Here is a 113,516-nt window from a genome sequence, read left to right as displayed (position 1 = left end):
CACACACACACACACACACACACACACACACACACACACACACACACACACCACACACACACACACACACACACACACACACACACACACACACACACACACACACACACACACACACACACACACACACACACACACACACACACACACACACACACACACACACACCACACACACACACACACACACACACACACACACACACACACCACACACACACACACACACACAACACACACACACACACACACACACACACACACACACACACACACACACAAAATTCACTGTCTGCGTCAAGGCTGCGGAGTCTATGCCTTTTCGACGCCTCCAATTCCGACCCAGACTTCAGTTTCCAAAAAACAACTTCGACTCCAACTCTGAGCTCAGACTGTCGACTCCGATCGATTCCAACTCCGACTCCGACTCGGCAGACCTTGAATGGCTGCGAAGGTTGGATTTTCGGTGGCTCCGATTCCGGCTCCGGCTTTACTTCCATAATCGACTCCGACTATATATAAGTCAAGTAAAAGGTAAGAGGTAAGTACACTGTAAAAAAAGTTTAGCATTTGGGGTACTAACGGCTGCTATTCGTAGCACCTTTTAGCGTCAAAAGAACCCTACGACGTATTTACAAAGAAGCATGGTGCTAATACTGTGCTAATGATAGCTAACATTCCCATCAAATATTATAAGTTTAGATCACCTATTCTTCTACTTGAGCTTAACGTCTACTTCTGCTAGTACCCAGTCCATCAGTGAGTGCTCTTTCAAGCTGGATTTCTAATTAGAACCATTTTAAGTGTTTTAGAAGTTGGTAATGCTGAATATGGTGCTTACGTTAGTATCACAATAGAACCGGACATGCTTACAGAGGAAACAAATTTGAAATTGGCGCCAAAGAAAGTAGCTAAGCCCTGCTTTACAAATCTCTGGGAGTCTTATCACCAGCCCTTAAGCACGTTTTGACGGCGCAGAGCGATATGCGCATGCGCGTGCCAGCTGTTTCCGGCCACGTGTTGCGCCATTTTAGTGGAGTCCTTTGGTCGTGGTGGGAGTGTGTGCACGTGCTCCGGTATATGAAGTGAAATGAAGTGAAGTGAAGTGCTCCGGGCACATGCCACCGAGTGATAGCTCTGGAATGATAGCTTAAATCAACTATTATCGGTGGAATCCGTCGTGCGTGGCATGGGAGTGCGTGCCCCTGCTCCGGGAGGCAGTGAGGTGGAGGGAAGTGCAGTGCAGCAGTGCAGTGAAGTGAAGTGAAGTGCTCCGGGGCCGGGTGGTACATGAGCATTTGCCACCGACACATGCCACCGACACCGACGTTGATCGCCTTTGGTGAGTCTGACACGTTGTATCTTTTGACATTATCTTATATTGTTTAAGTGCTTCATATTCCGACTTTGGCAAATCGCGCTTCTTGGTCGGAAGGAAAGTTGTGTTGTTTGCGAAAATAGCTCACAACAGAAAAAAAATCTTGGAACTGATCCAGTTTTTTTTTGCTCCAGGCATGGGGCCTGGTCAGTTCTTCCGTCGACTACCACTTACAATGGAGGACAACTACGACAACAACACGGGGTCTCCGGTTCCGTCTATCACTAAACGCCGTCTGGTCGTGGATGAGGTCGAACTTATGGCCATGAACGGAACGTCGGTTCAACGACCCCCCCCCCCCCGCCTCCCCCAGTCGTTCTCGCGTTAATCGTCGGTCACTGCGAGTGTGCAGGCATATGAGCGACCTTTCGTTATTTTCCGTGCGTTTGTTTGTGTATATATTTACATTTGTTTTTCATGCAGATGATATGAAGTGTTAATAAATGTTCCATTATTATTTTTTAATTTTATAATGTGTTGGATGCTTGAAAGATGCACTTACACGGGAAAATTGCAGAATGCAAAACACAGTCATTGAGACTTGCTAGTTATCACTATTCACTTATCTAGGATATAACCTTTTTTGCACGTCTTTTCGGCCTTACACAATTTCCTTTTTGGTAATTGATTAGTTTTTTTTTTGCAGTAGTGAAAATATAAGCTGCTAAAGAAAGCAGTTTTTGCGAACTTTTCATGCGGCAGCTTTAACTATAGTATAGATATTCTACTTTCAGCCCCAATGCTTTCGTTAGCATTATTCTACTTGTCGTGGGGTAACAATAGCGCTAAAACGGTTCATATGTGAGTACGGAAGGTACTAACTGCATGCTATTCTTAGCATCTTTTAAAGTTTAGCACCGCTAGGGTACTGAAAATTGGTCTAGCAGGTGTAGGGTACTACATTTAGTACACGGGTGCTAAACAAATATGGGTACTTATATTAGCACCTTGATACTAAACTAGATCTCAGTTAAGTACGAATAAAATGCTTAGCTTAGCACCGCTAGGGTACTGAAAATTAGTCAATTGAAAAGTACCTCTATGGTGCTAAACTTTTTTTACAGTGTAGGTACACTGTAAAAAAGTTTAGCATTTGGGGTACTAACGGCTGCTATTCGTAGCACCTTTTAGCGTCAAAAGAACCCTACGACGTATTTACAAAGAAGCATGGTGCTAATACTGTGCTAATGATAGCTAACATTCCCATCAAATATTATAAGTTTAGATCACCTATTCTTCTACTGAGCTTAACGTCTACTTCTGCTAGTACCCAAACCATCAGTGAGTGCTCTTTCAAGCTGGATTTCTAATTAGAACCATTTTAAGTGTTTTAGAAGTTGGTAATGCTGAATATGGTGCTTACGTTAGTATCACAATAGAACCGGACATGCTTACAGAGGAAACAAATTTGAAATTGGCGCCAAAGAAAGTAGCTAAGCCCTGCTTTACAAATCTCTGGGAGTCTTATCACCAGCCCTTTAGCACGTTTTGACGGCGCAGAGCGATATGCGCATGCGCGTGCCAGCTGTTTCCGGCCACGTGTTTCGCCATTTTAGTGGAGTCCGTTGGTCGTGGTGGGAGTGTGTGCACGTGCTCCGGTATATGAAGTGAAATGAAGTGAAGTGAAGTGCTCCGGGCACATGCCACCGAGTGATAGCTCTGGAATGCTTAAATCAGCTATTATCGGTGGAATCCGTCGTGCGTGGCATGGGAGTGCGTGCCCCTGCTCCGGGAGGCAGTGAGGTGGAGGGAAGTGCAGTGCAACAGTGCAGTGAAGTGAAGTGAAGTGCTCCGGGGCCGGGTGGTACATGAGCATTTGCCACCGACACATGCCACCGACACATGCCACCGACACCGACGTTGATCGACTTTGGTGAGTCTGACACGTTGTATCTTTTGACATTATCTTATATTGTTTAAGTGTTTCATATTCCGACTTTGGCAAATCGCGCTTCTTGGTCTGAAGGAAAGTTGTGTTGTTTGCGAAAATAACTCCCAACAGAAAAAAATATTGGAACTGATCCAGTTTTTTTTTTTTGCTCCAGGCATGGGGCCTGGTCAGTTCTTCCGTCGACTACCACTTACAATGGAGGACAACTACGACAACAACACGGGGTCTCCGGTTCCGTCTATCACTAAACGCCGTCTGGTCGTGGATGAGGTCGAACTTATGGCCATGAACGGAACGTCGGTTCAACGACCCCCCCCCCCCCGCCGCCTCCCCAGTCGATCTCGCGTTAATCGTCGGTCACTGCGAGTGTGCAGGTATATGAGCGACCTTTCGTTATTTCCCGTGCGTTTGTTTGTGTATATATTTACATTTGTTTTTCATGCAGATGATATGAAGTGTTAATAAATGTTCCATTATTATTTTTTAATTTTATAATGTGTTGGATGCTTGAAAGATGCACTTACACGGGAATATTGCAGAATGCAAAACACAATCATTGAGGCTTGTAGTTATCACTTATCTAGGATATAACCTTTTTTGCACGTCTTTTCGGCCTTGCACAATTTCCTTTTTGGTAATTGATTAGTCCTTTTTGCAGTAACTAGTGAAAGTATGTGCTGCTAAAGAAAGCAGTTTTTGCGAACTTTTCATGCAGCAGCTTTAACTAGTATAGATATTCTACTTTCAGCCCCAATGCTTTCGTTAGCATTATTCTACTTGTTGTGGGGTAACAATAGCGCTAAAACGGTTCATATGTGAGTACGGAAGGTACTAACTGCATGCTATTCTTAGCACCTTTTAAAGTTTAGCACCGCTAGGGTACTGAAAATTGGTCTAGCAGGTGTAGGGTACTACATTTAGTACACGGGTGCTAAACAAATATGGGTACTTATATTAGCACCTTGATACTAAACTAAATCTCAGTTAAGTACGAATAAAATGCTTAGCTTAGCACCGCTAGGGTACTGAAAATTAGTCAATTGAAAAGTACCTCTATGGTGCTAAACTTTTTTTACAGTGTAGGTAAGTAAGGTAAGTTTAAGTGAGTATACATATAATGCTAGTATAAGGTAAGACCCCGGGATGTCTTACCCACCCCGTGTGGTAAGACGCCTTTTTGCAAGATTTTTTTTAACACCTGTGTCGCTACGTTCGTAGGTGATAATGCATAATCTGCAGCTCGCAAAGAAGGAGAAATAGTTGGTCTATTCTAATGCACAGAAGTATAAATGGTGGATGCAATTATGCAGAGAGTGTTTGCAATTTCCCTTAATCCTCGCCCGTATAGGGCGGGGGTCGAACGGACCCCCCCCCCCCCCTCTCGGTTTTTCACAAATAGCTCGCGTAAAAGGCGGCCGATCACGATGAAACTTTCAGTAGTACCCTCGCATTAATCAATTTTACACCTAACCTGAAAATTTCATAACCCTCACCCAAATGACCTTTGACCTGTGAGTTGTGAGTTGTGACCTACTTTTCGAGACCATGTTTGGCCGGAATTGCGATTCGGCGTATATCGGCTCGCACTATAGCCGCGCGTTTGCAGTCTTTTCGTGGTTTCAAGCGTTGAAACATGAGATATGATGTTGCTCCAATGCATTATAGGGTGGGTGTCAAGGTCACCTGAAGGTCAGGTCAGGTCATTGACCTTTGATGACATCGGTTCACTTTTTCGAGTTTTGCATGTTTCTAGGCTAGTTTTTGGAGCTGAATTCGAATTTATACAGCAACCATTTGGACATTTATGAAGTAGCTTTGGTGCCTTCGTAACATGTTACGAAGCTGTCAGATGCGGTTACGTTACGTGCGTTACGAAGAATGGACTGAGACTGATTGCCCAAAACGTGTTCTTAGGCTACCAAGACAATATTCGTTGCATACAATATCATTCAAAGGTCAAGGTCAATGTCAGGTCAGGTCAGGTCAGGTCACCAAAAACAAAATATAGAAAAGGGCATGTGCGACACATGTTTTATGGGCTATTTTATTCATAAATTCAATAGGCACACTCAATAAGTGATATGGACCACCTCTGGATGAATTTCAGGTCGAGGTCAGGTCAAGGTCAGGTCAAGTGAGGTCAAATTTTGAAATTGGTTGTTAAGGCCTCAAAAGGTGTCTATCTGATGCAGTTTTTCACGGCAAATCGAATGGTGCTATTTTTGTTTCCGTACGAGGTCTAGAACTTAAAAAAAAAAAACATTTTTCAAAAAAATGTGTGTCGTGACGTCATAAAATTTTGAATAACTCCCACATTTTTTAACTGATTCTTCCAAAAATTGGTATGTAGGTGCACATTGACCACTTCTCTGACATATATTCCGGTTTTTTCGATACACTCAGAATTTTGGATTTGTAATTATTTTCCCAAAAAAGTCAGTTTTTTAGAGAAAAAATTGGACCGAAATCCTAGATTTTTAAAAAATCGAGATGGCCATTTGATAGACAAAGTAGAATCACGTATAACTTTTTTGTTACGTCTTGATTCCTTTAAAAATGAAGATGTTAGCGGCGTTTGAAATTTTTCCGTTTTTAAGGCGAAAATGGCGAACATGACGTCACAAAAACGTCATTTTCTCAAAAATTTCCGACGGATTTCGCTCAAATTTGCAGGGAACGTGTCCAATTGATGTATGATAAAGTACTGAAAGTTTCACGTCGCTGGCGTAACGTGTTTAAAAGTTATTGGCGAAAAATGTGCGTAACCCGCCCCCAGCGGGTCGCGGGTTAATTCTCTTATCGCTTGCTGAATGTAAGGTGGGTATTAGAGATGCCCCAAATTTGCAATTTCATTACCCGCCCCGCCCCGCAGCTACCCCTTGCCCAACCACAACTACCCGCAAGCTGATTTTGGCTGAGCTGAACCCGCAAAAAACCCGCAATCTTAAAAACATACTTTTGCAAGAAAAAATACAGCTGAGTCAATGCTATAGCTATATAAACCTTACTTGCTTCATTGCTGTGCAGAAAAAGACAGCCAAACAAATAGTAAGGACTTGAAATTGCTATGCTAAGTCCTCAGGAAGTGCACACTGGATAGTGGAAAATGAATAATGCATCAATTCACATATATAAAAATCAAAATGTCTGTACGTATGTATGTATGTATGTAACGCGTCAGTCACGCTTGGCGGGCTATTGCTCCGGAACGGTGCGGGCTACGGGGGTGGAATTTTGGGCGCAAGTCGGACGCGTGCATTTGTTTGTTGTATTAAATTTTGGAAGAGCTGCGCTCGGTGGTTTGCACGTGGCGGGCGCATCTTTGGGGGATTTTGGGCCGCGGCCGGCGCCGAGCAGACGGCACGCGCCTTAGGCTCAGTTTCTTCGCTGCAAAACTGGGTGAAATCAGAGCCGGAAGGTCACTGACCTTTGGCAATGAATACCGGAACAGAGCACCGCCGGCCAGGAGGAGACGCCAACTTTATTCTGGCCATTACTCGGCCGCTACTGGGCCGATTTTATTGAAACTTGATTTATTACGCTGCGCGTAATGCTGGACACCTAGTTACATATATAAAAATCAAAACGTCTGTACGTATGTATGTATGTATGTATGTAACGCGTCAGTCACGCTTGGCGGGCTATTACTGTGGAACGGTGCGGGCTACGGGGGTGAAATTTTGGACCGAAGTCGGACGCGTGCATCTGTTTGTCGTATTAAATTTTGGTGGGGGTGGGTTCGGTGGTTTGCACGTGGCGGGCGCATCTTTGCGGGATTTTGGGCCGCGGCCGGCGCCGATCAGAGAGCACGCGCATTAGCCTCAGTTTCTTCGCTTGCCAAACTGAGCGAAATCAGAGCCGGAAGGTCACTGACCTTTGGCAATGAATACCGGAACAGAGCACCGCCGGCCAGGAGGAGACGCCAAATTTATTCTGGTAATAACTCGGCCGCTACTGGGCCGATTTTAATGAAAATTGATTTATTACGCTGCGCGTAATGCTGTCCCTCTAGTACATTTGAAATTCCTTTCTGAAGAGTTCAGTAAAATCTTTCTCTCACCTTACCCTTCAGCATTGGCTGAGGATCAAAATTTCACTCTGGCTCCCTCTCAATATTAGGCCTCTGGAATGATATTGTTATCAAAATGAATGTTGATATAAAAAGATATGCGATTTCCAGTTAAAAATAAATAGTGACACAGTGAATAATGAGTATCCAGTCGATCTACACATAAAACAAATCATGCAAAATCCCAGCAAAAACCAACTATAACTAGAGATGCCCTTTTTGAACCCGCGAACCCGCTTTCTGCGGGTTTTCAAAACCCGCAGGGTTTTTGGCGGGTTCGAGAAGCAAAACTTGTCGTGTGGTGGGTATTTGGCGGTCAGACTTAAGAACCTATTTTTTTTTTTTAGATGCAAAACACAATGCCAAGTGCATTTGCTCAGGTTAACAATACAATATTCATCAAAACAACTTTTAAAACAGAACCAAATATAAAAATATATCAAGGAAGCACATTTCAAATGCAAAACTGAAAACAACCAGCAATAGCATCCACAGTCTGGCAATGACCAAACCAGGGTACAAGCAATAAACTACTAAGCATAAATAAATGCTGATGAAAGCATTCCATAAAACATAAAAGACCCTGAAAGCAAACTTATAGGAAGCTGAACTGAAGTCTATGTATGTGCACTGTGCAGTGTGCACTAGATATACATTATGGAAGAACCCAGACTTAAAGGAAGGGTGCCACCTTCCGAAATTTTTGTTCTATGAATCTATTTTACTTATTTGAATTTTTAGACGTGGTTAGCGCGTCCACAATATACAAAAAACCGAAACATTGCATTTAATACATTGGCCAAAAAAAAAGATCGTTGTTTATATCACCACTACAACTCAAGGTCGTTTGATGTGGCAGCTAGGACGGCTGGCATATCCTGTTGTCATGGCAACATATCATTCTGCCATTTGCATTGATGGCGCAACTGAGACAAAAAGATGAACAAATAAAAAGGAAGAAGATAACATGATTTGAACTAAGTTGTAGGTAACCAAGTAGGTAACTGTTGGCCATATTTCATCATCAAATAAGAACATCAAATAAGTCGAGTAAAGGTTTTTCCTTTACAATGCTTAAGAGATCTATGGAACCCTTCACCCTTCATGCAACTTACTAGAAAAACTTCCCAATTAAAATTTTAAAACTTAAGTGTATACCATAAAGAAAAAATACACCCTTTCAAAATGATAAAACATGCTTCAAAAGTATAACTTTTATACATACCTTTGCTGATTTCATGTTTTATAAAATACCCTTAACACGACGAGGAAATAGTGCTGAAGATTTTTGCCTGCCCGAATGCTGGCAGCAAAACTCGCAAATGATAACTTCACGTGCGGATTCAATGCTGACCGTCTCGAGCATAGGTAAGTGAAGCCGGTTTTTAGGTTCATGTGAGGCTAATCTTGTAAAAACTGCGTTGTGTCCAAAAGGTGGCACCCTTCCTTTAAATGAGATGTTGAAAATCAGAGCAAATGCCACATGTTACTTTATTTGCGTCTGGTCGGCATAAAAAAGAGCTATCAGCTAAACAAAATTTGATGCAAATTCATTGATTACCTATCCTACTCTATGTTCTGTTCCACCCTATATTACGAAAATAACACACCAATTACCCTTACAAAAAATCAAAATATAGACTGGCCGGCCCAAACATAACGCAATAATATAATACTGGCGCACTTCCGACATTCTGACAAGGATTGGCATTTGACTGCGTCAATTTTGGTCTCTGAGGCGAAGGAAAGCTGTCATTGATGACGCAATAATTTTCAATCAGTTTTTCTGTCTTGGTTTTTGAATGCCTCAAAACAGCAGTTATACATGTTACAAAACCACGTAGCTGGTCGCATTTATTTCTTTTGTCTTTTTACGTCCTTATCATTTGTATGCCGACAGATGACCAGCCGGAGAGCATTACCAAGACCATCTATAAAATCATTACATTTAATTTAGCATTTACTGTCTCTTTATTTCTAAACCGGTGATTAACCTCTGAATTGTAAAACTTTAGCTGTTGTGTAAAATAATTTAATCAGAATGGCACATGAATATGCATTATACAACAGTGTTTTCGCAACAAGTTCGACTAACTACGGCCGCAATAATTTAGTCGCTGTAACATTCTTTGCAATCAGCTGTTGGTGACGCTTCTGACGCATGTTTCCAGAAATGCGTGGTTCATTGGTGGTTAGTTGCAAGGCCATATATGTTATTATAGTTGGTTTTTGCTGGGATTTTGCATGATTTGTTTTATGTGTAGATCGACTGGATACTCATTATTCACTGTGTCACTATTTATTTTTAACTGGAAATCGCATATCTTTTTATATCAACATTCATTTTGATAACAATATCATTCCAGAGGCCTAATATTGAGAGGGAGCCAGAGTGAAATTTTGATCCTCAGCCAATGCTGAAGGGTAAGGTGAGAGAAAGATTTTACTGAACTCTTCAGAAAGGAATTTCAAATGTACTAGAGGGACAGCATTACGCGCAGCGTAATAAATCAATTTTCATTAAAATCGGCCCAGTAGCGGCCGAGTTATTACCAGAATAAATTTGGCGTCTCCTCCTGGCCGGCGGTGCTCTGTTCCGGTATTCATTGCCAAAGGTCAGTGACCTTCCGGCTCTGATTTCGCTCAGTTTGGCAAGCGAAGAAACTGAGGCTAATGCGCGTGCTCTCTGATCGGCGCCGGCCGCGGCCCAAAATCCCGCAAAGATGCGCCCGCCACGTGCAAACCACCGAACCCACCCCCACCAAAATTTAATACGACAAACAGATGCACGCGTCCGACTTCGGTCCAAAATTTCACCCCCGTAGCCCGCACCGTTCCACAGTAATAGCCCGCCAAGCGTGACTGACGCGTTACATACATACATACATACATACGTACAGACGTTTTGATTTTTATATATGTAACGAGTTATGGCCAGAATAAATTTGGCGTCTCCTCCTGGCCGGCGGTGCTCTGTTCCGGTATTCATTGCCAAAGGTCAACGACCTCCGACTCTGTTTTCCCTCATTTTCGCAGCGAACAATCTGAGCCTAGGGCGCGTGCCGTCTGCTCGGCGCCGGCCGCGGCCCAAAATCCCGCAAAGATGCGCCCGCCACGTGCACACCGCTGCACGCACCCCCTCGAAAAGTTGATACGACAAACAGATGCACGCGTCCGACTTGCGCCCAAAATTCCACCCCCGTAGCCCGCACCGTTCCGGAGCAATAGCCCGCCAAGCGTGACTGACGCGTTACATACATACATACATACATACATACATACGTACAGACGTTTTGATTTTTATATATGTGACTAGAGGGACAGCATTACGCGCAGCGTAAAGAGGGACAGCATTACGCGCAGCGTAAAGAGGGACAGCATTACGCGCAGCGTAATAAATCAATTTTCATCAGAATCGGCCCAGTAGCGGCCGAGTTATGGCCAGAATAAATTTGGCGTCTCCTCCTGGCCGGTGGTGCTCTGTTCCGGTATTCATTGCCAAAGGTCAGTGACCTGCCGGCTCTGATTTCCCTCAGTTTTGCAGCGAAGAAACTGAGCCTAAGGCGCGTGCTCTCTGCTCGGCGCCGTCCGCGGCCCAAAATCCCGCAAAGATGCGCCCGCCACGTGCAAACCACCGAACCCACCCCCACCAAAATTTAATACGACAAACAGATGCACGCGTCCGACTTGCGTCGAAAATTTCACCCCCGTAGCCCGCACCGTTCCACAGCAATAGCCCTTAAAGCGTGACTGACGCGTTACATACATACATACGGACATTTTGATTTTTATATATGTGAACAAGCGGCAAGCCGCTTGCTTCGCGTCGCGAGGATATGGCTTGCCCATAATTGGCCAGTTCGAGTAGTAATGGTTTTGTGTAATAGTGACTTCTAGAAGCCTTGATGTACGCGAAAAGGTGAATGGTGCGGTCCAAATGGATACAATTCAAATAAATAGGTCATTGACCTAACCAATTCAGACTGATAAGCTACTTGGATGTGTAGTTCAAATAATTTACTACATATAGGTTATGTTTATAATAACGTTTCAGACATAGTCACGTTTCAGGCACAGGTACATACTAAGCCGTGAGTGAATCGCAATTAGCAAATCCAGCTGGACTGAAGTAATTAGGCACAATAGTGGAAATTAAGTAGTGACTTATAACATTTCGTAAATCAATTCTCACCTGTGCTTTGTGTGGCTCTTAGCGTTACCCACAATCGCCACGAGGAGGCGGCCACAATGAATTGCAGATGGATCTCTTTTTAACAGAAAAGAGACCCCGCAGGTGGTTCAAAGCGTAACCGATGCCTGCGGGTAGAGAAACTGGGCGGTGTCCTGCCGGCTCACAGCACGTCCCGGTAGACGACGTTGGCGGTCCGTCCACCGCTGCCCGGCGGCAGGACGAAGCGCAGGTCCCGCCAGCGGCCGACCCTGGACGCGGCAACATAGAGCTGTCCGTGGCCGAACACGGGCTCTCGCAGAAGGACGGCCACCCGCCGGAGCGTCTGACCTTGCGCTTTGTTGATTGTGAGCGCAAAGGCGGGCCGCACCGGGAACTGGCGCCGCCGCCACTCGAACGGGAAGGCGTCGTCCGGCGGCTGCAGCGTCAGGCGGGGGATGAGAACCCGGCGGCCGGCCGCGCTGCCGCAGGCCACGGTCGCCTCCAGGAGCCGGCCGCCGTGGACGGCCACCACCAGGAGCCGGGTGCCGTTACACAGTCCCCTGGCCGGGTCGATGTTTCGGAGCAGGATGACCGGCATGCCGGGCTTCAAAAGCAGGTGATGAGGCGGGAGGCCCGGCACACACAGCCCGTTGAGGTACTCCTGGGGTACCGGCTCCTGCTCCTCCCCGACGGTGGCGTCTGCGCTGAGGCACTCCACGGCCTGGCCCGGGAAGATGTCGGTGACATAACTGTTCACCGAGTCGACGGTGCTGTTAGTGGGCGCCAGCACGGCGCGGGACGCCATGCTGTCGGCGTCGGTCAGGTTGCCGAAGGTCCAGTCGATGACGGCCGGCAACTCGGCTTCCAGCACCAGCGCCGGCGGCAGGGTGACCCGTCCATCGGCGTCTGTGGGCAGCTCGCCGTTGCCGAGCTGCAGCAGCCAGGTGGAGAACTCCTCCAGCTCGGCCTGTTGGTTCTCCTCCTGCGCCAGCCTGGCGCGCATGTTTTCCCGCAGTCGGTGCACTCTGAAGTGGCGCCACAGCGGCGAGCGGCGGAGACTGGCGTCCACGATGCCTGCCTGGTTGGCGTGCCGGACGACAGGCAGAACCTGCCGGAAGTCGCCGCCCAGCACCACCACCTTGCCGCCGAACAGCTGATCGGACCCCGTCAGGTCGCGCAGCGTCCGGTCGAGGCCCTCGATGTGGTGCCGGTGCGCCATCGGAGCCTCATCCATCACGATGAGGCGCGCTAACCGGATCAGCTGGGCGAGCTCGCTCTGGGCGGAGATGTTGAAAATGACGGTGTCGTCCGGTCGCAGAGGAGCTTTAAAACGGCTGTGAAAAGTCCTCCCGCTGTCCAGCAGTGTAGCGGCGATACCGCTGAACGCCACGGCAAGTGCCACCAGGCCCTTGGCTCGCACCGCAGAGATGAGAAGATTAAAAGTAAATGTCTTGCCAGTGCCACCTGGCGCGTCCAAGAATAGGGCGAGCGGCTCCTGGCCGTCGACCGCGGCCAGCACCGTGTCCACCGCCTGGCGCTGATCCGGCAGTAGGCCTGGCAGCCGCTGGTCGACGGTGTGCTGAAGGTCGGCACGGTCGAAGTCGACCTCCTCCCGTATAATGGGAGGCAGGCGCCGCAGCTCCTCGGCCCCCTCCAAGGCGGCGGCCGCTGCTTGGTGTTCAGCTGGCACGGGCGGCAGGCCGAAGTCCTCCAGCGTCTTGCCGGCCCGCTGGAGGGAGTCGCTGATGCGCAGTAGCACCAGTCCCGTCACCGTCTCCGGCGGCAGCTCTGGGTGGCGGTGGGCGAAGTCTTCTCCCATTGCTGCCTGGAACCGGTGGAGGAGGGTTGCGGGATCGGCCGGCGCGCAAAATAGAAGCAGTACCACAAACAGCTGCCTGAGCTGGCCGGGGCGCTGGGTGCGGACGGCCTCAGCCAGCGTCTCCGCCCACTCCTGGTCGTCCTGGAGCAGGCCACGCCGCCGACACGCCTCTTGGTGTGTGTCGCACACCTGGCCGTCCACCGTGCGCAGATCGGCGAATGTCGTGGCGCCGGGGACGTGATGCAGCAATACCCGGAGGTAGAATACATCCCCGTGCCTGGGTGTGAGACTCACCACCCGGCCGATGGTGGGCGCCGCCTGCATGTTGCGGCGCCGGTGCCACCGCTTCTGGCCGGCGTCCCAGCGGTACTTCTGGGGGAAGTCCGGGTAGAGCACCCGGAGGCACTCGGGGTCCTCGCCGGCCGACGCCCGGTTGTAGGTCATCCAGGCAGTCAGCTGCGTGTGGCGCGGCTCCCCAGCCACTGCCTGCCGCTCCTCCCCAGGCTGGAAGAAGATCAGCTGCTGGTCTTCGAGATGAACCTGTAGCGCCAGCACCGCTGGTGACCGGTCGCTCATCTCGAAGCTGAACAGCCGCCAGCATGCTTCGCTCGCACCAATGGAGCGGAGGTCTCGGAAGGCTGCCACCTCGTCCTGACCGGCCTCGATCAGCTGATCTGCGCGGACCATCTGCCGGTCGGAGCCCTTGTAAATGTACATAAAAATGTACTTAACTCCGTCCACAGAGGAGCACACCTCCACGTTGATGTGACACTCGTAGCGAAGGCTGAGGAGCGGATTGTAGGGCACGACCCACTGGTTCGTCACCATCCTCCCATTGTGCTCCGCCTGCTGGCCGCCGTCCTCGGGTCCGCGCCTCCGGTACTGGGGGTACGTGCGGTCCTCCTGCCAGATGGTCTCGTGGGAGAGCGGTTTCGGGAACCGTTTGGAGCACTGACCGTCTTTCATGCAGGTGGCGGTCGGCCGAGCAGCGCCGCACTCGTTGTGAACCATGCTGGTGAGGACAATCTGCTGCAGACGGGCCGACTGCGGCGATTCGGTGGGGTCCGGCAGCTCCGCCGAGACGATCGTGTCCGCATCGGCGCCGGTCCGAGGCCGGTCCTCCGGCTGCAGGATGAGCAGGAGATGACAGTGAGGCAGGCCTGCAAACAAAAAGAAAATGTCAGACTCACGATTTTGATGCGTTCTAGTGTGACCTGGAATCGCTTGACTGATATTTAAAGATGCGTAGCTTCGGTACGTTAGTATGGTAGAGGGTAAGCAAACTGACACGCAGCGGTATTTTGTCATTTTTAATACACTGCCACGGACTTTATGTTACAAAATGGGTGCCCTCAGATTCAACTTTTAAGTGAATTATATGGCAACGCCAGCGCCTATACTGGCCGGAATGCGACTGGTTGTCGCAGATGATTTGCGTTAATACGACAGAAGCTAGGCAACCCGCCATGCAGCCGTATATTGCTGGATAGTCTAACAATAAGTAAATTTATATTCGCCCTCAGAAGCTAAAGCAACGCGAAGCATTTCAGACTGGTATAGCTCAACCGATTGTCGCAGATGATTTGCGTTAATACGACAGAAGCTATAGGCAACCCGCCATGCAGCCGTGTCTTGCGGGACAGTCTAACAATAAGTGAATTATATGGAAACGCCAGCGCCTGTACTGGCCGGAATAGCTCGACTGGTTGTCGCAGATGATTTGCGTTAATACGACAGAAGCTAGGCAACCCGCCATGCAGCCGTGTATTGCGGGATAGTCTAACAATAAGTGAATTTATATTCGCCCTCAGAAGCTAAAGCGACGCAAAACATTTCTGACTGGTATAGCTCAACCGATTGTCGCAGATGATTTGCGTTAATACGACAGAAGCTAGGCAACCCGCCATGCAGCCGTGTATTGCGGGATAGTCTAACAATAAGTGAATTTATATTCGCCGTCAAAAGGTAAAACAACGCGAAGCACTATGAACTTTACACGACGAAATCTTTTTCACGTTGACTTCTTCGATCATATTTATTTGGCCGTTAAGGCGTGAGCTTTAAATCGGAATAAATGTGCATATTGCTTGGGTGCGTGTCACGTCCCCCCGCGACTGAGCTCATGTCTGTACAGGGATTTCTGTCAAAGCCATGTTGTGACTTACCGCGCTTCTGAAACTCGATGACCCACATGAAGGCGCTCGGCTTGCCGAAGACGGCCTGCTTGGTCAGGTCCCCGATGATGCGGCGGAGCTTGAGGTGGAACACTCGAGCCACCAAGTCGGGTCGATCCTCGGGCTTCTGTCCGGGCAACAGGGCGTTTGCGATCTCCGGCCACTTCGGATTACACGTGATGGTAATGAAGAGGGTCGGCTTCCCCTTGGCCCTCACGATGGCCATGGCGTCCATGTAACTGCAAAGTTGAGGAAAAATGTAGATAATATTAGATGGTTGTTTGAAGGTAAAATTTACCGTAGAACCAAAAGCATGACTATGGGCAGAAAATAGTCCAAACACAAAGCTGTTGACGGTTGTTTGAAAGTGACATTTGTCGTAGAACCAAAAATATGACCACCTGGCACCTGTAGGCAGATTATAGTCCAAACAAAAATGAATTGGCGAATACTAACTTATTCGTTAAATGTGAGCACAGGTGTTTGTTCGTTTTTTTTTAACGTTGCTATGCTGATTTGAGTGCATTATGATGCATTCAAGCAAATTTAATATGAGTGGTAATAGTGCAAATAAGACTTCAGCGAATACAAAATAGTGGTTAGTAATTTAAGATTGGTGTTTGTTTGCGTAGCTCACCGTTGCCTCATATGGCGGGGTCCACCGATGAAAGTAGCCGGCAGAACGACTCGTCTCCCGACGACCGGTACACCAGCCTGCTCACGTCCCTCCTCGGGCTGCTCCTGCTGGCCGAGCTCCGCGTCAGCCGCCACGGCGTCACGGACGCTCTGGTAGAGGTCCGCCCGGATCTCGCGCTGGTGAGTGGAGATGTACTTCAGCCGGATGGCCTCGACCTTGGCGTAGGCCATACAGACAAACTCTTGAAACAGGCGACCGGCGCGGTGGAGGCTGTCGTCCTGGTGGGGCCTGATCTGGAGCCGGTACGCGTAAAACTGGAGCGTTGTCACCATTCGCTGCCGCTCCCTGCCGGGCTGCGGCGCCTGAGCAATCGCCGGGTGCCACCCTGTAGTCCCCAGTGGAAACAGGAGGACGAAATGGAGTGGGTCACACGCTCGGTGGCTCTCATCGATGGTCTGCAGCACGCCGGTCCCGCCATCAGCTCGGCGGCGCAGTACCAGGTCGTGCTGTCCGGGCTCCTCTCCCATGAGGACCGCCACCTCGCGCAGTCCCTCGGCGGCGTTGTAGCGGCGCGCGTGCTCGCCGGCGGGTCGGGCTGCAACGCTGATGATCAGCTGCCGGTGTTCCACCTCCCGTGCCAGGACCTCGGCAGCCATGATGAAATCGTGCACCCAGGGGTTGACTTGGCGCAGCATGGCCTGAAGCTGTCCCAGCAGGTCCAGCAGCCGGTGCTGCACGGCGGCAGAGGTCGCTGCCGGCAGGCGCACATGACCGAGTCGAATGGCCGCTTCAGCCTCCGGATCTTCGGCCAGCGGGTCACTGATGTATATCTGGGCGAAGGAGGGTGGCCGGTCTTCAGGGACTTCCAGCGGCCCAAGTCGGTGGTACAGCCGCCCCTGCACCACCACACACGGTGCGTACCCGCCGGTGCCTGCAGGCGGCGGCACCTCACGCACGGACAAAGACGATAGGGCCAGCGCTGAGTTGAGGTGCCGGACGTACTGCCGGAAGGTGCGCGCCTCTAAGGTGTCATCAGTCCAAAGGCGGCGTAAGACTGGCGGCGGGGCCGGGAGCGGGTCAAGGCGGACCTTGCCGCCTGCACAGCAGAACGTGGCGCGCTCACCCGCCCACCGCAGGGCTCCGCACGACGCACACACTTTCACCATCGCACCGACATCATCGGCCTCCACCACCTGCTCGCCGGACAAAACGTCCGCCGGTCGGCGGGCCGCAAGCGAGGCTGGCCTCGCACGGGCGGCAGCGCGCTGCTGCTGATGGCGCCGGGCGTCTTCAGCACGCTGAGCGTGCCTGGCGTCCTCGTCCTGTTCCTCGCGATGTTGACGGACGCGCGCCGCGGTGGCCTCACGCTCGGCCTGCGTCGCTTCCTCCTCATGCGCCTCGCGCTGCAGGCGGAGGCGCTCAGCGTTGGCCTCCAACTCCGCCCGCCTGGCCTCTTCATCTTGCGCCGCTCGCTGCAGGCGGAGGCGCTCAGCGTTGGCCTCCAACTCCGCCCGCCTGGCCTCTTCATCTTGCGCCGCTCGCTGCAGGCGGAGGCGCTCAGCGTTGGCCTCCAACTCCGCCCGCCTGGCCTCTTCATCTTGCGCCGCTCGCTGCAGGCGGAGGCGCTCAGCGTTGGCCTCCAACTCCGCCCGCCTGGCCTCTTCATCTTGCGCCGCTCGCTGCTGGCGGAGGCGCTCAGCGTTGGCCTCCAACTCCTCCCGCCTGGCCTCTTCATCTTGCGCCGCTCGCTGCAGGCGGAGGCGCTCAGCGTTGGCCTCCAACTCCGCCCGCCTGGCCTCTTCATCTTGCGCCGCTCGCTGCTGGCGGAGGCGCTCAGCGTTGGCCTCCAACTCCGCCCGCCTAGCTCCCTCCTCCTGTGCGGCTCGGAACGCGCGCTGCCTCTCGGCGTTGAGCTGTCGCACCCGGTCGTCGTCCGCGCGCTCCCGCTGGCGAGCGGCCTCGGCCTCCCTCACCGCCTCCCTCTGCCGGCGCGCTCGCTGCTGGGCCGCGTTCCGTTCGGCCTCAGCTTGTCGCTCCGCCTCGGCCATACGGGCCCGACGACGGCGCTGGGCCGCTGCGTTAGCGGACACCGCCCGACGCATGACAATCACGTAATCGGGTACATTTACGGAATATGCAACAAAAACGAACTACTTACAACACTTGAAAACAAAACACTTATTACTCTTTGGATAAATATCCTGGTCTAATCTATAGACTAAAATACGCCATCGTTGTTTACATTCATATTTGCCGCGCTACCAAGACAATCAAGAGCTTTTTTCTAATTCCGACCCCCAACAGACACGATATGGTCTGAGCACAGAATCTGGTAGCATCACGTGACTTGATTAGGACAGTTTATTGATATTTTATTGTGAAATTACCCAAATACTGCTTGCGTTGCCACTCAAAATACACTTTGAACTTTTTATTATTTTGGTTGGGTGAAAACATTGCAAAACACAAAATTCATCAGAATAGTCATGTGAGTGTTGAGAAATGTCACATGCGCGTCAGATCTGTAAAGTGGGCTTATCTCAAAGATCCGATCTACCTGTTTCTTAAAGGCATCTTATTTCATGACGGGAAGAAATATCATTTTCGCAGCGAAGAATCTGAGCCTAGGGCACGTGCTCACTGCTCGGCGCCGGCCGCGGCCCAAAATCCCGCAAAGATGCGACCGCCACGTGCAAACCACCGAACCCACCCCCACCAAAATTTAATACGACAAACAGATGCACGCGTCTGACTTATGTCCAAAATTCCACCCCCGTAGCTCGCACCGTTCCGGAGCAATAGCCCGCCAAGCGTGACTGACGCGTTACATACATACATACATACATACATACATACGTACAGACGTTTTGATTTTTATATAAGTGAACTAGACGGACAGCATTACGCGCAGCGTAAAGAGGGACAGCATTACGCGCCGCGTAATAAATTAATTTTCATTAAAATCGGCCCAGTAGCGGCCGAGTCATTGCCAGAATAAATTTGGCGTCTCCTCTTGGCCGGCGGTGCCCTGTTCCGGTATTCATTGCCAAAGGTCAGTGACCTTCCGGCTCTGATTTCACCCAGTTTTGGAAGCGAAGAAACTGAGCCTAAGGCGCGTGCCGTCTGCTCGAAACCGGCCGCGGCCCAAAATCCCGCAAAGATGCGCCCGCCACGTGCAAACCGGCGAGCGCACCCCCACCAAAATTTAATACGACAAACAGATGCACGCGTCCGACTTAAGTCCAAAATTTCACCCCCGTAGCCCGCACCGTTCCGGAGCAATAGCCCGCCAAGCGTGACTGACGCGTTACATACATACATACATACATACATACATACGTACAGACATTTTGATTTTTATATATGTAAATAACATATATGGCCTTGCAACTAACCACCAATGAACCACGCATTTCTGGAAACATGCGTCAGAAGCGTCACCAACAGCTGATTGCAAAGAATGTTACAGCGACTAAATTATTGCGGCCGTAGTTAGTCGAACTTGTTGCGAAAACACTGTTGTATAATGCATATTCATGTGCCATTCTGATTAAATTATTTTACACAACAGCTAAAGTTTTACAATTCAGAGGTTAATCACCGGTTTAGAAATAAAGAGACAGTAAATGCTAAATTAAATGTAATGATTTTATAGATGGTCTTGGTAATGCTCTCCGGCTGGTCATCTGTCGGCATACAAATGATAAGGACGTAAAAAGACAAAAGAAATAAATGCGACCAGCTACGTGGTTTTGTAACATGTATAACTGCTGTTTTGAGGCATTCAAAAACCAAGACAGAAAAACTGATTGAAAATTATTGCGTCATCAATGACAGCTTTCCTTCGCCTCAGAGACCAAAATTGACGCAGTCAAATGCCAATCCTTGTCAGAATGTCGGAAGTGCGCCAGTATTATATTATTGCGTTATGTTTGGGCCGGCCAGTCTATATTTTGATTTTTTGTAAGGGTAATTGGTGTGTTATTTTCGTAATATAGGGTGGAACAGAACATAGAGTAGGATAGGTAATCAATGAATTTGCATCAAATTTTGTTTAGCTGATAGCTCTTTTTTATGCCGACCAGACGCAAATAAAGTAACATGTGGCATTTGCTCTGATTTTCAACATCTCATTTAAAGGAAGGGTGCCACCTTTTGGACACAACGCAGTTTTTACAAGATTAGCCTCACATGAACCTAAAAACCGGCTTCACTTACCTATGCTCGAGACGGTCAGCATTGAATCCGCACGTGAAGTTATCATTTGCGAGTTTTGCTGCCAGCATTCGGGCAGGCAAAAATCTTCAGCACTATTTCCTCGTCGTGTTAAGGGTATTTTATAAAACATGAAATCAGCAAAGGTATGTATAAAAGTTATACTTTTGAAGCATGTTTTATCATTTTGAAAGGGTGTATTTTTTCTTTATGGTATACACTTAAGTTTTAAAATTTTAATTGGGAAGTTTTTCTAGTAAGTTGCATGAAGGGTGAAGGGTTCCATAGATCTCTTAAGCATTGTAAAGGAAAAACCTTTACTCGACTTATTTGATGTTCTTATTTGATGATGAAATATGGCCAACAGTTACCTACTTGGTTACCTACAACTTAGTTCAAATCATGTTATCTTCTTCCTTTTTATTTGTTCATCTTTTTGTCTCAGTTGCGCCATCAATGCAAATGGCAGAATGATATGTTGCCATGACAACAGGATATGCCAGCCGTCCTAGCTGCCACATCAAACGACCTTGAGTTGTAGTGGTGATATAAACAACGATCTTTTTTTTTGGCCAATGTATTAAATGCAATGTTTCGGTTTTTTGTATATTGTGGACGCGCTAACCACGTCTAAAAATTCAAATAAGTAAAATAGATTCATAGAACAAAAATTTCGGAAGGTGGCACCCTTCCTTTAAGTCTGGGTTCTTCCATAATGTATATCTAGTGCACACTGCACAGTGCACATACATAGACTTCAGTTCAGCTTCCTATAAGTTTGCTTTCAGGGTCTTTTATGTTTTATGGAATGCTTTCATCAGCATTTATTTATGCTTAGTAGTTTATTGCTTGTACCCTGGTTTGGTCATTGCCAGACTGTGGATGCTATTGCTGGTTGTTTTCAGTTTTGCATTTGAAATGTGCTTCCTTGATATATTTTTATATTTGGTTCTGTTTTAAAAGTTGTTTTGATGAATATTGTATTGTTAACCTGAGCAAATGCACTTGGCATTGTGTTTTGCATCTAAAAAAAAAAAAAATAGGTTCTTAAGTCTGACCGCCAAATACCCACCACACGACAAGTTTTGCTTCTCGAACCCGCCAAAAACCCTGCGGGTTTTGAAAACCCGCAGAAAGCGGGTTCGCGGGTTCAAAAAGGGCATCTCTAGTGGGTATTTAGATAGCCTAATTGTTTTTGAATGACCTTACAAAATTATAATTTTTATTCATGTATTTTTTATTTTAGATCAAAATTAGTGCTCATACCTACTGAATGTAAGACATTTAAATCGTTTTGGTGATTCTTTTTAAATGACCTCCTTACAAAATTATACTTTTCATTCATATATTTTTTTGTTTGATTTTTTCATCTAAAAAAGAAATGCATGAATGAAAGTATAATTTTTTAAGGAGGTCATTCAAAAACAATTAACCCAGCGGCCGCTGGGCCTCCGCGCCACCCGCCGGCCGCTGGGGGGGGGGCATATAGTTGCCCCCCCCCTTTACTTCTGCGTTCTGCGACGATATCGTCGCAACGCGAAGAGATAGAGAAGCGAAACGTTGCACACATCTTCCTGAATACCTAGCCGAGGTTGTGTCCAAATTTGGTGTCGATCCCATTTGAAATGACGTCACAGTGACGTCATAAGTGAAATTATAGATTTGCGGCTCTCATATTCCTCACGATACATCAGATATATGGGACCGAATATAAAGGGCCGATTATTGGTCAGGAACTAGATGGAAGTGTAGTTAGATGTTTTAGGATGACAGCAGGTGCTGTCTAGTTCATTTACAGTTGAGTTTCATGCTCAGCGTCATCAGAAACGGTCCATATCGGAAAACGACAAAAATTTATGACGTCACTGTGACGTCATCTTAGGTGCTACAACCACCAAACTTTCCTCAAACATTGCCTAGGTATTCATTTGAAGCTATGCCAAGTTTCACGTTCGTAGCTCATCAGGTTTCGGAGATATTTCACAAAACGTAAAGGGGGGCAACTTTATGCCCCCCCCCCCAGCGGCTCGTGGGTTAAACAATGAATGCTATACCTATACAATTACTCTATAAAAAAAGGTGATGTGAAGCAAGTGGTTGTCTAATGTTGTCCAAAGCCTGTTGTCATTGTCCAATCAAATTCCGCATTGGACATTGGACAAAAGCGGAGTTCCGAAGGTTCAAGTTCCGATGACACCACTACCTACTAGGTAGGTACCCCTTAGCTGTAGGTAAAATTATGCCTTACTTCTTGAAACATTTTTGAAGGGATAACAAATGACGCTTGAAGTTAAAGCAGATCATTTGTTTTTAAGTTCGCAATCATGCAGGTAAATTCGCAATCGCTGTTTTGAAGATCGTAACTTCATAGTTTATAGCTCATTTTTAAATTCCAATGCGTGCAATCTCTTGAACTGCTGGCTAACTCCTATCTCGACTCTTTCACCGACGTAGGCGTAGCAAGGCAACCTTTCGCGCTTTCCTGGTCATGGAATGCTGCCTCCATGGTGTTGTAACTGGTGTCCACGTGCTACTGGCGCGCGTGACCCCATAACACACCGGTGCACCTCTTCAGTCGTGGAGCAATCGGTCGCCTTACAAGAACTCACGTGCTCGCGCAACGTGGCGCGTTCAGCGTAGTCGTTGCTGACCGCACGTGCACCGGGCCACGTGATCTAACTAGCACTGTCGTAGTCGAGCGGGTCAAGTCGGCACTCGGCTGTAATAAACATCAATGGCGGATATTGTTCAGTAAAACTTCATCGGCTGATCCGTTGCTGTTTCTTACGTCTGTGCTCGACTCGACAGTCGACGGCGTAATAATCGGAGCTGTTTCCGCTCAGATACTTTCAGATGTTTTCGCTTCCTGCGTCACCATGACAGCCGAGTAGAGTGCATTATTCCGATAGCAGTGGTCACAAATAAAACAATGGTGACGTCGCCATTGCCTGTAGAAATGCGGCAAACCAAAAGTGGAGTATCCATCGTCATTAATCGTCAACAAAGAAACAATGGAAGCTTAGGTAAAATAGGCATCCATGTGTGCCTCAATGTGCGTAAATCAGTTAACGGCTAAATATAACATTTAACCGAATAGGTATGGCCATTTTTGATAAAACACAAATTTCCTATGATATAAATGAAAAACAATTCACCCAACTCATGGCGTCTTGCTGTCAATATCTCACTTTAAAGTTGCGTTAGCGTTGAAAACTGAAAATGACGGCTTAGCAAGTGCTTACATCATTTTGGTACTTATAAGTACCAAAATGAATATATATATATTGGCATTATACAGGTGTCATTTGTAAGCGGACATATGCGAGTGGGGAGGTAGTGCAGGGACCGAGACATGGGTGTGTCACCACTTATGACCGAACGATTGGGTGTAGGAGTGTAAATGTGATATATGGGATATGGTGCAATGTGTGTCGATGTGTGTGCTATGTGGGTGAGACGGGCGGCTGTCTGTAAACTCGCATCCAGAACCACCTGTCGTCGATAAGGGCCAGTAATCCTGCTGTGTCTGTGTGGGAATGAACAAGCGCTAGGATGAACTGGTGTCGGCTGGCGACGAGTTAGACTGACCCGCAGGGCACAGCCGCCAGGCGGCACAGCCTACCACAAAATCTTAAATTAAAATGTCTTCACAAAATTTGGAGCCGCAACGCGGCCGGAGGGATCTGGTGATTATGGAACAGGCGTGTATGTCATCGTGTGTAAATTTGAGTCGTTTTCGGTTCGTAGGAGACCGCGTAGTACGTATATTGTCTGAATTTCCTGTTCTGTTTTAATGCGTACATTTTATTGGACGTGCACGAATATGTTTATCACGCTCATGTTGATATGTGCGCCACGTATGTGTTGTGTTGTGCGGCGAAACGATGAGGCCATTTATTCTGACGAAGATAATAATACTTATCGAAACGTCTGAAGCTTTTTCTTTTAAAATGAATATAGGTATAAAAATGATGCATACGTTAACTTCTCTTCTCTTTCCTTTTACAGATTGCACTTAACCCTCGCCCTGGCAGGGGGGGGTCGATGCAACCCCCTCTAAGGTTTTTAAGGTTAATAATAATAATTAATAATAATAATAATAATAATAATAATAATTAAGGTTTTTCGAAAATAGCGTAGCGCCGCCAAATTTGGTACAGCCTATGTGGCAACTTTTTTACATATGACCTGAAAATTTCAGGTCAGAGTGACCTTGAGTCAGGTCACCAGGTCAGAAAAACCGGTACAAGGTCATGGTCAAATTTCAATTTTCTTTATGCACCTGTCTAACTCACAGTTTTTGATTGATTTCCTTCAAACTTTCAGGATGTGCTAAGTTCACCGAGTTGTATAACATATAGTTCGGGTTTTTGGATGTCACCGGGCCCGATTTCACCAAGTGAATATATTCCATTACGGCGGCGTACATATTCACTTTTGGCATATTATGACATATTCAGTTTCACTAAACTCCGTACAGGGATACTTATTCAAGACAAAGACAAAGTATGACTGCATAAGTCCGTTGTTTTTTGGCATGCTATTACATTTGAGGTACTTCTGGTACGCCGATCTGCTTTTTCAACAGCTGTTTGCCGAGTTTGCTGGCATTGAAAGTATGCTACTTTTTGTGGCATACTTTGAGAAACAGCTTGGCATACATCAATTTTTTGGTATGATAATGTTACAAATTTAATGACTTCGTCGATGCAACGTATGATAAAAACATGCCACAGGCTACGCAAAAAGTTTTTGATGTCATAATGGTTATTTCTTGCTGGATATATAGGGTATCGTGTGTCAGGGCTTATATTGAAATTAAACCCCAGAACAGCTATTTGTATAAGGCTTATCTCATCGTGGCATCACTGCGATTAAAATCACCCCATCATGAAGAAACACAAAAGGGAATTCCTTTTTTTATTCGCATTCCCGATTACATTGAGTTTTCCACTTTAAAAAAACGACAGTTCACATTGTATTTTGATAACACAAAAGGCCAAAAGCGTTACAAATCTATCTCACCGTGATTATTACACCGTGCTCTTTATACAGCGTTTTACCGAAGAGGAAGTAAATAACTGGCGAGGGCGAGAGGAAGGACTGAAGTTCAGTCCAGCAACGCCGTGTTGACATGCCCAGCATGTTGCATCACAAGTCACAACGCATTCGTTTACATTCGTTTTCATCGCCCACTTTTGCTATTTCTTTGCAGTACCCATATGCTGTCCAATGTCCATATTTTTTTGTGTGTGTTGTGGCCAAATGATTCAATTTATCACCGGCTTCCCGCTTCCGTTCAGGTTCAGTCTGCCGAATGATTCCGAAATATTCTTCATGTTTGAAGTCGTCGGTAGACCCTTCGATTATTTAAAAACTTGATTCAAGTAATATTTCAGATAACTTGTCGGCTAGTCGGCCGTGCTCCTTGCTATCGTCAGTGATCGGTAGTTAGATAGGTATAAGACAGGTGCCTCAAGTAATGCCATTTCTTGTTCGACTTTATTTATATTTGCTTTGAACCACTCCAGAATTGCGTAGAAGATGTGAACAAATATTGAAGCAATATCTAATGAGAAGTAACTTGGAAGAAAAAATTAATATCAATTCAAAATCCAATAAAACCCACACACGCCAGTAACGTCAACTGTGCTGCGCGGCTTGCTGCCGATTGTTTACATTTTTGGCTTTGGAATGTCATGCTCCCAGCAAAAATCAAGAGCATTATTAACAATATTTGTTTAGGTACTTCCTCTTGTATGATCAGCAAATTTAATTCTTATTAGCGTAGCTAGAAATTTTTTCCATAATATTGTATATCTGAGCATTTAAGCTCGTCGACTTTAAATACGGAAAAATATAGTGACTGCATGTCCCCGACAAAAAAAAAAAGATATATGCATGCGCGCCGGTGGCTCCCAAAGTACGTAAAGCGGGCGTATTGAATATATTCCTGTGGCGAAACCGAATAGTATTATCGTCGTACTTTGTCGGTGTACTTTTCCAAAGTACACCAAGAATATATTCACTTGGTGAAATCGGGCCCAGAGATCAGTTAGAGGTCATTACGTCGTAATGTTAAGCCTATAGGAAAATAATAAATTCGGAAAATACTGGAGATATCCGCTTCGTTCTATCACTTTTGTGCTTTGAAACGACAGTACTTAACAGCAGGTCACTTGGTGCCTCTTTTTTTGGTGTACTTATCCTTGGGTCAGGTCAAATGAGGTCACCTGAGGTCAAATGACGTTTTTGCCAATAACTTGGTACATAATGACGCTAGAGCTGGTGTCATTGTGTTCCTGGTGATCAGCCGAATCGAATGATGTGCGATATGATGCAATTTGGTTAACTTGAACAATAGACCTCTGACCTCTGGTGTACAGAGGTCTATGCTTGAACTTAATTAATAAATTAAAGTTTACTTAATAATTAAGAAAAACTTTAAGTACACGTAAGCTAGCAAAAGAGCATATCATTCGACGCGCCTTGACGTGCTGAGTTCACTGGTGCTTTGCTTTTGGCTCTATCTTATCTAGATCAAAAGTTATAAGCGAAAACTTTTGACCTGTTTTTAGCGAAATTTTTACATTTATACCCCCAAAAAAACCTAAATAATGACCTAGAGCAACCAAATTTGCACAGGGGCGAGAACTCTAGGGGGCTAACCTACCTACCAAATTTAGTGTTTCTATATGCCATAAGAGCCAATCGTGAGGGGGGTCGCATCGACCCCCCCCCCCCTGCCAGGCCGTGTTATGAAAAATGCCCTGCCAGGGCGAGGGTTAACTCATAGGTACCTATGTAGGTATAGCTTTTACTTACAACACCACGTGCTATTCTCATTTATCTATACCGCCTCCCTTTACGAGATAACCAAGGGATTACTACGTCAATTTGTTCTTCATTTTTCAAACCGTTAGGCATCTGAAAGTCTACATATGTAGAGCGCCCGCATGTGATATGCTAATGTAAAGAAGCCGATGCTACGTATATACCAGTATAACGCCTTTTGGGGCGACTAACGGAGCGAGCGAGAGGGTGGGCCTTGCACGTGCGAAATTGCAAGGGGTACCTCCAACTGACTTGTGCACGGCACCCTACTAACTGGTCTCTAGCGATGTGCCAAATTTGGGCACAATCGGCCCAGCTTCTCGAGATCTGGAAGTGGCACCCTGCACGTGCGCACGTGCAAGATGGGTCCCAACTGACTTGTGCACGGCACCCTACTAACCGGTCCCTAACCGTGTACCAAATTTGAGCGCAATCGGTCCAGCCGTTCCCGAGATCTGGAAACGACCCCTGCACGTGCGCACGTGCAGCAGCACCCCAACTCTGGCACATGTATATGCAGTGCCTAGTGGGTGCCTACCTACATGCCAACTTTCAGCGCAATCGGCCAAGTAGTTACCGAGATATTGCAACAATTACAAAACTGACACCTCTTCGTTTTGCACGTGGCACGTGCATAAGGGGTCACCCACATGCATCGGGAATAGTCCAATACTTGGAAGAAGGAATGAAGCTACCCTACAAAAATTACTGCGTGTAAATCGGTCAAGTGGTTGCTGAGATATAAGCCTCGCAAAAGCGTGACCACGGCCGGCCGGCCGGCCGCTCATACTCAGAAATTTCCGTTAATCTAAGGAAAGACTACGCTCGCTTCGCTCGCTCCGTAATAACATCCATTTCATCGAAGCAGAAAAGCTAACATCATTGTAAACCGACAAATATTATCCGTGCAAACCATGCCGTGTTATTTGACAAACATGTTTGTTTATGCTTCCTTTGCCTTTTTTCTGGGTATTGATCATAACTGTTCACTAGTGTGCTAACAGGCAACCGACTGCAAAATGAAATCATTTAAACCAAAATGCTCCTCGAGACATCTGCACGAAATATCGGATCAACTCCTTATACATATGCACGCACGTGCCTTAACCCTCGCCGGACCTATTGGTTTTCTACATACGCGCCGGCCGAGGGGGGGGGGGGGCGGGTACGACCCCCCTCGCCGTTTCGCCCCTGGTGGAGCTAGCGCGTCGGGGAAAAAACGAGCGTGTGCGCCGTTACGAGACGCAGAGATTGGTACCCGATTTTAAGGTCCTAGGTCAACCGGTGACCTCTGAGGTCAGGTCAAGTGCCCCAAGGTACGGTTCAGTTTTTGGTGAATAACTTCGCAAAAAACGGCCCCAGAGCGCCGATTTTGGCAGCATCGTGTTCGTCTCGCTCAGGCACGTCGAATGATATACTTTTTGTCCGGGTCAGGTCAACTTGGGGTGTTGACCTCAGGTCAAGGTCAGGTCAGCACCCCCAGGTCACGAAGTTGGTCGAAAGAGGTCATGTCGCATATCATTCGATTCGGCAGGTCTTCCTGAGTCCATTGGTGGCTTTCCCAACTCGCTAGCTCAATTTGATCAAGAGTTATTGACGAAAAACTAATATGACCTTGATGACGTCATAAATGACGTCACGCAAGGTCAACATTGCAAAAGTGACGCATCTAACCTTGCAAGGAGTGCATCAAATCACGATTCTGTGTGCTTGAGATAGTTGGAGATCGTTCCCGGCGCCAGAATAGCAGTTTTCATTTTTCCCCATTGACTTATAATGGTGAGGTCACGAAAATGACCTGACCTCATATGACCTTTAGGAAAAATCCGAGATATACAAGTTGTGGGACTCATAATGGATACTAGATCCTGCAAGTTTCATTTCCCTGTGACATCTCCTCTGGCAGTGAGGGCGTTGCGAAGTTGCGACATCTGAAGACCGTGCAGAGGTTCACTTATGACGTCATAGGTCAGTGACCTGACCTGACCCAAAAATGCGGTTGGTGTCAAAAGATCCGGCTTGGATCAAAGGTCAGGTATGCCAAGTTTCAGCTCTCTATCGCCAGCGTGTTCGGAGCTATCGCGAAAAAAACCCTATGGGGGGGCGGCACCCGCCCCCCCCTCGGCCGGCGAGGGTTAACCCGCGCCCCACTGGGGGGGGGGGGCTATTTATAGCCCCCCCTCCCGTTTTTCTGCAATAACTTCCAAACCACTTGACGTATCAACGCCAAATTTTCAGTACCTTAGGCTGCATCAATTTGACATCTAGTGTCAAAATGTGAACTTCGTACCTACTATAGGTCGGCCGGAAATGACGTCAGAGTGACGTCATGTTCGGCCGATTTCGACGCAAAACATTGAACCACGGCAATCGCTGCTCAGTTTTTAAGCTAGATCCAATTTCTTTGCATGAGAGGACTCAGAATAGATTGCGCTATCAAACTGCCATCTCGGATTTTCGAAATTTTGAAAATTTTGAAAATTTAATATAATAATACCCAAAATTTATATTTTTACGTTTAAAAAGTTTTTGACTTTTCGAAAAAAACCGGAATATATGTGATAGAACGCATTATGATGACTAACTCTAGCAAGTTTTAGCTAAATATCTTCAAAAATGACCAAATTTTACGCATTATTGCAAAAAATTCACAATAATTAATTTTTCAAATCAATTTTCGCCACGTATTTGACATCGTACGCCAATATAAATAACACCATCGTGTTCCTGAGCTCAAACTGCATCCAATAGACACCTTTTTGTTGAAAAATTTCAACTTCAAAATTTGACCTTTTTGACCTGAAAGTGACCTAACATAAGCTAAATTCGACTCAAAATGACCTCGAATGACACAGACGACTTCAAATTCGAAATCTCTGACCTAAATGGACCATAAAACATGTGTCACGTGACCGACGCATGATATAATATTTTCGTGACCTGTGATGACCTGACCTTGACCTGAAAATCAGAGTACAAGTTTGGTACCCTCAGGGTAACTAGAGCATCTGTTCCCGAGTGTGTGATCCAAAAATGAGCCTGATCTGACTTGTAAGACGGCGGCCAGAGCCCAAAACGTGAACAAGGCAAAATGCTAATAATTTTTACTTTGACCTGACCTGTGACGTCATCGGTGACCTTGAGGTCAATGAAATTAGGTTTCGCTCGACAGTTTTTCCGGGGCTATCAGACGCCGTTTGAATTTTGACGATCGGTCCAGTAGTTTCGGAGTTAGGATGGGGGGGGCTATGAATAGCCCCCCCCCCCAGTAGGGCGTGTTATACGCAGACCCCAGTGGGGCGCGGGTTAATCCATGGTCACGGTTTCAAATGTGTCCCCTTTCAAGCGTGTTTATGCAGCATGACACGGCGTATTGTCTGTACTGACGCAATTACTGGCCTCGGGTCACCCGGGACCTGTCAGGGTGACAGGCGGCCGGCAGTTGGGGCTGCACCGACTGTCCCCTGTGACAGCGCCTGTCAGCCTGCTGGCACCGGCTCACCACCTATCGGCCGCTGGATCCAGTGAGACCGGTCACAACCACTCAGTGCAGCCGCAGCTGCCCAGCATCTGCACGTGAACTGTGCAGTACAAATGCCGATTTTGTGTTTGGCATCGGCTGCGAAACCGTTTAAAATGTGCATTTGTTTTGTTCATGTAAAAGTGACACAAAGTCGGAACGTTGTAGTAATGCATTTAACAGTCGATCTCAACCAGCGGAGGAACAATGCTAAAGGGATAATAAGACCACAACATACGTTACGCAATACATCAATGAACTAAGCTACCGAGGCCACAAGGCACAACCTGTGAGTCAGCGGGGGCATCGGGGCATCCACTATGTTGAGACACAGGCCGGCTGAGAAAGTTGAACAAAAATCTGTTACGTCATCATGGCAGTTCATATATGCAAAAAATGTGATCACGTTAACGGTGTATCAATGGTGGTTTGATCTCTCCAATGTTTTTTTCAGGCAAGACCCTGCCAAAAAGTTCGTGGAACGTCCTATCGACAATTATTTCGTCAACTGCTATTATCCATGGTATTCGTCAAACTGTCTCTTATTCTGCGCCACTTGACGCAACATGCTCAGTTCACGCACACACTTACCACAAAATGACTCAGTGTCATTGACACAGAGACATCGCGAACGGCGCGGATGCCTCACGCTTATCTTAATTAAAGTCATCACTATATGTACAACTCGATTCAAAGTTCCCACGCGCCCCTCGTCCACCGTCCCAGCCTGCAACAACCTGAACGGGCGGCTCTGACTAGCCGTATCTCTTCTCTAGCCGGCTGAGCTGAGCACGGTTGCGGCGAGACCAGATGTCGGGGCCCATCCTCACGAGCAGCACGTGGTGCACGAGGTAGACGGGTCTGTCGACGCCCGGGTACGAGTAGAGCTCGGCCGACTCACTCAGGTCCGGGGCGGAGTAGACCAGTCGGAAGCCCATCAGGCCGAGGTCCTGGAAGGCGCGCTCCAGCGTGTCCACGGCCAGGATGTCGGGGAGCTGGGTGACGGAGCTGGGCAGGTGCACCTCCATCCAGAGCTGCTCCACCAGGTGCAGCACAAACTCGCCGCGGTAGCGGTCCGTGATCTGCTGCTGCAGCAGGCCGTACTCGCCGCGCGCCGATACGTCCACGGCCAGGTACTGCACCGGGATCTCCTGGTGGCCCGACAGCGCCGCCGCGTCCAGCGTCAGCATCTGCTTGCCGCCCAGGATGCCGCTCTGGTGGAGCAGGCCCTCGGGCCGGAACCGGACGCCCAGCGTGATGGCGTCCTGGCGCCGCTCGGCGAACGGGTCGAACGCCAGCACCTCGCAGCCGAGCGCGGCCATGTCGCGCTCGAACGCCCAGTCGCCGCTCAGACCGAACGAGTACACCAGACAGGCGTCCGACGAGCTGAGCGTCGTCGGCGCGTCGAAGCAGACCAGCTTGTCGCCGAAGACGCGCAGGTCGTCACACCGGGCCGTCGGCGTCTCCAGCCAGTCAAACACGAACCGGAACATGGCCAGGTCGCGCTCATCGAACAGCACAGCAGCGTCGCTGGCACTCAGGCTGCGGACCAGGCAAAACGGGTGTCAGAGCGGTGTTAGAGGCAAAACCGGCCACCGAGCGCGTGTAACCGGCACTCAGAGGCAAAACCAACCACAGAGCGTGCTAAGTCCGCGCTTGGAGGAAAACCGGCCACATTTGTGACTGGTGCGGTGCTGTAACATGTTCCGTGAGAGATTTACCGATGCGTTCTTGTATAAATTGAAGTGTATCGTTCTGGTATTTTGCTACCTAACATAGGATCTGCTCATGGACTTTATAACGAACACAAAAACATTCACGGGCCATGCACGAAAGGCATTTGCAGCTTGGCTTTCTGACGCAATGTGACATGTGGGTTTGGCTTATGCTGTCACAATAGCTGACTCTGAAATTTCTCACTTGGACATTGCACCAGCAGCCTGCAGTGGTATCGGCCTGACTAAATATTGCGTCAGCAGTGTTGGACGTGAAAAACAACCCGCTTGACCGGTGTGTGCAGAATGCAGAACACTTAGCTAGTGTAAGGGATGCGATATGCAACGGTGCCGCGAGGAACACACGTAAAGCTTGGATACGTGCACCATATATTACACAAGGAACATGTTGGGTAAATCCAATGAAAAATTGCTGGTGTCCCATATCCGTACGACTTACGAGTATATGTATACGGGTCAGGGATATCAGCCGAAACATCAATCAGCGCAGCAGCTGACAGCATGAGGAAGCTAAATCAAGGACATGTGTGGTGGAAAATTAGAAAATGCAGGGGCAAGAAGTAGGTACGATTATGATATGCTCATTCCGTGTACAATATATTTAAGCATAGGGAATATGTGTAAATTCACTGTAGGTACCACGATAATTTACCATTAGCACGTGCACCTTGCAAGTGTATACGGTGAAGGTAACTACAAGCACACATAGTCACTGCGCATTGCTAAGACAAGACACAAACAGCACACCACACAAATATTAAACGGTAAAACTGTGACCATAGGAAAGGCTGCTACTGGTTACTGGTTAGGTATGGGTATACATGGTACTGCAGCTAACGGTTGATTAAAAGTATTTCTAGACTATATTCTTTCTTGTCTAGATAACAGGTCGCAGAGCAATACGCACCGCCTAATGTTCTGATTGGTAACGTCATGATGACGTCACACCGCTCCGGAGGTCTCCTCGGCGGGGGCGCCGTCATCTCCCAACTCTTGCATGGGAAGAGCTTCACTTTGCATGGGTTTCTGTTGGTACGCTCCGACTTCCACGGGGATGTTTCGCGTGAAGCGGCCGACATCCGCCAGAGAAAGGACGGCGATCAGGGCAAACGGGAGCAGAATCACAGCGTAGTTTTTTAAACCGAATCGTCCTAGAATGATCATCTCGATGATGAGACAGATCACCCAGAGTCCGTTGACGATTAGCCAAGGCCACATGAGCGCGGCCTTAGTCAGGCGAGTGCCAGCCAGGGCGAGCGCACCGGTTAGGAACAGAAGCAGGCCCAGGGTGGCTTGCGTTCCCAACGTTCCCAGCAGGGGATACTTCATATCGTCAATCGTGAAATCGAGCACTATTTCTGACTGACACGGATTCGTGAAGTTTTCATGTACCACGTCCAGTCCTGCCTTCTGCAGATTATTAGCCTGACAGTAATGTTCTTCAAAATTGGTCTGGCTGTCCTTTAAGTTCATGGCAATAAGTATGCCAAATCCAGCTCCGAAGAGCATGCTAATAAGTAGCTCGACATACACCCGGTTGTCTTGTTTGCAGATTAGTGCACGGCACTTTGTTTGGCACTTCATGACGCACGTTACGTCGGTCCCTTGCAGGCTGCAGCAGCACAGATACCACCCGCGTGAGCACAGACGCTTCGCACCGACCGCTTCCGCGCGCGGCACTGCCCACTGAGTACTGAGCGACCCTGGAGCGTCCAGAACAGTCTTCGAGTTTCGACCGGTATGCACCGAATCACACATTGCACAATCTCGCACCATTTCTAGCGTCACCGGATAGGTCATCGGACATCACACCACGATGTAGTCCGCCAATCAAGAGGCGCGTACCATGTGTGTTTATGGCGGGGAGATGGAAGGGGGAACGGGCGGACGCCTACAGACCGCGAGAGTGAGGGGCTGGATGGGGGGGGGGATGGGGGCCGGGGGCAGGGGTGGATCGAGGATTGTTATCGGCAGGGGCCAATGGCAGGAGGATGGCATATTTTCGATTTATCAGGGGAGATGGAACACCAAAGTACCGGGGAAGAATCAAGTTCAGACAAATGTGCGACTTCTAAATAATTATAATCATCACCTTATGATCATTGATCATCATCACCAAATTAAATAAAAACTAGTTCTAGGGACTGCATTTCACCGCCAGGCTTCGTGCACAGCCCAACGATGTGCATGCGTTGAACAATTGTACCTATACGAGTTGTTTAAATGACATGTGACGAGTGTAATGTTTGAGAGTAGAAATGCCACACAGTTTTGCGTTTGGATATGCAATCTGCGTTTTGAACGGTAGTGATCTGCATTGCTACGTATATCGTAGGGAAGCTTTCGGTTATTTTTCGACGCAACCATTTCTTAGCTCATTACGGAAGCAATAAAACTCTGAGGCTCACTTGCAGGCGGGTATGACGTTGATGGTTGTGGCGGCGGGGCGAAGGAGCACGTCCAACGAGTCGGGACGGCGCAGCACGACCACGAGCACGCCCAGAGACCAGAGCACGGCGGCCGAGAGCACGGCCAGTCGCCGGAACGGCCGAGAACGGCCTGCCGCCAGGCTGCAGCCACACAACAGAGAATCTGCAAACGCGGGGGAAGCATATGAAAGTGCAAAGCATTTGTGATAGTAGGGTATGGGTGACAGTATGGGTACAACTGAGTAGGTTTGGTTGTTTTTGCTCAAATCTGCCCCCGTTAACTCAGCATATTGGACCGTTAAACTGATGATTGGCATCGCGTGCATCCCAATGAGGAAGGGAAATAAATGCTTTAAGATCAAGCGGCGTGCAAAAAAAAGTAATTTAAGCCGTTTTATGAATTGCACACAGCGCTTAGTTCGCCTGCCAGGTGTGGGAATCAAGAGCCGGGATAAACTAGAGCATTAAAAAGTAAACATAACGGCTGAAAATCTCTCCAGGATAACGGCACCGCAATGAGCCGCACCTGGCGACTAATGGACTTTGCACGTGCTGCAACGGAACACCTCAAGAGGTTTCAGCTAACGGTTACACATTTTAGCTCTCTGTTTTCAACACGAACCATGTAAGAATGACACTAACTCCGAATACAGTAAAGCTCAGCCCATGGTGTGCTGGTTTCGCCTCAAATGACATGCATATACAATACATAATAGCCGTTTTCACGACGGCCATCTGGTACACATTCGGTGCACATTCGGTGCAGATTAGGTGCAGATTTGGTCAAATTAGGTTCAGTGTATCTCTTAGTAGCTATCAGCTAGGGCTGCACTAATTGCTTATATGCCTGTTTTGTATATTATCAGAGCCTGAAAGAAGCACCTGAAAGAAGCATTTCTAATAAGAATATGTTCGATTCCGATACTCACAGACATGTTAGCAATATTCCTCCGGCACAGTTTATTCTTGAATAATGAATGTGAAAAACGGTTCTATACATGGCTTCTGAACAAGGGCTTATATACGAGCATACGCCTTCTGCACGAATCTCGTATACTGCCATTTCCGAAGCACTTGAGACCAACAAGCGACTGTATCAATGCGGCTAATCGCGGGCATTTGTTGCGAGCTGTGCTGGTCGGTGAAGGAAGCTGGCCGTCTTGCCATACCCATGTGACCGTCTTACCCCATGGGGTGGGCTAAGACGGGGTTTTGCAAGGTTTTGCAAAAATAGCTGCAGTTTATTCGTTGAATCAGGTCTAAGTCTCATCTTCTGGCAAATGGAAGTAAAACATCTAAAAAAGGTTTTCACTCAGTTTCCCGTTTCTATGATGCTTCTAACCGGCCGAAAAATGGCTCCAAAGTTAAGGTGCCCGTCTTACCTCACTTTCCCCTGCATACAATTGAGCTTAAGCGCACTGGCATGCATTTCTAAGCAATTTCTTTCTGTTTGCTACAGCAGGTTGACCCTAAAACTGAAACGCAACTTCATTGCAGCTCGTCAAACTGCACCTTATTAGCCACGTACTCGAACATGTATCATGTGCGACACAATAGCTCACCTGATCCTTTCGAGCAGCTGGATCTCGACTTGACCTCGTCCATCTTCCATTGGTCCTCCTTCTCCGGCTCATAAATTTTCGGTTTTGCCTGCGCTCTAGAAATTTCTGCTGTTGGCAACTGGTCTCGTCGCTTGCTCGTCCGTTTGCTGGTTAAGTGTTATCCGTCCACAGGCATAACTGTCATCATAGGCTTGTTTTGCCGTCTTCGTCAGCTTGTTTCGCCATCTTCGTCCCCAGCCGGCTGATTCCTCCGCCTACATGTCTGTCTGGAGCTCTGCCCTCTGTGTGCCCGTCTCACGCGCTCCCTGCCTGGCCCGGTGACTGGCACTGCTGGCAGAGTGCAGTGCAGTCTGCCGGGTCGGCGGTGACCAGCGCCCAGCCCGGTCGTTGACGCCAGTGCAGCGCCGGCGGCGGGGCGAACCGGCCGGAGCACTCACTGCAGAGTGCAGCATCCCGGCGGGCGGCGCGGCGGCGCACTGCGGCACAGTCTAACCCGCCGGCGGACGAGGCTTCTGGTGCGATAGGCGTTATCACAAGTGTATTCGCGGCCATTGGGGCGACGCAAGAAAAGAAGAAAACAACTGGCCCCAAGAACTTTAAATTATCAGTTAGCATGCACCTTTTCCTTGATATGTAGAGAATTTACCATTAATTGTTAGAGAAAATTGCATTTAAAATCTTCCACTTATGTTTTTTTCATCGTTTGCACAGTATGTTCTTTTACTAAGCTAGAAACACTAATTAGAAATAGTTCCCGCATCATCAAGAACAATAGGGAAGGCTTGAAGTGAATACAATAATCTAAACGGTTTTGTAAGCCATGTGAAGACACTTCTAAAATTGCCTGTAGAAATATTAAAGGCAAAAGTTCAACTTTTTCACAAGACGGATGGCTATAAACCTATTCAACGTGTGACAACTCAGCCGGTATTTCGTCGCCTACAGCCCAGCTTTCCCTAGTGACCGATAGAGGCGCTGCTATCGATGTCCGCCCGTGCCGCCTAACGGGAAGTTATTCGGGCACCATGCACGCTTACATCATAGGCGGCGGAACGAGGAGGGCACCGGGGCACCGTGCCCCCCTTTGATTTTGGCATTAGCCCTATGGGCAATGCATGGAAAAAATGGGACCAAAAGTCGGCAGTGCCCCCCCCCCCCCCCCCCCTAATTGAAGGTGTTCCGCCGCTACTGTACCGCACAAATCATGCACAAATAGGTGTAGCATATAGATGTTGTAGCTTCAAAGCTCATGCACACATATATAATTTCACTCTCCTTTGCTCTCTGTTCAGCACAACACACAGAGCTGCAGAGAAAAACGTGATTTAAGCAGCAAAGGATCATCCTCAGAGTAAAAGGCAGCGAGTGTTGTATATCGGGAAGCCCAGTGGACGTGGAGCCCGACATGCACGGCCCAGCTGAACACATTCTGGAATGTGACACATTGTCGTACCTACGCGGTAACAATCCAATAGGCAATAATGTAACCGCTGAGAACAGGTCCGGTGAATCATAAGCCGCAGACCAGACTTGGTCTTACCCGTGCTTATATAACGTGCAGGTCTGGCCATGCGAACATGTGGAAGTATCCACCAATAGACCAGCCCGACAAGTTGAACCTGCACCGCCCGGCTTCCAACTTTTCAATAACGTCACGTAATATTGTAAGGTAAGCATTTCATCGTCAGTGAATGTGTGGCAAGTTCGTACGATATGAAGGGGTCATCCCGGGTACTGCTGCGCAGTATCGGCGGAATGTGATGCCCGACCGACACCGCCGACTTTCCATGAGCGCACGCGACCGGGCCACGTGCTCGCCGTGCCGCCGAGTCGACATTGCGCCATGGCAGAGTCCCGGGCACGTGGTGACCTAACCCCGCGGGCAGTCTCGAGACATCCGGATCGATAGTTGAGACGGATGTGGCCGGCTGTTGGGCGCACATAGTCACAAATATACCCCGGCGCCGTTATATAACCGTGCCGCGGGGAGACCGGACGGCGCCCACTCTGATCCAGAGCGGAACCGCCGCGGAAAGTGAAGCCGACACGCCCTGCAGGGACATCAGCGGACATCACACGGCAGGGCCCGGCCACCGGCGACGGACACTGATCACGTGCGACACCTGAGCGACTCTGAGCGTGAACATCTTACACACACTCTAAAAGATGAGGGACGGGCGACGTCCGGGCGGTATCCGGAGAGTGGTAGTGGGTTCCGACGAGCGGACTTCAGGTTCCTGTTCCATACTAAATAAAGGACGTATAGCCTCATACCAAAATAAGTTCCGTAAAAATATGGTACATTTCTTTCTGACACATGGTTAACAAAACTTTAAACAACATGTTAGCAGGGTCGCTTTCGTTCCTGTCAATGTGATAGACTTGACGAATCTGTTACTTTCTGTTACATTCTGTTACTGTTACATTCTGTTACATTCTGTTACTGTTACATTTTCGCTGACTCATGTAAACGGGGTAAGTGATGGATAATGAACATTGTAAGTATAGTCAGTCTTGAAAGTATCGCGCATCGGTGCGGTGGATCCATCAATTTCGACCGAGGAAAGGTCGCTAAATTTGAGTCACCGAACCAATTGACATCTTTACCATCCCACAGGTCAATTGGGTCGGTGACTCAAATTTAGCAGTCCTCCATTAGTCGCGCTTGAGGATCCACTGCACCGATGCGCGGTACTTTCAAGATTGGCTGTAGGTATATACATACATGCATAATTACATACCTATCTATGTTTTTGCGTATAACCCTCGCCCGTAAACGGTATTTTGCCACATTCGCCCATGCAGGGGCGGGGGGGGTGCGACCCCCCTGGCGTTTGAAAACGGAGCGTCGTAGAGCTTAGCGGAAAAGACCAACGGATGGCTCTCAACGAGATCTCGCGATTGGTGGTATATTTTTTGGTCCTAGGTCAACATTTGACCTACTTATGACCGATCAAAGGTCAAATTTTCGGAAAAATCTAACTTTTTCAGATTTCCGCGCCGATTGCAGCAAAACGGTAAGAGATATCGACTTGAAACCTTCACTATCGTGATCCTTGATCAATTCTCTATCGTTTGGTGTGTATTTCGATGTCATAACTCTAAAAATGATGCGTTGGGAGCATCGGAAGTCTGCAAGGTCATTTGTGCATTGGGTCGCGTCAGGCGTGTGACGTCACTGACCTGACCCTGACCCAAAATGAACTACAAGAAACAACCGACGATGCCTGAAATGGATAGCAAATTCGAATTCAGGGCATCAAAATACCCCGAAAAGGCATACAAGTGCAAGAAGTCATTACAGGTCAACCGAGGTCACTGACCTGACCTTGACCTTTAGCCCGCGAGTTGCTGGGGGGGGGGCGTTAAACGCCCCCACTTTTTTCGCCGGGCCATAGCATAAAAATGGCGCGCCGCAGGCGCGCCAAATTTTAGGTACCTGTAGGGAATTGATTGAAGTTTATTGTGACAAAGTTTCAAAAAAAAATCGGTCGGAAATTTTTTAGATATTGAGGTTTTAGTGACGTCATGATTTCTGAGTTTTCGACCAAAAACGGCATATGTTCAAAAAATCATATAAAATCACAGAATAGACATACAGACATGCCGTGAACGCCATTAGACTGCCAATGCCATGAACAATCAAATGGCTATCTTCGATTATTGATTATCGTTCCGCATTTTCCAAAATCTTGAACTGAATCTTGGCAATTTCTCGTGACTACTTCACGACCATGATACATGTATTTCTTAAATTGAACTTTTTGAGCCAAACACGTACACATATGATAAAATGAATGCCACCATCGTGTTCTACGCCCCAAATTACCCATAAAACATGTGCCACAGGCTGCGAATATCAGTTTTGATTTTCGAGGATATGTGCCTACCTGGTTGACCTGACCTTGACCCTGACCTATGCTTGACTGACCCCTACATGGAGCTGACACTCTTGTAGGCCTTATATGATGGATTGTGCATCGTTTTGACAGAGTTTATGACGAGAGGCGCCCATTGCGAAGTCCTGAAGTCCATGCTACTGAAAGCCCGATTTCAGGTGTTTGACCTGACCTTGACCCGACCTGTGACCTCAAAATTCAACTTTAAAGTACTCATCTGAAGCGTCTCGTCGCGTTCTTTCGTTTGCCGCCTCGTGCGTTTCGCTGCGCCTATTGGTTCTCGAGTTATCGGCTGGGGGCGTTTAACGCCCCCCCCCCCCCCCCCAGCAAACGGTGGGTGGCGAAATACCCCAGCAACTGCCGGGTTAGTAACCTTGAAAAGGTCAACGGACATTGTGCCAATGTCAAATCAGCCAGTTATGATTATAAAACAATCCATCAGTGTGTCAGGTCAGTCGGCATTTTTACCAATGTGAAGCAATCTCCAATTTAGCGTAAATCTGGCCGCAAAAGATGCCCCATAGGGTAGTGGTACTGAAAATTTGAGCAGGCTATCTGAAACGGTTCGGCGTGTAGCTAAGAAAAACCTCCGGGGGGGGGGGGGGGGTTACCACACGTAACACGGTACACCTACAGCAGAAGGTACCGAGGACACGGCCCTACTAAAACTGTGGAAACACGATCGAAAGAATTCTTTTTCGCCCTCGGCCCACTCACGTAATGACCTGTATGTAAGGTATGTACAGTGCATGTAACTATGTACATACGTGTATATACGTGCACATTTAGGGAGCGTGGTATAATACTTGGACATGAATGCTACCTGGCCCGTGATCACAAATTGGAAGTTATCTGCAACAGCAGTTATCTGGAAGTGATTTCCCGCAGTTCCGAATTGCTCATATCGGTGCGTTTCATAGTTATATTCCATTCCAATACATAGATTATAGGTACGGATAGGTGAAAACGGGCTCGATCAATTCGTGTAATTCGGGATCAGGAGGCCCATGGCCATCAGTGGGTCAAAAATAGGATGTCCTGCAAGTTACAAATTATCGACGATTATCGATTTGCCTCCAAAAATACAGGTTTCTTAAAGCGACATTCGAAATTATCTTATTATTATTACTATTTCTTTCGTGTATCTGAAGCCAAGGAAAACCTGCAAGTATGAAGTAGGTACCTGAGCACTCATAAAACATTATGAACAGCGCCATTCATGAACGCGTTTCGCGGAGTGAGACAGCTCTCGCGTGAACACTTGGTAGGCTTTAGCTCGGCACTTTCCGCCCATTGACGGAGTGGTGCCTGGTAGAGCACGTGTCCGGCAGGCCACCATTCACACTTCACAGTCACTGGCTAACGGGGCGCGGAAAGGGCACGGTGGGGATGGGGGCATGATTCATTCTGTCACGAGACGGTGCCGTCACGGCCGTAAACTTCTGCAGAGGCCAGAGATGACTCCCGGACCCAGGGCTGACGTCTGCCCGGGGCCGGGGCCGAGGCGGGGGCGGCTCGTAATCAACAGTGACAGCTCACTGACGTCCGACAGCTGGTGAATCATACCGCCGCGAGCTTAGGTAACCGCGCGCCTCACGCTCATGTCAGGATGAGTGGGCCGCTGTTTACACGGCCGCGCAGCGGAAACGTGCCGCAGATAAGGCGGCGGCCGCGGACGTAATCGCCTTGTTACGCGGCCGGTAAGTTGCATAAGACGGATGTTGAGGCTCACCGGTGGAACTAAGATGGTGAAAATAGGACCGGGAAGGCGGCCACTCACGAGTCGCCCGGACCGGAGTCGAGCTCTCGCCGTGGATAAGGCTCCTTGCGGTCGGCCGTATCTGATGGAGGACCGTTAGGCGTCGACTATGAGAGTCGTTCGCTGCGATGCCATGCTCGCCGCGATGGGAACAGCCTCGGATGAATGATGTCGGCATGCCGGGCGGGCCGCGCAAACGAGGCGCCGTGCGCTGATCTCGGTAAAATTAGCAGACCTGCAGGCCAACGGTTCCTGTGCTTTGCGGCATTACGCTGCATGACAAAGCGGTGGCATTTTTACGCGGAGGAATATCGTGGCCGGGGTATTTTCGGCATCGCAACACCAAAAAGTGGCTTGTTATGAAATATATTTCCCTCGCTAATGCCTTACTGGCGCTCAATTTGTAGGAATAAAAACAAATGTGTTGATTAGTTAATACAATAAAATAGGCATCATTAGTTAAAATAATTAAATAGTTAACAGTCTCATGGATTATCATTTTTTTCCAGACCAACAATAACTGCAGCACACCAAACCCAGCTATGGAAAGCTGCTGCTCAGAGCACCTTGTGATTACAAGGATACAACACTTGAGGTATTCTTTCTGCTCATGGTAGGTATGATTAATCTGATTAGCATCTCTTCACAACACGACTGACGTTGCTGACCACATGTTTGTCAGCAAGATTCCCAACCACACTGTATTCTAAATATAAAACTAACGGCAGATTAAGCCACGTGGCATGATAAGGACGCCCACCAGAGAAGAATAACAGTTCCTTAGTCCGTATGCTCGGCAAGAATACAACTGTGTTGCAGGCTTAGCGGATAATTCAAATCAACAATAGCTTGCAAACGTTTAGTCATATCAAACGGTATGATACGATATTCAATTCATTTCTGGAACACAGAAACGCAAAATTTAGAATGTGCCTTAGAATGTGCGGGAAACATTAAAAGCGCCAGTTTTCAGTACAAAACAGCACAATCACGGGCAGATAGTGTATTTTACAAATCAATGAACGGCGCATCGTCAAATAAAGCGCTAAAACGTACGAAAAGCCACGTGCCGCGCGGCGCGGTGGCGCCGCGCTCCTCTGGCCATTGTAAATAATATCACAGAATACAGCGAGCGGGCCGGCGCGTTCCGCGCACTACAGACAACACGCGGCGTCCCACACCCGGCTATTGCCGCCCGCCGAACACAGGTAACACTTCACAGTCCCCAGACAGGCCCGAGACGCGACATGGGCGACTCCGCCACCGACAGCCTCCGGCGACGAGAGGAGCTGTGCCCGGCACACGAGCCGCGAGGTCTAAAAGCCCATCAGATCGTGAAAGTCGCTCCGTTTGAACGCTACCCTGCAATTACGGACACTATCCTACCACCGAGCGCGACCACTCGGCAGAGGGCGAAGGTAGGAAGTGAGAGGATATAACCTCAGAATGTAACGGCTACCATGCTGCCACAAATCCCGATCAGACACAGGAGTTCATTAAACACCGATCGTTGTTCGTCTATTACTGCGCACTGCCTATACACGATGATTTATATGTGCTCAGTGAAGTAGGTAGTTCAGATCGGTCTGATAACTGCAGCTCTCGCACAGTTTGGCCCGGTTTGGCCTGCTTGTACCTTACCCAGCGATGTTTTGGCTCTTCGCGCCCACCATTCCGTGGGCGCTACGAGGGCGGGTCTCCCACCGCCCGCCGCCTCAGACGGAGGGCGGGTCGCCCGTGTTGAGTGTCGCCGCCGCGTACTCGGACCCGTACAGGCCGCGGCACTGCTGGCTGAATATGGCCACCTTGCCGCGCAGGAAGGTCATGTTGCTGCGGTTGCTGCGCGGCAGAGAACAGACACAGGCGTCAGATACCGGACACAGCATTACGAACATCTCTCAGATCAGCAGACAACATCTCGCCGAGTAGCAGACAACATCTCAGGGATTAGCAGACGAACATCTCATGGATTAACACCGGCACTTTGGACGTCATAGCCACGGTAAGGCAGTCAACGGAATGATAATCCTCACGTGGCTCATAAAAAGAGAATATCAAAGAATTGCCGCGACTGGCTCGCGCAGCAAAAATGGGATTTCGACAAATGTAAAACGAAAACATGACTGACTTCCTGTCGAGGAGACTACAGTTCGAGGGGTGAAATTATGAAACACCAAAAACACGCACAAAAAAACACGCATCCCACATACTGTTTTGGCAATGAATGCTCATACCAGAGGTCAGCACCCCGAGTTAGTTAGCCTGCCTCCCAGCCAGATAAGCCAAATGTCCACTCACTGGAGCACATGTTTCATGAAGATCTTCTTGTCGGCGTCGTTGACTCGTCGGGTGGGGAAGTCATCTTGGGCCAGGACGGCGGTCAGCCAGCGGCTCAGGTCGCCCGCGTTCGCCCGGTTCATCGCCAGGAACACGTCAGCCGTGTGGTCGACACAGTCCCGGGGTACGGCGCCGCCTGCCGACCGCGGGGTCAGACGGGGTCAGACGGGGGTCGTGTGTGGTCAGAGGGGGTCAGAGGGGTTAGAGGGGTCACATGTGGCCAGATACGCGCTCAGTAGGATAGGACAGCAGAAAGCAGGGGCACAAATGGGGATTAACAGCCATGCGAATTCTAAATAGGCATCGGAAATGTTGAGTCACATCTACTGATTAGTTCAAAAAAAAAAAATCACTTGCACAAAGTAACGTCTTCAACTGTCCAGCATGTAATCTTCCATCGGAATGATGTTTGTCTGCCCCGATGGTTTTAACTGTTGGGAAGGATTGCAGTCGATATCAGTCGCAACTTGCAAAGTCATAATGCTTGGAGCGAAACGGGAAATTGAGATGACCAATTGACTGGATAACGGCGGCACTAGAGTTATCAGATCACTGAAATACAGCTGCATGACCATGACTGTGCAAATACGTAACACCCGCCCAACGATCGTGCAAGAATATGCTTCCTATACGTTTCTTAACGAGAGACTTACTCAAACTTCGGACAAACAATTACATAACGCTTTTCCACCCTCCTTTGTCGCAACGGGCGGTCTCCCGGCACCGAAAGATCCGGATCTTTTCCAGTTTCGCTGGCGAACGGCTCAGTAATCCAATAGCAGTAAATTACGCCGTTGGCGCTCCAAGGTTTCCAATTACTGACGCGTAGGCGATGTTGCCAAACTAATATCCTCGAATAGAGGCATTATTATACGTTCTCCGGGATAACCTAACCAGCGCATAGTTCCAATGAATCGTGGCGTCATTTCTTCGGCACAAAGCTGGTTGGTGTTCAGGCAAGTTCGGTTAAAACAATACTAATTTTTAATATCTAGATAATATCATGCAACATGACATCCCTGAGGCAATAAATCCCAACTTAATCCTGGGATACCGTAAAGGGGCTAAACGACGGAATAAGATGACTCAAAACTAACACGCAATAAACATGGTACTATCTACAGCGACCAGAAATAATGCATTGACAGCGTACTTATACCTGTGATACACTGGAGAAGCACTTCATATAATTGAAAAATAATCAAACTGGTGCTTATTAGTCATACACTTAACCACTTGGCAATATTCTAGTGTTCTTTGTTGCGCCGTGACTAACACACTTCGCTCACGGTATCCAAAGTGTTTGATAGCATCCGGTCATTGGCCCTTCCTGCCTCAATTATGCGATACTAAGTTATCAGCCACCCAGTCTGACCCTCTCCATCCCTCGCCCCGGGCCATCCCCGGTGTCTCGAGTTCGGCTCTATCACGGGCAGCCGGTGTAACAGCCACTCGACACCACCTCAACAGCCCACCCCGTGCGCCCTCCCGTTTGACGGGTCGGACAGCCCTTCCCCAGTGCGCCCTCCCGTCCGCCGGGTGGGACAGCCCCCCTCAGTGCGCCCTCCCGTTAGCCAGGTGGGACAGCCGCCCCCAGTGCGCTCCTCACCGATGGCCGTGAGCAGTTGGTGCACCAGCTGAGCACCGATCGTGCCCAGGTGAGAGGCGAACACCTGGTGCTCGGGCGCCTTGGAGATGAGGTGCGCCAGGAACGAGCACGACGAGCACATGACGCGCCGGTCGGGCAGCGTCACACACGCAGAGGCTGTGGGCGCAGACGGGGCAGCGCACAGTGGGTGAGTCGGCTCAGGTCGCCAGGGTTTCTGACTGAGGGATACAGTCTCTGTCTCTGTCAACGAAGTCCCACACATTAGGTAAAAAATGATACAAACCCAGTGAAAAAAACAACAGCGCTTTGATTTTCCACCAATTTTTACTGCCCAAATTATAAAAAAAACTGCCACGCCACGCAATAACTGAAGCTGAGTCTTGCAAGGACGGTCCATAGTTTGGGGACTGGGAGAGCGCGGCTCACCGAGCAGAAGCAGGTCTCCCAGCTGAGTGGGCACGCCGGTCAGGTAGTTGGGTCGCTTCTTCACCAGCTGCGACAGCACCTCCCAGAACTTCACCAGCGACTCGGGGTAGCGGCCCAGGTCAGCGGAGAAGTAGCGGACGCTGCCGGCGCACACCTGGCCAAACACCTGCTGCATCACAGGGCCGAGCGGGCCCTCCAGACGGAACGTCAGCAGCATCTGAGGATAGACAGGGAGAATATCAGTGAGTCCAGAGGGCCCTCCAGACGGAACGTCAGCAGCATCTGAGGGAGAGCGAGGGAGCGAGTCAGGGGACAGAGAGGGAGCGAGTCAGAGGGACGGAGAGGGAGCATAGGTCACCACAGACCGCAGCCAAACCAACGGCAGCTAGCAGGCCCCGACAGGACCCTAAGTACCTATTAATGTTCCATCTCAGACGGCTCGTCCCAGGGCGCACTCGTCCTACATGGCTGTACCCTACCTTCCACCGTCTGCCACCGACCCCAAGAAGAAAGAGCACACCCCGCTCGGCGAGGACGGCCGTGAGTCAGACCCGGCACTCAACTTCCTCGCGCTGCCTCTCTCCGCCACAACAAAAATGAATTACATTCAGCTTCAATAATACCCTGCTTATGTAAAACTGCCTACAGCCGAGTAACTTTCCTGAAGTGCTTACGCTGAATGACATGATGCAATTAGCGTCTTTCCTCTACATTAAGTCAACCTCTCATCTTTTTCAGACGCATGGCAGTGTCCTTACATTTTTCAGTGTCCCGTTTTTCAGACGCACGGCCGAATTGCATGGCACCGAGCGGTTCTTTCCTGGTGTCGCCGGACACAGGTGTAGTTTCCTTGACACGCCGGCAGCCACACCTAGTTACTCATCCGGCGGCGGGCGGCAGCTCGGGCCGCCGGCGAGGCCACGGGGGCGGCCTGGGTCGTCCCCCGGAGCTGTGAGAAACTCGTTACCTTGGCGGCCCGGTACCGCCTTCCACGGGTAATGTCGGCGCCCCGAACACCTGGCCCGGCCAGAGGACAACAGGACACACCGGCGGGGCGGGGCGCTACACCAGAGAGCAGAGGCCCCAAGGAAATCGGACATTGATCGATAAATGTGCGCGGTTCATTACAATCACAGAGCGAATGAACAAATCAATATATAAAATCAAATAATAAACGGATGTTTGGATAGACGAATGAATGAAAGAATGTATGAATGCATTAACAAAGGGGTGAATATTATAATGAACAATCGCACGCACGTAAAATGTGCAATAAACGATCCAGTTCCTCGGAATTACGTTCATTAGCATTAAATGAGCATCACACAAGTCTTTGTTCGCAGATGGTGTCTGGTGACATCCGTGAATTGCACGAGACCACATGCCCCTGACATCCCACAGTATCAGGTGGTTTGTAGTTTGGCCAATAATAGTTGGTGTCTTCATTGACATTTGAGCTGAGGGCTAACCCGTGTTTTAGCTTAAATGCCTCCAACCTAAATCATTTACTGGACCACGTGTGAAGTCATACATACATTCCACACAATATTTTCACATCATTTCAGATGCAGACAAGGAAAGTGTTACAAGGAGCGTGAAGACATTCATTTTGCGCAATATAGGTAAGTTGGGGTTGCGCAATCGGCCGTGATCTGTCAATGGCGCTCATGTTTGCAGTGCGGATTAAAGCATGGCTAGAACTTGGTAGGTAACTTCTTTACCTGAAGGTGCTCCAGCCCAAGGCCGTATATCTCCAGACTCCAACCACTGATGATGTCACGAATGTAAGATCTGTACTACCACATGTATCAACATATATGTAGACTACAGAAAAACAACGGGATGACAGGGGACAGGATGTCAAAAAGCATTCAGACTTTAGCTCGCATATCAACAGCTGGCTACTGTGATAGAAAACATTCTGCGTACTTTTAAACCAGTCTCTGGATCAGTTACGGACAACTGGTAAAAAAAAACTCTGATAACACGGAGCGCAGTGAGCGCGATGACACAGCAGGTTTGTACAAACCAGTGAGGAGAGTACCCACCACAAAACTGCGAACAGCCAGCAGAGTGACTGAAGTGATTACGAGTCCACCTGCATAGCTACAAGTAGCGTGAGTGAGGAAGGGCGGACTCCCTGGAAAACGACAAAGAGCATTCCTTTCTGGTCATTAGAACAATTTCTCCAAATGGCTCGGTCGTGATTCGCGTGCTGTGTTCAGTCTCGCAGCAGACCAGATGACCGCAGAGCGGACATGCGATAAGAACATCAACTGGATATTCCCACGGGATGAGTTAACAGTTGCCTCAAACTCTTCCAGCAGGTAACAAAAAGAACATTCCGCAATGTTGAATCACGTGGCAGACGTGGTTCAGTTACTTTTTCTGTTTGATGCTTGGTGGACTCTTTTATCATGACTCGACCCCGCTAAGTACCAGGTCGGAAAAATTGGGACATCCATCCCGTCCATATGCTATAAGTAATAATTAGCTCAAAGAATGTGACCTCTGACCCCAGAGTGCATGCGCATAGGCCGAATCACAAAGCTACTCAGTCTCTCGTCCCCGTGGCTGTTCCCTCCACATCAATGGGAAATCATGGGACCACAGGTAACAGTAGGTTCCATCTGTTAACTGTGATAGAACCTATTGCTTGTTCTCGGCCCCATTAAAATCAACTTTCGGTTACCCAAAACATTACAAAAAACCTGACCAAGCACGCCTTGTTCCCAGCTGATCAGCGCTCTGGCATGCACCTCGTCTGTCGGGCAGAGCCGGAAATAGCAGACACGTCCGGCCCAGCTCATTATCATATAATTCATTTTTGTCCCTGTGCCGGGGTGTGGGACGGACGGCACATCCTGGAGGCCGTCCACAGCTGGACGTCCGCGCGGCATTAGCCCATCCGGTGACGTGCCGACGACTCGATACAGTACCACCTGGGCGTTGGGTGGGCCGGCGGTCCGGCGGTTTAGCGCCGCCGCTCGGCGACAGCTCAGTGGTGACACGGGCAGCTACCGGTGGCGCGGCGCGGCCCGCACCCCGGGCGGCTACCGGTGGCGCGGCCCGCACCCCGCCCGCCGCCCAGGGCACGGACGGCCCACGGTGGCTGAGCTGTCTGCGGTGACAGCAGCGACGTGTTTCCGCGAGTCGAACAGCACCACCGGCTTCAGGAAGACAGCCGGCGATGTGATTAGCTTATCAGGGTGTCTATCAGTCTAAAACGGGTGGGATTCTTGCACCTGCGACCGCGAAAGCTTCTGGGAGTTGCACACAATCATATTGACTAGCCCGGAACTGCTATGATAATGCACTTAAAACAGATGTCTGGTACGATTGAATAACTTCCGCCAGGCTATGTTCATAGCCAAAGTCGTCACAAAACAACAATAATACACCACGCGAGCGAAAAATGTCCCATATCATGACAGTCACCGCCTGACACGGTAAAAATCACAGCCACGGCCAAACGCCATTGGGACGCGCCACTCGGCAGCTGGCACTGACAGGAAACAGCGCTCATAGTATTATTACTCATGTAGTCAGCAGTTTTCCTGCACCTAAATCTACCAGCAATTATACTTTTCAGCGCATCCCTGCTAATGAATTTCCTTTCAGGGCGTTCATTGAACGTGTAAAAGAAAAACGAGTCGCATGTTCCATTCAAGAAGCATATGCTACTAACCGGAGACGCAATTATTACTTGCATGCACCGTAGCTCAGTTGCGCTTTTTCTGTTTCATGCTTCGGTTCGCAATTCGTTTCTTATATTTTATGGGCGTCATTGTTGTCAGCTGAGCACCATTATACGCATCGCATGAAGCCAATCGACCTGGCGTCGGCGTCTAATTAATACATGTGCTCAGGTACTGAGAAGCCGCATCGATCTCCGAGACTACCACGAAATCCACGTGACCATACACTTTCCATCGTTTTTGAACCCATCTGCTCTTCCTCGTTATATAAGGCGTACCTCCCATTAAAAGTCAGCCCATTCGGGCTAAGCAGCTTATCTCTCCCACCATAAAGCTGATATCTGTACTCACTCGTGCATGGCGTACCACGTGAACACACGAGTTAAAAATACACCACACCTGTGGGCACCGAGTCGCCAGGCGGCAGCCGAGCCTGCACAGAGCGGCCCGCGGCGCGTCCCTCACCTGTCTGACGAGGTCGAGCACCTGCGGGTGCGGCTCCTTCGAGTACAGCGTGCTCAGGATGTTCAGAGACGCGTCCACAAACGGCTCCATGGCGTCGTCCAGGCTGCTCATACTGCGCTGCAGGAAGTGGCAGATGCACTGGCCGGGCGGGAGAGGGGGAGAAAGGTGTCAGACACACAAACTTTAACAAAGCATCGGAAACACACTTGCGTATAAACAGACGGCAATTGGGGATGAAGTGATCCCCCGTGATCCGGAGATGACCATTGACCAGTCACCGGCTGGCTATAATTTGTCTTGTCGCTTCCAGACACGGCATATCGCCAGACAACCACCTGACATCGTCTGATTTCCGGCGACCCGGTACCGGTAGTTTACTCTATAAATTGGTGTGTGAGGTTCAAATGAACCAAGGAACGGGATCCCGGTGTATCCTAAGTGAATTGGAAAACTTCGTGAAATTTGGGACACCCTAGTAAGCACCATCAAATATTGCAAGCTTCAAGGGGTCAATGCCCTGGGGCTGTGACGTCACGCTGGGGATCGTGACGTCAGCCGTGGGGTTGCCAGTCTAGTATGAACTAGACTTCGACCCCCCCTGCGCCGACCCTACACTTCACTTTTAGGTGTTGTTTTTATCCGCTGGGACTGAGAGCGTGAGATGATGCTTTTCGTACTCCAGCGTAGATGGGTAGCCATTCGGCTTCCACGGTTGACAGTGATGACATCAGTCATCTTTTGCAAGCTCGTTAAAGAATTTGGGCTGTACGGGGACTTGTACAGCCCAATTCTTTAACGAGCTTGCAAAAGATGACTGATGTCATCACTGTCAACCGTGGAAGCCGAATGGCTACCCATCTACGCTGGAGTACGAAAAACATCATCTCACCTACACTTCACTTCTGTACCATGTGACCTTTACTGAAGCTCAGTCATACCCTCCGTGAACTCTGCTGAACCCGACCCGTCTGACCTCTGTAGCCCCTGTCCTGTGCTGACACCATCCCGTTTGACCTCTGTGACCTCTGCTGACCCCGCCCGTCCCTCACCTCCGCCATGACCTCGTCCTCTGAGCCGCAATTGGCGAGGAACAGCAGCGACGGCAGCAGCTCGCGCAGCAGCAGCAGCAGCGGCGACGCCAGCTGGCCGCCCGCCGACTGCTCGTCGTCGAACGCCATTGCCGACGCCAGCGAGGCGAACATGTTGACCCGGACCACCAGCAGGCTCTTGCTGCTGATCACCTTCTGCTGCGGTCGGCCAGCGGCCGGAGGGAGACGAGGGGAGGCGTCAGTGGGTATCGGTGGGCCCACGGGCAGGAGATAGGCAGGTGACTGCGTGTTGAGGATCCCCTTGACGATAAATGTCACTTTGAACTCATAACTTCAGATGGTGCATTTGTGTTTGTCAAAGGGAGCGAATGGATACGGTTTGTTAGCAGAGTGCATTTCCAAAACGACTACTAAAAATGACAATTTTCACTGAGGTGGGTGTCGTTTAGGGAAGCCACCTACCGTCCTCTATTAACGGTTACTAATGAAGGAAGTCATGACGCTCACGGAAACTAGACCCTGATCAAAACAAACAACAAGAAGGAATTCGGCAGGTTCGGCAGTAGGAAACAAGAGAAAGCGGTGGGTAAACACCAGCGTGTACCGTCGAGTACACAGGCGCTCACGGTAATCGGCCAGGGTCACCCACCGGTCGAAGCGCGACAACATGCAGGCACCCATTGTCACCAAACTCACAGAGTCTTTTCCATCCACGAGTCGCTTGAACTCCTGGATGAAAGGCCTAATGATGTCGTCCATAACCTTGAGTCGTTCTTCGTGCTCGGTGACAAACCGCAGCAGCGAGCCCACGACGTACATCAGTCGGACACACTCCCGGCCGGAGAGCCGGTCAGCCTGGAGTACCTCCTGGGGACGGGTCAGGTCAGGGTTCAGGTCAGGTCAGGGGTCACACTCCCGGCCCGAGAGCCGGTCCGCCTGGAGCACCTCCTAGGGACGGGGCAGGTCAGGGGTAAGGTCAGAGGTCAGGTCAGGGGTCACACTCCCGGCCCGAGAGCCGGTCGGCCTGGAGTACTTCCTAGGGACGGGGCAGGTCAGAGGTCAGTCACTATATAGCAGGCAAGATGGAGGCATCCCATGATATCCTAGAACACCTGTGGTTCAGACTAGCACGCCAGGCAAACGATAGTCCCGATCTTCTAACAGTGAAAGGCATTCCAATACAAAAATAAAAACATCTTTTAACGCTCCATTCCATTCCCTGACCGCGAATACACCCCTCCTTTCCTTGCCCCCGCTGTGACCCCTCCCTAACAAGGCGCGTCTCTGACCTTGCACGCCGTGAGGACCTGCGCTGCGTGGGGCGCCATAGACGCCGGCGCCTCCTGGCAGATGTCTTTGAGCGCCATGGTAGAGTAGAGCGCCACGTCGGGATCGGTGAGACCGGCGAGCAGCATCGGGATCAGTTTGAACAGGCAGTCCGGGTGGAGGTCCAGGCAGGCGCTGTTCGAGTCTGGAGAACAGAGGGGGGAGGGTGAGACACGTGACAGGCTGTCTGGTACTCTACAGGTTGTGTGTGTACTCGTATGTAGGTCCAGACAGGCGCTGTTCGAGTCTGGAGGTAAGACAAGAGGGGTAAGACAAGTGACAGTCAGGGTGTCGACTGTCGAGCCGACAGTCGCTAACTTTGAGTCGAGACAGCAAAAATCGTGAGCTGTTGATCGCGAAAAAGTGAGAAAAATAGTGAGTACGATGCAGTTGACGACCGGCTGTCACCGCTACAATCATGATAATGTTATTATCGCTAAATGCGGTATGATCATCGGTTTGTGTGATGAGACTGGTGACGCATGGCTGGTGAGATATGTTACTATCACTGCTGAACAAGTTTTGGACTATGGTTATCGCGCAGCCGTAGCCAGTACCTGGAGTATGGTAAAATCATTAGGTGGCCACGGTTGAGTGGATGAAATGTCGACATCTCTGCGCAGTTAGCGCACGGTTGCCGAGCTGCGGTCACCACCGTTGGCCGACTGGTTAGTGAGCTGGTTGGTGAGTCACAGGGCCGGAAGGGGAGCGCACCCATCAATGGCACAAGGCCCATTCAATGGCACCAGTTCGCGTCTAGTTTCCTCGTTTTGTTTGTCGTCGTTTTTACAGCCTTGCAGTCAGTAGGTAGTGCATAATATCGGACAGTTTTATTGCCGAACAATGGTGGCGGGGCAGTGGTGCAACAGAGGTGCCATCAGCCGGGTCAGATCGTGACATGGCCCGGCGCCGGAGACGCCCGTGCCATCGCGCGCCGTCGGCACCTTCGGCGAACGGCTGGGCCGCCGGCAGAGCCGCGCGCGTCCCGGACAATGCCTGGCATCACAGCAACTACCAGGATAACGCTGTGCCGCTCCGTATCGAGGAACTGAGTCACAACCAGTGTTGACTCGCTGCTCACGCAATTAACGCCAACCCGTATCAGGCCGCGACATTACACCACCGAGCTCGGGCGGATAACAATGGTCACCTTCTCGGGGGAGTGGCCGGGCGTTGGGCGTTTTTAGTGTCGCCTCTTCCTGAAGAAGGAAACCATATGACCGCGTCTGACGCTGCTGTGTGAGCGGTGATACAGATGGGCGAGTGAAGTTGGTGTGATGAAGTATGTCGGACAGCGGGTAACGAGGTCGACGCCGCTACACACACACTGGCTAGCTTTGGTCGAAATTTGAGCGGACAAGCCGCAAAAGCTGCTCACAGAGGAGTGACTGCCTCGTTAGTCAATTTGGACCGATGAAGCGGTCAAAGTGTCATACAAAGAATGCTATACCTCAATCCGAGCCGGACTTCAAAATTGTCTAACCAAACCCATCCAGATAATCTATCCCGTCTGTGTGTAGCAGTTACATTTCTTGGCGGGAATTAGGCGACTCTAGCCCCACGTGCGCGCCCGTCTGAAGGTACGAGTAAAAACGCCCTTCCCGGGGCACACGGCCTGTGCCCAGACATTGTTACTCGGTGATTCGCTCGCGTGCGGGGGACCGGTCACAGAGAATGTCGTCCACAATCGGGGGCAGTCTGCTGGCGTGACGGCAGCGGTCGGACAGGTCGGCTGCCGGGCCGACGGGTGTCCACGGGGAACCCCCGCCTGCCCCGACCTGTGGGGGTCACGGGAGGACACCGCAGGGTCACCGGCACACACACAATACCCAGCAGTTCGCAGAGGTAGCGAGGATAAAATCACTAATCAGGGTGCAGGTACAACATGTTAACAACACAAACGAAAAAGTGGGCGGGCGCGAGCCTAGTGTCTGCTATAATCTTCAGTGGCAATCTTTTAATATATAAATGTATTGAGTGGCTGATATTGTGAATAACTTTGTGTTAAATGCACGACGAGGATCCCCGATCAACGAACGAGCAATGTGAAATTAACAAAAACCGTAACAACCATCCTAACGAGTACCGACGATTGTCTAACAAACGCAGAGTTAACAAATAAGAAGACCGAGAATTAAAACTTTGTACCGCGTCTACAGCCCCCGCCCCCCTTCACCGATGCCACATCATTCACCTTGCTTTTTAGTTTTTTCCAGGAAAACAAAAACAGCATATCGCCAGCGTTGATGACTTTTGCTCCAGTAAACCATCGAGCTCCCACAAAAGACAAATACCTGCCAGAAATCCGGACCGAAAGTGGGATTTTCGGTGCTGTGCAAGAATGAAAACCCTATGAAGATCCAAAGACCACAGCCCCTCTCTGGCAAAACTATTTTCGAAGAAGTTAGCCACTAAAAGTAGGTATGCAAGCGAAGCAGTTCAATCGAAGTGAAACCCATGGCGTGCCCATTCGCACAGCTTGGTGGCCGACTTCTTATGTTTTGAGCCGCAACAGCGCACCACATCAATGTTTCATATATCGTGAAAATGACGGCGAAATTACCTAATACACACAGAGTCATACAGCTGTCGAATAAAGTCACACAACACTACCACTGTCCACTATCACCACCGACGAAAAGTTCCGATCCTGCCAGGATTCGAACCTGGAATCTTCTGATCCGTAGTCAGACGCGTTATCCATTGCGCCACAGGACCGATGGTACCTCGAGTGTAGAAAACTCAAAAAGACAGTCGTCAGCCCCACCATCCAATTTCTGTATTACTCCTTTCAGAAATCATTATTTTGAGTACCTAAATTCTCCTAATGACAATTAGGAACTGGTGATACCCCGACCTGAGCCTGAGATCGCATTGCGCATGTGGCGGACTGCAGACGGGCATCAGATATCCGATCCCTCCCCCACCCCACCCACGGCCCACGGCCCACACACACATCATCACGCGGTCCATAGCCGTCCCGAGCCGACTCTCGTGCCTTCTAGGGTTTCAGTGCCCGACTATCGCCTCGAGGCGGCTCGTGTGCGTCTCGTGCCCCTCAGCCGACCGGCGTCGGGCGCTGGTCTCGTGTTTCATCTCGCTGCGGTCTCGGTTGGGAAACTGAGCGCAGCGTCGTCCAAGTCCACGCCGTAATCACGTGCTCACGTGAAAGGAAATGTAAAGCAATGCAAAGGGCTTCAATAATTAAAGAAGTTTTACAATTTACATACACGTTAATTGAGACTTGCAGTTAAATTTGGAACCATTTTACGGGTCGGCAGGCCAGCCGTTGACTCAACAAAAGCTAGGTTTCCGAAGACTGGGCAGCATCTTTTGTTTGTTTTGTTGGGTTGGGCCCTTTCGGTCTGATGAGACCATTTCAGGGCCGTAAGGATGATAGGAATTAGGGAGAGACATTGGTCTGGGCGGGCACCCTGGTGAGTCGCCAGGGCTGAGCCCGTTACGAGGCCAGGCCGACCAGCCCCGCAAGCCTCACCGCACCCGGCTACGGGCAATCCCGCATGGGATAAAGTTGCCCATTCAGTCTGGAGCAGGGGAAAGAGGCGTGGAGGAGAAAGATTTGTCTGTTCTAAGGATGGAAAACAGGGAACCTTTCGGGCTGCACCTTTCGCTCAGCATTACCCAGCAAACAGCTCAGTGAGCTTACGCCTCGTGCCGGTTCATATCTACAGCTGTGACAGACGGTGTCGCCGGTTATGACTAGTATGAACCGGCTGGCGACAGCTCACTGCGGCGTCTGCAGACCCGCGTGTCGCCCGTCCCCGTACGGCTTCCCCAGACCCGCGTGGGCCCGTCTCACGGCAGTGAACCTGGCATTTCATCAGCACTGGCCACTGGGGCCGGTCGGCAGGTGTTGGCAATACCACGCCCTGACGGCACACCCGCCGCTGGTGGTTTTGAGCGTCGTCCACCGCGGAAGAACGGCCTCACGAGACACTGGCTGACGCAATTTACATCGCCATGCCCTTGACCGACCCCGTCCGACCCAGCCCAGAGCTGTCTGACAACCAGCCCGGCCGACACCCACAAAAACGACCCATTAGGCGGCGTCGCAGCTGAACCTGTCTGAGGACAACTCATCGCACTGAGATCGACACGATATTATGGTCACCTTTTTAGGGATTGGCGTGGCTTTTGTTAAGTGCATTCCTCGACTGCTGAGCAGCTTTTCGATAAGCCGGTGGTAAAACCCCGATTGTTCGTGGGTAGATCATAGCCTACCCCTGTTGAACGGCAACGCATGGCGGCGATCAGTTAAGTAATCCAGTTTCCGGACAGGTGTTAGCTTCAGTGGTGTGGTCACACGACACCTATGACACGGCTAATCCCATATACCGGTAGCAGGCCGCGACATTCATTATTCTTGGGAAAAGAACACACCTAAGGGGTGTTAGTAAGTTCACCTTTAGTGGCAGCGTCTACCATGCAATTCAGGTGCCTTAACAAAGCGTCGAACTTACGAGAGCCGCGAGGGCACTGAACGCCAAGATACTTCTTTAAAAATAAGTAGCAGTCTACACATATTTGCATACCAAAGGCTAAATTGCGTTCGTCCTATCCCACGTTCCAACTCATCTGCGGCCACGTATTGCTAAAAACGTCGATCTAATAACGGTGTGGATCAACGGATGCCACAGCCTCCAAGTACCACGACTGTAGGTGGCGCCGCGAGTGTGCCAACCGATCTAGCTCCTCAGCCGCTGCATCGGACCCCAAAGTCCAAGCGCCCAGCTGCCGGCAGCAGACTTACCGATGAGTTTGAGTGCGGCTGCCATCAGCTTCTTGTTGTTGCTGTAGGGGATCTCGGGCAGCGTCAACAGCACGGTCCGCATGCTGTCCACCAGCACCAGGTCGTCGTCACAGGACTCGCCCAGACCTGCCGAGGCAGACGGCGGGCCGGTGTCGACAGTCAAACAGAGGGCACACAGCCGGGGTCAGTGCTGGCAGTCAGACAGACGGCCGGTGTCGAGAGTCAGACTCTGGGCGGAGACAGCACAGTTGCAGAAGGGAGGAAGGTCCGTGCTGGGGTTTGCTAGTCGCAAGTCGTGGGTAATAATGTACAAGTAACATTTTCTGTTCTGCATTATCTCCTGCTCTCCGTTTCACTGTGTCCGCTGGACAATGTGAAATGCACATTGCAAGTGCATTCCAATATGTGAAAACAGTTGTTTATAACAAACTCTTGATCTATTCACCCGAATGGTCAGCTGCATCAGGCATTAGCATTCAGCTGTAAGGGCATACAGTACCCCACAGAAGGAGCTGTGCGCTCATTTGGTCGCCTTGGTGTGTGTCGCTCCACCGATCCCGTGCCACCCCACCTGTGAGACCGTGCAGAACCGACTCCAGCGCCGGCCAGTTGGACGGGTCCTCCCTTACAGCCTGCATGGCGCCGTGCAGGTAGATGATGAACGAGTTCAGGATGTAGTCGCCCAGCAGCGACTGTGTGTACGTCTGTAACAGCGGCAGGACGTGAGAACGATACAGTCCGAGCAGAGGCTGGAGGACTACCAGCGGTACCCAGACCACTAACAGGGCACCCTCTGACGGCCAAAGAGCAAATCAAGCACAGCCCAGCAACATGATCAGAAACAAAGTCCGGATCCCTCTGTAATAGGTAAATAAGCGTACAACGACTAGGTATTGTAAGAGTTGGTAATCAAACACCAAAAAACGTTAATATTGGTGTACGATCTTTCCAGCTGGGCATATGTCGTTGCAAACCATCAAACTTGTTTCACACCAGACATTCGAGCCTTGTCACTCACATAAAAGTCGAGAATGTCCTGTCTGTATCGTCGGAAGGCCTCGGCCTCGTCTGGACTGTACTCGCTCGGATCCTTGGGCAGCATCGACTTCTGCACCATGACGTTGAGGAGGGCGCTGTAGACGGGCTGCAGCTGCTCCGTCAGCTGCTCCTTGTGCTCGTCAGACGCCAGGATGTCGTCCTGGACGGTCCAGATAGGGAGCGGTCACACAGTAGCGAACTTCCTTACGGTTAGGTGGCTTCAAGTTAACAACAACTAACAATTGCAACGAATATAACATTCTCAGAACGAACAGTAGAGGTCATAGTTCATGTTCATACTATAGTTCGTTTTATTTCAAAACCGGTTTGGCTCCAAGTTCATTATCGAAGGTCTCACGTGAGTTTTGGCAACATCAGCGTCTGGTCAATAATTTGTTACCGGTAAAATATTCAGTTTCAAATTATGTTCGGTAAATACATGGAACTTGTATCTTCAAAAATCGTCATACTATGATGACGTCACTGGTGGCAGCTGGCTCCCAATGTCCCTACGGTGGCACCAAATGTCGACAAGTTTGAGGAAAGCTTCATTTTTCACTGTTGCCGTGGTCAGAATCGAGTAAACGGTTCTGTTTATGGTAGGTATACATTACATTGCAATGAAAGTTTCACAGCATGACATCACCACTGTTCTAATGTCTAGTTCTAAAAAGCACGTATGGAATTTATCGGGAATAATTCACATGTTAAAATAAGGCGACGTTCGATTTTCTCAAGTTCAGGTTTTGGCCGTTTCGCTGGCTAAAACGCGTGCTTAGTCGAAGAACGTACTTGGAGCCAAACCGGTTTTGAAAAAAAAAAATGAACTATAGGCGCTGAAGGGCAGTAGTCTGGCAAAAGTTTGGTAGTTTGGTAAGGGAAATCCAGATCCCGAAAGCGGCATCCCTCTCCACATACCTACACGTTTCCCTGATGAGTGAGCAGGCCGTCCATCACAAACCTACAGCCGCGTGTGTCACAGTTCACCTTCCAAACTGCATCCCGCCCTCACCTGGACCTCCCGTCCGTCCATCACAGCCCTACAGCACGAACTACAGTTCAACTTCACATCACCTGACGTCCCCTCCCTCCCTGGGGCCGCTCATCACAAACCTACAACGTGTACTACAGTTCAACTTCACATCGCCTGACGTCCCCTCCCTCCCGTGGGCCGTTCGTCACAAACCTACAACGTGTACTCGTACTACAGTTCACCTTCACATCCCCTCCCTCACGTCGTCCGACAGCCACAGGCCTGCAGCGAGTACCCTCCACCTCCCACTCAGCATCCCTCCCTCCCTCCCTTCCTCCCTCCCTCCCTCCCTCCCTCCCTCCCTTCCTCCCTCTAACCCTCCCTCCCTCCTCCCCTGGACCCGTCCCACCTTCACCCACCTGCAGCGTGTACCAGACGCCGAAGGTCAGCTCGGAGACGGTCTCATCGGTCGGGTACCGGCCCGGCACGGAGGCCAGGTCGAGCACGGCACCGATTGTGCGCCGGGCTATATCCGCCTGGCTCTCGTCTGAGCCGGTCAGAGCTGACACGAACGTCCGCGAGTGGGATGACACCAGGGAGGTGAACACGTTCCCCAGCGCTACCAGAGACTCCTGGAGAACAGAGGAGGTCAGATCACGTCGAGGCACCAGGCCGGTAAGGGAAGGTATGGTATGCAATGCCGGGATGACTTTGTTCTTCACGTTGACAGATCCAGGCGGTATCATAGGATAATGATGATGATGAATGATGATGATGATGATGATTTATTAGATGGGGGGTTGGTGGGAACTAGCATGAGGAAGGTAGGTCATACGCGCCTAAGTGCGACCAGTGATTAGAAGCCAGGTCTCTGCGTGATAGCACAAGAAACTGTGTGGAGTTCAAGTGTAGAGCTTCTGACATGTAAAATATGAGGACGGGAAAAGCATGCCATATGGCAGTGAATGACTACCGTCACGTACTCACACGAAATCATCAAGTGAAGAATTCAAAGTCGATACGGCAGAACAAATCTACCATTACCACAACCCCGAAAAGTTGCAAGTTCCCAAATCCATGAGGTGGAAATCAAGCACTACCTTAACCATTACGTACCGGCTCCTTTTCGTCGACGAACTGTTTGATGAAGGGTGTGAGCGTGAGGACGCGGACGGCCAGCTGGAGCACGCTGCTGGGGTAGTTGTAGTTGGCCGGGCTGCTCACCACCCGGTCCATCATGTCCAGCGTCACACTGATCTGTGGGAGGACGTCAGAGCAGTGTATCAGTATGAGCAGTCACTACCCGGTCCATCATGTCCAGCGTCACACTGATCTGTGGAAGGACGCCAGAGCAGTGTATCAGTATCAGCAGTCACTACCCGGTCCATCATGTCCAGCGTCACACTGATCTGTGGGAGGACGCCAGGGCAGTGTCAGCAGTGTATCAGTGGTGTCACCACCCGGTCCATCATGTCCAGCGTCACACTGATCTGTGGGAGGACGCCAGGGCAGGGTCAGCACTCAGCAGGCTGTCAGTGGTGTCACCACCCGGTCCATCATGTCCAGCGTCACACTGATCTGTGGGAGGACGCCAGGGCAGTGTATCAGTATCAGCAGTCACTACCCGGTCCATCATGTCCAGCGTCACACTGATCTGTGGGAGGACGTCAAAGCAGTGTCAGCAGTGTATCAGTGCACAGTCAGCCCAGCCCAGCTCAGCTCAGCTCAGCTCAGCTCAGCTCAGCTCAGCTCAGTTCAGTTCAGTGTCAGAAGTCTGTCTGCGCGCTGTCAGCTCAGCTTAGCCCGTGTCAGCGCAGTCAGCTCAGTGTCAGCAGCCGTCTCAGCGCACGGTCAGCTTAGCCAGCTCAATAAGTGTCAGCGCTCTCTCAGCTCAGCTCAGTCCGTGTCAGCGCCCTGTCAACCCGGTCCCAGGTCAGCTCATGTTAACCCGCTGTCAACTAAGTACTTATCAGTCCGAGTCAGCCCGTGTCAGCGCGCTGTCAACTCAGCACTTGTCAGTGCATTGTCAACTCGGCTCAGCCCGTGCCAGCTCAGTTCAGTGTGCTGTCAGCTCAGCACTGGCGTTATTACCAAGGTGGTATTACCACGGTGGTATTACCAGTTATTACCCCGGTCAGAGGAGAAAAACAACAGATCACAACTAAGATATGACACAGCTAGAATTATAGTAAACATCACAAGCGGTATTCTGATAGGACTACATTATGTAATAGGCGTGGTTTATGTGAAAAACATTTTATGCTAGACTGTCTCAATTATTGAGGCGCTGGAGTTTACAAATAGTGTTCAGAGGGTATCAAGACCCATAAGGAAGCTGATTAACTGCAACTACGTGAACACCAGCCATGATGGAAATACGTCAGCCGCGATGAGCGAGCCTCACGTCAACCCAGCCACCACCTGCGTCAGCGGAGTGAGAGCTGATAGGCGTCTCTCCGCTCCGGACTGCGGACGTCGCCGTGAGTCAGCGCGGCGGGTTTATCGGCACCGTGGCGGACCCGCGGCGGCGGCACGGGAAGCTGCGGTCGCACACAGCGGACCCGACCGGTGCCGGACGGAAGCGGGCCCCCGGCCGTGAGTCAGACAGCAAGCCGTCACCCTGACCGGTCAGACGTCTGTCGTCCGGTCCGACAGCGGCCAGAGATAGCGCAGACACCGCAGCCGGCCGGGCGACCGAATACGGCCAAATGCGCTCAGACCTGTGGTGGCTCTGTTCGTTATTCTCGGTACAGAATTCGGCAACGGCTCAGATGATCCCATGGAGCCAGGTCTGGCCCCCGTAAGTGAGAGTCCAACACCAATGCCCTGGCCTGCGTCAACCAGTTTCAGAGGCAAGCAGGGGCTAACGAAATCAGCCGGAGGGTGTACATACACCCCACGACTCGCTCAGTGAGCCAACTGAACGTACCCCACAGACCCGGAAATGGTAAACCTGTCACCGACTGGCCAGGCTCCGCAGACACCGTCAGACGATCTGAGCACCCCCCCCCCCCCTCCAGACCCGTCGAACCAACTGACCAGACCATGGACCAACTGAGCAGACCCCTTAGACCAATCCCCTCAAACCTGTCAGACCAACTAACCAGACCCGTCACACCAACTGACCAGACGTCCTGGCAGGCCCAATCCCCGCAGACCTGTCAGGCCAACTGACCAGACTCGTCACACCAACTGACCACTGACCAGACCTGATCAATCCCCATAGGGCATAGACCCTCAGCCCAACTGACCAGCGCGGGCGACCCGACGAACGGCACCAGCACGAGGTCCAGCACGGGCAGCAGGTCTGTGACCAGCAGGTCCAGGTCGACCCAGGCGCCCAGCAGCTCCATACAACGGCTGGCCACCTGTTCGTCGGGCCCCTGCTTCAGCAGCGACAGCACCAGCTCCAGCACTGCCGGCGGACGGGCAGACGTGTCAGAGACACAGACACACAGAGACAAAGCTCTGCCGGCGGACAGACAGACGGGCCAGAGACACAGACACACAGACAGCACCAGTTCCAGCACTGCCGGCGGACGGGCAGGCGGGTCAGAGACACACAGACACACAGACAGGCCAGAGACACAGACACACAGACAGGTCAGATACACAGACACACAGACACACATACAGGTCAGAGACACAGACACACAGACAGGTCAGAGACACAGACAGCACCAGCTCCAGCACTGCCGGCGGGCGGGCGGACGGACAGACGGGTCAGAGGTGGTCACAGACAAGCAAACAGATCAGAATTGGTCACAGACACACAGACTGGTTAGAGATGATCACAGACAAAGTACACACAGAGACAACGCCAGCTCCCGCTCTGCCAGTGGAATGAGCACAAAAAGTCAGAGGTAGTCACGGCACTGTTACTACAACAAGCGCTTACATGCTTCCAAAATTCAGCACCAAGGACGGTCGGCCAATATTTCAATTATGACATACAAGTGCTAAATTAAGATACCTATCACTGGAAAATGCAGCCAACACATTTTTCCCTCATGCAATTTCCGCAAGGTTAACCTAAGTCTATTTTAAGGACAGGACTTTCCTTGCGCAGAAGCTGACCAGATACAGTCAGCAGTGTGTGTGGTGTGTGGGGGTGGCGGAAGCGACCCTGCAAGGAAGGAGGCGACAGAGGCAGCGGGATCCGGAAAGGATTGAAACGACGGTCACCGCTTCGTCACACTGTAACTTTCCGGAATTTTCGTACATGTTTCAAGTAAATAAAAATACACTGAATCCAAATGTGAGAGGACTGAGAGGACTGGGACGTGAGCTGAGGGCGGGGACAAGACTGAGGCGTTAGAGTGCAGGGACGAGAACTGGGATAGAGGGAGGCCGGAGGGGAGACAGGACTGGGACCGTGGAGGGGGGACTACAGGGTGGAAAGTAATTACGCGAACATACTTTTTCGTCTTATAGCAATGGAAAAAGCGGCGGTAACATGAAAATTTCATCTTTTCATATATTCCTATTTATGTGCGATACACTGACAAAGGCGTTCAGGCATAATTGTTATGAGCATGTCAAGCACTGTTGGCCAAAGCTTAGTCCACGCCTCCTGGAGCTGTCTGGTGAGGCAATCGATGTTGGTGGCTACTAGCAGCTCTTAGACGCTCTCCTGAAGAGTCGCCTGGATATTTTTGATCAAATTGAGGTCTGGGCTATTCCCAGATTGACCATTATATGCCCAGAAGAAGAATGGGTTCTCAAAGCATCAGTCTTGCGTCTTTTTGGCCGTGAGAGGAAAGACTTTATCAATCATGAAGAAGAGTTTCTTTGCGTCGGGCACAAAAGTGCGCTCAATCATTTTGCCCCTTTTGGTGCATTGATGGATTAGATAAAGAGACTCGTCTGGAAGGATGTTCCACTAGTTGTATACTTTATTTTTGGTGGCCTTGTTGGTCACTACATGCAATTCTGACACCATCCGGGCGCTCATAACACGCTGATGTGTGTTCCTTTGCCGGATGTTTGAAGGTTGGGACGGGCGGGACGTCGGACGCATCAGCAGCCCCCAACGCGTTGTTCTGCAGGTTTGACGGATGAAATAGCTTCGATGATGTCTCACCCAACCACAAAGCCAGCCGCCTGTCCTCCTCTGTTCAGGTTTGGCGGTCTTAAGAAAACTTAAATTGACAATCCTGCTGTTAATTCATGAATTTTGGCCATCTCGATTGTTTGTACGGCTTGATTTTCGAATTTTCACGGATTTATGTATGAATCGTGATATCTTAGATCGGGTACCCGGCCAAAGTAAACCATTTCGCCTGTTTTCGGGTCGACTGTTGTCGTTTGGTCGCGGAAATGGTGACCACCCATTCGGCGCCTGAATTCGCCCAGGTTTTACTGCCGCCAACGGCTTTGCTTTTTAAGTCCTCTTAAGTTTTATTATGCTTCAACCAAAGGTGTAATTGAGTAATGCTGGTGCCGAGACCGTTCCGAGTCCCTTCCGCACCAATCCAGCCAAAATAATCACAAACGCTTTCCCTGGCAACTTCAAATTGAGCTCTTTGCCCATTTTGGTCTTGAGCAGCGTATGGCGTCAGCACCACTCGAAGCCGAGAGGTGTTGTAGACCTTCCAAGTCATTTTTCAAAGTAAGGTCACTTTTGTTAGATGAGGCGACAACAAACACGACCAGTCATGTTCCATAACAGCCCGCGCTCATACAAAATCTCCACTGACGGGCGAAATTGTAAGAAAATACATGTTCGCGTAATTACTTTCCACCCTGTAGGGGGACTGGGGGGGGGGGGGGCAGACATCTGCCGGCGGATGGCCCGAACGCTGGTAGTGATCGGGGTAGTCCCGGGTTACTCAGACTCTGCACCGTCCGCGTCCCAACCCGCCGAGACACCCGTCTGCAGGCGCCCCGGACAAAGAGAGGGAGCGGCGGAGCGGCCATCCGGTGACATCACCGTCTACGGAGAACATTTCGAGTAGAACTCAGCGCAGCGCTGTTTGCTTCAGTCTCAGACGTGAGTAGTTTTACAGCGTGTTTTCAAATCAAGAACTTGAGGAAAACTTCAACCCTAGGAAGAATAACGTGTTAGGACAACAGCATACTTGGTTATTCTCGAAGAGACATGACCGGTGGACCAGGGAGTATCGCGGTGTCGCGATACTTTATAAGAGTCCCACTGCCTACATGAACAGATCGACCGAGTGACATTGCGGTTACATGCATGCTTTACCATTTGTCCATCGGCCCTACCAAGCTTTGACCAGCTGTTAAGTTTGTTGACTGACCCGGCGCACAGTGCACAATAAACTGGGAAGAGTGTCAGCTGACATCAAACACAAGCACAAATGAATACCTTGTGGAATGTGTTTCCTGAGACACTCCTTCACAGCCTGCCGCTTTGCTGGCCTGATGAGACATTTGTTTATCTGAAATAAAGATATCCAGTTATCATAGATGAACTGCTGGAAATAGGCTCTTTCGTCAGTCAGAAAGTCGCATACCTATTTCAATACATCAGATCTCGCTCGCATAAATCGTACGCACGGTACGCACGTCCGTGGTGCCACTAATGTGAGCGAGATCCATAATATTGTAGCAAAACAAACGCCTATTGACTTCAAGTAAATATTATTCAGATATAAATTAGAACAGAAGGCGCACTTGGCAGAAAAGATATGTACAAAACTACTTGACGTATATAAACTTTTTGTTGAGAACACTGAAACGAAAAGTTGGGTAGCATACCATGGCCATTAAAAAAAAATCATAGTTACACATAACCAGTTCAGACATGTCTGCTGTGAGCCGACCAAACTGCAGCCAGCGCGCTTACCTCGTTGGGCATCTCGGTGAGGACGCTGAGCAGCAGTTTGGCGCCGAGCCGGGCGTCGCCGAGGCTCTGGCAGGTGCGGGTCAGGTCGGGAATCACATCGGGCCACTGGTCGGGGGTCATCTGCACCGCCAGCGCAGCCAGCTGCCGGAGTGGTTAGAGGCGAGTTAGGTCGGGCGGGGAGGTCGGGTCACGTTAGGTCGAGGTTGGTCATACCGTCACACACAATCTAACGCCAGTGGCAACTGGCAGGTACAGACCTCACAACATCCAATGGTAGGTTGACAACATCACAATAATGGATCAGTATTCATGATTACGTCTGTAGGCTGTTGACAAAACATTGCCAAATTGTCCGCAGAAACCTCTCGTTTCTATGGAGTCACTTTGTCTGGCGTCTGAGACATTCAAAGTCCCCCTCCCCCCCCCCCCAAAAAAACATCGGCTGACCACCCACTCAATACTGTGAGGGGTGTACCTCCATCTCGGCCTGCCCAGCGCCCCTGCTCTGTCCGCTGCGCTCCCCACTCACCGCCTCCGTCAGTGTTCTGGAGGCCGAGCCCTGTTTGGTCTGTGCCGACACGGTGGCCTCAAGGACGCGGCTCTGGAGCGCGGCGGCCCGCTCCTGCGGCAGCTCGCCCCAGTGCTCGCGGATCTTGTCTCGCAGGAAGGTGGCGCCCAGAAACTGCTCCGGCTCGCTCTGGAGGAAAGAGCGGGCAGCGCTCGGTGAAGGGAGGGGCGGAGAGCGGTGGGCGGGAGCGGAGAGCGAGTATAGACACATTTGGCGTCATATAACGCTCAGAGGTTGGGCACGCCATCAAACCCAATCATCATCGAGCAGAGACACATAACTGAAGTGTCGTCATCGTCAGACAGATAGCTTGGGCTAGATGAGCGCCTGAAGTCGGGAGGCAAGCTTGAAGCCCTGCACACAAACGCAGTGAAAGCGGTACCATTAACAGAAACCTGCTGAGCCCCACTTCGTTAACATGAATGCTGTTAGTTCACAACATTATATTGGCATAAGTCACAGCCCAAACCCGGCGATTACCAAGTAATGCACCATATGAAGGTCCAGGAACTGCCGAAATTGATCGGCGGAATCGCCCAGGGACCGGGCGAGTGCGGTGTGTGCAGCGGACTCGGCGGAGGCGCGCAATCAGAGGAAGTGGGTGAACCGATACCAGCGGCGTAAGCGGCGGGCTAGAAGGAGACGGCTGGGCGGCAGCGCGGGCCAGGCAGACGGACGGACGGACGGGACCGGAGCGGACGGCAGCAGCAGACCGGGGTCAGTTTCAGCGGACGGCGGTAGTGGACCGGGGTCAGCCTCAGGGGACGTGTCAGATCCAGCACACAGGTTCAGCAGACCGGAACCAGAGTCAGAGGACGGTAGCAGCGGACCGGGGACATAGAACGCCACTCACAGAACGGTGAGCAGAACGGGGGAGATGCTGAGTCCATTCTGGGGGTTCAGGTGGGATTCTGATGGTCCATTCCAGGTGGGATTCTATTTCCGAGTCCATTCTGCCGCGAATTGACATCCATGCCGTACATTTAGCATTACCCATGAGACTGAGCGCCGTTGGTCTATAAAGCTCTGTGTTCCCACCAGCTGCAGCGCGTGCGGTATCCGCGAGACAGATGTGTCCCATCGTTGTGTTTGCTAGGGTGTAAGGGACCCAGCGTCCTGGTTGTGTGGTTGCTGAATTTAAGGAACCAATTGTCATGGTTATGTGGCTGTTGGGGGTGTAAGGGACCGAGTGTCCTCGTATGTGTGTTTGCTGGAGTATAAGGGACCGAGCGTCCTGGTTGTGTGGTTGCTGAGTTTAAGAAACCAATTGTCCTGGCTGCGTGGTTGTTTTTTTTTGGGGGGGGGGCGGTAAGGGACTGAGTGCCTTCTTTTAGTGTTTGCTGGGGTATGAGGTACTGAGCGTCCCTAATTTCTGTCCAGGCCCAGCTCGAAGATGGCCACTCCGCCGCACGACGAGATCACACTGGACCGTACTGATGTCTGGGAGGTGATCTCGAGCGTGCTGCAGAAGTGGGGCAACAGCCTGCCCGATAAGAAGCCCTGCCCCCTCAGACGGCAGCGCAAACGTTTCACCAAGGAGGGTGAGTGGAACTAGGATCCGACTTCAAAGCGGATTTATGAAATGACTTACGAATGCAAGGAAACACAGGGAGGGCGTGAATTTAGCCGAAAGAGACACTAGAGAATGGTTGAGCGTAACTGAATTGAAATATACTATGCATAAGTTGTACTGTGTCTTATGTATTTGCATCCCTGATTCATTGCTTGAAATGACAAACACTTTTACAAAACAGTTTCGTGGACAGCCCCTTCCCCCTCCCCAGCCCAGTATGAGCAAACAACGCTGGTAACTACCCAATCCCCGTCCGTGCATCCCCCGCGCTGATACCGTCCATCCGTCCCCAAAACCTGACACTGCCCTTCGTCCTCGCTCTAACACGGTCAAAACCTGAGGTCATCACGGGTCATAACCCAGAGCTGACACCGCCCTGTCCGGCCGTCCCTCCCTAGCTCCGATACCGTCACTTTGTCCCCTAAGCTGCGGACCCGACCCGTGTCGGCTGCCTTGCTGAGTGCTTACCCTCTCCCTCATCCCCAGGCTGCGGACCGGGCCCGTGCCGACTGCCCTGCTGAACCCGTCCCTCCTTCGTCCCCAGGCTGTAGACCTGGCCCGTGCCGACTGCCCTGCTGACCTCCGTCCCTCCCTCGCCCCAGGCTACGGACCGGGCCCGTGCCGACTGCCCTGCTGACCTCCCTCCCTCGCCCCCAGGCTGTGGACCGGACCCGTGCCGACTGCCCTGCTGACCTCCCTCCCTCGCCCCCAGGCTGTGGACCGGGCCCGTGCCGACTGCCCTGCTGAGTGTTGGCCCTCCCTCCCTCGCCCCCAGGCTGTGGACCGGGCCCGTGCCGACTGCCCTGCTGACCTCCCTCCCTCGCCCCCAGGCTGTGGACCGGGCCCGTGCCGACTGCCCTGCTGACCTCCCTCCCTCGCCCCCAGGCTGTGGACCGGGCCCGTGCCGACTGCCCTGCTGACCCTGTCCCTCCCTCGCCCCCACGCTGTGGACCGGGCCCGTGCCGACTGTCCTGCTGACCTCGTCCCTCCCGTCCCCAGTCTGTGGACCGGGCCCGTGCCGACTGCCCTGCTGACCTCCCTCCCCTGTTCCCAGGCTGCGGACCGGGCCCGTGCCGACTGCCGTGCTGCCGGCCGATGCTGACCGTGCTGCGGGAGGACGTGAACAGCGAACAGCGCCGCGAGGTCATCGGCCAGGTGCGCGAGCTGCTTATCAGGTTCGAGCTGCGCACGCGCGGCCAGGCGCGGCTGGCGCTCTCCTGTCGGGACGACATGCGTAACGCACTGCTGCTGCTGCTGCACCAGCTCATACTGAGCTGTCAGCGCGGTGAGAGGCTCACCTACATGGCGCCGGGAGGGTACGGGAGGGGAGCGGGCCAGCGCAGGCACACCACGGCAGAGTGTGCCGGGTACAGCGGGCGGTACTCCACAGCAGGGCAACCAGGACCGCAGGGATGTTGTGGCCGTATGTATCCGAGACAGTGTATGGAAGGACCTCAGGGCGCCCCCACAAACTGGGGACACGATACAGGACATCACGGACACTGCGGCCACTTCGGAGAGAGACGGCGCAACTGCAGCGCGCAAGACAGCACGGTAGGACAAGGCGGACATCCGGGGTACTGCAGGCAAACGGGTCATGACTACATGAGAGGGCACTTTGGGCACTGCGGACACAGCGATATCACAGGACACGAGAGGCCCAGTGGGTGCTGCGGACACCCTGTATATCACGGACACGCTGGGTGCTGCGGACACTACGGACACGCCGCGCACTGCGGACACGGTGATGTAAGTCAGCACATGTGCGGCGGACACGACAGCGCTCCAGAACGCCACACAGACCACGGCCACTGGGAACAATGTGCCATGGAGAGACACTGTGTACAGCACGGGCACAGGGGACTCCAGGAGCAGGGACACTCTGCGGCCTGTCCAGGTCACTGCAACAACACCAGGCACGCACCTGACATGCCGCCAAGCCAAACGATTGGTGACACAAAGCAGAAGGCAGAAGCTTAGGACCAGATAGTCACGGCTGAGGCTGACAAGTGACATGGCCGAAAGCCAGGAAACGTGACGAGCATGCAGCGGAGCACGCAGTGTCCTGAATTCAATTGTGACTGGATTTTGTGGCACCACATCACTCGTAAGAATGTTTGCTTGATGTGATGTACGAACGCTTTGTGTCTCGATAAAGTGAGCATGCAAGGTCGAGCTATGCCGTGCATCGATAAGGTATTAGGTAACTACCTATAGATATCGTGTACTCGTAGAGTCATGAATGAAGAATGGGAAGAATCGTGTGACGGCGTGCGTCGGAAGATATGGAGGACCGTGTATAACCGCGTCTCGCTAAGGCGAATACTCGTACACTGTTTTGTGTAACGCCGCGTCTCAGTGAATACGGATGACCGTGTAACATCGTGTCTTCGTGAGTATGAAAGCTGCGTAATAGTGTCTCGGTAAATAAAGAAAACCACGTACTTGCAGATACGGTGTATCCGTGACTATGAAGGGTCTGTAACGCTATGTATCGGTAGGTATGAATGATCGTATAGCGCCATGTCTCGATGAATATACACACAGGAAAATGTAACGCCATGTTTTGTTAAATACGGGGGGCAGTGAATGTAGGATGCTGACAGCGATGTACATGCTTCAAAAAACAGCTGATTGTTATTGGTTAGCCGCAAAATAAAGCGATTTAGTGCAGTGATCAATCAGGAATACCTACATGACGAGATAAGAGAATAGCCGCACACCGTATATCGGATTGACAAAAAAGGCAGAGTATCAATGGCTGTTAAAGACAAGCTGTTTATTAGGTTTTTACGATTGCACTACGGCATTGGCAGCCAGGGGTGGTTCTCAATATAGGCAGCATAAGCAGTGCCTACGTCCCTCGCCGTCTTCCTTGCGTCTGCCTCTAGTGTACTTAAATCCCATCGGCCACTGTCATGCACTACGACCCACCCAACATTACACCGACTGACCTTGTCTGGCATCAGCAGCACCCAGAGGAAGTCCCAGGCCTGCGGCGACGCCTTGGCGGCCGAGAGCCAGCGACTGGCCGCCTGCGTGGCCGCCGGGTCCGGGTTGGACTGGCCGTACATGAGCCGGATCGCCTCCTGGACATTGTCGGCCGTCACCGGCAGCTGGCCCAGGCTGGAGGCCATGGTGTGACGGCGCTCTCCGCAGCGCGCCTGCAACAGGCAGTGTTGGGCATGTGACCGACGACCATCGTCAGTGTGCATACACTACTATATTACGAAGTAGTATAGATATGGAGTAATCTATGATACCGTATAAATATGATATGCTAGGGTGCGCCAGGAGTTGTTCATTTAGCGTATCCCCTTCCCGTTCGCCACTACATCCAGCTGGCAGCTGCCGGACCCATGGTGCAGCCCGGCTTTCTTGAGCGCGCACGTGACGCTGCACACATCTGCCCGGGTCTGGGGTTAACCCGTTCTCCTCCGCTACGATTTTCTAAAGGGTCTTTTTAAAGTAGTGCAGTATTGTCATCCAATGCCAGAGGACATATCCATGTCAAGAATATCGCTCGACATACCACCAGCACCGGTTAATGGACAAAGGATCACTGAACGTCGCCCATGAACATGTGAACATGTGTTGGACATGTCGGCAGTTCCGAGCAAGAACATCCTAAGTGTCAAATTTTTCGAAATTGAGATGTTCATACCATTCGACTCAGTTCGTCGAGCTGAGTCGAATGGTATAGAAATCTCAACTTCGAAAAATTTGACACTAAGGATGTTCTTGCTCGGCACTGTCGATGTGTACTACACGGCGCAAAACTTGTGTTTCTTTCTGGTTTCCAGACGACTCAACAACAAACTACCTCTCGAACGAAATCGCATGCTATCTAGAGGGCATAGGCAGATCGGCCTTTGGGCCTGGTAATCCAATCAGTCTTCTAGGGCTCTGTGAAAAGTCATTTAAAGACTGTGTTTACAGTGCCAGTCGCTTCACTCGGGTACGGTCCACTCTACTCTGTCGGGTACGGTCCACTCTGTAGACACAACTTAACCGGTTAGGAGGCTGAAGATCGACCAGCCTAGTCCGCACTTAAGTCCAAATCGTTCGGGGGCTGTCACAAACGTCAACCCAGGGGGCTCGGTACTCCGGACTGACTGGTCTCATTTATGATTCAAATGTACGTGTAGCGAGTGAGCTTAGTTAAGGTTAGTTCTCGTCGTCTTGCACCGAGATTTCTTAAATCGTACGTTTGTGCCAACATTTATATCTGCCCATGCGTCGAAGTTTCTGCACACGCCACACGGAGTTGCGTTGGACACTGTCTCAAAATTTTGACGCAATCGGAATCCGTGGACCTGTTGACAGTAATATGGGTTTCTTTCAGTCTAGAATCTAGTATGGCCAAGAAAGCAGAGCAAGTGGTGGATATCAATATAACCTTGGGTCAGCCTACAGTTACATGTCACTTACCTGGATGATCCTGCTCAACCCTGCCGAACCCGGGGGTAATCCCAACCACCGCAGCCCGGGGGAGGGCGTTTTTCGTCCCATCCCCCCCCCCCATCTCACTCCATAACTATGGGAGCTACGGAAACAAAAGGTACCAAACAAAAGGTCTTTACTTTTTACCAGAAGATTCTACAGCACCTAAATTTTTTATTGAGGTCGATTTTCAAGGTCAGAGGTCAAGGTCAAAGGCAAAAACCTGCACCTGTGTAATGATCGCAATGTAAGTGTTCTAGAGGATGGAAGGATGCATAAAACTGGCAAAAATGGATGTGAAATGTAAACAGAGAACCTGAGGCTTTTGATGGTGTGCTCAACATTCAAGGCAAATCTCAAGGTCATGCTAAAAGTTAACCTCAAACTTTGCACTTTTCTGTGTGGGTATCTTGTGCCTATACAAAATTCCAAGATGCTTTGAAATGGTTTCAGGCTTATCAGCTCAGGCCCCTATTTGACATTAATCTTCTTATGATACAAAACTACTCCAAATGGATTCATAGCCACTGATCATGAATCTAGCATCCATTTTGCTCTAAACATTAACTAAGAGCCTCAGTATGGCAAAATTATATTGCCTAATTATTATGACTAACTTGAATCAGTGAAATATACTCTAGCAAGGGTACTCTTCCATGACCTTGACCTTGGCCTTAAATGCATGACCTTTCATGTGTAAAGGTCAACCTAAGGTCATTTGAATTTTGAGGTCACATGTCAACATAAAATTTGACCTTTTCGAAACAAAAGATATATCCTTTGAAGCAGCTTGATAAGAAGAATGCATTGGAGCCACTGTATCTGCTGTAGTTCAGGGACCATATCTGTTCAAGTTATTCATGAAAAACTCAAACCACAGCTCGGGGTCAAATGTCAATCATTTGTCATAGTCAGGTCAGCAACCCCGAGCTGGGGTCTTTGACCTTATGATCAGGTCAATGACCCTGAGCTGAGATTTTAGTTTTTCACAATAACTTGAACAAAAATGATCCTAGAGCTATGGCAGTGCCGCAGTGATTCCAACACATTCTTCATCAAACTGCGTAAAATGATACATTTTATTGATACCTCTGGCCCAGGCTCATCCTACTATTTTTGTTTTTGTCCCTACCATCAGTCAAATGCTATACAGCCATGTTTGTAATGTCTATACCTATCTTAAAACTATTTTTGCAGTTATTTGAATTTGATGCCGAAGTTTGCAGTGCAGGCCGCAGGGGGCTAGAAAAATCAGCGTTTGAGTCATCAATGTAGCTAGGACCAATTTTTTACTTCAGAAGATGTCAAATTGATTGGAAAAAAGTACTGAAACTTTTGCTTTCCTATTCCTAAGATTAGGGAGCTATCACTGATCACAATCACCAATATTTGAGAGGGGGCACCCCCCCCCCCCACACCGGGTCCGCAACGGTTAGGGAGACTTATGATTTTAAAATGACAGAAATAATATGACCACCATATAAGTTATGTTAGGTAGGTAGGTACCTACCTAGGCACTTACTTGAAGATTTCAGTCAAAAGGTAAAGCAGCCAGCTACGGGTACATTCAAGGCAGGGCACATTCAAGGAAATGCACCATTAGCTATAACGAATATAACGTTAATTATCAAAAGGGATTTTGTACGGTTTTAATTTCCCACTAGACTGCGTATTTTTTAACACAAAAGGAAAAGAAAAATATGAAAATATACCAATCTTTAAGGCTGTTTGGGTTTATCAAAACTGCCTGCTGTAATTTATTTCGCAATTGTTGTACATTTTGCTCATTCAAAGCAATGCTAGTTATTGTTTGATTTAATTTTAATTTAATTAAGCCTTATAAACTTGAACAAGAAGCAGATTTTTCTAACAAATAATACTTTTGAAAATATTGATACAATTATCATTTGACCCGCTAGGTGCGCTGTACACAAACTCATTTGCAGACGAGAAGAATACAATTAGGCCATTCTGGCGCAGATTTTGCAGCACAAAGCGCACACACAACAAATTTGGGCCATGGATGAGGTAATCTCTCATCCATGTTTGGGCGCTGAAGTTATAGGTATCAGTAGCTGATTATTTCAGTTATATATTTTATCATCCACATCCTTGACTGGCTAGTTTGCTTCATTGTGATCGAATTCAGCTTAATGTGAACATGTTGCTCATTTTCACTTATATAAACCGCCATGAATTCCAGGGATCAGCAGACAAATAATAATTGTAATGATAAGCCTGACCCCCTCCAACCCAACCAGTTCAAGTTCAACATCATCATGCGGTGACTCAAGAATTAAAGGATGGCACTAAATGGTAAGTTATGCAAAATGAACTTGAAATGTTAGGAATATTATTTCCAACTTATAGTTGGCGGCTGGCGCTTCAATGTTGGTTGTGATCGAGATCAAGATCACTGTATTTATGCAAGTTCCTACCCACCTACCTAACCATTTTCCTCTGCTCACCTTTTAACATGCTAGTGTCGGTGAGACTGTTGGATGCCGTCATATTGTGAAATTTGACATGCCAATGTACCTTCCGCTGTATTGCAGTGTCAGATGGGTGCCCCCAGTGCCGCCGCATGGTGGCTGGGAAAGGAAACCGACTAGTAACAGATGCATGCGGTCATATCAAATGTCGCTTCTGCCTGCTGTCTGAAGAGGATGGTTGCTGGTCATGTAAAGGTCAGTCAAAAACAGCATTTAAAGTAAAATGTATTCATATATTTTAAATAGATAGATTGATAGCCCAAGCCCAAGTTGTGCCAAGCAGTTTGTCATACAGGGATTGAACTTCATTGTCTGGGAATTTCCTTTTTGTGTGGCTTAACTTGAAGGTTTTTATTTCACATTTTTCACATTGCATTTATATCTCAAACCTTTGCATATATGTAATTGGACTATGTCTGTTAGGTATGTCTTAATCCAGCTTTCTGCTGCATGATCCTCTCACCATTAGCAGGCCATTTATGTCAGGAGTTTCATAGAAACAGTATGTGGAGAGCCTCTCAGGAGAGACAGGTCAACTGAGCTATGCGAACTGAGCTGCAGTCTGCAGGATAGTGATAGTAATGCTGATCAGCTATGCCTTTCCTTTTATTTTTTTTATTTTGCTGCTGAAAATAGGCATTTAAGTCAAATAATGGCATCTTCATGACATATTTTCATTAACCTAACATGGAAAGCAAGTAAACATTAAGCAAAGCATTATATCAGCTTCTATGCTTAGCTGCAACAGTGTAACACAGAGTGTCGGTTTCGCCAGCTCCGGCGGAGGCTCCTGCGGTGTCGGCCTCGCCGGTCCGTCTGGCCCCCGTCCAGCCGCTGTGGCCGTGCGAGCCGAGCCGCTGGCCAGTGTCGGCCGGCCCCGAACGGGGCTGGCTGACCGATCCGGCTGTCGTCTCTGGGGTCCGGCCGACGCCCCAGCCCGCCCGGCCGGTCAGCCCGCGGGTCGGCTCGCAGCGCTCAGACAGTCCGACGGTCAGACCGGGTGCCGCGCCACCTGTCTGGTCGTCGCCGCCGACCCTGACGGAGCCGACGGCGGCTGATGGCGGAGCGGCGCGCTCGCCGGAGCTACGCCGCGCGCCCGCCGCCGTCCCCGTCCTGCTGCAGTCGTCACTGCGCGTGCAGCAGCTGCGCAGTCAGCTGGCCGGCGGCGGTGCTGCGACCGCACCCCGTCCCGCCGAGACCGTCCAGCCGGAGGACCTGTCGCCGCGCTGTGTCGCCGAGGAGAGCTCCCCGGCCAGACACTGGAAGGCCGGGCGCGGCAGACGGGGGGCCGACGGAGCGGCACTCTCCATCCCGCCGCCTCTGAGGACCGCGGCTTCGACAGAGAGCAGCACTCTGAGCGGAGAGCCAGCACGGAAGCGATCACGGGAGGAGTGCGGCACACAGACGGTAGCAGGCTCGGCACTGATACACAAAATCCCCCGAACCAGCACCCCCTCAGTGCCGGGAGGTCAGAGGTCTTCAACCTCGCTATCGACGCCGGTATCAACAGAGCTGTTGGCGAAGAGAAATTTGCCAGAGCAGCGGGAAGCTATCCCGTTAACACCGATCGAGGTCCCTTCACGTCACATTGAGGCTACAGAAGCTTCATCATCGAAAACGAGCAAGCGGCCACTCCCGAATGAACAACAAGCATCGCACAAGAAAAAGCAAAAACGGATGGCTCCAAGCGACAGGAAAGAAAGATTGAGCAATGCCCTAAGTGGCACGACTCAGCCCCATGTGGAACCCAAGCCTACGGAGTCAGCGGCACCGGCCCCCTCTGACGGTTCCCTGGTTGGTGATGGTGCGCCGGTCTGCGGCAGCTCGCTAGTAGCAGCTGCCGCAGCTCAGGGGGCCTCTCCGGAGGTCTCTGGTGAGGACGGCCGGCCGGCGGAGAGCAGTTCCGCCGGAGACGCCTCTCCGATGCCGCCGCCGCGCTCCATGAAGGCCAGGATCCTGGCCCAGGTACACCAGGAGAGTAGCAGGGACGAGGAGCAGCCGGCAGAGCCGACCAAACAGGCAGCTGAGTCGACCGAGGGGTTGACTGGACAGGCTGAGCCGTCCAAAGGAGCAGCTGAGTCGACTGAGCCGTCCAAAGGAGCGGCTGGACCGGCCGAGCCGTCCCAGGTCACAACGGAGTCGGCCGAGACGTCCAAAGCAGCAGCTCAGCCGGCCCAGCCGTCTAAAGAAGCGACGAGGTCGGTCGAGCCGTCTAAGGGTACAACGGAGTCGGTCGAGCCGTCTAAAGGAGGAGCTGAGCTGGACGGCGACTCGGAGCGGTCGGCCGGCAGGCGGCGCGGTGCCACATCGGGAACCAAGAGGGTCACTGCCAACATGGTGGTCAAGAAGGTGGACAATGGTGAGTGCTATTGGTGGTCGTGGGATTGAGGATCTTACCAGGTTGGGGCAGATTGTGTAGCAGTCGTGGATAATGGGACATGACACGTTCGGGTACAAGCCGAGTTGGTAGTTGTGGAGGTGATTTGTGATTTGCGCGCCGCGACGTGATTTTATTTGTTAGCAAGCAATAATTGAGATTGAGATTTAAGATTTGGGCGATTTGATTTCAGGCTGTTGAAGTGTTGCACATTTTGTGTAATGATGTGTTTGCCTTTTTCCAGGAGACACTGCAAAACCCGAGTACGAGTGTCGTGAGTGTCAGAAGCGGTTTACCACCTTCTCCCACTGGAAGTACCACATCAGCTGTCGTACGGGCAAGGCGCGCTACCGCTGCTCCCAGTGCTCCTGGACGGGGAATGTCAAACAACACTACAACTACCACATGGACAGACACAAAGGTAGGCTTGCCAGGACTGTGGCTGCTGGACTTATTAAAGGTAGTGTGCCACCTTTGAAAGATTTCCCATTTTATTTTTCCTAGGACAAGAAGCTTCCGTTTTTACATAATATCGCAAAAAAAAAATCAAAAATGGGCCTGGAATAGTGCCTTTTTCGCCTAAAAGTTTATCGGTTTTTCGATATGTATAACAACTGTAGTGGGCTGACCTGCAAACAGGCGTCGGCAACAATCGCGAATGCGGCGCACATGTGACAATAAGCAAAGGTCATTATAGAGTTACGACGTAAGGGAATGAGTTATCAGCTGTCTAATCGTAGACAACACAATGTCGAGCCTTAAACTGTAAGCCTGTATTGGTATTGTTTCTTTTATTTGGCTGTCGAACATTATTTATGGTTTGAAATATGATTTTATTTAAAATAATTGATATGAAAAAGCCGTCTCTTAAGTTATGACCCCATTTCACCACACGCAAGTGGCAGAAATGACAATGATCAGCTGACGCATTTTTCTTGGCCGAAGTCAGAGCGCGCGGCCCGACGCACCACCACCGCACCACAAAGTATGAGCAGAAGCCGTGCCCAAAGCCAGGGCCCCGGTAATGTGAGGTAGCCGAGTCGGGGCAGCGTGCGCTGACCCAAGCCGGGGCCGCAGCTTTGGGCGCGGTCTACCGCATCCCCGCGGGCAGCCCCGGGCTATCACATGACACCGGGAGGACGCTCGGCCCCGGCTTGGGTCAGCGCACGCTGCCCCGACTCGGCTATCTCACGTTACCGGGGCCCTGGCTTTGGGCGCGGTCTACCGCACCACCTAACAGGCGTGTTCGAAACCGCAGGAGATGATGATGAACGGGTTTATCGAAACTTGATTGGATGAGCATATCGGTAATAGCGATTTCAGTGTGTGCATTTATTGTTCATAGTGGTGTGAAATGTGGTTGGGGTACGACCGACAACCCGTCGGGGCGAATTTCGCACTGGGGTACTCAAAATTTGAAGAATTTAAGACGTTTTCATGAGTTTTGAAGGTATGGATAAGTTCTAAAAATCCGGTTCTCCTTATCTGGGCCATTAACTCCATACGGTCCAGGAAAGCTGGCACACTACCTTTAAAGCCTTTTGTCACGTCTGTTACGACATGACTAAATGTGGATCATATTTTTCTCCCTTATTCGTTGGAGTCCCACCCTGGTGACCTAGGTCATCTAGCCATGACAATTACTGGTCGAAAAGCATGGTGTGGGAGCACGTCACAACGGATTGTGCCCCTTTTGTGTTTATAGGAACCATGCATGAGAGTGTCCGCCTAATCGAGTGTCACAGCGTTATTTTCCTCTGCTAATGGGCACAGCAGTATGACCGCCGCCCGGCCCCCGGCCGTCCCCAGGTGTGACACCTACACACGTGTGTAAGGTGTGCTCGGCCAAGTTCCTGCAGAAATCCACTCTGGACCGACACATGGCCACTCACAGCACTGGTGAGTTCGACCGCCGGCGTACTGCTGGGCATAAGGAGCACACACCGATTGCGTGTTACGGTCAACTGAGACGGGGTTCCACAACAACCTGGCAGTTGCGATTGTGGTCACTGTCGAGTGTTGATCAAATGTAGTCACAAATGGTAGTCAATATGTCACTGAGCGTTATCAACAATCCTAGACTGAAGAAGTAGCACCACCGCTGTTTGTTTCATTTGTTATTTGCTCTGGCCGGGGGAGTTCACGTCCTTGTCTCTCACGTTGTTTGGCCGATATGACTTCGCGTCCCTGTCACCACTGTTGCCGCCGTAAGTTCACGTCCCGTTTGGTCCGCTCGCCGACAGAGGGCGGTCTGCAGTGCGCCCAGTGCCTCACCCGGTTCACGTGCCAGTACAACTACCAGCGACACCTGCGCACACACACGGGAGAGAAGCCGTTCGTCTGCCAGCTCTGCCAGAAGGCCTTCTCCGACCAGGGCAACCTCAAGAAGCACATGCTGAAACACACCGGTGAGTCGTGGACGGGCGGCGGGAAACCCATACGAATCGGAGATGGACGGAAGGGGATCAGTTGGTGGCCTGCACAAATCGCCCATTTCGACTAGCAGTGTTACTAGGCTTGTCACCCAAATGGCTAGCAATCTCAACTTACAATGACCTACTCAGGCCTGTCATCTTAATTACAGCTTTGGTGGTTACTGTTCTAAGCTTTCATGATACGAGCATTAAATCGTCCTTCCAGGCTTATCTGAAAATTAACGACTGAACTTTCATTCCTCGAAAGCCTTCGTTTTTTACTCTAGAGTGGTTACTAGAGTATGTTACTAGAGTATGGTTACCTATGTCTGTCTTTAGGGGGGGGAGTTAGACATCAGCATCCATCACCTCATCGCATCTATGCACCTGATATCTGATCTACGAAGATTTCCTTGCTAGGACGTTCATCTGCTGAAACTCGCAGGTTGATGAGTGATCCAATGCTGATATATGGGAGCGTATCTTCCTTCCATCCTGTGTCATTGCCAGGTTCTTGCGGCTGATTGCCACCAACATCGCATTTGCGGTTGCCGTGGCACTCGTATGGTCCGCACGCGATGGTGATTGGTGACCCACGATAGTGCTATATAGGTGGCTGAGGTCAGGTCAAAAGGGTGCTGCGATGGCCGGGAATCGAACCCGGGTCAACTGCTTGGAAGGCAGCTATGCTCACCACTATACCACCATCGCCTGTGCGACGTGCCGAGCTGCCGCTTTCAGAGTCGGCGGTCATTTTCTTGAGTCACGTTTTCCCGCACGGCTGGCCGTAGACTGCTTGCTGGTGAAAGCTGACCTGACATACCGATATCTAACGCAGGGAATCGGCGATGAATGGCGCCATTCGGCTATAGCACAATGAATGGTGATTCCAGGTATTGCCGAGTGGACTTTGAACGGTTATTTGAGATTTTATCCGCCTTGACGCCCCTAACTAGTTCCTGAACATCAAAAGGAAGTGCCTGGCATTTTTCATAGCCTTAATCAGTTTTTTTTTTTAGCTATTGTGCTTTTTTGTTTAATATAGAAACTAGAACATGCTCTCGGACCACATTTGCCTACAAAGAAGATGTTGTGCCCACTGTTCAGTGCTCCAGCATCTGGGGAGGGAGTATTCGACATCGTAAATCGACACGAAAGCATTCGACACGAACGGGTAGACCTGACATCATGTGACCAAGACAAGGCTGACATGCTGGGCAAGTACTTCAGCAGCATCTTTACCCATGAAGATACTGAAGCACCTGATATGGACCTTAATTGGCAGGACCCCTTCCTCGATGATGTTTGAAGCATCTCCTCAGAAAGTGGAAGGATAGCTGCTGTCCCTCAAGACAACCAGCTCGCCGGGCCTGACGCCATACACCCCCGAATCCTTCGCGAGTCGGCACAGGCCCTCTCCACCCCCTGAGCATACTGTACCGCAAGTCTTTGGACTCTGGGTCGCTTCCTTTGGACTGGAAGACAGGTGAGATCACCCCGATCTTCAAGAAGGGAGACCGCCAACGCCCCTCGAGCTATCGACCAATCACTCTTGGCCGCCATCCCTGTCAAAGTCCTCGAATCAATTGTCCGAGGCGCTCTCCTCCAATATTTCCGCGAAAACGGCCTGCTCACCGGCGCCCAGCACGGCTTCCTCCCAAAGAGGTCGTGCACGACGCAACTGATGGAGGCAATCGAGGACTGGAGCACCGCCATCGAAAACTGAGACAACATCGACATCATCTACCTGGACTTCGCCAAGGCTTTCGTCTCTGTGCCGCACCGACGTTTGATCCGCAAGCTGTTTGCATACGGAGTCCTGGGCCTGCTTCACAACTGGATCGCATCCTTTCTGATCGATCGCCGACAGAGGGTTGTGGTCCATGGATGGAAGTCTTCGTGGGCCCCTGTGACGAGTGGTATTCCACAGGGATCGGTTCTCGGACCTGTACTGTTCACTTTATTTGTCAACGATCTTCCCTCGGAGGTCACCGGTTCGGTCAAACTGTTCGCCGACGACAAGAAACTATACCGTCGCGTCCTGGGTAGCAGCAATGACCTCCAGGCTGACATTGATGCCCTCGTCCGCTGATCTTAGAAGTGGCTGCTCCATTTCAATCCCAAAAATGCAAGGCGATGCACCTCGGCCACCGAAACCCGGAGCATGTGTACTTTTTGAACGGCATCCTGATCCAGAACGCTGAAGAGGAGAAAGACCTCAGTCTTGAAATCGACAACCAGCCCAATTTTCACAAGCAGACCGTGTCAGCCGTCGTTAAATCTCAGATTCTGGCCGTCGTGAGACGCTCATTCGCCAACATTGACGAACACACGCTGCCGCTTTTCTACAAGACCATGGCTTGGTCCCTCCTAGAATATGGGAACACAATCTGGGGACCGTTTGGTAAAGAGGACCAGAAGAGACTTGAACGCGTGCAACGTCGTGCAACACGAATGGTCGCACAAATCAAGCACCTCCCGTACCCTGAAAGACTCCGTCGACTGGGACTACCATCACTCTACTACCAGAGGCCCAGCTGTTGGGCTGGTGTATCCGAGAGCCCTCTCCCGCCCATGGTGGCTGGCCTCGCGGCGCCCGTGACCTGACCCGTGACATCAGGAGGTCGGGGCGGCCGGGGACTCGCGCGGGGCGTGGGGGCAGTGCGTCCCGGGGGCTGGAACCGGACGGGTGTGTGAGGTACGAAGAATACATTAAGAGAGAATCAACGTGTCTCATCTAACACTGGCGCGGCGAGACACAAGGAGGACTTCGCTCCCGAGGTGAGACGTTTCGGTTTCTCTCGTAATATTAGACAATCAATCGGTGTTCGGGTTGCGCCTCTAACAAGACGTGTTGCGGTGCACACCCGGTAGTTATATAGTCAGGTATTTTGCTGAGATAGCCGCTAACACTTTGCGTTGCGTTGTACTTGTGCCAAGCTTTTCTAAATTATTCCATTCAGGTCCAGTGTTAACGTGTGGTGTTACACTGAAAACTCAGTCCGTATAGACGACGCAACTAGTTGACGTTGGAGGTCTAATACTAAAGGGGAAAATTGAGGCCAACGTAATAACGGCTGCCTGGATGAAGGGACCGTGTGGTCCACCACAACGACCTGAAACCCCTTGTCCAGAAAGGAGTATCCCAGCAAAGGCTCCAGAATGACAGAGCAGAAGCTCCACCGTACCGAGCTAGGTCGGTACCTGAAGGGGTATATGACAGGAATGGTGATAGGGGTCTTCTAGATGTGAACAATTTTTCGTCCGGGAGCAGCTTCTGGGATTGATCGCAGACCATACCCCCACGCCCTTCCCTCATCCGGTGTGAAGGCATGATGACTCTACTAGGTACTAGCTCTGACAGAGCTGTACCTGACAATCAGAGAACCACAGTGAGGGAGACGCAGATGATGCAGCAGCATCTCGAGGGACCGAAAATGACACGCACGAAGGAGAGTGCAACGTCGGCAAGCAGCCGATCGATATGGAAACCAGTTTTCAGCTGGACTTCTCACCATCTCCAGGTGGACCGAACAGCGCGCGCGAGGAGGAAGAAGTCAGCGCTGACGAGCAGTCACGTCGAGTGGAAGATGGACTTCAGTTGGGGCGGCTTGGAGCTCATGTGGGCGACGTACCCTATGAACGAGTCCCTCCTAACCCCATACATCACTAAGTCCGGACGTAGATCAATCCCAGTGATGAAGTATCAGGCAGGAGTGAGTCCCTCGGTCTCAGTATTAAAACATAAATATGAACTGCTTCTAAAAAAGGAACTAAAAGAAAATGACCGAAAAAGAACAGGTGTGTGTTTGTTTGCTTGTGAGAGGTCATGTTAACTGATTGACGTTTTTTTCAGAGATGGCCTCTGGCCAAAGCGAAGTGGAGATCCTGCGGGATCGGGTCGTTGACCTGGAGGCCAGGGTAGCTGCTCTGGAGCTGGGACTCGCTGGCGACTCCAGGATGCTGAAGACAGCGGTGGAGGGTCCGACATCGCCGGCGGCCGAGGTAGCCGTCGGATCACCGGACATGCTGAGCCAGCTCCTGGGCAGCCCGATGCCGGACGACCTAGGGGACGCTGGTGACAGGACCATCGCCGGGACGACGTCCGTCCCAGACTTGCAGGCGTCTCTTCTGTCTCCCCCCGGTGTTTCGGGGTCAACGCCCAGTCTGCTGATGCCTGGTTCTAGCGGGGTCGATGCGCCGGGAGCCGGTACGGGGGAAGGGTCCTCCCTGAGTCCGCCTCCGGCTGGCCCGGCCGTCGACTCCTCCGAACCTTGTGAGGTCGGAGGACGTCAGTTCATGGCTGATGGTGCCGGCGGCGGAGCACCTGCGACGGGTACTGGGGAAGAGTCCTCCCTGAGTCCGCCGCCGGCTGGCCCGGCCGTCGACTCCTCCGAACCTTGTGAGGTCGGAGGACGTCAGTTCATGGCTGATGGTGCCGGCGGCGGAGCACCTGCGACGGGTACTGGGGAAGGGTCCTCGCTGAGTCCGCCGCCGGCTGGCCCGGCCGTCGACTCCTCCGAACCTTGTGAGGTCGGAGGACGTCAGTTCATGGCTGATGGTGCCGGCGGCGGAGCACCTGCGACGGGTACTGGGGAAGGGTCCTCGCTGAGTCCGCCGCCGGCTGGCCCGGCCGTCGACTCCTCCGAACCTTGTGAGGTCGGAGGACGTCAGTTCATGGCTGATGGTGCCGGCGGCGGAGCAGCTGCGACGGCGGCGCCGCCGGTACTACCGTCCCCAGTGGGTGCTAGAGCGCCGGAGTCTCCCCCAGACGTCGTGGCCGCGCTGGTAGTAGGAGACTCCATGGTCCGTCGGGCCGGTTTTGAAGCATGTCCGCCATACCACCTCACCGTAGCGGCGCGGGACGGCCTGGCATGGACGAGGGGACTCGTCTGGCTTCACGAGCAGATAATGACTTGGGCGGAGGCTGCACGGGCGGCGGGCCGGCGTCTGGGCCCGGTGTTGATCTGGGTCGGGGGAAACGACGTATACCCCGGCCCAGGTGGGATCCGAGGATCGCCGGAAGGCGTCACGCAGAAAATCAGCCTTCTCCTGACTGATCTGGCCGGGATCATCCCAGACGTTACGCTGGTCGGACCGACGCCCCGACCGGCGAACGACGAGGGTCTTCTCTGGAACAAAACGCCAGCTTTTCTACTCGAGAGGCAAATGCTCTCGCTGAGGGACGGCGGAAGAGGACCGGCCGTCCTTAGCGTCGGCCGCCGACTGTGCCGGTGGCGGAACGGCCCGACCCGCGGCCACTATGTCCATTCCACCGCGTTCTACAACCCTGACGGCGTGCATCTGACCGGCGCCGGCTACGGTCGCCTGGCGCCTCGACTGCCGGCGTGGCTGAGGACGGGCTCACAGTGAGCACTGAGGTGTCTGTGAAAACCGTGGCTGAGTGTGGGCGTACAGTGAGCACTGATGTGTTTGTAAAAAGTTATGTTCAGTGGTTTTGTTTCCTTTTGCAGTTGCTTATTTCGTTTGTTAAAGCGGGCATTCGTTTGTTAAGGGAGAGGAGTGTTGGGCTGGTGTATCCGAGAGCCCTCCGCCGCCCATGGCGGCCGGCCTCGCGGCGCCCGTGGCCTGACCCGTGACGTCAGGGGGTCGGGGCGGCCGGGGACTAGCATGGAGAGTGCGTCCCGGGAGCTGGAACCGGACGGATGTGTGAGGTACGAAGAATACATTAAAAGAGAAGCAGCGTGTCTCATCTAACACAGAGGCGACATGATTGGTGACCATATATCAGCTGCCGCACGGAGGGTTAGCTTAGCCATATCGCCATAAATATCTTGAGTCAAGATATTTATGGCGATACTTGACCCGGATCAACTCTCTCGAACCAGGGGCCGCGAGTGGAAGCTCGAGAAACCGAGGGCCACCAAACTCGTGCGCAGAAACGCGTTCAGCTTCAGGATCATAAACGACTGGAACTTCCTTTCCTAGTGCAGTGGTCATGGCACATTACGTCAACCAGTTCAAGGCCAGGCCCGGCTGGACAAGCACTGGGGTGGCATCATGTACGACACCCCCTATTCCACAGAGCCTAGCCTGTATCCCGATATGAGCTCGATGAGAGCGGGATCCCCAGGCCAAGTGGCCTTTTCAATCCCGATCACCACAAAAGTAAAGTAATGTTAAAGGTAAATCGCGCTCCTTTCCATCAGCTCTACCGAGATGAGGGCTCGGCCGTCCCTGTCCCTCCCCTCTGCTGATAGCTCCTCCCCAGTGTCTCTGACGTCTCTCTGTGTCCCCGCAGCCGGCGCCGAGGAGCGGTGTCCCGTCTGTCCCGAGCCGAAGCTGTACCGCACGCCGGCCACTCTGGCTCAGCACCTGCGCGAGTGCCACGACCTGCCGCGGCCGGCGCAGCGCCACAGCTGCCCGGCGCCGGGCTGTGGCAAACACTTCTCCCGCCGCTCGGACCTGCGCAGGCACCAGCGTATTCACACCGGTCAGTGGCGGGGCAGCAGGGGAGCGGCTGTGGGTGTCAGGTTAGGGACTGGGAAGCGGCTGTTACTAGGCTTATGGACTGTGCTGATGTCGACTGAAATGTTTTCACTGGTGTTGGGGCAATTTATTTGTTTGGGATGTCTCGTAGAGTGGTGTCGTGTCGCTTAACCATCGTTGTGTTCCCTTAATTTCAATTCATTATTGTCATGGCGGACAGATGTGTAGTCTGCATTACTACCCTCAGCTAAGATGGTTTGCTTGCGTCCCGTTGCACCGTTTGGGTAGTGTCATTGACAGTTTCCCTTCCCTTGTGCTCTTCTGCAGAGGAGAAGGAGTTCAGCTGCCCGTTCTGCCGAGTCACCAGCCGGCGGGTGGACACGCTGGCGCGCCACATGGCCGCCTCGCACGGACTGAGTCGGGATGAGGCGCGACTCAAGATCCGCGCCGACACGGCCACCACCGCGGCGGGCTCGGCGACCGAGGCAGACCCGGACAACCCGGACAGCCCGCCTCCTCCGCCGGCCGCGGCCGCGTCCCCTGCCCCGCCGCCGGTGTCGGCGGCGCTGTCAGGAGCAGCGTCCGGGGCGGTCTGTGTGTCAGGAGCGCTGTCAGGCGCGGTGTCAGCAGTGTCAGGTGCGCTGTCCGTGTCGGGGTCGGTGTCACTGGGGCTCTCGGCGGCCGCGGCCGTGGCAGTGTCGGTGACGGCGGTGTGCTCCGACCGCCCGGTGTCTGCCGGACGGACGGGGACCGGTCGCCAGCCGCAGCAGACGCCCGCCGAGCCGGCGGCGGCCGAGTTCCAGCCGCGGCCGCCGCTGCTGCCGGCTGAGAGTCCGGCGGAGAGCGCGGCGCGGCGCGACTCGGTGCTGAAGTTCTGCCAGCCGCCGGCGCCGGCCGAGGGTGGGCCCCAGCTGGAGGAGGTGAGCTCCGCGGAGGTGACCGAGCCGCGGCTGGTGGAGCTGCAGCCGGTGCGGCTGGCGGACGGCGCGCCGCCCGTGGCCGCCCAGCTGATCCACCGGTACCCGGGCGACTGGCTGCCCCCGCCCCCGCCCCCGGCGGCGGCCGAGCAGCACCGTCTGTACGCGGCGCCGCCGGAGCTGGCCACCCAGCCGGTACCGTACCACCGGCCGCCACCACCCGCCCCGCCGCGCACCTCCGCCCAGCAGCTCACGCACTACCAGAACCACCTGCGGCAACTGATCGGCGACGCCGCCTTCGAGGGACTCTCCACCATGTTCGACAACCTGCGCAACAACGTGGTGGCCTGCATGTCGGCGAGGCATCAGGACAAGGACGGCCGCGTGTCACGGCCCTCGTGATGACGGCTCGCGGCACGCCGCAAACAGCAGTCGTTGTCCCTCCTCGGCTGGTGGTGCCGTGTTGCTTATGTGGAGGAGGAGGAGACTTCAGCAAGTAGTGACGGTTCTGTCTACCGGTACAATAATTGAGAGTGTAAATACGACAGGGGTACGGAGCGTCGAGCTACTGAGAACGAACCCGAGTCGGTTTGCCGAGATAAGACATCGCTTATGAATCCATAAGGAGTTGGGCATTGAGCTGAATTTGGTAAGTCAGGCATGAGCTAAGACGCAGCCCGTTCATCGGACGTGTTAAATTATTGCCGAAATAAACTTGAAAGTCGATTTTCAAACCAATGAACAACAAAATGATAGGATGTGTCAACAAAATGCACATCAGAATGCATGCATTTGCATTGATAAACTTAATGTGAAGATTCATGAAGTCCCCAGTTGCACAGGGGAGTACAAGCGACATGGTTTGGGCCGGGAGCTTCTCTGATTGGAGCTATCTAATGCAATGCTAACTGCCAGGCGGGTTTTTGAACGATTTACCAGTCTAGGTGTTTGATGCGTGTAGATTGTACCTGACCAGAAAGGAAACTTGAGACGGGTCCGGAGGTTGTAAGTGCTGGTTTGCGGGGAGTTCGATGCGTGGTGTTTTGGGAGGTTTTCGTAACTTGACGTTTGATGTAGTTTTGCCATGTCGGGCGATGTGTTTAGAATTTAGGTGCGAAATGTTGCCTTATTTTTCTTATGTAACGCAGTTATTTGCTTTCATGGAGCTTATGAAAAGCAGTCCAGTTTATTTACCGACTGAATTGTGAATGCGGGTTGATTTGGTAATGTAGGGAGCGTGGCCCGTGTGATTGCTTTGTGTTTCCATTAGATGCAGCTACTATGCCGTATCTAATCGCTAGCCGGGAACGGTAGTGTCATTGCCTGTTGGCTGTGAGAAGGAGCCGGGTGGTTTTCTAAAGCTTGTGTCATCAGTGCTGGTCGGACTGGCAGTTTTTGTACGGTCGGAGAGGCGAACCGGTGACAGTGCCGCGCTGAGAACTCGGACCCTCGTCAGAGACTTTTGCATACTTTTATTGTGTCTGCTTGGTGCATTTTCACATTTTGCAAACCCATTCTTGACTGTGAGTTTGAGAGCTGGTCATCGTTCACATATTTATGTATATACGGGTCTAACCCTGTGTCGATTGATGCGTATGTACAGGTCTAACCTTCATCGCGTTGCTGTGCGCATGGTTATATTCCTAGTCGTTGAACCATGTGCGCCCGGTCTGACCGTTTGCCGCACTGTGTACGCGCACGTTGTAATTCAGAGCGGTGACGTCGGGCGCTCGGTTTGTTTGGATTATGTCCAGACGACTGTGTGCGGACGCTGCGGTACGGCCCTCGTCTGGTCCGCGCCGTCCGCCGGGACCGGGTGACCGCCACGCGCACCATGTCTGCCCTCTGTGGGCGGCTGGAACAGCCCGCGAGCTCCAATACAAACCCCACGTTCAGCCCGGTGCCTGGCACTTGCCCACTGTCCCAGTCCGATGTGTGTGAGAAATGTGAGCCTGTCTCCACTGTCGCCTCCGGTTGACCCATTGTGATGGGGCTTGCTCCGGATAGTGCAAGATTCTTGGGATAATTGACCCACCGCCCGGGTATATCCGAGGTCAGTGCATATGATGCGCTGACCCATATCTGGGTCACGTCGGTGAGCCGTGCCGGCCCGTACACAGTACATAGGCTCACACGGTGAGTTGAGAATGGCCCAGACCAATACAATACAGATATGATCTGATTTGCCCTTTGGTGTTCATCATCCGCATAGGCGCGGGAGCCGGGGGGGCAGTGGGGGCAGCTTGCCCCCCTAACTCTGGGGCCGTGGGGGCGGTGCCCCCACAGCTTTGAGACGGAATACCACACTTTTTTTGCAAATGTTTTCTTTTTTTTTTGTTGAAAAAGCCGAGGGGTGAAAAATAAGTGGCCTAAAACCGGTGAGAAAACTAGATTTGGGGGTACCCTAGGTTAATCTCTATTATGGTGTGCCCCCCCAGTCGGAAAGTAGTTCCCGCGCCCCTGATCATCCGACATCGTTCCATCGTCACATCCGTCATCGGTGTTGCGGAGCCAATCCGGAGTCATACTTCGCCTAAACGGCTTCACGAGGGACCAGATTTTTATTTTCGCTGTGTCAGTATAGGACATACACGTTTTTACTATACCTTGCAATACTAGATGATTTAGTTTAGTTAGTTCATCGTCATCCAGCATTTATAAGCTCGGTTCGGTTTAGTATTGTCCGCGGCCTGAATTATTCAGAGCAAATTCAGATATATCAGAGTTATTCCCTGTGAGGTGAGGAGGGTATACTTCAATATGGCTGCACGCCTTCGCAAATTTAATGCTACCATTTTACACGGCAGAAGTGACGCACCGGCACCGGAATGCGGCCATAAGTGCGCAATAAGTGCAAAATATATTTATGGTTGCTTCAAGGGTTGCTTATCCTGTCGTTGGTCGCTTGAGTAGAGGTATGATGTTTTTGAGTTTTTAATTTGATGATTGTTGATTTGGTTCTAGTCTTATATGTACTTGATTTACAGCTCAGGCTAGTGGTATTTTGAGAGCTGCTTTTGGGATGCGATATAGGTACACCAACACTCGTTTCAACTTTGACCTTCAGTTGGAGCTGACAAGGAAGTGATTTTTATGTGAATGTTTGTTTATCATGTTTTATTGAAACTGAATAGGTTTTCCATATTATCATCTGTTTCTTGATCATTAATTTTTCAGTTTGCAGCATCCTCCATTAGGGTCCCTTGGCCTTCACAGGCTGCTGTTTGGTGATCCATCACTGTTTTTATCAGCAGGCTGCCAGCATACTGGTGTTTTCTAGCTTCTCATTAAATATAATCATGTCCCCTGCCCATTTATTTCATTAACAAGAGGCCTAAAATATCAGAACTGTGCCTCCACATACAAGGAAATTAGCAGAGTGCTGATAAAAATATTCCAAACAGGGCTTCCAGCTTTTGCTAGGTATGCTCATTTCATTTATGTGTTTACTTTTACATTGAAGTCCATAGGCTACATACTGACTGCAGTTTTAGCTTAAATTGTGTGATGAAATGTTGCCGGCTGATTATTTAGCTGCTGGTTGGCATTAATCATGAGTAAGGTAACAAATTGAAATACCCTAACTTTTCAGTTTTGAATAAGTGCTGAGTGATAGAGCCTGGAATATGTGCCTAGTGCCTACCAGGCTGCCTGAATTATGACATAACTTAATGCAAATTTGTATGTGAAATGAATGGACAAATATTCTCATGTGGCCTTTGCCAATGCTATTCAATATTTTTCATGTCAATATGACATGAGCTAGAGCATGTGGTTTGGCACTAGCATGCTTATTGATTAAGAACTGAAATGATTGTGTGGGCATACTGTTATTGAGTATGACTGATGTTCCATCAACTTATGCATGAACAGCGACCAGGAAATCAGCATCAGTGTGCTGGGGCATTTTAAACTCTTAGTCCAGGATATTTTGTAACTTACCTTACTCCTGTTTGGCTGGTGATACAGTTCATTGCTTAAGTACAAACCACTAGGCACTAGAGCAAGTCACTTGTCATAAAATTCACATAGTTGAATGCAAAAATAAATATGTGTTTTAGTTAGCCTGGTGCATCAAGCTACCTCAATATTTTTCTTCTTTTCAGGAGCATTTTTGATGAAAGTTGAAGTGCTGTGTCAGTGACTCCCACACAATCTGCTGGCATCATGCTTTGGACACAAAAAGCCTTACTGGCCATACTTATTCTGGTAAGTTATGTATAATTGTCTGCAACTGCCTGTAGATAGTCTAAGCAGGAAAGTAGGTAAATGTATTGAGCTTTTGAGTACCTAGGTACTATGCAATATTATTAACATGTATAGGCATTTCAGATTGCTATTTTTGAACAGTATGTTTCTGTAACTCTGTCCTAGCCTCATCTAAGGGGACCTTACTTGTTTCAATTCAAACTAACCTTTCAAAAGGGATCAGATTGAATCTCTGGATAAATGATGAGCTACAGCAAACAGAAGAAAATTGTGTTGTATAAGCATGTGTTAAAAATATTGGAACAGAACCTGCACAAAAAAGTATAGCTGCACACCTTTGCTGGGTTTGCTGCTTAAAGTCTCTAATTGGTAAAGTATGAAACAAGCATGCATATTGCAGGTGCTGTATTCTTGTTTGCAAGGCAAGACCTTTTATTGTTGTGGTCTTCTGAGAAAATGCATTCCTATTAGCTGTGATGCTTTCTCCAAAGTTTAGGAGCTCATGACCCATCACCATTGGCATATGATGGTAAAGTCTCAGGCATCTAAATCCTATCAAGGTGTCGAGGTGTCTGGTCCATCCCCTAGTCATTGATTCTCAGCGCAATTAGAAGAATGAGCTCACAGCTCAGGCAAGCTCACAGCCTTTTCACAGCTCAAACTAGTAGCATTTCGTGAGCTCCATTAGGAATACCAATAAGTGTCGAATCAGTTGTGTCATCATTATTTGATTATGCTGTCAACTTGCTGGTGTTTCTCGCCCTCTCATTAATGAAATTCTTCGAACAATTAGTGATCAAGATTAAGAAGACAGATTAAAAGAAACAGGCACCGAGCATCGGTCTAGCCCAAATGACTCCCCCTTTGCGCTGTTCCGCTGTCCAGGCCGGCTGCATGCTGCCGAGTCAGCAGCAGGCTAGGAAGGCCAGCCCCGTCGTCGACGTGCAGGACCCCAAGGAGTTCAAGAAGCTGCTCAAGACGACGCCGAACGTGCTCTGTCTGTTCGTCAAGAGCGCCGGCGTGGCCAAGGAGATGAAGCGTGTGGTGGGCCTGACGGCCGAACAGGTCAAGGGCGTCGGCTCGGTGTTCTACGTCGACTGCAGCGGGTACGGTTACGGCTCGGCGGCTCAGGGCTGGCGACGCTGCCACTTCACTGTTTTTCGTCGTGTGTCATATGGTTCTCATAGGTTGGAAGATATCAGATATCTTATCTATCAAGCATGCTCGACTACTGAGCAATTAACATGTCAGGTCAATTTTTGAGATGTTTCTGAATTCTGACTTTGTTTATGTCGTCAACCGTCGTTTCTTTGATATACACAGTGGATATTTATTGCTGCACATATGGTCAATGTCATCGGTTATCGCGTATCTCCCGCAGCGAGGGCCGCAAGATCTGCAAGAAATACAAGGTGGCGCCGGAGCCGGCGGCGCTGATACACTACAAAGACGGCGCCTTCCACAAGGACTACGACCGCAAGATGACGGTAACGTCGATGGTGAACTTCATGCGGGACCCGTCCGGCGACCTGCCCTGGGAGGAAGACGCCACAGCGGAGGACGTGGTTCACCTCAGTAACGCTCAGGTACCGAAGGCTCGTGGGCTGAGTGCCCCCCCCCCCCCCCCACTCGCTGTGTATCTTGGTTTGTGTATAATCAATGTCACGTCGTTGTGGAAATACGTAAAATCACTTGTCATGAGCTCACTTATGCCCCCTTCTCGAACACAGCCGATATGCATAGACAACGGACCTACGCTGCTCTCTAGGGTTTATGGTCAGTCACTGAATGTCACGACCAGGGCACTGGTCACGACATTTGACACTGAGGAGAGGCCGGGTGGGCGACTGTCAACCCGACACCCCCCGTCGGCGCGCTGACCGGTGTGCGTCTGCCGTCAGGCGCTGGCCGGCCTGCTGCGCCGCGAGGACAGGGCGCTCGTCATGTTCTACGCTCCCTGGTGCGGATTCTGCAAACGGATAAAGCCCGAGTACGCGGCAGCGGCCACGGAGACGCGAGACAAACACGTGTTTGCCGCTATTGACGTCAACCAGCCGGAGAATTACGGCGTGCGGCAAAAGTACAATATCACCGGCTTCCCCACGCTTCTCTACTTTGTGTGAGTGGGTGATGGATGGGGCGCGACCGGGGCGACTATTGAATATTGAGTCGTGACACTTATTTATCGTACTAAGTTTCGTGGTCGGGTCGATTGAGCGTCACGTGAATGCGTTGCTGTTGCCCCTAAGGGCGGACTAATCGTCGGTTGTATCAATCATGTATTGCTGACATTCTATTCACAGGAAGGGCGACGTAAAGTTCACGTATGACGGAGAGTACAATAAGGACGGTCTGATGAAGTTTATGGATAGCCCCGGCCAGGCGGCGCCCAAGCCCAAAGAGGAGGTCTGGGCCGACACTCCGAGCGACGTGGTCCATCTCACCGACAACAACTTTGACGACTTTGTCAAGGTAATTGTAGAAAATAAGTTTTTTATGTTTATTGTAATCATGGCACACATTTTGTAACGTCTTTGTCAATCACCTTTTGCACCTTTAGTATTGAGTGTGATGTCTGCTCCTTTTAAATAGTATCTTTCACACAAAGCACTTGCACTAACGTACAGCCCTCAGCAGACTGCGTGGTACAAAATGCAAAAGTTTGTTTTGGGGGCAAATATAAACTTTTGGGTTTAGTTGCCGAACTAGATGGAAAATGAATACGGTGATGATGCCAACCTAAGGTGCGGACTGCGGAGTCTCACGCGTCTTGCTGTTACGATTTCCGAGTGACCGATAACATAGTATTCGCGTTATTCTCGTTTTTGTCGAAAAAAAATACCACGCAGTTTGCAGAGGGCTGTACGATGTTACATGTTCAGTTTCTGGAGCTTGAGACACCGTTGCTATTCTCTGACCGCCGCGCGGGCCGTGCCGTCTCGCAGGCCAACCCGTCCGTCCTGGTGATGTTTTACGCGCCCTGGTGCGGACACTGTAAGCGGATGAAGCCCCAGTACGAGGAGGCGGCAGCTGCCATGAAGAAAGACGGCAAGTCGGGCGTTCTGGCCGCCCTGGATGCCACCGAACACAAGGTGAGCCAGAGAACACCCCTATAGTGAGGGTGGATCAAATATTTTAAAGCTAGGAGGGAATGTTTGAATAGTCTCATGTTACTAGGGATTGGGAGCAGCGGGACTATTTGTGTCGAGTGAGCGACACTTTCTTTGTTACTTGAATTATCCGATGGAAGTTGTTACGACGAAAATTGTGTTATGGGAATTTCCGTTGCAACTTTAGGGGAAATGCTTAAATACCATGTCGCCGTAATTATGCCATTAATGCCATTTTATGTCGCCGTACTTATGTACTATTTTGGGACGTGTTCTAAGTCGTCGACCGCTCAGGGTTCGTGTGCCATCCACACCCGTTGTGTGGCCATCACCCCTTCAACAGGTGATTGGCAGTCGGTACGACATCAAGGGCTACCCGACCGTCAAGTACTTCCGCGACGGTGAGATGGCCTTCGACCTGAACGTGCGCGACAAAGACAAGATCCTCGAGTTCATGGCAGACCCTCAGGAGCCGCCGCCGCCGCCGCCGCCCGAGACGCCCTGGTCGGAGGAGACGTCCGACGTGCAGCACCTCACCGACCAGACGTTCAAGGCGTTCCTCAAGAAGAAGAAGCACGTTCTGGTGATGTTTTACGCGCCCTGGTGCGGCCACTGCAAGAAGGCCAAGCCCGAGTTCAGCGCGGCGGCTGCGGAGTTCAGTGACGACCCCAAGGTAGGCTGATGTCCAGGGGGCAGTCTGAAGGGGGAGGGGTCACGTTACAAGGTTTAGCAATATCCGAACGATTTGATGTACTCCACTTAGGTACTACATGTGATCGTACCGAACACGTGCAAGCATCGCTGAGCGGTAAGCAGTTGGCATTTGGTCGGCTGTGGACTCCATGTAGGCCTGCACGTAAAATGTTTTGCTTGAAAGCTGTGGCATCCGGATGCGGGCTGCAATCGTTGTCCCCGTTCCCTATTGTCATCGGTCGCTGGTGGATCAAAGGCTTTTGTTGTGTTATTCACCGGCTGGGCATTGCGGTGAAGCCAACAACAAGCTGTTTGTGTACGATTTCCTGCATAGTTGTTTGGAAAGGCATCATTCCGTTCTGACAGTATCCGTGGCTTGCGGTAACGCCAGTTGCTAAGTTCATCGCAGTTTTCTGCACAGCACATAGCTGAGCTGTGCCCCTACCCTACCAATGAGCACAACCAGTTCATCATTTGTGTTTTGACAGGTGGAATTCGCGGCGGTGGACTGCACAGTCGAAACGGCTGTCTGCAATGCCAACGACGTCAAGGGCTACCCCACGATGAAGTACTACAACTATTTCAAGACGTCGAAGCCATATGACGGCGGCCGGACGGTATGTCTGGGGCAGGCCGGTGATGGATTAGTGGTGTCGTCCGTGGAGAGATTACTTTTTTCAATGACCTTTGGGACAGTGTTGGACATCAGTGGGTTAGGCGTAATGAGTGTCGAATTATGAGATGAGATGGTATGAAGCCGTTGTCTGTAAGCCGTTGATAATAGCGATCGCATATTTCGACACTAATCGCATAATTGTTGGACAGGTGTAACGATGGATGTTACTCTGTCGTGGCAAATCGTCTCTGTAAGACTTTGCGTTCTAACTCATTTTGACTTTTTGCAACCGGATATTTGTTTTATTTCAGTGCTCAGTGCTCACGTGGTTAATGTTTAGATCAAACATCATTATCGCCTTTCCTGTGATGCAGGCTGTGGCTTTACCTCACACAAATTTTGACGATTTCTTCACGGCTCTATCCCACAGAAATCGGACTTTGTCAAGTTCATGCGCGACCCTAGCAACCCTCTGTCGGCCGCACCGCCGGCGCCCGCCCCGGAGGAGGAGTGGGGCGACCTACCGGGCGCCGAGCACCTCAAGCACCTCACGGACGCCGGGTTCGACCAGGCGGCGCGACAGGCAGACCCCATGCTCGTCATGTTTTATGCGCCCTGTGAGTGGGGGAGGCTTGGTACGGAGTGGGTTCGGTAAGGACAGGACGAGTCGGTTTGAGAGATGAGCGATTTGAGGAAACACGGGAGTTGGTTCTTTCTGCTGTGTTTGTGACTCCCCTCTAGTTATTCCGGCCGTCAGTCATTTATTGATGTCTGTTTAAGTCATACGTGTCACCCCGTCAGAACCATCGTCTGTCCGTCCACACGTGTGACCCATTCGTCAACCACCAGGGTGCGGTCACTGTAAGCGGATGAAGCCCGCTTATGCGGAGGCGGCGGCGCGCCTCGCCAAGTCCGGCCAGGCGGGTGTGGTGGCCACAGTAGACGCGACAGTGCAGCGGGGACTCCAGGACCGGTGAGTCACAATGGGAAACACTTCCGACGGCTTCTGAAATAGTTGCGTCTGTGGTACTAGTTGTTATTTGATGTATGGTTTGATTTCAGTCACTGTGGTAAATGTAACTTCTTATTTCGCCTGCCACAGCTCGAAGCACGAACCAATTCTCCTCCCTTTTTGTTCCAGATTTGACATCCGGGGCTTCCCGACAATCAAGCTGTTCCGCGGCGGCCAGGTGGTAGCTGACTATAACGGTGAGCGCACAGCGGACGCGCTCTTTTCATACATGCGCTCACCGCCGGGCGCGCCCAAAACAGAGCTCTGACGGACGCAGGTCAGATACTGTTTCCGCGGCTGACCGCTAGAGGCGCTGCACACCGCCCGTCAGGGGCGCTGTCGGCGCTCGCTCGCTTTCTAACGCTCTTTTTTGGAACAAAGCTCGACATCCCGTGAGAACGCTTAGGCGCGTGATAAGACTGCCTGCGGCCCGGATCGACTGTGCTGTGTTGTTATAACTGTGTGACTGTGTAGCCGCAGTTTGCTTGGCATTCCGAGCGGAGGGTTCAACTGGTACAATTTACAATAGTGCTGGCGTGATTCCACTGGCGTGGCGTTGTTACAAACGTCCAATCCAGAGACGATCTCCGCTTTCCAGCAGTGGTTGTTGCCGACAAACTAGGCGAATGTCGCGCCGCCGATGCCAAGCCGAGCCGCCGCCGCGCCGCCCGTCACCCCGCCCCGCCGGTCCCGCCGCCGAGCCGGGCCGCCGCCCGCCCAGCGGCCACCTGTCGCCGCGCATGGCTTTTTCTGAGACAGAAGCAATGGGCCATATCGACGCCGCGAACGGTGGACTGGCGTCCCCCTGTGACCCTGCGACCCGGCTGACCTGTCACCTGTTCCGAATGGGGCCGGCGGGGCCCCGAGCCTGGGAACTAAGAGGGCGGGCGAGGGGACGCGGCGTGCCTGCCGCCTTTTTTGTGTGTAATGTCATGACCCCTGTATCGCATGACATTCTTGGCCGTGTATTTGAACCGATACCGGGCTCTGCTCGGTCTCACTTCACTGTTAGTCGCCGACGAGCTCACTTCGCTCTCAAACGCGGACGGCGGCGCTCTGCTGCCGCTCACGTCTAACTTTTCTAACTACTGTGTCTGTGCTGTACTGCTGCCATCTCGCCGTCTTCGGTCAATAGCGAACTCTTCTATTTAGAAGACTGTGTTTAAGTGGTGGTGGTGTGAGTGAAACCGAAGTGGCGAGTGGAGGAAAGGAGAGCGGCGCGCAGCTCACAGTTCTCACGGTGGCCGGGTCTACTCACTATTCCTATCAATCCTCTGTCATCCTACATTATATGCATGCCGCGAGGTGTGCTCCTTATGCGCTCTGAGACGGGCGCTGTTGAACGACCCAACATGCATGCCGCGAGGTGTGCACCTTATGCGCTCTGAGACGTGCGCTGTTGAACGACCCAACATGCATGCCGCGGGGTGTGCTCCTTATGCGCTCTGAGACGGGCGCTGTTGAACGACCCAACATGCATGCCGCGAGGTGTGCTCCTTATGCGCTCTGAGACGGGCGCTGTTGAACCTTTGATCCGTAAATTATTCATCCGTGTTTATTTATTTACCGATTAGATACTTCCCTTCTTCATTTTTCGTTCACTGCCTCTATTAATCCTACATCCTCTCACAATTCCCCCGGCCGCCAAACCCGAATGCTGCGAGACGTAACAAACACACATACAGTCCACACAAGAAAGCCAGAGACGTCCGCAACATTCGCTGGTCCTCCGGGCCGGATGGTATCAGTCAAGAAAGTAAGAAGTCTAGAAGAGAATGTACAATAAGTCGATACTGTGCGTGAACAACCGTCCGTGACGTCGATAAGTTCTGCTCCCACCGTGTCAGTCGGATTGAGAAGTATTGTGGACCGATGGAAGACGCGATGGAAACGGAGCACCGGGAGACGACGCCTGAGAATTGCGAGCCTGCAGGGCAAGAGGAGACGGAGACGGAGGACCGGGAGACGATGCCAGAGAACGGCGACCCTGTAGGAGGAGAGAATGGAGATATCACCGCTGAACGGAAAGCATTAAAGCTTCATCGCGGTCGCAAGGCGGCCATGTTCACACGCTCGTGTAACAGGGCTGACGCGCAAATAGCGCGGCGAGCCAGTGAAGAGGAATTGAAGAAGCGGCTCGAGACGCTGCACACAACGCTGGACGCCTTCATGGAGGCAAATGAGGAGTTTGTAGAGAAGTTGCAAGATGTGAGCGAGCTGGAAGAAGCGGAGGAGTACGCCACAAGAATAACAGCACGGCACGCCGAAACGGTCGCAAGAATTGAAGAGGCGATAACTCGCCCATCAGCGAGCCGCTCAGCGTCACGCACAGGAATGCTCCCCCTACCATCGGTGCAACTTGAGGAAGGAAGCAAAGTGTGCGGGTCTCACATATCACGAGGCTCAAAGGCTTCAGCCACTTTCAAGGAGGCTGAAATCACCGCGGAATTGAAAGCTCTCGAACTGAAGCATCTCAAAGCAAGGAAGGAAAGAGAACGAGCGATGGAAGAAGCAAGCCGAGAGATGAGAAAACAAGCAGATTTGCTGGAAGAAAGGGCTCTAGAAGAGGAGGTGGAACGTGCAGCTGTGAAGGCGCGTCTCTGGAGGGCCGCGGGCAACGAGTTGGAGTGGGAACGAAGACACGACTTTGAAGATGAGGTCGCTGTGGAAGTGGCGCCTTGTCGTCAAAACAACACCGGATGCGGCCGCGAGAAGGGAAACGAGCAAGAGCAAGAACGCGTGGTCAGTGGTTTGGGAGAGCTCCGGCGCGAGCCGCCGCCACCGAAAGCTACTAGTACCTCTCCGATGGCCGACGAGACGCCGAGAGCTGCCAACCAGGACCCAACCAGCTGGGTGACAGCGTTGGGTTCCGAGCGGCGATGTGACGTCCCGGGCCCATCAGCATTCGTGAAAAGTATACCACGTCTGACGCTGCCTACCTTCCGAGGCAGCCCTCAAGAGTGGCCTCGCTGGATCGGCCTATTTAAGGCGCTCGTCCACGACCAGCCGTCTCTATCGGACTCAGAGCGAATGGCTCACTTGCAGAACGCCGTAGAAGGGCCGGCAGCCCAAGCTATTGAAGGCATGTTGTTCAATGGCAGCCTCTACCTGGAAGCTCTGAGAACCCTACAAGAAAGATTTGGGAGAGAAGAAGATATCATCCAAAGTCACTTGAGGAAAATCTTCACTTCCAACCCACCAGCTCTCACGGATCTTCCAGCCATGGAAAAGTTCTACGCCATCGTTCATAACACAGTGACCGTCCTACAGAATCTTGGCTATTCAAGCGATCTGTCCAGTAGTGAGAACCTCAGGAGGGTGGTGGAGAAGCTGCCGAATGAGCTGGCCCGAGAATGGGGTCGTGAAGTGTTTCGGCTACGGCCAGAACGACCCACTCTGAAGACCTTCAGCGAATGGCTTCAGGTGCAAGTCAGCATCCTCAGCTTCTCGGCAGTTCAGTCTGGAACGTCGGAACGGAATGCAGCCGGCACGCAGCGTGAAGGAGCGGTGCGGAGGACAGCGCTCGCGACTGGAGCGACTCATGGAGCTGGAGAAGTGGAACCACATTCGCTGCCACCCTGTCTGGTGTGCGGCGATAATCACAGGGTGGCTGACTGCCCGTCATTCAAGAAGAAAACATTGGAAGCGAGAATGGAGATGGTGTACGAGAACGGCCTTTGCTTCTCATGTCTGAGGAAGGGCCACTGGACCAGGAGATGCAGATCCTCTCGGAAATGCGGAGTGGAGGGCTGCAAGCTCACTCATCATCCAATGCTACACAGAAGCTCAGGATACGCGAGACCCGAGGACGGAAGCTCAAGGGAAGAAGACTCTCCGAGCGGATCAGCAACGGCTGCGGCACCATATCCGCAAGCTAAATGCAACTCGCCGTTTGTAGCAGCCTCCCTCAGCAATGAGACCGACACACTGCTGCAGGTCGTTCGGGTTCGCGTCCACGGAGCGACCAAATCAAAGGACGTGCTGGCGTTGCTAGATACCGGAGCGCAAACGTCACTGTGCAGCGCTGACGTCCTGCAGGAGTTGGGCATCACCGGGGACCTTCGCCAGCTCTGCATCCAAAATGTGGAGGGAAGCGGAGCTCAGAAACCATCTGAACGCGTTACCCTGACGGTCAGCGCGCTCGGCGATGGTGTGAAGAGAGGGTACATCGAAATCCCTGAAGCCTGGGCTGTACCATCACTGAATGTGACTGCCCCAACGGTATCTCACCGCCAACTCAGGCAATGCAAACATCTCCGTGGACTAGCACTTCCGCAGTATGATGGCGGTGAAGTGAAACTGCTGCTCGGAGGGAACGTGCTGGAAGCCGTTCTCCAACAGGAAGTACGAGTGGGTCGTTCCAACCAGCCAGCAGCTATAAGAACCGGGTTTGGATGGGCACTGGCTGGTTCCATATCAGCAGTGGAGCCAAGCAGCCTGCGCCAGGTTATGTTCCTGCAACGCAACGCCCAGAGCAGCGACGACGAGCTAGCAACCACCGTGAAGGACTGGTGCACGGAGGCCTTTGGGACCAAGTACGACGAGCCTGTAGAACAGTCCCGGGAGGATGATCGTGCGCTGTCAATCCTGAAAGGCAAAACAAAAGAGCCGCCGGACAGGTATGAAACAGGCATGCTGCGGAAGGAAGACCGGGTGGAGCTCCCCGACAACGGACGGATCGCAATGAAACGGCTCGAAGCCACGGAACGAAGACTCAAACGCAACGACGACCTGACCAGAAAGGAGCAGTGGCGTCACGTGCCAGGAACGCTGAATCCTGCAGACGACTGCTCAAGAGGGCTGGCCGCGTCAGAGCTAACGCCAGACTGCAGATGGCTCCGCGGACCCAGATTTCTGTGGCAAGATGAGGAAGACTGGCCATCAAAGCAAGACGCAAGCCCGCTCAGAGCAGGACAGGAAGAAGTGAAGGAAGAGAAATTCGCTGGACTCACACTCCAACGACAGCCCATGCTACCAGACGCCACCAAGTTCTCGTGCTGGCTCAAGTACCGTCGAGTGGCGGCCTGGGTGAGACGTTTCACTCACAACGCAGCCATGCGCGCCTCAGACGCTGAAACGCGCCTCAGCGGACCTCTCAGTGCCCAAGAGCTCAGAGACGCCGAAGTCTGGATCCTGAAACAGGCGCAGAGGACAAGCTATCCGGAGGAAACTCGCAGCCTGGCGCTGGAGAAAGAGCTCCCTGGGAAGAGTGGTCTACTTCCGCTCTCACCATACCTCGACGACGATGGCCTGATGAGAGTTGGCGGGAGACTGGGAAACGCGTCAGTCTCAAAAGATGCCCGACACCCGGTCATACTTCCCCCTCGAGGTGAAGTCACCCGCCTGGTCATTCTGCAGAAGCACAAGAACTGCGGTCACGCAGGCGTTGAGCAAACATTGAACGAAACCAGGCAGAAGTACTGGGTCGTGAGGGGAAGAGCTGCCGTGAAACGACTCCTGCGAGGTTGTCCCACTTGCCGGCGGCTCAGAGCACTCCCGAGGCCCCCACAAATGGCCAGCCTGCCTACAGCAAGGTTTGACACCGCTCGGCCATTCAGCAGTACGGGTGTTGACATGTTCGGGCCGCTATACGTGAGGCGATTCCGCAGGACTGAAAAGCGTTACGGACTGCTCGCAACATGCATGGCTACGAGAGCAATCCACCTGGAAGTGGTGCACAGCCTGGACACAGCCAGCTGTATCATGGCACTGCGGCGGTTCTTCGCAAGGCGAGGGAAACCATCAGTCATCTTCTCCGATAACGGGACCAACTTCGTGGGAAGTTGTCGCGAACTCAAGGCAGAGCTACGAGCCATGGAAAGGGAGATCGCAGAAAATCTCAGCGCCTTCGAAGTGGACTGGCATTTCAACCCCCCGGCTGCTAGCCACATGGGGGGAGTGTGGGAGAGGCTGATTCGATCGGTGAAGAGCACTCTGACGAAGGTGGTGGGTACACAGACGCTCACAGACGAAGTGCTGGTGACGGTGCTCACTGAAGTTGAGCACATGGTCAACAGTCGACCCCTGACCCACGTCAGCTCAGAGCCGACAGATCCAGAGGCTCTGACGCCAAATCACTTTCTACTCGGTGGTGCCTCGAGGCATCTCGCGCCAGGACTCGTGAGAGACAGAGACATGTGCAGCCGACGCCGATGGAAGCATGTCCAAGCTGTGGCGGAACATGTGTGGAAGAGGTGGACAAGAGAGTACGTGCCGACTCTCATCCAGAGGAGCAAGTGGCGCAAAGAGCAGAGAAACCTTCAAGTCGGGGACTTAGTGCTGATGGCAGAATCAAACATGTCTCGGGGCTCGTGGCCATTGGCACGCATCTGTCGCGTGTTTCCTGGAGCGGACGGTCGAGTCCGGTCGGCGGAGCTTCGGACGGCTAGTGGGAAGCTGTACACGCGACCATCTACTAAGATCTGCTTCCTGGAAGAGGAATGCAAGTGAATCTGTGCAGACGGGGAGAAGGAGGATGTCGAGAAGATGAAGGAAGGCGAAGAAGGAAGAAGACGATGAAGTAGAGGACCACAAGTGAATTGAAGCTGAGAACGAGACGAATCGAGAGGAGAAAAGTCAACGCATGGCGAGCGAGCGCCGTGTTGGTCGGCCTGGTCTGGCTTGGCTTATTCGCTCGGCAAATGTCTGATGTCTATGTGTGTTGCTTACTAGTGAGTAGTCATAGGAATAGCGTATGAGAAGTTTGTCGGTCATTTGGGTGTGTTCGGAACGTACGACCGAACACAGGGGGGAGTGATGTTGCCGACAAACTAGGCGAATGTCGCGCCGCCGATGCCAAGCCGAGCCGCCGCCGCGCCGCCCGTCACCCCGCCCCGCCGGTCCCGCCGCCGAGCCGGGCCGCCGCCCGCCCAGCGGCCACCTGTCGCCGCGCATGGCTTTTTCTGAGACAGAAGCAATGGGCCATATCGACGCCGCGAACGGTGGACTGGCGTCCCCCTGTGACCCTGCGACCCGGCTGACCTGTCACCTGTTCCGAATGGGGCCGGCGGGGCCCCGAGCCTGGGAACTAAGAGGGCGGGCGAGGGGACGCGGCGTGCCTGCCGCCTTTTTTGTGTGTAATGTCATGACCCCTGTATCGCATGACATTCTTGGCCGTGTATTTGAACCGATACCGGGCTCTGCTCGGTCTCACTTCACTGTTAGTCGCCGACGAGCTCACTTCGCTCTCAAACGCGGACGGCGGCGCTCTGCTGCCGCTCACGTCTAACTTTTCTAACTACTGTGTCTGTGCTGTACTGCTGCCATCTCGCCGTCTTCGGTCAATAGCGAACTCTTCTATTTAGAAGACTGTGTTTAAGTGGTGGTGGTGTGAGTGAAACCGAAGTGGCGAGTGGAGGAAAGGAGAGCGGCGCGCAGCTCACAGTTCTCACGGTGGCCGGGTCTACTCACTATTCCTATCAATCCTCTGTCATCCTACATTATATGCATGCCGCGAGGTGTGCTCCTTATGCGCTCTGAGACGGGCGCTGTTGAACGACCCAACATGCATGCCGCGAGGTGTGCACCTTATGCGCTCTGAGACGTGCGCTGTTGAACGACCCAACATGCATGCCGCGGGGTGTGCTCCTTATGCGCTCTGAGACGGGCGCTGTTGAACGACCCAACATGCATGCCGCGAGGTGTGCTCCTTATGCGCTCTGAGACGGGCGCTGTTGAACCTTTGATCCGTAAATTATTCATCCGTGTTTATTTATTTACCGATTAGATACTTCCCTTCTTCATTTTTCGTTCACTGCCTCTATTAATCCTACATCCTCTCACAATTCCCCCGGCCGCCAAACCCGAATGCTGCGAGACGTAACAAACACACATACAGTCCACACAAGAAAGCCAGAGACGTCCGCAACAGTGGTGAAGTCGTGATGATTTGATATACCACTACTTACTGTTGTCACACTAATGTTGGTCATATGAATAAATAATGTACTCATTAGTTAATACCATCTAAGGCGCTCCCTGGCCCTAACGTCGCAAATACTGGGCAGCCATTGTTCCGGATATGGATTACCACGCAAACCCATCGGGACAATCTCAAAATACGTTCGTCTTCCGCCGAACTTAGCTCCAATCGTGTGTTAAGTACAATACTTGAAGAAGGAAACAATCGCTTTCCTGCCTAAAATATGACGGAAAACGCACCACAGGAAAAGGACGACACTGGCAGCCAGTATCAAGGTGATGACACCTTGGGCGGCCGGGTCGATAGGATCGCTGTGTGAACGGTTTGCGGCTGTGACCAGGCCCTGGCTGGAGTCGTCGCCACTGGTTCTGGTCGCCAATCACTGATTAGGTGGCTGTGATCAGCGCCGCTGGCGTGTCGCCAATCACTACCCGAGTGCGGCTCGTTAGGAGAGGGTCGGCGTACAACACTGCACTGTCCGGTTACTGGGCGCGTGGAGCGCTGGGAGCACACTCTTAGACAGAAGCCGACGCTGATGGGTACCAGTCGGCGGTGAAGCTATCCAGAGGCGGGGCTTTAGACGGGACGTGCCCACTATCGCGTCCGGCTGTGTCGTGCCCCTAATGCCTGTGATGACAGTTGCAGTGGACCCTGGCGAGCTTGGGGTTTGTAGCTCTGACACTGGCTAGCTTGGGGTGTGTGGCTCTGACACTGGCTAGCTTGGGATTTGTGGCTCTGGGTTTAGCGGCTGCTCGGTGTATGACGTGTACATGCGGGTCGAGTCGTTTGGCTCATCGCCTGTCATAGAGAGGAGTGTCACTATCAATCGAATGTCGATTTGATTTAACGTGAAAACATGTAATTTTCACACCTATCCTTTCCGTAGCAAATCGTTTATCAGTGTAATATGCTCCATTTCATGATTTGGTCAATAACTGTTTACGTAGATTCTCCACCAAATTTACAGAACACACAAAAAGAGAATGTGCTACGATTTTACCTCTCATTGTCCGGAAATCGGGTCCGTGCTTCGTCTGTTGATTGGCCAATCAGTCCATGTTCATTGTACGTGCAACCATCATCTGTATATCTGTAAAGATCTGTACGGGTCTGTAAACTTTTTACGGGTTCAAGTATGACCCCACTACGCCGTTTCGCTCCTTAACGAGCCAGAGCTTCGCGGAAAACAAGCTTGTGTATCGGTTAGGAGGCGCATTCATTATTTGAGCTTAGGTCTGGTCAAAATGTCGAATGCATCAAATGGATCTTGTGTTTGGGAAAGCTCAGCTTGGTTGTCGACTGCAGGTCAAGTTCAGGTCAAAGCCGGTCAGATCAGAAAGTTGGTCGAAGAACGAAGATGTCATGTTTCATATCGTTGGATCCGACTGCATGTTCATTGGAGCTTATGCTCTACTTGTCAACTCAGTTTGGTCGTGATTTTTCGGTGGAAAATTCCGATTTTTCCATTAACAAGTGGAGCAGGTGAATTACATAAAATCCTGCAGTCTTAATATGAAATGGTTCCAGATGTCTGAGACGCGATTAGATCAATCCTAAGCGTTAAAGGGACACTCCCACCTTAACATTAGTTTTGAGTTGAGATAGCCAAATTGGTGGCCATGGCCTGCAAATACCGGTTTGGGCACTCACAACATCGACAAATGCTTTAATTCGGAGATATGGAATTTCAAACTTGCAGTTTTCGGATTCTAAGGGGCTAGTGCATTGGTATGCCCCCTTAGAATTTGTGACGTCATCGGAGATCTAACGATTTTTAAATCTTTTACTAAAACGTTTGGTAGCACGCGGTGGTATATGCTGCTTTGCGCGCAACAAATGCCGCACTTTCAAATAAAGTCGCTAGGAACAGTGGAGATCCCAAAAAGTAAACAAAAGTAAAAGTCTAATATCTTGAAAAGAGGTGAATATTTTTCGATGAAATTTGGTAGATATTCGTTTTCGCTCTTTCTGAACCGAGCGACATCACTTTCGTGCCAATTCATTAACTTTTTTGAAGGTGGGAGGGTCCCTTTAAGGAACCGGGAGCTTATTCCTTTTCCTTTCTCCTGAAAATGAATTTCCCCCCGAGATGTTCCCTGGTCCTCAGAGTGCGGCCAAGTTGCGGTATGTTGGGACTGCAGCGCGGAGGCTTATTCGAGTTACCAGGTCAGTCACATGACCTGACCTGACCCGAAAGTAAGGCTAGTGCCAAAAAAACCGTCTTGTCGTGACCTTGATATCATAAGTACGTGATCGTACTCCAATATTCAGCCATCTGTGGCCAACGCGTTTCTAACACTCGCCAAAGCGGGTGGCGTCAACACTCCCCCCTCTCCCCTCCCCCGGCTGCATAGGGTCAACTGCAGCGGTCGTTTTCGTTAGTCGTGTCCTCGAGCTGCCGCGGACAGGAATCAGATTACGCCCACTCCCTATCACTTACCTCGGCTCGTCTGTGTGTCGTCTGTATGTGTGTTTGTGTATCTCTGTCGGTCTGCGTGTGCGGGACAGGGGAGATAGATGGAAAAGGATGTGCTGAAGACTGAATGCGTGGGTGGTAGCGCTGAACATCAGTTGTCTGTTATGGTTACGGCGCCGTATTGTTGGGTTCTGAGGCTGGTGGAGTAACGACAGTTACACGAACGCAGCATGTCCATGAAAACGCGGATTAACAAACGAGACATTAGGGCGACGATCTGGCCTCGGAGACCACAAACCTTCGTCCTTCAGTTACCAGCCTTGTTATTTTCGCTGTTTGGGCGTGGCGGATCTGTAAACAGCGCCAGTGTATTGTGCTGCCAGACAGACTTGTGCCAAGATCCCAAAAAGATCCGAGATCCAGGATCTGCAAGATCCAAGATCCGGGATCTTGAGGGATCTTGGATCCAGCACTTAAGGTTTTGCCGAGGGATCCTGGGGATCCAGGACTCTGGTCATCATTCTGTCGAGGGATCCTGGCTTTTGATTTCCTCGAGGGACCTTGGGGATCTTGGATCCTGGTTTTGGATTTGTCGCGGGATCCTGGGGATCTTGGATCCTTGTTTTTAACAGGAATACCTTACACATCAGTCTACCATGATTAAATGCCTACCAAACCTACCTATTGCTAGCAAATTAAAATCTCCTGAGGATGAATATCTAGCCAGGAAAACCAAATTAGCCTGTTCAACTCAATTTATACTTAAAGGAAGACATACTCTACTAACTAAGGTGCTCGAGGTTTCAAAGTAGGTAGATATATATCAGCATAAACACAACTTAGACTTTGTGGGCCTTACTATTAACTGGATTATTTGCCAGCTGGCGTCGTATGGTGGCGCTAGCAGAGCTTGTTATATATCAATGCTAGATATAAGTTTGGTCGGTATCAGTTTGGCATTGATTTTGAAAATTTCTTAAATTTACATCACAAACATGTACATAAAAAAAATCTGAAATTTACATCACTATATTATAGCATGCACATGTTCATTTAGTGCTTCTCCAGGGCTAGAACTGACGTCAGTTGCAGTCTGCAGTAGAAAATAACAGATAAATCATCCTAAAATTATGATTGTGCGTTGGATCTTGGGGTGGGGATCTTGGATCCTACAATTTTGATATTGCGTGGGATCTTGGGGATCTTGGATCCTGGTAGTCTGATCTTGCGTGGGATCTTGTGGATCTTGGACCTTGAAATTTTGATTTTGCGTGGGATCCTGGGGATCTTGGATCTTGTAGTTTGATTTTGTGTGGGATCTTGGGGATCTTGGATCCTGAAATTCGGAAATTGTGTGGGATCTTGCGAATCTTGGATCTTGATTTTTGGTCGAGGCACAAATCTGCTGCCAGACAATGTTGGTACGGACCTGTCGCTCTGACCGTACCCCAAGATGATGTGGGGTGTGTCTGTTTGGGACAGACTATCGACCCGTATGTCAATGTGGGGCGCCGACCCCGCTAAATGGCCTCTGTTCGGTCTGCGATGGACAGCTGCCGATGACATGTCGCGGCCCGCCGTTCATGCAGTGAATAGACGACCGCCTGTGACCGGTACATAACTCTCTACAATAGCTACCGATGGCACTCGTCGCACACGTGATCAGGCTGTTGCCGAGTGCCGGCTGCCACAGCGTTGACGAATGGCGGTCTTCCAGTATGCTCCGTCGTCTGTTGGCTGTTTTGGCTATTTTAGTTCACTGCTGCATTCAAACCCTTATTGACGTAGTCGACAGTCTCCCTTGCCCTTTGATCAAGAAGCGAGGCAGCAATAACCGATCATTGACGAAAAAGCTACATTCGCGTGTGTTACAGCTCTGGTGTTCGTGATTGTACCGCTCTTCCTGAGCTGACATAAAAGGATGGCAATAAATACCTCTATCCAATATTGAATGACGTCGGGGGCTTGACGAGAGATCACTCCAACAGGGTGTGAACAGTTGATGATGTTCGAACTTCAATCCTGGAAAACAAGCTAGAGATAAAATGCTGGATGAAATAATTGAAGGCTGACGGCTTGTTTAGCTCTAGTTAAGCTTTATTTTGTATTATATTATTTAAGCAACCGATCGGCAGGACGTTTCCGGGAGGTGATCGTTGGAGTCCATTCCATCACCGACACGTTACCCCGTCTGTGCCCGTCCGGTCACGAGGCAGCGCGCTCACAACGGTTATCAGTGAGACGGATGTGCCAATAACCCAATCAGGGGTCGAACGGTATACCGGCGCAGTCGGCTGGTCCCCCCCCCCCCCAGCGGGGAGAGGGAACAGGGGGTACGGGGTCGCGACGCAGTGGAAGTGATTTAGGTCAGACTTGCCTGACACAAGGTTCAGCCTGGGTATGCCACAGACCTCACGGGAGCAGTTCAGATAGTTGGGTTCAACTTCACCCGTCGTATAATTTGTCAAAGGCGTTAGGGAATGCCGGTGGCTTATGATGCGTTAGGGAAGATTTACCTGACAATATGCAGGCTGGTTGGTGTCACTTTATAGCTCCAGTGGTTTTAGTTGCGCTTGACAAAAAGAGAATAGGTGAATGCTGATCGTTTTTGTGTTCACGGTGCCTATGTATAACAGTATATGATTAATGTTTATCTCGTAGGTATGTTCTCTGGGATAAAGGGATGAATTCGATTGTGGTACAACATTGTGGACCGATGTTCACCCGAAAAGAGCCTTTGATTCTCGAAGCGTCTGCGCCTGTCTGCAATTCCCATCGAGTTTATTCGAGTCAACACAGTGCGATGTTACGATCACAGTCTGGTCCATGTTGCTGCTGCCTGGTGACCGACAACGCTCTGTCCCCGATCAGCGCCGACTAAACAAACGTCCGGCTGAGCTTCGACGTCCGGCTGAGCCCAGCCCCGAGGTCGGACTCTGAGCCATATAGTATGTGCCGGTGACAAACGCCCTGTTGCCGGTCAGTGTTCTGCCGGAGTGGGCGAGAAATGCCAGTCCAGCGGCGGGTCACGGGGCAACTGCGTGTCGTTATGATGGACTGAGCTGGAGACGCAGGGGTTCTTTTGTAAAACACACTGAAACATCGCGCTCATGGCACAGTGTAATATAGGCTCTTAGTTTTACTGTTCCTTTCGTATAATGGCCTGCTGGAACGGCAAATACCTACTTTTTATCTGAATCGGAGCGGAATCGTAGTCATACCCCACCTATCTATTTTTCAAACAAAATCCTACCCAGTCATAAACGGGTCTGATACTGAATCAAAATCGATTTATTTGAAAGTTTTCAGTGAAATAGAACATATGGCAGTGGCGAGACTGGTGAAAAATATTGCTGCGCCAGAGGAATCGATACAGATACCTACAGTGTAAACCATCGGCTGTCGGCTGTGCCAGTTCACAGTGGCCGTATTCTTTGACCTCCGAAAACACAGCGTTAATGAAGGCTCGGCTGTGTTCACGACCCGTCCAACCGGACCTGGCGACTGGTGGTGTATCGTCTTCAGGTGACGACGGATGGACATTGAACATCTCCGGTGCGGCAGATGGCCGGCCAGTGCCGAAATTGACAATCAACTCTGAGATAAATTGTACACGCGTGTCGTGTGGATCAAGTGACAATGGTTCAAAGTCCGTGTTTTGAGTGCGGTTGACTAGGAACGTAGGAAGTCCACGTCTCGCGGTTTCGTGCAAGCTAAGCCTTCACGTGTTTGCCCGCGCAGATACAGATCACCTACACGCTAAAAAACGAGCTACGCACGAGCCTGTTAGGTATATATAACGACGTGCAATGCATTCGTATTCAGTCTCTGCTTGCCTCCAGACAGGAGCCATGTGAACATGACTTCGACACTTGACTGGCGGGATGAGTGGGAAGGTTCGCAAACCATCGATGGCACCTTGAGCCAGGAAAAGGAAACAATTGATACCTACAGGTAAGTGGCGTAAATATTAGTCAGCTTATTTTGATGTAAACCATATTGCCAAAGTACCTAATACAGAACCTGTGTGCAGACAGTGATTTTATTTTTCGATATGCAATATTTATCAGTTTATGCATAAAAAAGTGTTCGCGTGTTTCCTTTTTGTACCTATTCATTGACTTAACCCTCGCCGGCCGAGGGGGGGCGGGTGCCGCCCCCCCCCATAGGGTTTTTTCGCGATAGCTCCGAACACGCTGGCGATAGAGAGCTGAAACTTGGCATACCTGACCTTTGATCCAAGCCGCATCTTTTGACACCAACCGCATTTTTGGGTCAGGTCAGGTCACTGACCTATGACGTCATAAGTGAACCTCTGCACGGTCTTCAGATGTCGCAACTTCGCAACGCCCTCACTGCCAGAGGAGATGTCACGGGGAAATGAAACTTGCAGGATCTAGTATCCATTATGAGTCTCACAACTTGTATATCTCGGATTTTTCCTAAAGGTCATATGAGGTCAGGTCATTTTCGTGACCTCACCATTATAAGTCAATGGGGAAAAATGAAAACTGCTATTCTGGAGCCGGAACGATCTCCAACTATCTCAAGCACACAAAATAGTGATTTGATGCACTCCTTGCAAGGTTAGATGCGTCACTTTTGCAATGTTGACCTTGCGTGACGTCATTTATGACGTCATCAAGGTTATATTAGGTTTTCGTCAATAACTATTGATCAAATTGAGCTAGCGAGTCGAGAAAGCCACCAATGGACTCAGGAAGACCTGCCGAATCGAATGATATGCGACATGACCTCTTTCGACCAACTTCGTGACCTGGGGGTGCTGACCTGACCTTGACCTGAGGTCAACACCCCAAGTTGACCTGACACGGACAAGAAGTATATCATTCGACGCGCCTGAGCGAGGCGAACACGATGCCGCTAAAATCGCGGCTCTGCGGCCGTTTTTTGCGAAGTTATTCACCAAAAACTGAACCGTACCCTGGGGCACTTGACCTGACCTCAGAGGTCACCGGTTGACCTAGGACCTTAAAATCGGGTACCAATCTCTGCGTCTCGTAACGGCGCACACGCTCGTTTTTTCCGCGACGCGCTAGCTTCACCAGGGGCGAAACGGCGAGGGGGGGTCGTACCCGCCCCCCCCCCCCCCCTCGGCCGGCGCGTATGTAGAAAACCAATAGGTCCGGCGAGGGTGTGAATGTTTCAGCAATTTGTTGCGAGCTTTACCAAAGCTGTCTATAAAATGAGATTCGTCCAAACTAACAGTAACTTTGTATGATTTCAAGCTTTTACGACTAGACATTGTGAAACGGTGTACGTTTTTTCGGCTACTACTTGCCATGTTTCTTGCCATGTTTTGTTGCCATGTTTCTTGACGACGGCCTCGATGCGAAGGTCGAAAATTCGAAACGAAAAAATAAACGACTAGTAGCCGAAAAAACCGAACGTACATCGAATAACAGTAACTACCATAGAGGTCACCCAATATTGACCTACGCCGCAGACCCTGTGTATGTACCAGTACCCAGTACCCTAGCACCCAGTAAACGGCAGGTGATTCACACTTCACACTTCACAGCCATTTGCACAGACATATGGGCGGCCGATGACATTTCCGGCCATGCGGCCACTCCCCAGGAAACAGTAGACAGACGTTTAACCTGAACGCGTTTCAGACGTTTTCTTGAGCCTGGTAGCGATAGACGAGTGCGTATAAAGGATCGAATTACACGCCTAGGACATTGCA

At 51.1% G+C, this 113,516-nt stretch overlaps 6 protein-coding genes and 2 non-coding genes across 19 annotated transcripts; 3 read left to right on the top strand and 5 right to left on the bottom strand.

Moving 5' to 3' along the window:
• Positions 1 to 11,689: 11,689 nt before the first annotated feature.
• Positions 11,690 to 18,186, bottom strand: LOC122371504. Its single transcript, XM_043347882.1, has 4 exons — positions 17,296 to 18,186; positions 16,139 to 16,968; positions 15,493 to 15,740; positions 11,690 to 14,487 (listed from the first exon to the last, which is right to left on the bottom strand). Exons 1-4 carry the CDS (start codon positions 18,184 to 18,186, stop codon positions 11,690 to 11,692), a joined length of 4,767 nt encoding a protein of 1,588 aa, XP_043203817.1.
• Positions 18,187 to 30,864: 12,678 nt separating this feature from the next.
• LOC122371499 lies at positions 30,865 to 36,923 on the bottom strand. The gene is made up of 3 exons (XM_043347876.1): positions 36,435 to 36,923; positions 34,852 to 35,035; positions 30,865 to 32,249 (listed from the first exon to the last, which is right to left on the bottom strand). The coding sequence occupies exons 1-3, from the start codon at positions 36,475 to 36,477 to the stop codon at positions 31,463 to 31,465; spliced, it is 1,014 nt and encodes a 337-aa protein (XP_043203811.1). The 5' UTR covers positions 36,478 to 36,923; the 3' UTR covers positions 30,865 to 31,462.
• A 6,157-nt stretch (positions 36,924 to 43,080) lies between these two features.
• On the bottom strand, positions 43,081 to 75,033 carry LOC122371497 (importin-13-like). Of its 7 annotated transcripts, none has more exons than XM_043347869.1 (19): positions 74,702 to 75,033; positions 71,691 to 71,900; positions 67,125 to 67,292; positions 66,596 to 66,736; positions 66,116 to 66,188; positions 63,036 to 63,199; positions 60,901 to 61,041; positions 60,204 to 60,416; positions 58,792 to 58,971; positions 58,345 to 58,477; positions 57,774 to 57,899; positions 52,966 to 53,147; positions 52,373 to 52,543; positions 51,677 to 51,874; positions 50,628 to 50,765; positions 46,465 to 46,681; positions 46,039 to 46,194; positions 44,391 to 44,565; positions 43,081 to 43,931 (listed from the first exon to the last, which is right to left on the bottom strand). In XM_043347869.1, exons 2-19 carry the CDS (start codon positions 71,871 to 71,873, stop codon positions 43,808 to 43,810), a joined length of 2,883 nt encoding a protein of 960 aa, XP_043203804.1. In that variant the 5' UTR covers positions 71,874 to 71,900; positions 74,702 to 75,033; the 3' UTR covers positions 43,081 to 43,807. The 7 variants fall into 7 exon arrangements, with proteins under 7 accessions (XP_043203804.1, XP_043203808.1, XP_043203806.1 ...); XM_043347873.1 differs by having other exon boundaries at positions 51,677 to 51,871; positions 74,702 to 74,927; XM_043347871.1 differs by having other exon boundaries at positions 74,892 to 74,922.
• Positions 55,648 to 55,720, bottom strand: Trnar-acg. Its single transcript has one exon. It is a non-coding gene; the product is annotated as a tRNA-Arg (tRNA).
• Positions 67,769 to 71,293, top strand: LOC122371498. Its single transcript, XM_043347875.1, has 3 exons — positions 67,769 to 68,022; positions 68,544 to 68,704; positions 69,791 to 71,293. The coding sequence occupies exons 2-3, from the start codon at positions 68,557 to 68,559 to the stop codon at positions 70,714 to 70,716; spliced, it is 1,074 nt and encodes a 357-aa protein (XP_043203810.1). The 5' UTR covers positions 67,769 to 68,022; positions 68,544 to 68,556; the 3' UTR covers positions 70,717 to 71,293.
• Positions 75,034 to 75,157: 124 nt separating the features above from the next.
• LOC122371501 (ras-responsive element-binding protein 1-like) lies at positions 75,158 to 90,014 on the top strand. 2 transcript variants are annotated; one of them, XM_043347879.1, is made up of 8 exons: positions 75,158 to 75,495; positions 75,735 to 75,866; positions 76,447 to 78,030; positions 78,293 to 78,469; positions 79,858 to 79,947; positions 80,292 to 80,456; positions 86,725 to 86,916; positions 87,240 to 90,014. In XM_043347879.1, the coding sequence occupies exons 1-8, from the start codon at positions 75,483 to 75,485 to the stop codon at positions 88,229 to 88,231; spliced, it is 3,345 nt and encodes a 1,114-aa protein (XP_043203814.1). In that variant the 5' UTR covers positions 75,158 to 75,482; the 3' UTR covers positions 88,232 to 90,014. The 2 variants fall into 2 exon arrangements, with proteins under 2 accessions (XP_043203814.1, XP_043203813.1); XM_043347878.1 differs by lacking the exons at positions 86,725 to 86,916; positions 87,240 to 90,014 and adding an exon at positions 84,319 to 85,917.
• On the bottom strand, positions 81,102 to 81,173 carry Trnag-ucc. The gene has a single exon. It is a non-coding gene; the product is annotated as a tRNA-Gly (tRNA).
• On the top strand, positions 89,853 to 105,423 carry LOC122371502 (protein disulfide-isomerase A5-like). 5 transcript variants are annotated; one of them, XR_006254746.1, is made up of 13 exons: positions 90,654 to 90,744; positions 91,936 to 92,038; positions 92,924 to 93,144; positions 93,420 to 93,624; positions 93,940 to 94,157; positions 94,342 to 94,510; positions 94,984 to 95,130; positions 95,492 to 95,821; positions 96,330 to 96,458; positions 96,888 to 97,074; positions 97,307 to 97,430; positions 97,599 to 98,059; positions 105,336 to 105,423. XR_006254746.1 is itself a non-coding variant. In XM_043347881.1 (12 exons), exons 2-12 carry the CDS (start codon positions 91,997 to 91,999, stop codon positions 97,735 to 97,737), a joined length of 1,911 nt encoding a protein of 636 aa, XP_043203816.1. In that variant the 5' UTR covers positions 89,853 to 89,965; positions 91,936 to 91,996; the 3' UTR covers positions 97,738 to 98,623. The 5 variants fall into 5 exon arrangements, 2 of the variants coding, with proteins under 2 accessions (XP_043203816.1, XP_043203815.1); XR_006254747.1 differs by having other exon boundaries at positions 97,599 to 98,072; positions 105,342 to 105,423; XR_006254748.1 differs by lacking the exon at positions 90,654 to 90,744 and adding an exon at positions 90,844 to 90,862.
• The last annotated feature ends 8,093 nt before the right edge of the window (positions 105,424 to 113,516 follow it).

Source organism: Amphibalanus amphitrite, unplaced genomic scaffold, assembly GCF_019059575.1.
Source record: "Amphibalanus amphitrite isolate SeventyFive unplaced genomic scaffold, NRLGWU_Aamphi_draft 001250F_arrow, whole genome shotgun sequence".
Lineage (NCBI taxonomy): Eukaryota > Metazoa > Arthropoda > Thecostraca > Balanomorpha > Balanidae > Amphibalanus > Amphibalanus amphitrite.
Note: the sequence above shows the minus strand (reverse complement) of the source record. Positions and strands in the feature narration are given on the sequence as shown.

Coding starts and splice junctions, on each gene's coding strand:
- LOC122371497 (XM_043347867.1), bottom strand. CDS start 73,248: ATGGGACGAAAAACGCCCTCCCCCGGGCTGCGGTGGTTGGGATTACCC. Junction 66,737..67,124: donor CCAGAACACTGACGGAGGCG/GTGAGTGGGGAG, acceptor CCACTCCGGCAG/CTGGCTGCGCTGGCGGTGCA. Junction 43,932..44,390: donor TTCATGAAACATGTGCTCCA/GTGAGTGGACAT, acceptor TCTGCCGCGCAG/CAACCGCAGCAACATGACCT.
- LOC122371504 (XM_043347882.1), bottom strand. CDS start 18,186: ATGGCCGAGGCGGAGCGACAAGCTGAGGCCGAACGGAACGCGGCCCAG. Junction 16,969..17,295: donor ATGTCGGTGCGATGGTGAAA/GTGTGTGCGTCG, acceptor TCCTTCGCCCAG/ATATACATCAGTGACCCGCT. Junction 14,488..15,492: donor CATCGAGTTTCAGAAGCGCG/GTAAGTCACAAC, acceptor TTTTGTTTGCAG/GCCTGCCTCACTGTCATCTC.
- LOC122371498 (XM_043347875.1), top strand. CDS start 68,557: ATGGCCACTCCGCCGCACGACGAGATCACACTGGACCGTACTGATGTC. Junction 68,705..69,790: donor CAAACGTTTCACCAAGGAGG/GTGAGTGGAACT, acceptor CCCTGTTCCCAG/GCTGCGGACCGGGCCCGTGC.
- LOC122371499 (XM_043347876.1), bottom strand. CDS start 36,477: ATGGACGAGGTCAAGTCGAGATCCAGCTGCTCGAAAGGATCAG. Junction 35,036..36,434: donor CAGCTGCTCGAAAGGATCAG/GTGAGCTATTGT, acceptor CCGCGTTTGCAG/ATTCTCTGTTGTGTGGCTGC. Junction 32,250..34,851: donor AACGTCATACCCGCCTGCAA/GTGAGCCTCAGA, acceptor CCTGGTCCGCAG/CCTGAGTGCCAGCGACGCTG.
- LOC122371501 (XM_043347878.1), top strand. Junction 75,867..76,446: donor TGGTTGCTGGTCATGTAAAG/GTCAGTCAAAAA, acceptor CGGTTTCGCCAG/CTCCGGCGGAGGCTCCTGCG. Junction 78,031..78,292: donor GGTCAAGAAGGTGGACAATG/GTGAGTGCTATT, acceptor GCCTTTTTCCAG/GAGACACTGCAAAACCCGAG.
- LOC122371502 (XM_043347881.1), top strand. CDS start 91,997: ATGCTTTGGACACAAAAAGCCTTACTGGCCATACTTATTCTG. Junction 92,039..92,923: donor TACTGGCCATACTTATTCTG/GTAAGTTATGTA, acceptor TCCGCTGTCCAG/GCCGGCTGCATGCTGCCGAG. Junction 97,075..97,306: donor CGTCATGTTTTATGCGCCCT/GTGAGTGGGGGA, acceptor GTCAACCACCAG/GGTGCGGTCACTGTAAGCGG.